This window comes from Neltuma alba, unplaced genomic scaffold, assembly GCF_004799145.2.
Source record: "Neltuma alba isolate B1F8T4 unplaced genomic scaffold, ASM479914v2 tig00003788_pilon, whole genome shotgun sequence".
Classification (NCBI taxonomy): Eukaryota; Viridiplantae; Streptophyta; class Magnoliopsida; order Fabales; family Fabaceae; genus Neltuma; species Neltuma alba.
This window is the reverse complement of record NW_021633426.1, coordinates 2936-147114: the sequence shown is the minus strand read 5'-3', so window position 1 is coordinate 147114 and position 144179 is coordinate 2936. Positions and strand designations below refer to the sequence as shown.

General features: G+C 32.4%; 5 protein-coding genes across 5 annotated transcripts; all 5 read right to left on the bottom strand.

Annotated features, from left to right (window-relative positions):
* Positions 1-28375: 28375 nt before the first annotated feature.
* On the bottom strand, positions 28376-42651 carry LOC114742483 (uncharacterized). Its single transcript, XM_028930735.1, has 15 exons — positions 42381-42651; positions 42224-42297; positions 41735-41779; positions 41242-41319; positions 40075-40161; positions 39589-39660; positions 38453-38566; positions 38254-38382; positions 38018-38119; positions 36960-37669; positions 30388-30490; positions 30057-30129; positions 29888-29970; positions 29380-29505; positions 28376-29152 (listed from the first exon to the last, which is right to left on the bottom strand). The coding sequence occupies exons 1-15, from the start codon at positions 42649-42651 to the stop codon at positions 28376-28378; spliced, it is 2844 nt and encodes a 947-aa protein (XP_028786568.1).
* Positions 42652-45856: 3205 nt separating this feature from the next.
* LOC114742482 (probable disease resistance protein At4g27220) lies at positions 45857-135332 on the bottom strand. Its single transcript, XM_028930734.1, has 5 exons — positions 135240-135332; positions 135018-135086; positions 49778-49834; positions 46028-48483; positions 45857-45938 (listed from the first exon to the last, which is right to left on the bottom strand). Exons 4-5 carry the CDS (start codon positions 48481-48483, stop codon positions 45857-45859), a joined length of 2538 nt encoding a protein of 845 aa, XP_028786567.1. The 5' UTR covers positions 49778-49834; positions 135018-135086; positions 135240-135332.
* Positions 80500-89409, bottom strand: LOC114742480 (uncharacterized). The gene is made up of 13 exons (XM_028930733.1): positions 87757-89409; positions 87139-87672; positions 85808-86069; positions 85557-85723; positions 85413-85481; positions 84723-85326; positions 84541-84623; positions 84063-84125; positions 83847-83918; positions 83541-83627; positions 83160-83240; positions 82916-83092; positions 80500-81342 (listed from the first exon to the last, which is right to left on the bottom strand). The coding sequence occupies exons 1-13, from the start codon at positions 89407-89409 to the stop codon at positions 80500-80502; spliced, it is 4695 nt and encodes a 1564-aa protein (XP_028786566.1).
* LOC114742479 (probable disease resistance protein At4g27220) lies at positions 89412-90803 on the bottom strand. Its single transcript, XM_028930732.1, has one exon. It carries the CDS (start codon positions 90801-90803, stop codon positions 89412-89414), a length of 1392 nt encoding a protein of 463 aa, XP_028786565.1.
* LOC114742478 (probable disease resistance protein At4g27220) lies at positions 122869-128186 on the bottom strand. Its single transcript, XM_028930731.1, has 3 exons — positions 127992-128186; positions 125104-127884; positions 122869-123402 (listed from the first exon to the last, which is right to left on the bottom strand). The coding sequence occupies exons 1-3, from the start codon at positions 128184-128186 to the stop codon at positions 122869-122871; spliced, it is 3510 nt and encodes a 1169-aa protein (XP_028786564.1).
* Positions 135333-144179: the final 8847 nt, after the last annotated feature.

The following is a 144179-nucleotide window of genomic DNA, read 5'->3' as shown; positions in this document are numbered from 1 at the left end:
GATCTAAATTGTAATCACGTAAGTATTTAGAATAAAAATAAGGAAATTTGAGAAAATTGCTTATTGAAATTTTATTGGTGAAGCGATTTTAAATTAAAATATTAGTATTCTGTATGTTGTGGAGTCTCAATACTTTATATGCGTAAAAATTTATCAACTCCTTTTTACTAGTAAATTTTTTAATGAAGGTACTTTCCTTCAATTTTTTCTATGAAAATAATCATGTTAATAATACAAAAATTGGATATAATCATGTTCAAACTTTAACTTTTATTATTATATGAGATTAAAGGTAGAAACTCATTGAAGTATTATAAGACTTTTTTTTTTTTACTGTTTTTTAATGAACAAAAGGATGATAGAAAAAGACTTCGGATAGAGCTATTAATAAGAGGTCCCGACCTTAAAAAGCTAATCCTTAATAGGTTATGATATAAAAAAAAAAAAAGGGTTTTTTAAGAATCGGCCTACCATAAAATTATTTTATTATTAAAGCTCAGTCTTCATACATGCGGATAGAGGGCCAACCCATGGGCCTTCATATCATTTTGTTAAATTTCGACTTTTTTTAAAACTATTTTGGAATATAAAAAAATAAACAACAAATCTCTTAGAATTAAATAAAGTATCATACTATAGTTCAAACTTTCAAAACTAATACAAACTAAATCTTAACCACTAATGGTGTATGAAAAGAACCTCAAATACTAATAAACTATTGTGAATACTTGAAAAAACTAAATAAAATAGACGTTGAAAAGATAAAAATTAAAAACGGCTATGTGATTATTATCTTCATCTTCATCGTTATCATTAGAATCAACAATACTTACTGGAATTAAAATAGTTGATACTACTGAAAAATATTTTATTATATTCTTCCTCTTTCAATCTATATTGTAAAGAAAATTTATCTTTTGTTATTTACTCCCTCCAATTCAAGATATAATATAAAATTTATCTCCTTATTTATCAAGAAATTAGTTAAAATCAGTTTAAAATAATAAATATATATAAGACATGTTTCCCCCCCTCTAAATATGCCCTTACTAATAAAAAGAATAAGTAAAAGACGTAATAAATGAATCAAAAAGAAAAGAAAATTTGTGTGAGTAAAATTGGAAAAACTTATTAAATGCTTAGACAAAAGTAAATATTATCTTATTAAAAAAAAAACCAAACCCCTCTAACAAAGTTTACGTTATATTTTGAACCGGAGGAAATATTTTTAAAAATATTATTTTTCTTATGTATGAATTAGACAATAAAATATAAGATTCTTATTACATATTATACTTCATGCATGTCCTAATGTTTTTTACTTGAACAACAGGCACTTTAATCAAATCTGTCGAAACGGAGGACTTGAAAGAACATATGGCTTTATGTGTCCTCAAAGGGTGCAGAAAGAATTTAATACTGTGGAAGCAAGGTCAATCTACATTATGACCGCAATGAGTCAGACCAAAAAGCTAATATATTTTGCACCTTATGTGGAAGGGTAAGTGTATTATTGTATTTGAGATATACAAGTTGTATGTGTCGGGTTATAATTAACATGGTTTGCCTTTTGCAGTTATCATTGGACTCTAATTGTTTGTGCCCCTTTTGACAACAAAGTTTACTGGTTCGATTCACTCTGTGGAAGTCCATCCGAAGAAACTAAAGATGTCATCGACACGTTAGTTTTTATTTATATATTTATTACTTGTGAAGTTTATACAAGCATGCTCTAATATCATTTTCTCTTATAATGTTGATAGGGTTTTTCATAGTTTTAATGTCGTGGCGATTAAACAAAATAGACAAGCACCAACATGGATTCTTCCACAGGTATATGTTGTTTTGAACTAACTTTTAAACATTTTTTGATGAATTAAACTTAATGTTTATAATCAATAATGTCTAATATTCAATTTTATATCTTATTTTTTTAGTACCGTTGTCAACAAGGACATGTTGAGTGTGGATATTATGTCATCCGCTACATGAATGACATAATTGAGACAGGAACGACTGAGAAATTAGACGAGGTAAAGATGAGTTACGTTGCATGACGTTCTTCAATTCATTTCACATTTTTGACTAAGTTTACTATGTTATTTTTGATTAACAGATATTTCAAAATACTGCGCCATATCTCATGGATGACATCAACTTGATGTCAACTTGATGAGGGACACTTTGTCAACAACATTGGTAGAAAAAATTGAAATTTAGCTTTCAAATAGATAGGTTATTTCTCAAAAAATTCATTGTTAGATGCTTTCTCTCGATTCCCTCTTATATTGCTCATGATTTCCATTGTACAGAGAAGTAGTTACTTCTATTTCAGAATTGTTGGACCTAGCCAATACGTGTTCCTTGGTAACCACTTAGTTCTATTATATTGGTTGGTTTCCCTATTTTCGAATTGTGTAAAAAAAATTTCATTGCTGTATATTAACTAGCTAATTGATCTTGTTCTGCGTGATCTGCACTGCCTACAGCAGGGTGGTAAACACGAAAATAAAGCAGAATTTAAAAAAAAAAAAAATTTTAACGGCGATTATACATATAACCGCCGTTAAAACCCTTTTCCACGGCAGTTTATGAAAGAACCTCTGTGGAAAGTAAAATTTCCACAGCGGTTTTATATTTAACCGCCGTGGAAAAGTGGACTTTCCACGGCGGTTAAATATAAAGCCGCCGTGGAAAGTCCACTTTTCATGGCGGTTCAAAACCACCGTGTTTTCCTTACCTTTCAACGTCGCCTTTAACCACTACGCCTTCAAAACCGCCGTTAAAAGCCACTTTTAACCGCCGTTAAAAGCCTTTTTTCTGGTAGTGTGATTGCACATAAAAATTTTCAGTAAAATTACCTATAATATTATTCTCCTTGATAAAAACATCAATGTTTAGTTTCAAAGAAACCTGAAAAATGCAGCCACAATTATTGTGTCATTAAAATAATTAAATTCAAAAAGGTAGAGAACAAATAGGTTGAATGTGAGTTTGAAGATAACGTATATTACATAAATCAGATGTTAATAAATTCTGTAAATAATTTGTTTATGAAACTCTATTTCCGTTTTTTTCTAATAGCGTTTGTAGAGCCCCTGTGCTATTAGTATCATAGTATTAACTACTCCCTCCGTTCCTTATTATAAGAGACATTTGATGCTTATAGCATGTTCCTAAATATAAGAGACACTTAAAAGTTGTCTCTACTTTTTTGTGTTGATTTCCTATTTTACCCATATTTATTGTCTCCAACTCACATTCTCTCTCCTTCCCACTTCTCTTTCTTTTAAGAATTTACTATTGTTCTCTCTCATGCTCTCTCTCCTTATTAATGAGGGCATTTTTGGAAAAAAAATTATACTTTTTACACATTAATTGTTCTTAACTAATTTTAACTGTTTTTTTTATCAACGTAATTCGGTTATTCGTCTCTTATAATAAGGAACAGAGGGAGTATCAATTAAGTAGCCATTCAACTGCTTAACCTGACCCGTTTTGACATCATCGGGTATTACAAGATTTTATATATAAAGTAGACAAGCCATTATTTTTAAACAAACGGTAAATATTATATTTCCTCCTCTTCCTATTAAAGCACCTCCTAAAAAATATTAGATTATCAAATTTATCTAAAAATAAAAGGAGTTGCTAACTTTGCTCATATATATTTAATTAAATCCATACATAGATATAGGTTCACGTTCCGATTATCTCATTATTTTCCTTTTATTTTTATTTCATATAAACAAATGTAAAAGAAATTTATTTTAAAATTTGACATTATATATGCGCAATATAATTTCTTATAAAGTTATCAATAAAAAATTTATAAAAAGAAGGAAATCTCATGTTATTTATATAAACCATAATATAGAAACAATTCAAACCAGCTTAGGTGCAGAGCATTACTTTTCCTTTATTAATTTAATTAAGTCCTAGTATATTAGCATTTAGGGGGGGCCATCTTCACGTTGATTTTATTTTTACAAACAGAATAATGAATAGGATTGATTATTGTGACATTCTCAATTCATCAAGGCATGACTTAGGACCCACTCTCTTTTCATATCGGTATATTGCCTCTAATCCTAAATATAAAAGCTAATTGACTAATTTGAGAAGATTAAGAAAATAAGTTAAGTGAGTTATTTGTAATAAATAGGTATTGTCTTTTCTAAAATATCCTTACTAATCAAGTGTATTGACTAGAACTATCACTATTAGAAGGATTACCTTAGAAAAAAATACATAAATATAAGAGACAAAATAAAAGCAAGATCTAAGAAATAAAGCAAGTTAAAACCAAAAAAAGAAAAAAAAGTTTAAGAGAGCATATGTGTAAAAGAGAATTCATAAGTATCATGGAGTTTAAATCCTTACCTCTTAGGTTACGTTTGGTAGGGAGCACTGAAAATGAGGGATTGGGATTGGGATTACAATTGAAAAAATCTATTAAGAGAGTGTTTAGTATAAGATATTGTTTGATATATGGGATTAGCCAAAGCCATGTATGTGGGATTGGAGAATACCATGGGGGGAAGTGGTATTCCCCAATCCCACTTTTATGAGTTTGTCTAATCCCATACAACAAACAATTACTTATGCTAAGTACTATTTTAATGATTTTTTTCAATTGCAATCCCAATCCCAATCCCTCATTTTCAATGCTTCATACCAAACGGGACCTTAGAGATTTCTATGCTGCAATGCTTCTGATATAAAAGCCTCTTCTTCTTCTTTCTCTGTTTTTTGGTGGTTTGAGAAAAGGAATTACAAGAGAAGATTTCAACACAACTTTTTTTTTTGTTTTCTCTAAGTAGGAACTAGCTAAACAACAATAATGACAATAGACAAAGATAAGAATAAGAAAACAACTCAAATGCCAGAAAATAAAGTTTGGAAAGAAAAAAACAGGTTCTTTCAATCGACAAACTTTGAAACAAAATCCAAAGCTCTTAGATTTGTTTTTTTCGTGCTTTGTTTTCTCTAAAAGAGAAGGAGAAAAGCAACTCAAAACACAAGAGCAAGAACATTGAAAGATTTTTATGATTAAAGAGAGAAATGAGAGCGAGAACAGAGGAAGAGCACAGAAATTACAGAGAGAAGAAGCAAAAATTACAATAGGCGGTTACTAATGACTGATGAACATTTTTATTTACAATCACATAAATCATATCAACAAATTCTTATGCGAACTTGGCGCATCACATCGTTTGCAATCTATCTAATAAGAGAGAGGCAGCTCACATAACTTCACCCTTGCATGGTATCACAATAAGAAAAAGAATAGCCAGTGGGTCCCGTAAATTTTTATATTTAATAATCTTTCTCCATCAATTAATTTCTCTCTCTTTCATTTCCAACAATGCCCCTCTTTCTCTTCCATTAAAGCACAGTACCCTTTTCTTTGGTTTGAAAGCTCCACAGTTAAAAAGTAACTGGATTTGCTTAGTTTACCAGAATTTTAAAATTTTATTCCGATCAATTTTATTATTAGAAAACCCATGCATTGCAATTTTGCTCGAGACATAGATCTAATGAATATTAGTATAGACTTAAATTTTGTCTTCTAAAATATATCTAACATCCTAAAATATATTTTTAAGTACATTTAATATATTAAAATATTTTTTTTACAAGTTTACACTTAGCATAATATAGAAATTGTTATGAAAAATTAGCGCAATCCAAAGCAATAGAGAATTTGAATTTAACGCAATTTAAAATATTTTTTAGTACTTTAAAATATTTTTTAATGTAATTTAAAATACTTTTTTTTTGGTAGAGAAAGGGGCTAATGCCCAAAAACAGAAAAGACAAACAAAGAAAAGTCAAAAAGCAACAAAAGCCTTAGCTAGCATCTTTCCACGCGTGTCTATCGAACTCAAAAGCTTCAGCCACTTCTCTAGGCATATCTTCAAACAGGTGTCGCCTCTCTCTCCAACCTGAACTAACACTTCTTTTTGCCAACACATCAGCACATTGGTTTCCCTGTCTCTGCACCAGCGAAAGTCGAACATATCTACACTGATCTACCATCTCCCTTACCATTCTCGTGTGCGGATCAACGAAATCACCCTCCTTTTCCTTTGCCTTCAAAGCTTTGAATAGTAGCTCTGAATCAATCTCTAGATGAATTTTACAAAACCCTTTTTTCTTTGCCAGCTGCAAGCCAATTAAAGCTCCCCAACATTTAGCCTCATAAGCTGTACACCACCCTAAATCCTTCCCAAATCCTACTATCCAGTTCCCCTGCCAGCTACGGAGCACACCTCCACACCCCGCACATCCTGGGTCGCCTCGGCTTGCCCCATCTGTGTTAACTTTTACCCATCCACAATCTAGCGGTTTCCAATTTCCCCTCACCGAATCACCCCCATCAACCTTCAGTTTCTTGTTTCCGTCTTTTGCTTTCACCACTTCCATTGCAAAGTGCCAAATCTGCCACACATCTAAAATATTATTCCTTGCTTCAAAGATACGGAGATTGCGCTGTTTCCAAAGGAACCAAGAAGTAACTCCAAATAGGATCGCCCAAGGTATGCCATTTACAATTTCTATACGCTTTAGATTCACTTGCAACCAGTTTTTGAGATCTGCTGTGAAAAAATCGATTCTTTTTTATTGCTGTAACTGTGACCACACCCTTCTTGCTTCTATACAGTCCCTCATCACATGAATCGACTCCTCCCTATGTCCACACACATCACAGCCTTCGTTTCCTCCCCATCTCTTATTTCTGAGTGCTTTAGTATGGAGACTGTCATTTGCTAAAAGCCATAGGAAACATCTAATTCGTTCGGGTCCCTCCCACTTCCAAATCTATTCCCACAGAATCTGTTTAGTTCCCAAGCTACTGCCCCTCAGAAAGTGATATCCACTTTTGACACTGTACCCCTTCCTTACATCTCCCCCCATATGAGGTGGTCCTCCTTCTCTCCTCTTCTCGGTGGTTTGATTGCCCGAATTTTCTCACAGGCACTCTCGGAAAGGTATTCCTTCAAAACTCCCCAGCTCCAGTTTCCATCGTCTCCCACCAAGTCAGCTACCACCTATCTTCGCTCTAATTCCCCTACTTCTCGCTTACATTCATTTAATAGAATCAGGCCCTTTTCCACCCACTCATCTGTCCAAAATAATATTTTTTCCCCTGACTCTACTCCCTACCAAACTCCTTTATCCAGAGTCTCCCAGACGTTTCCCAAATCCTTCCAAAAGGTGGAAGCATTGCAGGGTACTTTAATGGAACTCTTAAATTCTCTTCCCTCATTGTATTTATGTTTCAAGACGTTAGCCCAAAACCCTTCATTATTGCTTCTAAGTTTCCATCCTAGCTTCATTAGACATGCCTTATTCATGTCCTTTAGATTCAAGACCCCCAAGCCTCCATTCTCCTTTGGATTTTGTATCGCATCCCAATTCACCAGATGTACTTTTCGTTCCTCCACCTTATGTCCCCATATGAAGGCTCTTTGGGCTCTCTCAATTCTGCCTAAAATTTGCTGAGGCAGGCTTGAGACCATCGTGGGATAAAGGGGAATGGTCCCGATAACAAACTTAGCCAGTGTCAACCTCCCAGCCATACTGAGCGAATTAATCTTCCAGCTTCCTAACCTTTTCTTGACCTTCTCTACAATAACACCAAAACTACTCACCTTGCTATGACCATAGTAGGTAGGGAGGCCTAGGTAGTTACCCAAGTCCTCTGTTTCTTTGAAGCCAGATTCCCTGACTATCTGATTCTTCAAGTCCCTTGCAACATTCTTGGAGAAAAGAATAGCTGATTTATTATTGTTGACCTGTTGACCAGAGGCATCACAAAATTTCCTTAGACATTCCCTCACCACACAAATCTGTTCAACTGTTGCTTCTCCAAAAAGAAGTAAGTCATCCGCAAACATTAAGTGAGTCACACTTGAACCCTCCCTTCCAACTCGAATGGCCCTCCAAACTCCTGTGCTTTCAGCTTCCTGAATAATGTGTGAAAGCCTTTCCATAACTAAAACAAAAATATAAGGAGACAGTGGATCCCCTTGTCTTATGCCTCGAGAGGGTTTGAACATCTCAGTTTTCTTACCATTCCAAAGCAGTCTCATGGTCACAGATTGGATGCACTCCATAATTAAATTCCTCACCCCGTCCTTCATACCAATCTCCTCTAATATTTCCCCAACAAAATCCCACCGAACACAGTCATATGCCTTTTCTAAGTCAATCTTGATTGCAAAAAAGCCTTTTCCACTCCTCGTATTCCTCATTGAGTGGAGAAGCTATTGAGCGATAATTATGTTATCCTGGATGTGCCTTCCAGGGATGAAACTTACTTGATTAGGGGCAATAAGCCTTCCCAAGACTCCTTTTATCCTTCGCACCAAAATTTTGGGAATGCACTTGTAAACTACATTGCAGAGGGCTATAGGTCGCATTTGTTTTATGCTTTTAGGTTTGTCAACTTTAGGAATCAAAACCAGCAATGTTTCATTAGCCTCATTAAAACTGACTTCTCTTCTCCACAGCCTCTGAACAAAATTCACAATGTCCTTTCCAACAACTTGCCACTCCTTCTGGAAAAAAACAACAGGGAAGCCATCTACTCCTGGAGCTTTATAGGCTCCAATTGCAAAAATTGCCTCCTTAATTTCGTCCTCTGAAACCTCCTCCTCTAAACCATCCCAAATCTCATCATTAAGCCTTGGAAAACTTACAGAGACTTCCAGGGGTTCTCTTCTGCCACCATCCTCCCTGAAAAGACCCTTGTAAAACTCCAAAGCTAAAAGCTTCAACTCATTAGGATCTTCTATCCATTCATTATTGTCATTCCTCAACATCTCCACCTTATTCCTTCTCCTTCTAGTTACTGTTTTCATGTGGTAATATCGAGTGTTTCTGTCTCCATCCTTAATCCACTTCCCACGAGATTTCTGGAACCACAACAATTCTTCCTGCTTCAATACCTCTCGTAGCTCCCCTTGTAACCTCCATTCCACCTTAAGTAAATGAGTATAATGTCGATGAGAGCTACAAAAAGAGATCTGACGTTGAATTCCTTCCAATCTAGCTAAAAGTCTACGCTTTTTAAAATTTATATTTAGAAAGACATCTCTATTCCAGCTTACCAGTCTCTCTCTTAAGTTATTCAACTTACCTTGGAGCTCTCCTTCTACCCTCCAAGCCTCCAAAACTTCTTTTCCAAACTGATCATGGAGGAACCAAGCAGCTTCAAAACGGAACGGCCGTTCCCTCCATCCTTCTTCTCTTGTCAAGCTTAACAGTATAGGATGATGATCTGAGCTTCCCATTCTTGCGAGTACCTTTACAACAGCTTCAGGGAACCGTAGTCTCCATTTCTCACTGCACAATCCCCTATCCAAACGTTCATAGAGTCTCTGGTATCCAGGAATTAAGGGACCTCTCCAAGTGTACCGATTCCCCCAGGATTCAATTTCTAACAAATTACATTGGTTTATTCTATCATCAAAAATCTCACACCTCCTCATATTCACAGGAGCACCCCCCCTTCTTTTCACTTTCCCCCCTTATATCATTCAGGTCACCCAAAACTATCCAATTCCTCCTTCTTTCCTCTGCCAACACTTCTATTTCCCTCCAAAACTCACTTTTCTCTCTATCTCTAGGAGTTACATAAGCGAAAACTGCCCACCAAGGCTCTTCTCGATCAAAACTAATTTTAAATAACCCATATTGAGAATGCCTCTCCACACATTCTACATGAATTCGGTTTTCATTCCAAGCTGCCCAAATTCCACCAGCAAAACCAGCTCCCTCAATTGCCACTACATCATTAAACCCCAAGCCACGAAAAAACCCTTGTGCTCTTATGGCCGGGACACGTGTTTCCAAAAGAACAACTACCTCTAGTTTCTTCAAAGAAATCAACATTCTCAAATCTCTTTTAAAATCTCTTCCACCTGCACCTCTGCAATTCCACATTAAGATGTTTTTATCCATAAACATAAGATAAAATGGTCAATCAATCCTCATTAAACCACTCTCCCCCTCTGCTATGACCTCCAAAAACTCATCCTCCTTCTCCATCCCTCTCAAGGTTTTGTTTGGTAGACGTCCTCCATTCTTAATCAAAGTCTCCTTCCCATCCATAGAAGCACAGTTAGAATCCATCGTGTTGACATCCAACTCCTGCAAACAACTTCTAGTTTCAACACACTCCATGTTCATTCTACTTCACTCCCCACACTCCCTTTTCTCAACTTCCATTGCCCTCATGCTTCGCTTGAGACATCAAACACTAGTAGGGGTTACTATTAGTTGCTTCTCCTCTTGTCCTCCCCCTTGTAACTTCCATTCTGTCGCAATTTTTCCCAGGTTCTATCATCAACAGTCTTTGACTTCTTCCTTTCACCATAGTGCACCGAAACTGGCACTATAGCTTTTACATCAATAGGCCCCTCCTTTCTAGCATTCAGTTCTTCTACTTGTAAACCCTTAAAACGGGATCCATTCCCTTCTTTCCATCCTCCCATATTCTCCACACCTCTACGCTCCCCTCCCATCCTCCTGGGTCCTCTTCTCTTTTGTACTAACGTCCAGGCTCCATAGAGACTAGTAGTAGCCTCTTTTCCTTTCTGTCCTGAGTCCTCCTCCATTTGACTGCTGTTATCTTCCATCTTATCCTTACAATCACATTCTACATGCCCATATTTTCCACAATGATAGCATAGCAGATGCAACCCCTCATATTCCACAGCAAATTCCCTTCCCTCCATTACGAATTGTGGTAATAGAGGTTCGGACAGATCTACCTGCACTCCTAACCGAGCAAACTTCCCCCTTGTTTGGAAGAGTGTCGTTGTGTCCACTTTCACAGTTCTACCTATCTAGTCTCCTATAGCCTGCAAGATCGTTTCCTCATAACATTCCAGTGGTAGATCAGACAAACGCACCCAAACCACTACATCCTTGAGCACCTCTACCATTGGATTAAAGTTAGCTCTCCATTCCCGCACAGTCAGGTAGTGATCTGAAATTAACCATGGCCCATCACTTAGAACCCGATTGTAATCCTCCTAGCTTGTGAACTTAATCACAAAGAAATCATTCCTTAAATCTATCGCCGAAATAGAGCCCTCTCTTCCCCACATTGTTTGCAATTTTGATTCCAGAGATCGTAGGCTCAAGGTCCACCCCAACAGCTTCACAATCAAACTCTTAGCATAGGGTTGTCACAACTTCTTTTTTCCTTCCTCTGAAATCACAATTTCAGGGATCCAAAAATTCCCTTTCATATGATGGATAATTGAAATACCAAGGTCCTCCTTCTCCCTCATCTCGCTTTCCATACTGCTCTGATCTCCTCCATTTTCCACTCCCTTCACCTTATTCGCATAAGATGCTCCTTCCTCAAACTGAGAAAGGTCCTTTGATTGCTCTGATTCACTTCTAATCTTCTTTTTTGTTCACTGTAGGAGGTCAGATTCATTCGCCGCCTTGGTTCCCTGGAGCATGGGAAATTCCGCCAGAGAGATCGTCCGTGAAGCCATCTTTTAAACGCTAATGTAATTTAAAATACTTGATGTACTAGAAAATAATTTAGAATGATGAATTTATTTAATAAAATATTTTAAGGTACTAAATATGCGTCAACTCATATGATAATATAAAGGTTAAAACATACTTTTAGTTTTTTAATTTTACACAAGGTTTTAATTTAGTTTTTTGACTTTAAAAAAATATACTTAGTCTGTTTACCCTAAAATTAATAATAATGAGATCTTGAATGTTAATAAAATATGATTAAAAACTAACATATTAAGTTTAATTTTCAAAATAATTATAATTATTACAGAAAATCATCATTTAAGACTAGTGATTTTAGAATTAAAGGACTAAAAATATACTTTTTAAAATTAAGACTGAAACATTATATAAAAATAGAAGACTAACTATATACTTTAACCTAATATAAAAGTTAGTATATAAAATTATTGATCCACGCAAATTTAAAATTTTGACAGATATGATTAAAATAATAAACATGGGATTGGGATGAATTTAGTTACAGTATATATCATACATATATTATTTATTTCAATTGATATAACTAATAAAGGTAAACAAATTTCATACATTTAATACTACCTCTTATCCTTAATATAAGAGTTAGTTAACTAATTTGAGTAGATTGATAAAATTTGTTGAATTAGTTATTTGTAATAAATATGTGTTGTCTTTTCTAAAATACCCTTACTAATCAAGTGTATTAGCTTTAACATTTGATAAAGCAACTATTATAAAGACTATCTTAAAAAATAGACAAATATGAGAGATAAAATAAATTGAGATCTTATATTTAAGATGAAATTAAAAATTAAACTAGCTTAGAAGTAGTAACATATTAAGAACACCCCAAGTCTTTAGTGTCCCAAAACCAACTGTGGATATAATTAAAAATAACTGTAGAGCTTTGTTTAAAAAAAAAAAAATCTGTAGAGCTGTTAAGTTAAGTTGAACAAAAGGGCGTCATGCTTCGAGGGAAGGTCAAACAGGGCATAATTAGAAGTGACAATAGGGGAAAGGGAGATAAATTAATTGATGGAAAGAATCAAAGAATAATTGTTGAAAAACCTTGGTGGGACCCAAAAAGATTATTTCTTTGATTGCGGTGCCATGTAAGACTGAGTATCTGTGAGTTGGTTGCATTTAATTAGACAGACCTTAGATGAAGTGGCGCGTCAAGTTCACGCAGGAATTTCTTTGCACTTAATTGGATAGACCATTGATGAAGTGTTGCGCCGGGTTCACACAAAAATCTCTTCAATCGTATCATCAAGATTTCTGCGAATAAAACCAAATCCATACGGAAAATTTGAGCCATCTAGGAACAGGGGAAAAAGAAGTCATGATTACAAATGGGCCTGCGTTGTTTTGTTCCCATTCAATAATTGATCTCTTTTGTAGCCAACCACCTGGCGGGACCTCTTTGTTTATCATACTCCGCTAAATATAAGATACGAGCTAATTAATTAATTTTTACAGATTAAGAATAGAAATTAAATTAGTTAATATTGTATTTTTTTCAAAATATCCTAATTATTTTTTCAATTCACTTATTTCTTTCCTTATTTGATTATTGTTGAATGAATATCAATAGGATTAATTTAGAAAAAATTTGACAATCACGTGAAATAGATCTTACATATATGATCAATATTAACTCTCATGTTAATTATCACATTAAAGATCGGAGGAGTATTTCATTTTTGTCTCCTTGTGAGATAATGCCAGATTAATTTTATTTTATTTATTATTTTAGAGGTGAATTCATGACAATTATGCTTTGCCCTATATTTGTTATAAGGAAGTGGGAAGAAGGAGGGTGGAAAAAATTTCGTGAGTTTAATTTAAAAAAAAATAAAAAATGGGGTTATAAAAGATATAAAACAAAAGAGTAATAAAACTTAATTAAAAACTTTTAATCCTATTTCATTAATTTTTTAAATTAAACTCATCAAAATTTTCCTTCTCCTTCCCTCTTTTCCGTTTTCCTCCTATACCTTAAAGAAAAAGGAGTTGTTTGTTCAATCATTTTAATATATAAATATATATATATATATATATATATATATATATATATATATATAAAGAGTCAGTCAGCATAAAATAAATTGCGATATTAAGGTCTACTCACACGTCAAACTTTCAATTAATTAACATATTTTATAAGGTTTTTAGGCCTACACAATGTAATGATAATGAAAATATGATTCTTAAATTGACAATGCTATTTTTCTTTTTTATGAACTTCCCTTTACAATGAAAATATGATTCTTAAATTGATAATACCACTTTTTCTTTTATGTAAACTTCCCTTTATGGGATCCCTTTTTAATTTTGTATAGTTATTTGTCATACAGCCCAGAAGTCTAGTTTGCCGATGTGCCCAAGTTTTTTTTTTTTTTCAATTGTTAAAAAACCTTAGGTCAGTTTTCCTACAATTATAATATCAAGTTCTCCACCGTCCTGTCGTGTCCTTTTTTTCCATCCTAACTTTTTTCATATAATCATTTAATAATAATTTTACATGGGAAAAAAATATCTCATGTGATTAGAAAACTTGATATAATAATCATAAGCAACTTTATCTAATTAATCTCCTCTTATAGTTACTATTTATCTTCATAAGAATATATGTATAATAATATAACCAACCAAACTTAAACGTTATATATACCACCAATATTACTTCCTCTACTCACTGTTACAATCTATAACAAGTTAAAGACAACTAGCAAGTCTCGCCAAAAACTAGATTCCTCTGCCAAGCTTGAATAATTTACTTCTCTTGACAGAATAATAGCTTCCTCAAGATTAAAGTCAATGTGCAATAATTAACAAGCATTTTAATTACCAATAGGCTGTTCGTTGACATGATAAGCGGTCTCAGTTTTGTAAAAAGAAAAACGTAAGTTCGAATCCGGAAAGCATATTTGTTGGGAAGCCTTTAATTTTAACACTACTAGCTCAATAAAGATTAGTCTCAAATTCAAAATGATTTAAAGATACTTCGAGTTAAAAAAAAAAGAGAGAAAGAGAACTGGTGGCTTGAAGAAGTAAATCTCCTTTTACTTTTCTTTTTTTTTTTTCCGTTTAAAATTTGGAGAATAGAAAAACAACACTATAGTTATTAATAGACGGACAAATGAAAGGAAAAAGCCTATTAAACATCAAATAATTTTTGTATTTCTTTTTTTGAAGAAGAACAGATCAAGGTTTAGCATTATTGATTGAAGGGTTTGATCCCAAGCATGATGAAATAATAAACAAATGGATTTCCACATGGTCAAATTCTTACCCTAAAGTAGTTCTATTCTCGCTAGTTGTGATCTCTATACCGCCATGGCGAATATAAATAATGATATTTTAATAAGAAACACTCCAATATTTATCTTTTCAATATTTATATTTAATATTTTTAGAACAAAACTAAATAAAATAATAAATAAAAAAATTGAAGACGGATACCGAAAAATATCATTTCTTACATTCACAATTGCCCACTTAGCATTCGTATTACTAAATCACGAGATCAATGGCAGAAAATTTTTCAATTTTGTGCTCCAATTCATAAACATGAATTACTTTTATTGGGGGGTTCTTGCTTGGGTTATTGTCCTATTCTACTTCATACCTCACCTTGTCATTTGAGTCCCTCTATGAACTCACTGACTATGGGTGAAATAATCTTAGGGAAATATATCTGAACTTCATGAATGGACAATAATCTCTAACTTTTGCATAGCACTTTCAAAACTTGACCTTATACAAGACTATTAAGCTTGTAAAACTTCTTTATAAATCAATATATTGAACATTTTTGCGTTAGTGAACAATATGATACCACATTTGCCATTCCATCTGGCATCTAAAAAAATGTATTCGAGAAAAAAAATTGCACAAATATTATATAAAACAGTAGACATAATTTTTATTTTAAAAAATTAAGTTAAAATAATGTGTATAAAGTAATTTAAACCTTAACAAAATGCATCAAGTAATATATATATATATATATATATATATATGTAAGACACAATTTTTTAACATGGAAAACTCTCACAATGTGAAAGACAATAACCACAGGATCAAGTCTAGAAAAATCTCATTACTAATCAATCTATACAATAAGAGTCGTCAACAATTATTACCCAAACACACCCTATTCTCTGTTTTTTTTTTTTAAATTTCCTTTTCATTTTTTTTCTTTTTTTATCATGGGAACTTATCGGAACACAAAACCCAGCACACATATAACTAACAGCCCAATTAATAAACACGACCACACTGTAGAATTTGTTATGAAATTAAAATATCAGTATTCAACTGTGAAAGATTATGTTGAAGATGAACTCCTAACAACATTATGGTTTAGACAGGAGGACCACTTAACATCTATATTTTGTACTTGCTTTTTTGCTTTTATATTTTCTCTCACCACACGAGACTTACTTTCTTGATTGCTTCAAACTCCCTCATCAACCCTAATGTCTCAAAAACACCCTTCTTCTTTCTGTTCTTTGAGAGATAACATTTCTATCTCGCACTCTTGAATTTATTTTGAAGACGGTTTTGATCCCAAGCATTATAAAATAAAGTATAAATGTACTCCCGCATGATCAAATTCTTATCATGAACAGTTCCATTCAAAGGTCCCTAAATTTCTTTGCTCATTTAGTCAAGGTTTAGGTGGCTTTAAAGCACAAATTTTGAAAGCTGTATCACGAATATTGGTTTCCTTTACTAATTCGTTATAATTTATTACAAAGTTAAATGCAACTGGCAAGTCTCTCAATACCTAAATTTTTCTTCCAAGCTTGAGTATGGTTCATTTCTCTCGGTGGCAGAAGTAAACTTGACAAAATAACTTCTTCAAGATGAAAACCACTAAGCAACAACAAGGACTCTAATCATCTTGCCAGAATCGTGAAGCTGCAAGGGAAGCATTTAAGTCTTGTGGATGCAAAATGGTTCAGATTTCAGAGCTGAAATTGACAGAGACAGAACAGAATCCACTGGTGGCAGTCTTGCAGAGCTTATGTTTTGATAAAATTCAATGTTTTACTCTGTTTTGTGTGAAAGAAAACTAAGAATTATATGAGACCACAAATCCCACGAAAACTACAAGCACAACTAAATCCTCTGGGCTGAAGATTATATGTCAGTTTGAAATTTAAAAAGCCAATACCTCTTTACGTATACATCCAACTGGGGATAGACATTCTATTTTGAATATGGTACTTCTTTTACTAAATGATCATTGCGATTATAATTTTTTGATCTCCCTTTTGCTTCTGCTCTAAAATTTTTGTCAATATAAATAATGAAAATATTAATATCTATACTTTCATTCTTCATTCAAAGTCATCTCTTTTGCATGCTTTTCATTGTTGCGATTATAGTGAAGAGAATGATGAAACAGAGCAACTAAGTAAAAAATCGAGAATTTCTGTTTCTTATACTATATTTCTGGAAACATACCATTTACTGAAAAATCGAGCAAAATAATCAAAGGTTCCAAGGATAGTGAAGAATTAACGTGAGAAGTCAGTCAGGCACAGCATATAGTCGGAGTGAAGCGGTTGTGAGCAGAAGAGATCCAGTGCTCTTTTGGATTAGTGGTAAACACCTATGATTTTATATTATCATGAATTTTATGAGTGATACCAGATAATTTCTGTTTGAATATTTTTTTTTTCTGTACGTAACTTTAAGAATTGTGATTATATTTAATTTTTATTTATTAAAATTACTTATAGATGTATAATTACCAAAAAGACATAAATTTAATAAATATTATTAAATATAATTACTTAGGGAGAGATTTTTGAAAGAGTATAGAATGATAGATTGAAGAAAATTCAGATGATAAAAATTGATTGGGATTCTTCAAACGCATGAGCTACTCTTGGTACTCCCTCGGTCTTTTATTATAAGATTCTTTTAACTAAATTATGTGGTTTAAGAAAATAATTAAAATTAGTTAAAAGCAATTAATATATAGGAAATACAATTTTTTTTTTCAATTATACCCCTATATATAACTAAGTAAATGTGAGAATATAATGTGAGATAAATGAAGGAAAAAAATGTATTAAATGTATTCAATTAGCGGTAAAATAGATACTAATTTGTTAAATGTTTGGATAAACTCAAAGAGGATCTTGTAAAAAGGGACATATCCATTTAAAATATTAGATCTTATAACAAGGGACAGAGGAGTACTTATCTTAAAAGTGTGGTAGAAGAGTAAAATCACGATTTATCGAGATTTTATAAAAATTAGCTAAACAGGATTAACATGTTTCATGATCACTTATTTATATTCAAATGGGTTTATTTGAATTTTCACCGCTTAACCAAATAGGCACTTAGTATGAAGGGGAAGCAACACAAGATATTTATGAAAAGAAATGCTTAAAAAAAATTGAAAAGGATTCTATCATGAAGATCAAGAAACTCGTCTAGGAATTCTTAAATTAATTCTTAAAGTAGAAATAATGCCTCTTTTTTTTGGGTAACAGAGAAATAATGCTTTTAATAGGGAATAAAAAAGCCACTCGTGAAAAAAGCATAAAAGTAATTTATTTCTGTGTGGTTTGAGTTTAAGCTATGTATCCATGAGCCAAGACTCATTGGAGTCAATATCATGTACTATGCTAAAGAGTAACGTAATTATTCCAATAAGCATTAGTGTATTCTTTCCAAAAATGTTTATAATGTCCTCCTTAATGTTATTAGATTGGACCCATGATTCTAATCTAATTCTTTCCCTACATGCTCTGTTATTTCTCACATTTCGAGTTGTAATTCTGGTCTATATTGCAGAGGACTATTATATGTTTTCAGACATGGATTGCTATATCAGTTTTTGAATATTGCTCCCTCATTAAATGTTCTCATAATTTATGGAATTTGAATTAATAGAAAAGACACAAATATCAAACGCACCCGGCTTCTCCCCTTTACCCCTTCCCATATGCTACCCTCCTTTGCCTCAAACTACACCATTTTGATGTAGAAATGGTCGGGCGGCACTTTTTTTTTTTTTTAAATTAAAATAAGTAGCTAGCATCCTGAAGTATTTTTCTAGTACCACTTATTATGTTGAAATAATTTTTCAGTACTTTCTATTCTAATGTACTCCCTCCGTTCCTTATTATAGGAGACAAATAACCGAAGTACGTTGATAAAAAAAACAGTTAAAATTAGTTAAGAACAATTAATGTGCAAAAAGTATAATTTTTTTCCAAAAATGCCCTCATTAATAAGGAGAGAGAGCATGAGAGAGAACAATTAAATTATTAAAAGAAAGAGAAGTGGGAGGGAGGGAGAGTGTGAGTTGGAGATGATAAATATGGGTAAAATAGTAAATCAACACAAAAAAGTAGAGATAACTTGTAAGTGTCTCTTATATATAGGAACATGTCATAAGCATCAAATGTCTCTTATAATAAGAAACGGAGGGAGTAATTTTTGGTCCAATCAGAGCCCTAAAATATTTTTCCGGTAACACCCAGTATCTGGCTTTCAACACATTGAAGTGTTTTTTACTACTGCCCAGTACAGTAAAATAATTTTTGGTCTGGTCAGAGCCTTATATTTTTTCTGTAACAACCAATATCTAGCTTATAACGCATTAAAATATTTTTTTTCAGTAGTACCAAGTATTCAAAACTAATTTTTAGTGCATTCAATACCTAAAATATTACGCCAAAATTATTTCAAGAAATTAAGTTCACTTAAAAAATATTTTACCATACTGAATGTACTAAAAATTAATTTAAAATATTGGGTGCTACTAAAAGAATACTTTAGTATGTTGGAAGTTAGATGTTGGGTGTTACAAAAAAAAAATATTTTACGGCTCTGACTAGGTCAAAAATTTATTTTAAAATATTGGGTGATGTTGAAAAAATATTTTAAGATACTAAGTGCTATTGAATATATTTCAGTGTATTGGAAATCAGATACTAGGTGTTACAGAAAATGTATTTTAGAGCTCTGATTGGACCAAAAATTATATTAGAATAGATAGTACTAAAAAAATATTTCAAGATAATAAATGGTACTAGAAAAATATTTTAAAGTATTAGATGCTTATTTCAAAAAACAAAAGGTGTCTGAAAAGTTATGAAACGGAATTGAATCGACAAGAGTATGAGCGTGTGCGAGAAAGAAAACCTACGTCCAACGCCGTTGCTGGAGGAACAAGATGCTCTAGACAGAAGTAGGAAAAAGGTTCGAGCCGATGAAGCTAGGTTTACCAATACGCAGATCCTTACACCGAGGGTCGAAGAGTGGATGAATGTTGATGGGATCAACGTGGGGCTACCTATGCAAGAGGACGAGACTAGGACTGATGGGTCAAAGGGCAAAGGAGAGATGCATGAGCCAGATAAGGGTGAGACACCGAGGAAGAAATGGAAGTCTTTCAAGGCAGCCGTGACCAAAGAACCGGATGAAGTGGACGAGGAGAAGGACTGGTGGAGCAATGAAAGATAGAAGGAGAGAATCAAGGTGGTTATGACTGACATGGGTCCGAACGTGATTATTCCCCCAGAGGAGAAAGAACAATTAGTGGGCCATTGGAAGAATGCTCTGATTGTAAAGTTGCTTGGTAGAATGATCAATTCGGATTTCTTCGAACAAAAATTGAAACAGCTTTAGGCGAAACAAGGAGAGGTTGATGCTATTGACGTTGGGGCAGGTTTTTACGTAGTGCAATTTTCACATATGTCTGATTTGGAATTAGCTTTGATAGGTGGTCCTTGGTTATTGTATGACCACTATATTGCAGTCCAAAAGTGGAAGCCAGATTTTGACCCAGAGACAGAGCAGATATCCACTATTACGGTGTGGATATGCATTCCAAAATTGTTTATGGATTGTTATGACATTGGTCTCCTGCTTGTATTTGGCTCACAAGTAGGGAGGGTTCTGAAGATTGATAATGCCACTTTGAAATGCAAGAAAGGGCGATTCGCAAGGATTTGTGTTGAACTGGACCTAAATGCACCCCTCTGACCGATGATTTTGATTAATGGTAAGGCACAGAGAATCCAATATGAAGGCATTCACTTGATCTGCTTCAGCTGTGGGAGATACGGACACGATTGTGATCACTGCACCTTCAAGAAGGAAGTGTCGCAAGGAAAGGCCACCCCCCATGCCCAACAATCTGCTCCGACCCACATTAATATGAGTCAAGCAGGAAACCTATCGCTAACAGAGAGCGAACTGAGTAAGGGGGATGAGGAAGATGTAAGGAACCAAAGGCCGGCGACGGTGGAATATGATAATTGGATGGTGGTCTAGCATCCATGGCGACCTCAACAGCAAGGATAGTTGAACAGAAAACAAAGTGAAAAACGGCGTGATTTCAAAGGTAGTTTCAATGGGGGCTGAGGTTCTCGGTTTCAAATTTTGAATATGGTGGAGGATTCGATCCCTGACACTTCGCCGAGACTTGAGGAGGACGGATATACAGGCAAGCTTGCGAATAATAGGGCAACGACTAGTGGTAGGAAGAATCTAGGCAGAAATAAGAAGGGGACACACGTGCGGCCGACGAGGAGTCAAACTGAGAGTGGGCCGAGGGAGACCGTGTCAATGGCATCTAACATAGTGGACCGATTAAACAGAGGGCCTGAACAAAGTGAAATGGCAGTGCTGATGAGGGCAAAGGAAAAACTAGGCTCAGATAAGTCGAGTGCTCTACAAATACAAGCTGGGCCTGTAGGGTCAAATCAGAATGTCTAAGGCCCAAGGTTGGCAATGGAAATGGAAACTACAGTGTTGCAGGAACAGGAGGATGTCAATCTAAAAGATATAGTGGACAACGACCCTCTAGACTAGGGATATGCAAAAACCCGGTGGTTCGGTATGGCCCGGTCCCACTCGAGCAAACCCGGTCCAGTCCGGTCCAGAAAAAATTAGCCCGAAACAAGACTGGACTGGACTAGTCTCATCGGGCTGGACTGGACTAAGGACTGGCCCCTCAGACTAGTTAGTCCAGTCCAGTCTAGCCCGGTTTGTTTTTTAATTATTATTTATATAATTTTAATTTGGTTTAATTTTTCTATATAAGTTTTTTGTCTATTCAAATAATCAAGATTTATTTATTAACTTCCTAAGTAATGAGCATGCATATATATTTTCTACAATATAAGATCTATATTAATGAGGATTAATTAATAAAACATGACATTATTGGGAAATTGAAAGAGAATGATTAAATTTGATGAACTTTGGATTAAAATATGTACAAAATTTTATTTAGTAAGTTACAATCTTGTCTCCTATTGAGGGGAAAAAATTTAAAAAAAGTTAAATTTAGGTCCTAGACTGCTTGGACTGGTCCAGGTAGTCTAGAGGACCAAGTCCAGTCCAACCCGACCTCGGGTTGGTACTGGACTGGACCAGACCTCGGGCTGTCTTTTTCAGCCCGAGGTCTTTATTGGACCAGACTTCGGGTTGATAACAAACCCAGTCCAGTCTGGTCCATGCACACCCCTACTCTAGACCCAGGTGCAAAGGAGGGGAATAAAGGTTATATCCTCTCTAACCCACTGTTAGTTGGGCTCGACAATGAGGTGATGTTTGAGCATAGGTCTCTGGCACTGGCCGACCACTGAGGAACTTTTACTGTGCTTACCCCCTTGCATATTATGGTGGTTATGATGAATAACATATTAATATGGAACTCTCGTGGAGTAGGTGAAAAAGCGTCTGTGGGTCTCTTGGTAGAATTAAAAAGAAGGCACAGATTTAAATTCTTAGCTTTACTGGAACCCAGGCAATCTGGTGAATGGGCAAAGGCAATAGCTAAGAGAGTTGGTTTCAAGCATTCGGAAATAGTAGATGCTACTGGTTTTAGTGGTGGAATTTGGTGCTTTTAGGATGATGATGTGGACTTTGTAGTTAAGAGTAAGAACTCATAAGTGATGCATGGGACTTTTAACCTGAACAAACCAGAAGCCTGGGATTTATCTGTAGTATATGGCCACCCAAATCCTTCTAACCGCCGTGGTCTTTAGAAGCATCTCAGGGAGATCAAAGAATAGGGTGTTGGCAGGTGGTGCAGAGGTGGTGACTTTAATGCCATATTAAATATAGCCGAGAGGAAGTCAGTTACACAATTAGTAAGGGGTCCAGGCCATGACTTTGTTAGGTGGTTTCACGATAGCGAAGTGAATGAGATTGACTTTCAAGGTCCCAAATTTACGTGGTATTGTGGTGGTTCTTGTAGCAGGATTGATCATGTGCTTGCAAACCCAGATTGGTATGAAACTTGTTCGGAGGCGTTAGTCTTGCATCTACCAAAGTTAAAATCTGACCACTGCCCTCTATTATTAAAGTTAGATAGGAGTGGACAAAGGTATAAACCAGATAGCTCATTTCGCTTTTTCGCGCCATGGGTGACACATGAGGATTTTCCAGTGGTGGTGAAAAACTCGTGGAGAAGGGAGAGACAATGGGAAGAAACTGTAGAAAAGTTCCAGGATGAAGTCAAACAATGGAATAGAGAAGTCTTCAGTAACATAAATAAATGAAAGACTTCTATTTTGAAGGAACTAGAGCATATGAATATTAAAGGAGGGCTGTGCGAGTTCTAGGAACGTAAGAAGAATGAAGTATGGATGGAATTAGAAAAATGTCTTATACAGGAAGAGATTATGTGGCTCTAAAGATCAAGGTGCAACTGGTACTCTCAAGGAGACAAAAATACACGATATTTTCATACTGTCACAAATTGTAGAAGGAAGAGGAAGTTTGTGGAAGCTTACAAGAGGAAAATGGCAATTGGTGCTATGACCAGGAAGAACTGAAGAAGAGAGGTGCAACTTTCTACCAGAATCTTTTTTTAGAGGATGGTACTGAACACAATAATATCCTGTTTGGAAGCACATTCCCCCAGGTTGATAACGAAACTCTTGTGATGTTGGGTCAGAGTGTAACAGCGCAAGAAGTAAGACAAGCTATTTTCGATATGGGGTCTTTAAAAGCTCCAAGACCGGATGGGCTGAATCCTTTATTTTTCCAAAGCCAGTGGGACGTGGTTCGTCCTTCAGTTGTTAATTTTATGGAAAATGTCTTTCAACACCCGACGGAGATTAAAAGGGTGAATGGAACCAATATAGCTTTGATACCTAAGATTGATAAGCCCCAGAATTTCCGTGACTTTCGACCAATAAGTCTGTGTAATGTGATTTATAAGGGAGTTACTAAACTCTTAGCTAATAGGCTTAAGAAGCTTCTACCAAGTGTGGTGGGGCCGAATTAGTGCAGCTTTATCCCGGGCAAAGAAATATATGATAATGTAATCTTGGCACAGGAGATTATTCATTCTATGAGAACGATGAAGAAGAAAAAGGGGTTCATGGCCCTAAAAATTGATTTAGAGAAAGCTTATGATAGAGTCCAGTGGGACTTTGTTATCCAATGCCTTAGAGAAATTAATATTCCTACAAACTTCATTGACATTGTTTATCAGTGCCTATCTTCTGTTGAAATGCAAATTTTGTGGAACGGCTCACAAGGGGGAAGTTTCAACCCGTCACGTGGTATCCGCCAAGGTGATCCTATTTCACCTTACTTGTTTGTCTTAGTTATGGAGAAGTTAGCACATCTCATCTAGAGCAAAGTTTTTGAAGGCAACTGGGTCCTCTTTCAACTAAAAAAGAATGGTATATAGGTATCCCATCTATTCTTTGGTGACGATCTTATCTTATTTGTTGAAGCTAGCATGGACCAGGCGGGTCTGATTAAAGCTTGCTTAGATGATTTTTGCCTGACCTTGGGCAGAAAAGTTAATAACAGTAAGTCGAGAATTTATTTCTCAAATAATGTGAACCATGTTAGAAGACAGGAAAGAAGTGATCTTCTAGGCTTTACACCCACAAGTGACCTGGGAAAATACTTGGGTGTCCCATTACATCAGAAGAAGGTGGTGAAGAGTACTTATCAGCATATCCTGGATAGAATAGAGAGAAGACTTACAACCTGGAAGGTTAATATGTTATCCATGGGAGCCAGGCATATGCTAGTCTCCTCTATTGTGTCGGCCATATCGCAATATACAATGCAAACGGTAGCACTACCTTTCTATATCTCTAATGAGATTGGTAAAAGATGCCGGGATTTCCTATGGGGCAGTACGAACTCTTCAAGGAAAATTCATCCAGTGGCTTGGGAGGATATTTGCAGAAGGAAGGAAGAAGGGGGATTAGGATTGAGAAGTGCCAGGAAACAAAATAAAGCATATATGATGAAGCTGGGTTGGGGGCTCACGAAAAGGAGAGAGGCGCTCTGGGTGCAGCTCCTACGTGAGAAATATAAATGTGGGAATGATGTGATCCCAAAGGTGGAAAGAAGGAAGAGTATGTCCCAAGCCTGGAAAGGAGTACAACAAGCATGGGAGGAGACCACGAAGGGGTTTGAATGGAAGCTAGGTAATGGCTTAAACGTGTCCTTCTGGAATGACTTCTGGCTGCCACATCATGATAAACTGGTCAACCTTGTAGTTTCTCCAATTCCCATTTCTATCATAAATGATAGAGTTGTTGATTATATAGATGAGTGGGGCAACTGGGAATGGAACCGGTTCACCAAATATCTCCCAAGCTCGGTGACTAATTGTATTCAACGTTTATACGTAACAGTTGGAAGGGACAACACAGATTCTGTGAGGTGGAAGGGAACCTCGAGTGGGGACTTCTCCATTCGCTCGGCGTACTCGTTACTTAACAATTCTTCTCACTTCTCAGGCCGCAGTCGATGGAGGAAACTGTAGAAGCATTTGGTGCCTCAACTTTGCAAAACTTTCCTATGGCTGTGTGTGAGAGGACGCCTAATGACCAATAGTTTACGAGTGGCATGTGGTCTGCAGTCAAATGAAGAATGCCCAGTCTGTAACAGTGCGAGAGAGGACATATTACATGTTATTTGGGATTGTGGTAGAGCAAAGGAATGCTGGAAAAGGATTGTGCCTCCAGAATTTTAGAATAAATTCTTCTCATTCCAGGTGGTAGGGGAGTGGGTGGAATGGAATATAACCCAAACTTCCACATGCATGGGTACACGTTGGGGAGTATGGTTTACTATCATGAGCAAGAGGTTGTGGATCAGCAGAAACGAGTTTGTTTTCCATAGGAAGACCACAGGACCGAGTCACATTCTGGCACAAGTTCAGCAACTGTATCATGGGCTGATTTTCGGCTATATCGGGAAGCAAAAGTGGAGAAAAGCAACGCTGTCTGGCAACCACCGTTTGTGGGGTGGGTGAAGTTCAACGTGGACGGCTCGTATGACCCAACGAGGGGTATGTCTGCATGTGGAGGAGTAGCTAGGGGACACAACGGAGAGTTTTTAACTGGCTTTATTTTTAATATTGAGCGAGGAAGTAGCTTGAATGCAGAAGCTTGGGCAGTCCTCTTAGGGCTGAAAACATCATGGGACATCCACCGAAGGCAGGTGATTATCGAGACTGACTGCTTGGAACTGGTGGAGCTTGTTGCTGAAGGATGGGAAGAGGATCACCCTGAGTTTACTCTGCTGACGGAGATCAGGTCATGGGTTGCCAAGGATTGGGAAGTAAAAGTGGAATGGTGCAACCGCGAAGTGAACCAAGCAGCAGACTGCCTTGCTAAACGAGCGCTAGGTGCAGCTGAAGGCATCACGTGTTTCAGCCCCCCCCCCCCCCCCGGGATTTCCTTACTGATTTATTAACTTCTGACGTAGGCAGTTAGTGGCTTTTGTTATACCTTCCCCAATCAAAAACAAAAAAAAACAAAAACAAAAAAAACAAAAGGCGCCACCCCACCATTTCGACACCAAAGCGGTGTGTTTGAGGCAAAGGAGGGTAGAGGATGGAAAAGCGTAAAGGAGACAGGCTCGATCCGGATCAAACCGAGCAGGTTGAGAAAAACAAAAATATTAGTAGTATTTTATTTTTATAAGGGTCAAATGAAACTTAACGTACAAACACACTCAGACACAGTACGAGTTTGATACGGTGAGGCACTAGATCCAAGGGTCTTTGGCAAAATATTATTAGTATTATTCAAACAATTGATATATGCCTCCCCTGGAACTCAGCATCGTCAAATGAGATCGTAGTTTCTATTGGTGACATGATGTTTTGATCTTCTTGTTTTTAAAGATAAGGAAATCGAAGGGGGCAAAGGGGAAGAGTATTCAAAGTTATCCTACATGATAAAAGTACAGTGATACGTAAGATTAGAATCCCAGAAAACAGAGGATTTCAACTTAACAGTAAACAAAAAATCGGTTAACTTCCTCTTTTCTTTTGTTTCTTTGGCCAAAATTTCAAATTCATTGCAGACAGATACAACATTCTTGGCTTTATATATTTAACTTTCTTCTCTTTGATAAGACTCTTAATCAAAATGTAACCGCACAATCATACATTGCTGTTGGATTTACGCTAGTTGATGATATTCGAAGCTGTCCATTGATATTAAAAAGTGCAGCATACAGCCTTAGATATATAGCTCGATTGTGAGAGTAATATTGTGAAAGCTATATCACTAATATTTCTTACTGTTACTCATTTGTTATGATTTATAACAAAGCTAAATGCAATCAGTAAGTCTCCTAAAGCCTAAATTTCTCTGCCAAGCTTGAATGGGTTAGTTATCGTGGTGGCAGAGGACACTTGGCTTCAAAGCAAGAAGTAAACTTGATAGAATAATAGCTTCCTCAAGAGTAAAGTCAATATGCAACAACAAGGGAAGCATTTGAGTTTTGTGGATGCGAAATGCTTCAAGACATCAGAGCTGAAATTGACAGAAACATAACAGAATCCATTGGTGGTAGAGCACCTCTTGTAAATTTAGGAGTTATTTAGGCTAAAATCACAGAAACCTGCCTATTCTATTCTTGAATATGTGTGCGTATAATAATGAACTGTTGCAAGCAATCACGAGTAGCGGTATGCAGCCACACAAACATGTTTTTTTTTTTTTAAAATAAGAGTTAATATAATCTTTGATCCTTTAAATTTGTCCTCATTTTAGTTTTAGTTCTTTAAGTTTCAAACCATAGGTTTTAGTCCATCAAGGGGTAAAATTGTCAAGTTTTTATTGGATTACTGGGATTAATATTTTAAATACAAGAAAATCTGAGATTTGAAACTTGAGAACTCAAATTTGTATTAATCTTTTTTATAAATTCAACAATTTATTCTATTTTGTGTGAAAGAAAACTAAGCATTATATGATAGCACAATTCCCATGAAGTTGAAGATTATGACACATTGAAATTAAAAAGCCAATACCTACGCATGTACACCCAACGGGGGATAATGAATTAATGATTCGATTTTGAATATGATGGTTCCCTTGTCAAATGATCATTGCTTAATGATTTGATCTCCCATTAATTCTGCTCAAGGATTTTTATCAATGTAAATAATGAAAATATTAATATCCAAACTTTCTTTCTCCATTCAAAGTCATCTCTTTTGCATACTTTTCATAGTTTGCATTATCTTTCCTTTCTGTACACAAGATATCAATACTGAATTAGGCTCCTATGCTCTGAATCATTTAAGGCACAAAAATATGGTCATTAACCAGGTCCAAATTCTAGTTTCACTTTGAACAAAATCAGTGTACGCAAAAACGAGTCTTCATGAATTGCTAACCCAACCCATACTTTGAACCAAGTGAAAATCACCCATAACGATAACACACCGCACCAGAACATATATGACAACCTGATCAATATATTGAAAAATTATCTGGCTACCCTCTAGAAATTTATATTTTTAATGCTATTTTCGGGTTATTTACTTAACAATCCCTAACAATCAAAGCTACTGTTGAAGAAGGATTCCCAACAAAAGTGCAGTTTTCCTCGAATCAACCAGACAACAAGGCCATTGATTTTCCAACTCTTTTAATTCTTGGCTTACTCTTATTTGGCTGCCCACCATATGGGACTTGTCTTTCTTCACAGCCTCGTACTCTCCCATGAACCTTATGACGTCCAAAACACATTCCTTCTTTTGCTTTTGAAGAGAAGACAACTTGATTTCACAGTCTTCTAATTCTTTTTCTTTGTTGCTTTTCAATTCAGCCTGCAATCTAGAGACCTGTCCCTCCAATTCAATCATATAATTCTCAGTATTGCGGATTTCAGACACAATAGTATTAGCTACCTCCATCTTTTGAGCATATTCTTCATCGACCCACTTCTCTTTTTCTAGAAGCTTGGTGAATCTGTCAAGCTTATCATTAGCTTGCTTGAAGGATGAGATAAATTTTAGGATTTCTTCTCGAAGAGAGTCTATTTTGCCTCTAATAAGGCCGTGAGAGGAAGTTTCATCTTTAGAAAAATGGATGGACAAGAAGTTGAGTGCATTCTCAAGGCAATGAGTAGGTTCTTTAGAGTTAGCTATCTGATTGAGATCCATTTTCAATGAGGATTCTAAATCATCAAAGGCCTTAGCCACTTCGTCATCTTCAAAAGCAGCAAATTTGGAAATATAAGGCTGGCCAACTTCCAACTCAAAACCACCCTTCATTATTTGTAATAATCTATTAAGATCATTGTCAACGGAGCTCCCTCTTTGATTGACTGTAATTTGACCCTAAAGAAAATGAAATGAGGCATTAATTTTATCTCCTCAATATTGTAAGAAAGCCAATTTTGTATGTTCTAGCTGCGACGTGTCGAAGAAGAACAAGCAAAATACTGTATACTCAATACACATGGGTATTGGTTGATTATCAAATTGCTCTATTCTAGCATTAGAATATTCTAGTTTTCAAGAATAAAATTACGTCCCAAAACTTATGCAATCAAATGAAGGCTTACTTTTGCAGATTGATCAGTAATAGTAGAAGCAAGTAATGGGTCTGATTGCGAGTTCTTGGTTTCCACTTCCATGTGAGGAGCTGAAGTTTCTATTTGAGGCTTTTTGGGAGAAGAGATTGAAGAGATCTAAGAGCATAGAAATAGAAAAGTTAATCTGAATGAAAGCGAGTACTATAACATATCAATAGTGCAACTATACTGGAAAAAATTAATCTAAATGAAAGCTAGTAATATAACATATCAATAGTGCAACTATATTAGAAACCAAATGGTGGAATCGTAAGTGGCTTTTGTTTGATGTTTCTTTGGCAGAACATTCACTGGTTGGTTCTTTAACCGTTTGAAAGAAGATCAGAGACTCCTACAGACTCATATAGACTAAAAGCAAAATCATTCCTACTAGAACCCTTTTCACTTTGGCATTACTCTTGGTGTAAAAATAATCATTTATCATCTCCCCGCGTTTCTTCTTTTAGCCGATGGCCATTTTATTAAGTTTGATACTAACCTCAAAAGCCCAGTTCAAAATTTCTGCATAGTATTCTTCTTCATCTTGAGAGTGTATTTGAAATAGCCATGAAAATCCACGCACTGTCGAAATAGAACACCTCTATTATTATGAGAACAAATTTAAGCAATTATGGAAGTTTTAATGAATTAGCTATGTGAATACTTACATTCATCATAGCTATCATTAGCTGAAGTTAAAGAAATGTTAGGACATTCGCGCGCATGACGGATTTTCACATTCTGAAAATCAATTCATCGGTAGATAGCACGAAGAGTTAGCATTTTTACTAGTCTTATTGCAACTAGTTTTGGAAGAATATCCCCCATGACTAGCTTCTGTCCCTCTTCTTGCTTCCATCCAAACACTTGCCCAAGCTGAGGCACATCTTCTACATTCATATATAAGAGTTGTGGAAGCTTACCACTTGATTTAGAGAAGAGGCATTTCAACCTTTCGCAATGCTTCACTGTAATTCCACATAGCTCTGGGAAACATACTTGAGGCAGAGGCATAGGATTTTTCTGATCCTCTTCATCCTCAATAATGCTCGCCAGCTCTTCACAGTCTAATACCTCCAACCTTTTCAGTTTTTGCAGCCATCTTAAGGAAGATGCACAGAAGATGAATTTTAGTCGTTTGCATCCTTGGATTGTTACCATGGAAAGATTTTGAAAGCTCATGTTATTTTTTGAATAAAAAGCTGGGAGAATATATTCCAAGTGGCTACAGTATGAGGCATAAAGCTCCCGTAAGTTGGGGAAGATATGGTTAACATTCACATGATCATGACCACGCTCTTCATTTGTTACTATGTGCTTTAATGTATTGCAATTTTTGACTTGCAATAATTCCAGCAATTTCAATGATGAGACAATAGATTGGGTAAACAGTGACTTTGACCCACACAATCCAAATATCTCCATCCTTCTCAAACTTTTGAATGCGTATAATGGTGGTGTAAAAAGTCCATGAGCTTGATTCACAACATAGTTCACCTTTAATGCCTGTATTCCATGCAAACATGTGAGTTCTTCTCTCATGAATTGAAAAAAATAACTTGCGAGTAATTTGCATCATATATTACCTGTTTATGATTCAGTGGGGTGGTCATGGGAGCAGAAAGATGATGTTTGGTAGAGGCATTTGATTTTGGCCAAAAACAATGTAAAAGATTCTTTGATAAGCTGCTAGTGCCAACTTCCACTTTTGTAATTGGAGAAGACTTTTGTACTTCATATTCTGCATATATGTTTGATGAAATTTGGTGCCCCCCAAATGCACACTTCTTCTAGCAATTGAAGGATGTTTCCTTTTCCCTTTTGGTGCAAATTTAAATCTGTCTCCTTGGGATATTGTTGCCCAAATATGTATTTTAGCTTCCGACAATAATAAATATGCATACGTTCCAATAGCGAAAGGTCTTTACAAAAACGTATTGGCATTATAAATTCTAATTCAGGACAAACTGTGAGTAAGAGACCTTTCAATTTGGGGAACATTAAGTCATGATTCTTTTGATTAGGATCATGATCATCCACGGTCTCTGCTACGATGTATTTCAACTCAAAACAGCTTCTAATTTGCAATGCTTCTAATTGCTTTAGACTCTGTGCGGTGGACAGATGAAAAAGGCTTGTCATTGAACATCCACATAAATCTATGCGCTTAAGATTATAAAGCTCCATCTTGCCATCAAATAACGTGCTTTCCAGTTTTTCACATTTGGATAACTGCAGCTCCTTTTGTTACTTAAAAAAATCACCAGGATAAGAACCATGACATAGTTCTCTACCATCCATGGAAAAAAGCTCCAGTTCAACCAAGTTGGAGAAGATAGCCACGTCAGGTCGAAGATATATCTCCTTACTCAAGTCCTTTAAAGGCTAAAGTTCAGGCGTTTATTAGTGACAATAGAAATTGAAGTAAGAATGCCACTGAAATTAGAATATCTAATGAGCATACTATAGCCAAATTTTTAAGGCTCCTGACCCTTCAAAGATAGTATCTATTGGTTTCTGAATTTGCGTCATTTATCCAAACTTAAAGACTCTCAAGTTTTTTATCACAAAAGTAACGTGAAAAGTTAGTATGTTCTAAGGTTTACGTCTGATGTACTCCTTTAAAGTTATTAAGTTATAACCCACACCCTGTTGAAAAGTTATCTCCCCAATCAACAAAGCCACTTCCCAAACCAAGTCATACATTTTGATGCATTCATTCTCAGCCTTTAAAAATAAACAACAATCCATGAGCTCATTTTTAATTGGAGTGAAATGACTTCTTGTAGCAGAATGTTTATCAGCTTTCCCGTAAAGCTTGGGATGGCTAAAAGTTCTATAGGTATCTCATCATTTTCTTCTCTTTATTTCATTTCATTTCTTTTCTTTCGAGATTTCCTTTGGGGGCCAGAATGACAACCAAAATTTTAAATCTTCAAGTAAGCTTTATGCAGCCAACCAAAATTTGATGAATAAAAATGAAAATATTTAGGAGATTTAATGTAAAAATATCTAGAATGTCAAAGCCCTAATACAATACTCCTCTGGTCCTATTTGTAAATCATTTTCAACATGTTTTACACAAACCAAGAAAAATTTTAAACTTCATTAACTCTCATTTAAATTTCAATAACTTTTCAACTTTATTCTTAGTTAATATACATTATACCTTATATAAACAAAGTAAACATAATAATAAATAAAAGGTAAAATTGTACATCCATCCAAAAATTTTTTTTTTTCAGTGCCTTATAAATAGAACAAAAAAAAATTCTCCTTTGTTTGCCCTATAAATAGGACCAGATAAGTATGTTACTAATTAGTGCTTATATATATAATTGTATGCCTCACAATAAAACATGTAAGCAAAGCGAGACTCAGCTTAAAATGGTTGTGTTGTTTATGACAGAAAAAATCAATAACAAGAATACGTTTCAAATGATTATTAATATGAAAATTATGCATACTCTAACCTGGAAACATGAATGAAATCTCCAATTGTGCTTCGTGTAACCAGCCAACCAAGATCTAATAAATAAAAAGGAGTTGTAGAACGTTAAAGAGACAATATATACACACACATAGATATATATATATATATATATATTATATACATACATACATGTGCGAGTGTACAAAAAGAAGATGCAAACTTAGTTCATAAGCATCATGGGACATAAATTCTTACCTCTCAGAGAATTCTATGCGTTTAAGCTGCAATGCCTTTGATATAAAAGCCTTTTTTGTTTTGCCTTTCCTTTTTTTTTTTTTTGGGTAAGAAAAGGAGCTATGAGAACAACGATGGTAGAGAGAAAAAAAAATCAAATGAGAAATTTAAATATAAAGAAAAAAAGCAAACAAAGTGGCATCGGAAGTTTTGAACACAATTTTTTTTTAATTTTCTCTGAACAAAAGGAGAGGAACAATGATAACAGCAATCAGTAGTTTTGAGAGTAGAAAAACAATAATTTAATAGAGGTTAAAATTTGTTCTTCACAAAAGAAGAAAAAAACAAATTAAAAACTCTTTTAATAGAAAGAGAAATGAAAAATCAAAGGAAGAATATATGGAAAAAGACATAAGAAGAAACACAAGAAGAAAATAATAAACACACAAATTGGTTTGAAGAAGAGGAAGAGGAAGAATCACTACAAAAAAACAGCTGATTAATGACGGAATTAAAAACAGCTGATTAGTGACGGAATTTGAGATGGAAAAAAATTCCGTCGCAAATTAGTGACGGAAACAAATTCCGTCGCTAATTTCTCAAGGAATTGCGAAGGAAATTCCGTCGCTAATTTTTTTGACAGATTAGCGAAGGAATTTTTTCGTCGCTAATATAATTTCTGTCCATCGCTAAATTCCGTCGCTAATCCGTTAGAAAATCCGTTAATAAATATTTAGCGACAAAATCTTTTTCTGTCAGAAAATTCCGTCGCTAATTCCGTTGCAAATAAATTAGCGATGGCAATTCCGTCGCAATTCTATCAGAAATTAGCTATGGAATTTGTTTTCGTCACAAATTTTAAGAAAATAAATTACATAGGATATATATACAAGTAGGAAAATACTATTTATCATAATCTATTTAAATCATTTAATTTTTTATATAGAATAATTTATTAGATTTTATTATAATAGTTATTTTTTGAATAACAAGATTTTTTGACTTATTGTAAATGATTTTCTTCAAATATATAAAACACATATACATAATGTAATAAAATGTAATATAATATATATAATTAAATTGTATATCTTATCAATGTTAATTAAAAATAAATTTAAAAATATTTATAAAAAATTATTTATGATTTAAAATTCAAAATTAGTGTCGTTAGAAATTAAAATTATATTAAAAATATTTTTTAAAAAATAAAACATTATAAAAATAGTAAAACAAATATTTAAAATTTATTTTTTCATTAAAATAGTTATGATTAAAATTATCATATAGTATATTTTTAGTTTTTAATAATATATATGTATATATAATTATTTGTGTAAAATAATAATATATATTTAATTTTACGTAATAAGTCAACAGGTTCATTACAGCTCAACTGGTAAAGCTGCACGTCCACATTGAGGAGGTCCTGGGTTCAAGCCATGGAGAAGTCACTTTGAGAAGGGAATTATGTGGGGGTGACACATGGCAGGTAGAGGTGAGGTGGTAGGCACACGTGGCATGCGAAGGTGAGGTGGCAACACACGTGTCAGTAGACGTGAGGTGGCAGCGACACGTGGAGGTTGTCCCCAGTGACGACGTGGCAAATGATAGAGGTGACAGGTGTCATTTTATTTTATTTTTTAAAAAATCGAGTTAGCGACAGAATTTTTCCGTCAAGAATTAGCGACGGAAAATTCCGTCTGTAATTAGCGACAAAGGAATTAGCGACGGAACAAATCCGTATCCGTCACTAATTTTGTCGCTAAAAGCATGTTTTTTTGTAGTAAATTTTTTCTCTGTCTTTTCTTTTCCATTTTATTTTATTTTGAATTAGAAGAACAACAGAACAACGCTACTAATTAATAGACAGACAAATGAAAGGAAAGACTGGAAACACAAGAAGGATTCAAAGACCAATATGAAACACGAAGACTGGTTTACAAAAGCAGGAGCTTTAGTGATGGGAAACGATGAGTTTGGCACTTCGCTTGTCTCTGAAATTTGAATTGTGGCAGAAAGGTAAAACTATGACTCTTCAACTTTGTGTGTGATGGAATCTAGCTATGGACTTTTCAGAAATTGAAGAAAGGCATACATATCATCCTTCTACCACACTATTTTACTTTCTTTAATTTGCAGAATAACTTTGTGCATTTAACTTTGCTTTCAGTATTTCATCCTCCATTTTCGTGTGAACGAAGCTATGTTTTTACTCTTATAATCTTATCATGGATTTCAAAATAGGTCCCATGATTATTACCTAATTATTTATTTAACTTTGCACAATTTACCAAGTTATAATTAAGTCCGTGCAGTTAGAGAACGTTAGATAAATACCATATGAGTAAAAAAAAATTAAAAAAAAGAAGTAAAAAGTACGAGGAGAAATATTCGTTCCCTTGAAACATTTCTGGAAATAGAGCTTACCATGAAGCAGAGAATGATCAAACAGAGCAATTGAAAAAAAAAAAAAAAAAAAGAACTTCTGTTTCTATATTGTATTTCTGGAAACATACTATTTTACTCAAAAATCGAGTAAAATAATCAAATGTTCAAAGGATAATGAAGAATTAACATAAGAATTCATCACGCAGAAACTTTTGAAGCGGCAGTGTGGTTTTCTTTAATAATAAACAGTCCAATATTTACCTTTCCAATACTTACATTTAATATCTTTAGTAGTACAAATAAATAAAATAAATAAAAAATATGATATGAGAGTGTTTTTTGAATGAAAGGAAAAAAAATTAAAGATTAATACTGAAAAAAATCATTTCGTAAAATTCCAAAAATTTAATGGAAAATCTACAATTCACTTTGTCATTTGAATCCCTCTATGAACTCATCGACCATGAGAGAAATAATCGTTAGAGAAATAAATCTGAACTTCGTGGATGAAAAATTTAATCTAGAATCCATAACTTTTGCTTAGCAATTTCGCTTCTTGAAGCTATTGTAAGCTTGTAATTAAACTTTTTTGTAAGTCAATATATTGAAACATTTTTGTCTGAGTGAACAGTGAAGTACCACATTAGCCATTGTGTAGGTATCTTAAAAATGTATTCGGGGAAAAAATGTGCACAAATATAATACTACCTCCAGTTACTAATAGAAGACCTAGTTTAATAAATTAAGGAGATTAAAAAAATTACTACATGACTTAATCATAACATCTATTATATGATCTCTCTAAATATACAAAAAAAAATCATTAGATTATATATCATTTTATAAATAAGGCAAATTAGTTTTAAAAAAGTAATAAATCTAAATAGTTTAAAAAAATTTATTAACTTCTTTAATTTCTTTAAATTAGTCAACTCAGTCTTATATTAATTATTAAAGATGGGAGGTAATATAATATAGTAGACACAATTTTTATTTTTAAAAGCTAAGTTAAAATAATTTCTATAAAATGATCTAAACGTTAAAAAAATGTATCACGTAAAAAAAAAAAAACTACAGAACACACAATTTTTTAACGTGGAAAACCCCCTCAATGTGAGAGATAAAAACCACGGGACCCAGTCCAGAAAAATTTCACTACAATCAAAGCCATATGTACAATAACGAGTCTTCAACAATCATTATCCGCACGTCCTACTTTGTTTTTTTTTTAATAATTTCCTCTTCATTTTTTTTGTTTTTTTGTTTTAATCACAAGAACTCAAAACACAAAACCCACAACACACATAGCTAACAAACCAACTAATAAACACGACCACACAGTAGAATTGTTTAGGAAATTAAAATATCAGTCTCCAACTATGAAAGCTTATGTTGAAGATGAACTCCTAGCAGCAGTGTGACTTTTCTCAGATTGGATAGACAAGAAGACCACTTAACATCCATATTTTGTAGTTGTTGCTTTGCTTTTATGTTTTCTTCCTCCATGTGATACCTGTCTCTCTTCACTGCGTCGAACTGGTTTATCAGCCCCATTGTCTCAAAAACACTCTTCTTCTTTTGTTTTTTGAGAGATAACAGTTCAATCTCACACTCTTGGATTTCTTTTTCCTTCCTATACACTTCAGCCTGAATCTTAGAGATTTTCTCCTTCAACTCTGCTTCTTTTTGCTGAGCCTCGGCCAAAGAACTCTCTTTATTGTGAATTTTAGACAGAAGAGTTGTGGCTGCTTCCTTTCTCTTTGAAGCTTCTTCAGTGATAAGCTTCTCTTTTCGTTCAAGCTCGTTGAATGTGTCAATAGAGGCATAGGCTTGCTTGGAGGAAGATAGAACAGTCTGGATTTCTTGTTGCAGAGAGTGAATTGTAGCTTGAAGGCCATGAGAGGGAGCTCCTTCTTCAGAACAATGGGAGGATAAGATGTTGAGAGCATTCTCAAGGCGAAGTTTGCTCTCTTCGGAGCAAGTTATTTCACTCAGACTCATCCTCAATGAGGCTTCCAAGTCAGTGAGAGCCTTCTTCAACTCGTTATCATCTCGAAGAGCTGCAATTTTGGATACATCAGGTATGTGAACTTCCATTTCAGCACCTTCGTCCATTATTCGGAACAATCTCATCAGATCATCTTCTGCAAATTGCTTCTGGTTTCCTTGGTCAAACTTAATTGGTTTCCCAGCGGAGGTCTCTGGTTTGTCCATGATTTTATCCTGTTGAAGTGAATCAAATGAAGCAACCATTATTGTCACCAACAGGATATAATGAATTAAAATGCGTTTCCTTCCGCATATTTATGTCTAAGCAAAGGAAACAGAGTTATTAATCCTTGACCTTCTTAATCAGGTGCAGATTGAAAAGAAATGTTCATACTAGTTAGTTTATTTAGGTATTAGATTGAAAAGAAGGTGATATATAGTGGAATCAAAATACGCTCCTGTTGCTTCATAAAAACAGAGCACCAGTTGATTATCAAATTGTTCTATTCTAGCATTAAGTTTATGCCAGTTTTAAAGAATAAAATTTCATCCCTAAACCAATGCAATAAAATGAAGGCTTACTTGTGCAGTGTGATCGGTAATAGCAGAGATCCCTGACTCCATTTCCACGTGAGATGCTGAAGTTGCTATTTGAGGCTTTTTGGGAGATGGGATTGAAGAGACCTAAAAGCATAGAAATGGAAAGACGAATTTGAATGGAAGCCAATAATTTATTAATAATGCAAATGCATTAGAAACCAAATATTTACTGGTGGAGAGGTCTTTCCAAAAGACATAGATGGTGGTATCATCAATACCATTTCATTTGATGTTTCTTTGGAGGAAAATTCTTTGATAGGTTCTTTAACTCTTTGAGGAGGTTCGTTAGAGATTTTATTTTCTCCAGGTGCTTGTTGATCACCCATTGGTTCCTTTCCACATAACTCCTAAGCACATTAAGGAATGAATAAACAAGAAGACATTTATATAAAGTTAAAATGAATGTAGCGAGCTTACTTCAGAAGGAGTTAATGTGTAAGGTTCTTCAGTTTTCGGCTTTGAAGAAGCTGATGAACTTTCTTTGTCATACTTCTCAAATGAAGGACCTTCTCCAAAAGTTGCTTTGAGGTTCTGCCCAACACCAAATGATATGTAAGTTTAAGGATTATTTCTATGACACTAAAGCATTGTAAATAGTATAATCTTCTGTCAAATGTTAGCATTTTGTGAATCATTAGAACGCATATCATCTCCTGATTTTGATAATGCTTGTTGATTCAACCCATATAAGGAAGCATAATATTCTTACATGTGGGCTCATTTTCTTAAACAACGGAAAATGTTGTTGGGGATGTGTTGCTTAATTCTGAAGTCACGATTTGACTTGATTTATTAGCTTCATCTAGTTTACAACCTTGTTGAACACTTAGCTCCATTGTTTCCTTATCTATTGCATAGCATAGGGAAGTTACTTTTATTGCCATCTCTTTATATTCTTTACTTGCGAAATTTTATACTTCCTTCAATTTTATATATAGGTTACTGTCTTTAAAAAATTATCTCTTTTTATAAGCCATTTTGCATAATAAAAAAGACTACAGGTTACTATTATTCTCTTTTAATTTTAGCCTTTTGCAATTTTCTAGGCATAAGATGTTGCACATGAGAAAGACAATTGTTTTTAAAGATGATGCATTCAATAGTGTACCTACTTCTTCTTGGTTGGTGAGATAATTAAAAGTTACTTATGTATAGGATTGGATCAGGGAGTAGTATATATACTATTTTATTGAAATGAGTAGTTCAGTAAACATATAAGTGAAGGTCTTTGTTCCGGGATTCACTCTTAAATTATTTGAACTAAATGATGGGTAGTCATTGTGGGCATATATGAGAAATAGGAACCGACCTAACTATCCAAACTTACAATCTGTTGGTATCTTAAATCTGTTTTAAGTTTACTGTTAGTGTCCACTTTGATGACCAAGCTATGCATTAGAGGCTCTTACCAGCTCTTATCTATAGAACAAAATCATTATTATTATAAGGCATTTCCACTTCCACATGACTATGTGTTCGGGGAAATATATATATGTATGTATGTATATATATGTATATATCAGTGGAAGCATAAATTGAAGAACAATCCTTACCATGTCTGAACTAGATGACGGAGTTGTTGAGAGTTTTTCTTCGACAATTCCACTTGTTGATGCAATGGTATCCTATGTAACTCATAAAATATGAATGGGTTACTAAAAATGTTAAAATAATTAAGAAGCATATGGCATATTAATTTAAAGAGAACTATTTATTGGTTCAAGTCCTTGTTATAGAATAACATAATGTACACACCTTTGTCAAATTTGGCAAATTACTTTTTGTTTTGTGTGTTGTGTATTCTCTTATAGCAATTTGTTTTGATACTTCTTCACTCTAAACATCAATAAAAAGATATAAAAAGAAGATAAGCTGAGTTTTCATGGTGTTAATAACCATAATAAATCGAATTAGCACACAAAATATATAAAAAAAAATTGATTTATTTGGAACAAATGAATAAAACAGTGAGGTAAGAGAGAAATCAATTGTTGATTTCTTAAGTGTGGTTATTTATAGAAAAAGTATGATATGCATACATTTTCAAAATTTGCTGAGCCATTATTCTGTTGGGGTATTGTTGAGTCTTTTTTTATGCCTTCTTGTGATGATCCCTCTTCTCTGATCTGAAAAATAAAAAAAGATATATTAGTTTACTATCAACATCAACTTTGATTCCTAAAAGGTACATGAGAAGCTCTTGCAAACTCCTATATAAACTAAAAACAATATCAATACTATGAAACCCTTTCCATTTCTGCATTGCTGCATAATTGAGCATTGTTAAATGAAAATACAAGTGAAAGTATTTGTTGAGAAATGAGTTGCTAAGAAGTTTATGACATTGTTTTGTTATAGTGAAGTTGTTGAGAATAACACAAACATTTGGTCCAAAATGGTTAAGAATCAATTTGCTAAGCCTAGCAATGTCAAACCTAAACATCTCAAGCCTAAATCGTCAGAACATAGTGGAAGACCTTTATATTTTCATTAGCTACTGATATAATTTCTTGACACGTGTATTTCATGCTCTGCAATTATTGTTTTCATTCCTTTTTCTCTATTAACTCAATAGATGCATAATGCTTGTGGCTCTGACAAATTTGGCAAAATATGGTTTTGCTTGTGTACTATATTTTGTAGTCTTCTTCAATAAGCATGATGGGTGCTTGTTCAATCAAAAATGTATAAGAAAAGATGAAATGCGTTGAAGTCTCTGATAATTGAACTTCACAAATCGTGCTAAAATTTTTAACAAAGGAAGATCGACTATTGTTAGGTCTCTCTTCAGAGTTGGCTCTAATTCTTCAGAACAAGATATAAAGAAAACAGTGACTTGAAGTCATAAATAAAGATTGTAATCTTAGCCCACTAAATAGGAAAAATTGGTGGAGTATGGAATTTCTGCTAAAATATTAGTAGCAAGGGAAAATTTTATTCATGTATTGTTCAATTTTATTTTTAGTTAATATTGTTGTAAAAATTATTTTTAGTATGGACATGCAAATTAATTATTCATTAGCAAAATTGTAACCTTAACCCACAAATTAAAATAGGTAAAAACGGTGGATGTTGTATGGAATTTCCGCCAAAATCAGTAGTGAGCAAAATTTTTATTCATGTATTGGTCAATTTCTGCCAAAATTTGTAGGTATTGTTATTAACCCTTTCTCTATAATTTCTCAACACAAGCATAATGTGTGTACCTCTGGCGATTTTGGTGAAACTATGGAGTCTTCTTCAATAACCTCGGATGACTCTGCACCCTCGGATTCCCATTCATCCTGAACAATCACAAAACATATAAGGAAAGATGAAATGAGTTGAACTCTGATCGTTAAACTTTACAAATTAAATCAAGCTAAAATTTGGAATAAAGGAAGAATAATATGCAAGAGAGGATGTGTTCGCTTGGTAGCACACACGCTTGTTATGTTATTGACTATTGTTAGGTCTCTCTCCAGAGTTGGCTCTAATTCCTCAGAACAAGGTATAAAGAAAATAGCGAGTTGAAGTCATTAATAAAGACTGTAATCTTAACCCACTAAATAGGAAAAATAGGTGGATGCATGGAATTTCCGCCAAAATCAGTAGCGAGCAAAATTTTTATTCATGTATTGGTCAATTTCTATCAAAATTTGTAGGTATTGTTATTAACCCTTTCTCTATAATTTCTCAACAAAAGCATAATGCATGTACCTCTGGCGATTTTGGTGCCTCTCCAAGCTCGGATTCCCGTCCATCCTGAACAACACAAGGCATATAAGAAAAGATGAAATTAGTTGAACTCTGATTATTAAACTTTACAAATTAAATCAAGCTAAAATTTGGAATAAAGGAAGAATAATTTGTAAAAGAGGATGTGTTGGCTTGGAAGCACACACGCTTGTTCTGTTATTGGCTATTGTTAGGTCTCTCTTCAGAGTTGGTTCTAATTCCTCAGAACAAGGTATAAAGAAAATAATGAGTTGAAGTCATTAATAAAGATTGTAATCTTAGCCCACTAAATAGGAAAAATTGGTGGAGTATGGAATTTCTGCTAAAATATTAGTAGCGGGGGAAACTATATTCATGTATTGGTCAATTTTATTTTTAGTTAATCTTGGTGTAAATATTATCATTTCTTATCTGCCTGCTTTTTTCATCTCTCTAAGCTGATTAAGCCATTTTATTAGGTTTGATACTAACCTCATAAACCCAGAGCAAAATATTGCTGCGACGCAAGCCGTCATCCCACAGTGTGTGAGATAGTAATTGAGCCACTGCCAAAATAAAAAATCACATTATTATGAGAACAAATTGTAGCGATTAGTAGTTGCAGTGAATTACCTATGTAAATACTTACGTTCATGGTAGCTACCACCATAAGTTGAAGTTAAAGAAATAGCAGGAGGACATCGACGCACATGACGGATTTTAACAGTCTGAAAATCAATCCCTTGACAGATAGTATGAAGAGTTGGCAGTTCTACTAGTCTTATTGCAATTAGTTTAGGAAGCACATTCTCCAAGATCAGCTTCTGTCTCTCTCCCTGCTTCCATCCAAACACTTGCCCAAGCCGAGGTGCATCTTTTATATTCACATACAAGAGTTGTGGAAGCTTGCCACATGACATAGGGAACAAGCATTTCAAACTTATGCAATGCATCACTGTTATTACGTGTAGCTCTGGGAAACATACTTGATGCGGAGTCATAGGATTTTTGTGATTCTCTTCATCCTCCACAATGCTCACTAGCTCTTCACACTTAGATACCCGTAACATTTTCAGTTTTTGCAGCCATCTTGAGACAGATGCACAGAAGATAAATTTCAAATGTTTGCATCCCTGGATTTTTAGCTCCGAAAGATTTTGAAAACTCATGTGAATTTTTCGTTCCACACCAATATCTTCAAACTTGGGCAAGTCTTTCATGTTGGAAAGTGGTTTACCTTTCTTCTCAAGAGGTAATGCCTGTGGGTATCATTAAGATATATTAGTATCAATGAGTTTCTCAGTTGATCAATCATAAATTAACTGGAAAAAAAAGTCGGAGGGAGGTTTACCTTTCTCCTTGACTGATCTTCTTGTCTTTTATGCCCATCAACTAATAAGCCCATCAAAGTTTTCAAAGGAAGTTGTGGGCATTCATTCAACCTAATATATTCTAGATATAGTTCCTTCACATAATAGTTTTTAGCACAAATGCCAACCATATTTGGTAAATCATCAAGGTCTAGCCTTTTCAGAGCTGGGAGATTAATATCAACCTGAACATTAAGATTCTCATCAGCACGGCATTCCCCAAAGACATGTGTCAACATTCCAGCCCCGGTGATCTCCACAGATTCTAAATGCTTCAAGTCTTTTGAATAAAAAGCTGGGAATATGTATTCCAAGTGGCTACAGCCATAGACTTCAACCTCTCGTAAGTTTGGGAAAATAGAGTTAACATTCCTACGATCATGACCATGCTCCTCATCTGTTACTATGTGCTCTAGTGCATCGCAATTTTCAACTTCCAACCATTCCAGCAATTTCAATGATGAGGCAATGGATGGCGTAAAGAGTGACTTTAACTCAGAAAATCCATTTATCTGTATCTTTCTCAAACTTCTACATGGGTATAATGGCGGCGTAAAAAGACCATGAGCTCTGTTGACAACATATTTCACCTTCAATGCCTGTATTCCAGACAAACATATGAGGATTCTTCGTCTTTCATCAATTGAAAATGAATGGTACAAGTTATGGTACATGCTTAATGTTCAAACTTTTCTGATATTACAAGAAAGATCTACTATATATGAACAAATTGGGGAAAATTAAAGAGAACAACCTACACAAAATAATATCTATTGAAGAGATATTAAAATTTGTAATTATTTATAAGGATAAACTATAAAACTGTAATTTCAAAAATAATAAACTATTCCTAACTAAATTCTTAAGTTTTCTCTAACCACATCTCACATACGGCCCCTCCGTGTTTTAGGGATCAACTCCTATAATACATAGCAACAAATTTCATATTTTAACAATATTGGATTAAAAGTAAAATTGTATCACTTTCAACATAAATCAACGAATCAGAAGAAAAAATGAGCTCCGTAAGTTGGTTTCATATGATTTTTGAGGGAGATATATGGTGGCATAAAAATAATGTAGAAATCAAATTGATCAAATATTACTCAAAGTTTTTCATAGCTATAATTTTTATCTGCACACTATTTCTTATTTGTTATCAATTTTCATAATCTTTTTGTTTTGTTTTTTCTCGATCTTGATATGTTTGTATTAAAGTAAATGGTAATAAAAAACATTTAAAGATGAAAAAATTCTAAAAAATATCTCTAAAATTTCAAAATCTCAAATAAAAAATAACTACAAAATGTGTTGTCATTTACTTCTCCAATATTATCAATTGCTATTAAAGTGTAGTAAACATGACCGGTGTAGCATTTTAAAATTCAAAGGTAATTCTTTGGGATTCTCCTTTTTAAAATTAAGGGAATGGAAAGTTTTAGGTAAAAATAAATATTAATAATGTTATTTAATTAATTATTTTCTATTTTCAAAAATTGAAATTGGTAAAAATATTTATAAAAGTTCTAATTCTATTTATTGAAATTAATTAAAATATATCTATTAAATTTAAATATATATAAAAAATGGTAAAACGATTTATAAAAATAAGTCAAGAAAGAGATATTTGGGGGAAAAAAAGAGGGCTTTCAATTGCAACTTAAAAATTAACTCTTGATAGCACAATTCATGTAGATGAATGATTTTACTTCATTGTGTGTTTAGATATATAAGATATTTTAGATAGATTAATATAAATGATTTTGACTGATTTTAATAAATTTCGTTTCAAATATTGATGAGAAAAGGATTATTAAAAATTTTAGTTTAAATTAAGGATTGTTAGGGACTTAGGGATAATTTATTATATTTTAAATTTATATTTTAGTATTTGCTTCTTATAATCAGATCTTTTTTAGTAAATATTACTTTTTTTGGGTCCTTCCCCCAATTTTCCCAACAAAATTAAGTTCTTCTACAATTAGTAATTATAAACAGACAAATTTTCAGGTGGGTAGCGTACAGAGGAAGACCCAAAGCAGTGTAAATATAATGTGCTAAAAAAAAACGTGCAAGTAATTTGCAGCATATATTTGAGTGAATTTTTTGGTTTTTGCCAACTGTGCCTAGTGTCTCAATTAGATGGCAAAAAAGAGAAATGCAAAATTAATTTTGTTACTTTAAGACAAATTGATATTCTCATCATATATACAAGAAGAAGTTTAGCAATGCATATTTGGGTGATTCATACATTATTACAAATAAAGATTTAAAACAAAATAGAGTAAGAGATATTACCTGATTATGGTTCGATTGAGTGTTCATAGGAGCAGAAGTGTGAATTATAGTTGAGGCTTTTGCTTTTGGCCAAAAACAACATAGACGACCCCTTGATAGACTGCTACTGCCATCTACCTTTGTGCTTGGAGATGACTTTTGAACTTCATCAAAACAAGGCTGTGGGAGATAACATTCTGCATATATGTTGATGAAATTCGGTACCTCATAAATTCTCAATCCTTCTAGCAACTGGAGGATGGCTTCTTTCCCCATTTGGTGCAAATCTCTATGCTTTGGATATTGCCCAAATACGTATTTTAGTTTCTCACAACCTATAATCTTCATACTTTCTAGTAGTGGAAGGTCTTCGCAAAAACATATTGGCAATATAAATTCTAATTCAGCACAACGGTTGATTGTGAGATATTTCAATTTTGGCAACATTGAGTCATGACTCTTTTGATTATGATCCTGATCATCCGTAGTCTCTGCTACTATGTATTTCAACTTCAAACATTTTTGAATATCCAATGTTTCCAACTGCTTTAGACTCTTTGCTGTGAATGCATGAAAAAGGCATGTCATTGAACAATCATATAAATATATGGACCTAAGATTACACAGTTCTAGCTTGCCATCAAATAACGTGCCTTCCAATTGTTCACATCTAGATAACTGCAGCTTCTTCAATTGCTTCAAAAAGTCAACAGGATAAGTCCCATGGCATAGTTCTCTCACACCCACAGACTTAAGCTTCAGTTCAACCAACTTGGAGAAGATAGCCACATTAGGTCGGAGATTCTCGGTATGGATTAGGCACTTTATCTCATTCATAGAATGCAAAGAGAGCCTGGTTAATTGATCTTTCATGCTGTCATCTTCCACAGATAATATGTCAGGAACAATATTTGTCCATCCTCTATTGTAGTAATCTTCTCCTAACATCAAAATTTCTGCTCCCGCCACCAGGAGTTTAAATATTTCCTTGGAGAAGTCTACTCTTAAGTCCCGTGAATCAAAATATCTAGATACTGAAAAATCCACTTTATAAAAATCAAAATGATGCCAACCCCTTATATGATACTTTTGCAATGTAGGAAGTGTGGTGATTTGCCCAAAATAACCGGCCACTTGATTTGACACATAATACAACTCCTCTAACTGTGAGCAATTTCCAATCACTTCAAAAGGATTACTTCTTTCAGTAATAGAACAGTCTACCATCTCCAACAATCTCAATCTTTCAAGTTCTTTAATTTTATTTGGCAATTCAGTAATTGAACATTTGTTCAATTCAAGGCTCTCAAGGTTTTTTAGATTTACCAAAATAGATATATCTCCTAATGACTTAAAATTCTTTATAGCTAAAGTTCGAACATTTGTCAATGACAAAGGTGATTGAAATAAGGAAGCAGCTAAAGTTTCCAAATATGACGAACTCATTAAAGCCAAAATCTTAAGGTTCTCCATCCCTTCAAAGGGAGCATCGGGAGCTTTGACCCTAGGAGAATTTGCATCATTTATCCAAAGCAAAAGAACCTCAAGTTTTTTGCCATCAAAATGATTCGGAAAGTCAACTATGTTCCAAGATGAATATTGGATGTTTTCCATTAAAGCTGAGTTAGAATTAAAGCCCACTTGAACCTGTTTGTTTCCAATCCATAGAGCTACCTCCCGAACCAAGTCATGCATTTTGACACACTCATTCTCAACCTTTAATAATAAACAAGAATCTATGAGCACATTTTTAATTGGAGTGAAATAACTTCTTGCAACAGAGTATTTGTTTGCTTCTCCACAAAGCCCAAGACCTATAGCAATTCTAGTTAAAAATTCTATAGGTATTTCATAATCTTCAGGGAAGAGAGAGCAGAGAAGAAAGAGTTGTTTGGCCTTTTCATTCTTGAGATAATCATAGCTTAATCTCAAAGAGTTATAAGCCTGTTTTAACTCTTCTTTAACATCGTGAATTCCCTCATGATTCTGCAATCTTTTCAAACTATCCTGCCATTCTCGTAAAGGCCTAGACTTTAGTGCACTTGCCACTGCTACAATTGCAATCGGTAAACTTCCACACTCCTTCACAATATCTCTAGCCACATCCTTCAAATGATTGGAAGGACCATCTATGCTCATGCCAGCATAAGTTAGGAAAAGATCAACCGCGTCCTTTTCTTTCAGGACCTCAAGTTGACTAGGCTCATTGCAGTCCATATCTATACAAACTCTTCGATCACGTGTGGTCAACAAAACAGCACAACAACCCTTGCCATGGCGGCCAAGAGGAATCCCTATATCTCGCAGTGTAAGTTTTTCCCACATGTCATCTAATATTATAAGTACCTTTTTTCCACCTTCTGCTATTGTTTTCCATAATTTTTGTGCTTGTCCAGATTCATCCATTCCTTCTGTTAAAGACAGATCTAAGTGTTTTGCAATGTTGTCCCGAATATTTTTCAAGTTTGCATCCTTTGAGACAACACTGAAGATGACTTTATCAAACAACTTTGATTCCTCAACATCTTTACCTACTTCTATTGCCATTGTGGTTTTCCCTGTTCCGCCTAGCCCATACAATCCAATCATAAACCTATTGTCATCTTTCAATGCCTCCTTCAACTTCTCCTTCAGCTCCTCAGAGATCAACTTTCTATCCTCGAAAGTCATAAAATTTGGAGAAGAATAGAACTCGATGCCTGGAAGCCCAGTTGAACGAGCAACACGAGAGAAGTTACTCTGTTCCAACAGTAGCTGTTTAATCTTTTGCGTCTTCCCTTGCAGCTCCTTGCCTCGCTTGTACTGCCAAAAGCAATTAGTGACCAAATCAAACCATTTCTTCTTTCCTTTTGTGTCTTCTTCTATGAGATCTTTGGCTCTGCCTAACCACAGTTCAACCTCATCTTCAACCTGATTCTCATTTCTGTGGTTGGCTTCTTTAATATTCTTAAGCACTGTGTTTCTTTTTGCACTCAAACTCGTCTTCTCCTCTTCAAAGTCATCGACATATGTCTTGTAACAACACAAGTATTTGAGTTCCTTCATTGCTTTATCTACCAATGATTCCGCGACATGGGTGGCCACGCCCTCTCCTATTGCCGCCATCTAACATGCAGGGATATGCGATGCAATTAGGGACTGTTGGCTACACTACTATTATAAATGTTTCAACTACACCTACCATATTCTAGATAGTGAGTTTTACAATATGATTGGTCTGCTTTTAAATTCTCACGAAAGTCTACATCAAAAGGAATATTATGCATGTAATATATCAAAAGTCTAATAAATAAAAATAAGTTAAAGAAAGTTTAAGAGACAATGCATATACGCATGTATGTTTGTATACGTTTATAAAAGAAGATGCAAAAATAATTCATAAGTACCATGGAATACAAATTCTTACCTCTCGAAGATTTCTATGTGCGTTACCGCTTGAATTGTTTTCTTGTAAAAGCTTTTTTTCTTTTTCTTTTTTTTTAAAGAAAAGCAATTATGAGTCTATGAGAACAACGATTAGGCAGAAAAAAAGATTTGAACCCAGCAAATAATATACAAGATATTTTCAAATTTCTTGAAACTTGATGTAAAATGTCGCACTTATCCCTTGGCTTTAACTTCCGGTGACAATGGTTTTAAAAATTAAAAAAAAAATCGCGCTGACCAACCACCAACAACCGCTGCACGGTCAAAAATATTTTTAATAAAATAGTAAATTTATAATTTACAAAATTGAAACATAGCACGTTTACAAGCAAAATTTAACTTCTTAAATTTACACGTAAATTTATATAAAAATAATAATAATTTAATATTTCCAAGTTAACTTGATGTATTTAAAGGTAAATTTTCAAACAATAAATTGATTTTTTAACAAAACGAGGATTAAAAGATTATTTAATTTAAAATCATACATTTATTAAAATAAAAAATAGTTAAAATAATATATATTAAACATGGACCATATTTATTTTGACGGTCCAAACGGTAAGCAGCACTGAAATTGAATTAGCTTTATTTGAAGATAATCACCGGTGTAGTAAAACTATAGGGAGATGCAGTATTACGGATAATAAACCTAATTTAAGACTTTATTTGAATACTCAAGCACAAAAGCCTTCCCTAACTTATAATTAAAGTAAATAAGCTATTAAAAAAACAGGTAATGGCAATCTTCCCTTTTCCCCCCCTCAATTTCCTTTCTATTTTCGTCTAAAATGACAACAAAAATCACAAATCTGTAAGTTTCATGTACCCAATCAGGATTTGATAAATAAAACTGAAGATGTTTAGGAGATCAATTATTTAGTATACATAACCCGCACCTGAGTTGATAGTTCAAGAAACCTGTAAAATTTTTTATAAATAATACTACAATTAAAACTGTACACATACTAACCTGGAAATTAACAGGAATCCAAAATCTTCAAGCAGGCTTCAGGTGACCAACTAAGATCTGAAAAATAAAAACAAGTCAAAGAAAGTTTAAGAGACAATATGTGTGTTACACGCGCACATATATACATGTATTTAAAAAAAAAGATATAAATATAATTCATAAGTATAGTGGAGTACAAATACTCACCTCTCAAAAGATGCCTTGGATATAAAGGCCTCTTTTTGTTTTGTTTTTTTGTTTTTTGTTTTTTATTTTTTAAGATAAGGGGACTACGAGAACAACGATTAAGGAGAAAAGAAAATTTAAACACAAACTTTTGTTGGGTTTTCTATGAACAACGATAACGATGATCAACCAAAATTAAAGTAGAAAATAATTCAAATTAACACAAAACAAAGTTTAAAAAATACAGGCTCCTTTCAATGGACAGACTTTGAAACAGCAGAAACCTTAGTAACCGGAGAGAAAAAAAGTGAAAACAGGAATTCAAGTAGAACACACAATTTTTTTCCCCTTTTTTTAAAGAAAGACAAATAAAAAGAACTGAAAAGAAGAGCACACAATTTTTTTATGTCAATGTCTTGACGATGGATGGAAGTAGAGAAGAAAGTGAAAGGAGAGGATCGAAGTACAGAGGAGGAGGGCAAACAAAGTATTAAAGACGAAGCACAAGGGAGAAACGATCAAAAGGAAGGATCCAACAAACAAACAAGAAGATTGTGGAAGAAGAATAATAACAGAAACTTCAAACAAGTGGGAGAGATGATGATCGACAACCCAAATGGAACTGAAGCAGCAGGAACTGTGGTGGTATATTGGTGAACATAGAGAGGCTATATGCTCATAGTACTTATCTTGAATTATCACTCCTCTTCTTATAATAAATTGCTTGTGATATTCTTTCGTACAACCTCATTTACAGACTGTAAAAATTGCACATTAATTCAAAAATTATGTACTAGCCGCCAATATTTCAACCAAAGAATGGCAATGCCAGCTCAAAAGAAAAAAAACAGAATAAACGCTATCACCGGAGACATGGGCCCTCCTCCAACTAAAGGCACTGACTGACTTTTCCATTCTCATTCGACATTTTAAGTATATTCTAATACTTTTAATTTTACACACAAATTGGTGAGAGGAATCCAAACTGCAGAACAGTGGTGATTTGGTGAACAGAGAGAGGCTATTGCCTCAAATAGACCCTAAACAAACAGTGGAAGTCGGTGGATGTGAGTCCTATTCAACACTGACAGTACAAATTGCTTTTTATTCAAATCAAAAGGAGAGTAAATGCAATCGGTGGATCATTAAAAAGTGACTTGTGGGCGGAAAATAATGCTCTCTCTTTTATTGCTGGAGCCAACATTACTACTGTTAGGTCGTGGTTAGACGGTAATTCTTGTATAATTTGATTGGATATATATAAATATATATCAAATTGGGAAAATTAAAGAATATAAAGATAATATTTTAAAATACATAAGAGAATAAAATTATTTGATTTTAAATTATTAAAAATAAATTAAAACGCCAAGAGAAACGATAAAAATAAACACATATTTACGGGTACATGCAAAAGAAGGCCATGAAAAAGATGGAACAAGATGTTAGAGCTCCGCGCTCATATGAATAGTTTTATTTTTTAAAATTTTGTTTCCTGATTATGGGAGTTTGCCAAATAAATACTTATTCAATCTAACAAGACAAGAACAAATATGCTGAAGCACTTTTTTAAGTGCCTGATTTATAGGAAAAATCGGTTGGAATGGACAAGAATGAAAAAGGAGGAAATGGAAAATTTCCGGTCAAAAGCCTGTTTGGTAGGTACCAAAATGAAAAATGAATTGATGAAAAATTTTATGGTTGGTTGGTTGGATGAAAATATGTTGAAAAATTGTGCAATTTTAGCATGTCACCCTTAAGAAAAGAATATAATATAATTAAATAAACAAAATACATTTTAACCTTATAGAGTAATGGAATTATTAAAGATATTTAATAATTCACAAAAATAAATGAATAAAAATGTATTATGATTTAAATAAATATGAGTAATAAATATGAACCTTAGAAAAGGAGCAATGTTACCCATATCATTAAAAATATTAACAATCAACATTAGCTTAATGTTAGTTTTTCAACGGTTATAGTAGATTTGCTATTTTTTAATATTTTTTGAGCGACATTGATAGTCAAAAATTTCCAGATGCCAACAATTCCTACGCAATTTTTAAGACAAAATTGAATCTGAATCCAAGTGATTATGTATTTAAACTAATTTTCAAGATGAATTAGGCATCGCAAAATTAACGGTGGCACAATGTTACCATTTGTCAATTTGATAATTAATTGGATAGAAATTGTTAGGCGCTGCTGAGTTCTTTGTTCTTTCTTTGGGATTCTTTTCCACGTGTGACAAACCATTGACAATAATGTAGAGGGCCCTCAATTACCACTCAAAAATTTAACTTCATTTTTATCATTCTAAAACCTTCCTCAAGTTCTTCTAGTAAGAAAATTTCTTCAATTAAAGTATATACTCAGTTCACGCTTTATAGAACCACTTCCTCTGTTAAAGAGTAACATATTTAATTATTCCAATTAGTCTTAGTGTATTCTTCTAAAAAAATGTTATTTATAATGTTTTTCTTAATGTGTATGAGTTGGGCCCATGACTCTAATCTAATTCTTTTCCTATGAACTCTGTTATTTCTCATATTTTCAATTGCAATGCTGCTTTAAATTATAGAGGACTATATATATGTTTTAATTTCAGACATGAATTGCTATATATCAGCTTTTGGATATTGCTCCTTCATTAACTACTTTCATAAGCTATCTTGCATGATAAAAGTAGAAAGATCCATAGGATCAGACTTCCACACTGCTTTCACTTGAAAACAGAGGATTTCAATTTAATAAAAACAAAAAAACCAAGTTAACTTCCTCTTTTTATTTGTTTCACTTCTCTTTAATAAGATTCTCAATCAAAACGTAACAACACAATCATACTTTAAATAAGTGGCATTTTTCACAAAAAAAATGTTAAATAATTTTAATTATGCTACATAAAAAAAAAACAAAAGAAAAGCAATCCCAAGCATTCACTGGCTATAAATCCTTTGAATACTCTGGAGGGCTTATTAATGATTGATGAACATTTTTATTTACAGGTCATACCAATCATATTATCAAAATTTTTCTGAACGAGACGAAATCCATGTGAAAAATTTGAGCCATCTTTAGAAAAATGGAAAAGTGAAGTCATGATTATGCATGGGCCAAAGGTGTTTTGCTCCCATTCAATAATTGATCTCCTTTGTAGCCAACCACCTTTGACGGGCGGGCTCGTTAATTAATTAATTTTTATAGACAAAATATAAATTAAATAAGTTAATATAATATTTTTTTGAAACATCATAATTATTATTTTTTAATTCACTCATTTTCTTTCCTACTTAATCATTGTTAACCGAATATCAATAGAATTAATTTTAAAAAAATTAACAATAATATAAAATAAGTCTTACGTATATGATCAGTATTAAGTTACAAATTAATTTCTACGTTAAGTATCGAAGGAGTATTTTATTTTATTTTTCTTGTGAGATGATGCCAAATTAATTTTATTTTATTTATTATTTTATTATTTTAGAGGTGAATTCAAGACAATTATGCTTTACCCTATATTTGATATGAGGGAAATAGAGAGGAGGAGAAGGGAAGAAAAATTTTCATGAATTTAATTTAAAAAATTAAAAAAGTTGGATTATAAAATTTTGATAAAAAAAATGAAAAATAAATAGTAATAAAACTTAATTAAAAACTTTTAATCCTGTTTCATCAATTTTTTAAATTAAACTCATCAAAATTTTTCTTCCCCATCCCTTCTTTTCATTTTTCTCGTACACCTTAAAGAAAAAAGAGTTGTGTGTTAAGTATATATATATATATATATATATATATATATAGATAGAGAGAGAGAGACTCATTCGGTGTAAAATGAACTGTGATAAGGCCTTCTCACAAGTCAAGCTTTCAATCAGTTAACGTATTTTATGGGGTTTCTAGGCCACATAATGTAACGATAATGAAAATATGATTCTTAAATTGATAATACTATCTTTTCCTTTTTTTTGAACTTCCCTTTACAATGAGATTCCTAAATTGATAATGCCACTTTTTCTTTTTTGTGAACTTCCCTTTGCGGGACCCCTTTTTTATTTTGTATAGTTATTTGCCATGCAGCTCACAAGTCTCCACCATGCCGATGTGCCCAAGTTTTTTTTTTGTTGCCAATTGTTAAAAAACACTTAGGTCAATTTTCCTACAATTATAATATCAAGTTCTCCACCGTAATTGTCATATGTTCTTTTTTTTTTTTAATAACTTTTTTCATATAATCATTTAATGCTAATTTCATGTGGAAAAAAAATCACATTGATTAGAAAACATGACATACTGATTATAAACATCTTTATCTAAACAATCTCCTCTTATAGTGACTATTTATCTTTATATGAATATACTACCAAAAAGCATCAAATTGGCGATGAAATTTAGTGACGAAATTTTCGTCTCCAATCAAAATTAGCGACGCATTAGTGACAGAATTTAGTTAGCAACAAAATTAGCGACGGAATTTTTTCTATCACTAATTCCACCGTCACTAAATAATTAGTGATGGAATTCAAAATTTCATCTCTAATTAGCGACGGATTGCTGACGGTTTAGCAATAGAAATTAACCTGTCACTAATTAGAGAAGGATATCCTGCAAAAAAAATTTCATAAATTAGTGATGGATTTGTGATAAAAAATTTCATCACAAATTAGTGACAGAAATTTCCATCAATAATCCGTCTTGGTGACAGAAATTTAAAATACCACATAGCAATCATTGATCGCCATCACGTGTCATGTTTATGACTACCACCTCACATTCTCCTCTCTCTCCCATGCCGCCATGTCATCCCTTCATCCACATGATCGCCATGTGCCCATCACTGTGAGCCACCACATCATCGACGGTTACCACCTCAGTAACTCCTCAATCTCTCATGTTGCCACGTCATCTCTCTATCTACGTCATTGCCACTTGTCCATCATTGTGATCCACCATGTCATCATTGGACACCACCTCAACTCCTCCTCTCTCCCATGCAGCTACATTATCGCCACGTGTCTATCATTATGAGCCGCCACGTCGTTGTCTTGTTCATATTATCACCATGTCACAAATTGAGCCAATTTGTGAAGAAGTGATAGCTCGAACTTGAGACCTTATACGCGCGTATTGAAGCCTTTGCTAGTTAAATTGAGAAACACCTGCAAAATTTTTATGCAAAAATAAATATATATAATATTTTTAATAACAAATTCAAATATATATAATAAATATTATATACATAATTTAACATATATTATATAGTTTAATATATATTATATAACTTAATATATTATTATTTATTTGAATTTAATTTCTATATTTTAGTAAAAAGTTTCTTATCATTTATATTTTTATTCAAATATTTTAAAAAATAATAAGTATATTATATATTTTTATTTTCTTTTCTTTTAATATTTGTATTTTTTAATTTTTATATAATATATTATTTAAAAATTATGATATATTATATTTTTATTTTAATAACAATTTAAAAAAATTATTATTATATATTTATATTATTTTTTGTGACGTATTTGTGACGGAAATTAGTGACAGAAAAATTCTATCACTAATTTTCATCATAAAATGAAAGTTAGTGATAGATTAGTGACGAAAATTAGTGACAAAATTTTTTTGTCACTAATTTCCCTCACTAATTAGCGACGGACTTGTGACAGAATTTAGTGATGGAAAAAAATTTTGTCACTAATTCATCTCTAATTTAGTGACGAAATTAAAATTCTGTCACTAATCTATCATTAATTTAGCGACAAAAATTTTCTGTCACTAAATTCTGTCACTAATTTTAGTGACGGAATTTGTGAGGGATTAGCAATGGAATAAAATTCCGTTACTAATCCCCTATTTTTTTGTAGTGCAAGGAGGATAAAGCAAATTTAAATTCCGCGAAACACATTTATTGTGAAGACTTTAATTTTAATACTCTTAGTTTGAGAGAAATTAGTCTCAAATCTAAATTGACTTGAGGATATTTTGAGTTACACAATTAAAAAAAAAACGAATGGGTGGCTTGAAGAAGTAAATCTCCTTTTACTTTTCTTTGTTTGAAATTTGAAGGCAAAACAGCACTATTAATTATTAATAGACGGGCAAACGAAAGGAAAAAGCCTAGTGATTGGAGGGGTAACAGGACAAGAAGGAGAACAATGAATACAGAGGAAATACGAGAAGGATGTTCAAGGAATAAATCAAATTGGCCCCAATAATTTCGGATTTTGGCTTTGCCACCTAATTTCATATCCGAAAAATTATTAAGATTCTAATTACTTGAGTTGTATTCGCGTGAGTTTAGTTAGTATCTAGAATTTCTATGAGAGTTTGATAGGACTCATACCGTGAAAAAAGAACGAATAAAATTCAATTACAAGTCAAATTATATTTAATACTCGCAAATAATTAATTTTTTATTTGAAATTCATATATAGTATATATATATATAATTCTCCCTAAAACTAAAGCAATTTTTAAAAATTATTCGCTGGCCCAAAAAAAGTGAGAGTCATTCTACCTCCAGTCCTAAATATAAGAGGTAGTTGACTAATTTGTGAAGATTAAAAATATAAGTTAAGTTAGTTATTTATAATAAATATGTATTGTTTTTCCTAAAATATTCTTACTAATTAAAAGTATATTGACTAGAGTTACTGTTATTAGAATGACCACCTTGAAAAAGAATATATAAATATAAGAGACAAAATAAATTAAGGTTTTATATTTACAATTGCCTACTTAGCATTCATATTACTAAATCACAAGATCAATGGCAGATAATTTTTCAATTTTGTGCTTCAATTCATAGATATGAATTACATTTATTCGGGCGTTCTTGCTTGGATTATTTCACTCCTAATCCTTAGGGAAAATATTTGAACGTCATGACTAAAAATAATCTCTAACTTTTGCACAGCAATTTCAAAACCTGAGCTTATACAAGACTATTAAGCCTGTAAAACTTCTTTATAAATCAATACATCGAACATTTTTGCCTTAGTGAACGATGAGATACCACATTTGCCATTCCATCTGGCATCTTAAAAAATGTGTCCGAGAAAAAATTTGCACAAATAGTTTATAATACGGTAGACATAATTTTTATTTAAAAAAATCAGGTCAAAATGATGTGTATAAAGTAATTTAAACCTTAACAAAAGGCATTAAGTGAAAAAAATTGTAGAAGACATGATTTTTTAACGTGGAAAACTGTCACAATGTGAGAGATAATAACCACCGGATCAAGTCCAGAAAAATTTCACTCCTAATCAATATATATAATGATGAGCCTTCAACAATTATTACCCACACACACCCTACTCTCTCTCTCTCTCTCAATTTCCTTTTCAATTTTTTTCCCTTTTTTATCATAGGATGTCATCGAACACAAAACCCAGCACACATATAACTAACAACCCAATTAATAAACACGGCCACACTGTAGAATTTCTTATGAAATTAAAATATCAGCCTCCAACTGGGGAAGCTTATGTTAAAGATGAACTCCCAGCAGCAATATGGTTTTATTCAGATTGGATAGACAGGAAGATTACTTAACATCCATATTCTGTAGTTGCTGCTTTGCTTTTATATTTTCTCCAACCATGTGAGACCTTTCTTTCTTTACTGCTTCAAACTTCCTTATCAACCCCATTGTCTCAAAAACACTCTTCTTCTTTCTGTTATTTGAGAGATAGCATTTCTATCTTGTGCTCTTGAATTTCTTTTGAAGACGGTTTTGATCCCAAGCATGATAAAATAAAATATAAATGCATTCCCACATGATCAAATTCTTATCATGATACAATTCCATTCAAAGGGCCCTGAATTTTTTTGCTCATTTAGTCAAGGTTTAGGTGGCTTTAAAGTACAAATTGTGAAAGCTGCATCACGAATATTGGTTTCCTTTACTTCTTTGTTATAATTTATTACAAAGTTAAATGAAACTATAAGTCTCTCAAAACCTAAATTTCTCTGCCAAGCTTGAATATGGTTTATTCCTCTTGGCGGCGGAAGTAAACTTGATAGAATAACTTGCTCAAGATGAAAAACATTGTGCAACAACAAGGACTCTAATCATCTTGCCAGAATCATGAAGCTGCAAGGGAAGCATTTGAGTTTTGTGGATGCAAAATGGTTCAGATTTCAGGGCTGAAAGGGACAGGGACAGAACCGAATCCACTGGTGGTAGAGTCTCGCAGGGCTTATGTTTTGATAAAGTTCAATATTTTATTGTGTGAAAGAAAACTAAGAATTACATGAGACCACAAATCCCATGAAAACTACAAGCACAACTAAATCCTCCGGGATGAATATTATGACAGAATGAAATTAAAAAGCCAAAACCTCTTTACATATACATCCCATTGGGGATAGAGATTCTATTTTGAATGCGATGCTTCTTTTACCAAATGATCATTGCGATTATAATGATTTGATCTCCCATTAATTCTGCTCAGGATTTTATCAATGTAAATAATGAAAATATTAATATCTAAACTTTCTTTCTCCATTCAAAGTCATCTCTTTTGCATACTTTTCATAGTTGAATTAGTATTCCCTTCTGTACACAAGATATCAATACTAAATTAGGCTCCCCTGCTCTGAATCAGTTAAGGCACCAAAATATGGTCAATAACCAGGACCAAATTCTATTTTCTCTTTTAACAGAATCAGTGTACACAAGAACGTGTCTTCATGAAGTGCTAGCACGACCCATACTTTGAACCAAGTGCAAATCACCCATAATGATAACACATCAAACCAGAACACATATGACAACCTGGATTAATACAGTGAAAAATAATTTGGCTACACTGTAGAAGTTTATATCTTTAATGCTATTTTTGGGTTATTTACATAACAATCCTTAACTCTTAAAGCTTCTGCTGAAGAAGGATTCCCAACAAAAATGCAGTTTTCCTCAAATCAGCCACAAAAGAAGGCCATTGATTTTCCAACTCTTTTAGTTCTTGGCTTGCTTTTGTTTGGCCATCCACGACATAGGACTTGTCTTTCTTCACAGCTTCGTACTCTTCCATGAACCCTATGGTGTCCAAGACACATTCCTTCTTTTGCGTCTGAAGAGATGATAGTTTGATTCCACAGTCTTCAAATTCTTCTTCTTTGCTTTCTAATTCAGCCTGCAATCTAGTGATCTGCTCCTTCAGTTTAATCATATAATCCTCAGTTTTGCAGATTTCAGACATAAGATGAGAAAATTCTTTGGATTTCTTGATGAACGGAGTCTATTTTGCCTCAAATAAGGCCGTAAGAGGAAGGTTCTTCTTCAGAAAATTGGGTGGACAAGAAGTTGAGTGTATTCTCAAGGTGATTAGTTTGTTCTTCATAGTTAACTATCTGATGGAGATCCATTTTCAATGAGTGTGTTCTTCAGAAAAATGGGTGGACAAGAAGTTGAGTGCATTCTCAAGGCGATGAGTGTGTTCTTCAGAGTTAGCTATCTGATGAAAATCCATTTTCAATGAAGATTCTATGTCAGCAAAGGCCTTGGCCACCTTGTCATCTTCAAGAGCAGCAATTTTTGAAATATAAGGCAGGCCAAATTCCAAGTCAGAACCATCCTTCATTATTTGAAGTAATCTAATAAGACCATCATCAATGGAGATCTCTCTTTGATTGACCATAATTTGACCCTGAAGCAAGTGAAATGAAGCATTAATTTGCTAACTATCATATACTGACTAATTGATGATCAAATTGTGCCATTATCGCATTAGTATATGACAGTTTTAAATAATAAAATTAGATCCCAAAACTGATGCAATGCAATGAAGGCTTACTTATGCAGATTGATCAGTAAGAGCAGAGCTCCTTGATTCCATTTCCATGTGAGTAGTTAAAGTTGCTATTTGAGGCTTTTGGGGAGAAGAGATTAAGGAGATCTAAGAGCATAGAAATAGAAAAATTAATCTGAATGGAAATCACTAATGTATCGATAGTGCAAACATATCAAAAACCGAATATTTACTAGTGGACAGGTCATTCTAGTAACAAATAGTGGAATCCATAATGCCATTTCGTTTGATGTTTCTTTGGAATAACATTCATTGTTAGGTTCTTCAACTCTTTGAGGAGCTTCGTTGGAACTTCTACTTTCTCCAAGCGCTTGTTGATCACCCATTCCCTTTCCACATAACTCCTAAGGAAAGGAATGAATAAACAAGACATGAACTTGAAGCTAAAATATTGAATGGCGAAAGCTTACCTTAGAAGTATTTAATGTATAAGGTTTTTCAATTTTTGGTTTTGATTAAGTTGAAGACATTGGTTTGTCATATTTCTCTAACGAAGGACCTTCTCTAAAAGCTGCCTTGAGATTCTGCACAACACAACAAATTATCCTAAATGAAGATAAACATGACAAAAGCAACTGAAAGTTACGTCTTCTTATCATAAATTCAACCCGTATCAGGAAGCACACAATCTTCTCACATGCGGAGGCTCAGATTTTGAAGGAATGGCAAATGTTGTTGTTGACTCGTCTGATTTAGAACCTTGGTGAACACTTAGCCCCGTTGTTTCTCTAGCAATCTATTCCACAGTACAGATTAGTAAACTAGTTTGATGTTCTTTAAGTGTTATCTCTTTATTTTCTTTACTCGCTCTCCCTTCGGATCTATACACAAGTCACATTCTTAAAAAACAATGATAGTCTATTTTGTAAATCACATTATATAAAAAGACAGACTATTAAATACTGTCTTTCAATTTATCCTTTTGCTATTTTTTATGTAAGAGACGGTATATGAGAAAGATGATTGTTTTTTAAGATGATGCATATTTAATAAATATAAATTGAAAATTTTTTCCTTTTACAGTTTGTTGGTATCTTAAATCAGTTTTAACAAGTCTACTGTTAGTGTCAACTTTAATAACCAAGTCGTGCATTAGAGGCTTTTACCAACTCTTATGGATATATAAAACAAAATCTTTACTACTAAAAGACCATTTCTACTTCAACAATGCAACATAATTTTTTTTTTTGGGGGGGGGGGGGACAGTGTGTGTAGGTGTGTGTCTACATATATATATATGTATGTATGTATGTATCAACGAATGTATTAATTGAAGAGTAGCCCTTACCATGGCTGAATTAGATGATGCGGTTATAGAGTTTTTCTTCAACAATTTCATTGGTTGATGCATTGGTGATCTATGAAGCCCATAACAGATGAATAGGTTACTAAAAAGGTTTAAATAATTAAGAAGCAAAAATTTGGCAAATTACTCTTTTGTTTGTGTGTTGTGGAGTCTATTTTAGCGTTTTCCTCTGATATTTCCTTACTCTAAACATCAACAAAAAATATATATAAAGAAGATAAACTAAATTTTGACGTTACTGATAACTATAGTAAATCTCAGCACACAGAACAAAAGTCTTAATTTATCTAAAACAAATGAATAAGACTGAGATAAGACAGATATCATTAGTTTCTTAAGTCTGCTAAGTTATAGAAAAGTATAATACATTTATGTGTACACATTTTGCCAAATTTGGTGAACCATTTTTCTGCTGCGGCATTGTTGAATCTTTTCCATTATATTTTTGTGATCCCTCTTCTTCAATCTGAAAAATAATATATACTACCTCCAGTCCTAAATATAAGAGCTAGTTGGCGGTCTTAAATATAAAATCTCAATCCACTTTGTCTCTTAATTTTATAGTATGTTGTCAAAAATATCCCCATTGATTGTAAGATATTTTCACCCAAGTGTAGTTCTAATGTATATGATTGAATAAGAGTAATTTAAGGAAGTCAACACATTTGTTACAAATAAATGTCTTAACTAATTTTCTTAATATCCCTAAATTAGTTATCTAGTTCTTATGTCAAGGACCGAAGGTAGTATTAGTTTACTATCGTATCAACTTTGATTAAGGATGCATCAAAGGCTTACTTGTGAAGATTGATCAGTAATAGCAGAGCTCCTTGATTTGATTTCCACATCAGTGGCTGAAGTTGCCCTTTGGGTAGAAGAGATTGAAGAGATCTAAGAGCATAGAGATAGAAAAATTAATCTAAATGAAAATCAATAATGTATCAATCCTCAGTAGTGCAAATACACTAAAAACCAAATGTTTACCAGTGGAAAGGTCATTCCAGAAGTAGACGGTGGAATCCATAATGCAATTTTGTTTGATGTTTCTTTGGAAGAACATTCATTGGTAGGTTCTTCAATTCTTTGAGGAGCTTCATTAGAGCTTCTACTTTCTCCAAGCACTTGTTGATCATCCATTAATTCCTTTCCATATAACTCCTACGCAAAGGAATGAATAAGCAGCAAGACATCTATTTAAAGAAAAAATGAATGCAGCAATCTTACCTCTGAAGGATTTGAATAAGCTGATGAACTTGCTTGGTCATATTTTTCTAATGAAGGATTTTCTCCAAAAGCTGCTTTGAGATTCTGCACAACACCAAACGATGTGTAGGTTTAATATTCCTATGACAGTAACATTGCATATAATACTACTTCCCATGCTTAATATAAGACAAAATCGACTAATTTGAAAAAAATTAAGGAAGCTTAAAACTATTTAATTATAGCAAATGTTACATGATATCTCTAAAATACTTATGTATATCATTACATTATATATATCAGTTTATAAGATGAGAAAATTAGTTTGGAGAAAAACAAGAAATATAATATTTTAAAGTAATTTATTTAACTTCCTTAATCTCCTTAAATTAGTTAATTGAATCTTATATTAAGATATTATATCTTCTGTATAATGCTAACATTTTGCAAATATCAGGTCCTATTGCATAGGTTTGCAGTTCTTACACACACTGAGAGATAAGTGAAGTTGTTTGTTCAGGATTCACTGTCAAATTGTCTGAATTAGATGATAGAGTGACAATTTCAAGTATATCAAAATATGAAATTATTGAACAAGTCCATTTGCTGCTCTTTTGCTACTACGTAAACTAACAGTATGTTAATAGAGGGAAAATATTTTGTTGGTTTCTTAAATCAGTTTTAACCAGATTACCTATAGAGTCAACTTTGATAACCAAGTACTCTACATCTGAGGCTCCTACCAACTCTTGTAGATAAAAAACAAATTCCTATCAACACATTTCCGCTTCCACATTACTCCATACTTAAAAATGCTCAACAAATATATACAAGTGTGAAAGCATTTGTCGACAAAAGACCCTTATACCCTATCGGACTTTGATGATGGAGTTCCTGCTGTATTTGAAGTAAAAAGTTGTTCTTCCACAATTTCATTTGCTGATATCTCAGTATTCTGTATAGCCCATAAAATATGAATAAGTTGTTAAAGAAGTTCAGTTAATCAAGAAGAAAGTCATTTATTAATTAAGGAATAGGCTTAATGAAAATACAAGTGAAAGCATTTGTTATGGAACGAATCTGACAATATTAGAAAAAGAATTTGTTTTCAGGAATGTGTTGCTAGAGAAGTTCAATTCATCAACAAGCATAAGTTTGTACCTTTGTCAAATTTGGTGGGCTAATTTTCTGCTTCTCTATTGTGGAGTCTTTCTAAACACCCCTTGGATGCCTCTTAACTCTAAACAATCAATCACAAAAAAAAAAGGGAGATAAATTGAGTTGAAGTATATCTAATAAACTTTGTATATCCTAGCCCACAAAGAAGAAAAAAAGGTTCTAGATTCATTAGTGTCCTGCACAATTTGGGACAGAGGAAGAAGACAACAAGTGAGAAATAAATTTGTTGGCTTCTTTAAAGTTTGTTGATTGTAGAAAAGTATAATGTGTGTACATCAGCTCCATCTTGAGTACTACTTTTCTGTTCTGATTGTTTCTTGTCTCTCTCACGAGCTTCCTGAAATTCTTCTCCTTCCCTCTAAGCAATGACAATAAAGAAATTAATGAGTTGAAGTCATCAAGAAAGATAGTAACCTTTGCCCATAAAAGTAGGGGAACTATTGAATTTCTAACAAAGTTAGTAGAAGTCTGGCACTAACCTCGAAAGCCCATTTACTAAAAACAATATTTTTTTGTGCAGATGTCATTATCCACTAAGTTGCTTTGGTCTTGCAGTGAATTATCACAAAGCTCAAGTACTGCGCAAGCAAAATAACAATCTCATTATTATTATGAGAAGAAATCATCTATGGCAATTAGCAATTGTGATTAACTATGTATATGTGAATTCTTACTCTCAGAGGAGCTGACATTAGCAGTTAAAGGGATACTGTTACAACCACGCGCAACACAGATTTTCATGGTTTGGAAATCAATTCGTTGATAGATTGTATGAAGACTTGGAAAATTTACCAGTCTCATTGCAAGTAAATTTGGAAGCACATCCTCAATGACCAAATCTTGTAGCACCCCCTGCTTCCATTCAAATACTTGCGCAAGCTCAGGAGCATCTTCTATCTCCAACATCCAAAGTATTAGAAGTTTAGCACATATGGAGATGGAGAAGAGGCATATTGACTTCTTGCACTTCTGCACTACAATTGTACTTAGCTTGGAGAAACATGATTGATGTAGATCCAAAGCATTTTGCTGATTCCCTTCATCGTGCTCGATGATGCTCACCAGCTCTTGGCAGTCTGATATGGCTAGCCTTCTCAATTCTGGCATGCTTCTTGTGGTACGTGCAGACATTATGAACTTCAACTGTTTACATTCTTCAAATTCTAGCCCGGAAAGGTTTCGAAAGCTCAAATGGTTTTTAGGTCCCACGTATATATCCCTTAGATCAGGCAACTCTTGCAAGTTCAGAAGTGCCTTACCTTTCTCTTTGAAAGATAATGCCTGTAAGAATATTATTGAGATATGTTAGTATTAAAGAATCTCTTTAGGTGATGGATTATAAACTAGAGAAGCAAGCTGGAAAGAGGTTTACCTTTCTCTTTGAGAGATCTTCTTGTCTTTTGTGTCCACCAACTAAGAAATCTATAAAAATTTGGGGAAGTTGTGAACATCCTTTAACACTAACATCTTCTAGATGTAAACCTCCGCGTAATAGTTTTCTGCCCAAATTTACATCTCCACATAAACTTGCTTTAAGTTTGGAAACATAGAGTGCACATTCATATGACCATGACTATTAACACCCCTTGTCTATTATTATATGCTCCAGTTTATTGCACCCCTGGACTTCCAATTTTTCCAGCAACGTTAGGTATGAGGCAATGGATATGGTAAAGAGTGATATTAACTCGGGAAATCAAGTTATCTCAATCTTTCTCAAATTGGATTGATATGATGGTGATGACAAACATCCATGAACTGTACTTGCTACACGCTTCGCTTTTGATGCCTTGCTCAATACAAACATGTCAATTCTTTCTCTTCTTTTCCTTGGTAAACACATATGAATTCAATAAAATAAAAAAGAGTTTCAGGTTCTATACAGAGCTTGCGAAGCCCAAGAAGAATTCAACAGAAATTGCATTTAACTTTACTGACAATTTATATACACATAAATATTTTAACTTCTCCCCTAATTTTTCTCATATTGTAAACAAAAAGAAATGCTAGCTTTGAAAATAAAATAATTATAAGTTCAAACTGAAATTTCCATCCCTCGCCTTTTCGATTCTTTTCTATTTAAAAATCACCTATAGGACACAATTATATATTAAAATATACAATTGTGCCCACCTAGAGGCCACATCTATGTTAAAAATGATTAAGAATTTGAATATAATGCTCTAAATACCTCAGTAAATAAGAAAATGAAATAATGAGGGAAAATTTAACAATATAAATGACATTAAGTGGAAGTCAGATGTGAAAATGTAACTTGCACGTAACACATGACATATTTTTGGACAGGTCATCAAAATTAATAATATGTGTGACCTACACATACACACAAAGCTTCAACAAGGAGAAATCTTTACAAAGTAATACTATCTCTGGTTCTTAATATAAGAGCTCATTTGATTTTTATTTTGATTCTAAATATAAGATCCCAATATATTTTGTCTCTCATATTTATTCATTTCTTTTCCAGGGTAGTCCTTGTAATAATGATAGTTTTAACTAATACACTGGATTAGAAGAATATTTAGGAAATACAACACTTATTTATTATAAATAACTAACTTAACTAGTTTTTTTAATATACTCAAATTAGTCAACTAACTCTTATATTAAGGACTAGAGGTAGTAGGTTTTATCTCTTCTGATATTCACAAACTAAGAAAAACTAGTTGGAAAGAGGCTTAACTTTGCTTTTGAGATATCTTCTGTTTTTCGCACATTAACAGATAAACCCATAATAGTATTTATGAGAAGTTGTGAGCAGTTTTTCAAACGAATATCTTGCAAAGATAATGCCTTCATAGTGTAAGTTTTGATGCAAAAACTAACCATATTTGGTACACCTTCAAGTTCTAGTTCTTTCAAGGCTGGGAAATTCAGTTCGATGTGAACATTATCATGCCTCTGATTGGAATGACATTTTCCAAACACATATTGCAACTTTTCAGCATTGAAGACTGTGACTCGCTTTAGGTTGGAGAAGATATAATAATCATTCATATGATTGTGAATATGTCCCTCATCTCTTACTATATGCTCAAGTCCACCATACTTGCTAATTATCAATTTTTCCAACAATTTCATTGATGAGGCAATGGATAGGGTAAAAGGTGAGTTCAACTCAGAAAATCCCTCTAGTCTCATCTTTCTCAAATTCTTGCATGGATATAATGGAGGTGTAAAAGGTCCACCAGCCCTACCGAGATGTTTCTCCTTTGATGCCTAAGTTACATTCAAGTATTTGTCAGTATGTCATTACATTACAAAATTACAATCATAGCAAGAAAAACAAATGAGAGATACATACCTGAGTATGGTCTGGTTGATTGGCCTTGGAAACAGATGGTTCACCAATAGTTAAGGCACTGGCGTTTGCAGATAAACAACACAGTGGGCCCCATGATTTCTGCACCTGGGAAGGCTGTGGCAGATAATATTCTGGATATATGTTGATGAATTTTGGTACGTTTGCGACTTCTATTTCTTGTAATGAGGGGAGTATGATTTCCTTTTTCATTTGACACATTCCTTCCTCCTCTAAACATTGCCAAAATATGTATTTTAGCTCATTACAACCATGGATTTTCACACTTTCTAACTCTTTGCATGGAAAAATTGGCAATATAAATTCCAATTTATGACATTCTTGGACATTGAGAAACTTCAATTTTGGAAACATTGAGTGATGGATCTTTTGATTTGGATCTTGATCATCATCTACTTTCTGCTTTGCTGATCTCTCATCATCACTTATTAGGCATTTCAGGTTTGAGCATCTTCTTATGTACAAAATTTTCAATTGCTTTGGACTTTCAGCTGTGGATAGATGAAAAAGATTTGCCATTGAACAATCATATAACTCAATAGACTTCAAATTACTTAGCACTAGTTTGTACTTCAATAATGTGCCTTCTAGTTCAGTACAACCACTTAAGTATAGCTTCTCTAGCTGCTTGAGAAAGTCATTAGGAAAATCACCATAACATAATTCCCTCACATGCATATTGCAACTTAACTAAGTTGATGAAGATGGTTGCGTCATACTGAATTCCACTTGTATTGATGAGGCATTATATTGCAGGCCAAGATTTCAAAGAAAGCCTAAGTAAACCATTCATGCCTTCATCCTCTTTAGGATGAACCATCTAAGGAGCAAGATTTGTCCATCTTTTTTCATCACATCCAGTTAAATCAAGAATCTCTGCTCTTGTTGCTAGGGATTTAATTGTGCTTTCAGACAAGATCCCTTTTAACTTAGTTGAATTGAAATATTTTTTTGTTGAAGCATCCAATTGAGAAGAACGCGGGTTGGAATAGTTGCATTCTATATGATATAGTTCAAATTCTTGATGAAGATCTATAGTTTTAGAAGGCTTTATTTTAGTGTCAAGAGTTTCATGATTTGAAACGTAATACAATGCTTCAAGTTTTGAGCATCTCCCCATCACTTCAAACGGATTATTCCCTTTGATTGACCAAGCCCAGCAACCTCAATTTCTCTAGTTGGCTAACATCATTTGGCAGTTCAATAATGGAACAATCAGTCAATTCAAGAGTCTGGAGTTTTTTAAGGTTTTGCAAAGTAGATATATCATCTAGCTCCCAATTTGTTAGGGACAGTGTGTGGATATTTCCAAGTGAATGAATTGATTTTGGTAGTGACAAGACCAATGTTCTCTGAAATTTAAACTTAGAACACAAAAGCTTTTCTCTAAGTACCTTCATACCTCCAAAGAATGCCTCAGGAACTTTCACAGAACGACTTGCATTATTTATCCATACTAAAAGAACCCCAGTATTGCTGCCCTCAAAAAAATTGGAGAAGTCATCTATCGTCCAAGATGAATATTTTACATTCTCCTTCAATTCTGTCACAGACAATGAATATTTTATATTGTTCTTTGATTTTTGAGTCTTTTCACGTGCTATCTGTTGAGCTGCATCGCAAATCACATCGTGCATCTTTACAGATCCTTCTCTAGCAGTCAACAATAAAGCAGAACATACGACTGTGTTTTTATTAAAAGCACCTCATTTCTTGCTTCGCAGTAGCTGTCAACATTTTCAGAAAGCCCCAAACCTATAGCAATTCTGATTAAAAGTTCTACAGGTATTTCATAGGCCCTTGGAAATATTGAATGTATAAAGATGAGATCTTGGGCTCCCGTATCTAGATGGTTGATGCTCATTTTCAGAGAATTATTAAACTCTTTCGCTTCATCATTTTTCCCATGCCTTAAGGATGAATCTTTTTTGTTGCTGTAAAAGCATCCTCCCATTCATTTGGATCCCATTTCCTGAGTTTTTTGCCATTGCTACAACTATAACAGGTAATCTTCCACATTCATTCACAATTTTTGATGCCAACAATTTCAAGTTATTAGGACAATCTTTCTCACTTTCACTAGCATGATATAGGAAGAGATTCGCTGCATCTTCCTGAGGTGAGGTCTCTAGTTTAATGGTCTTTTGGCATCCCATGCTTTTACAAATTGTCTCATCACGTGTGATTAGCGAAATGCTACATCGGCCCTGGTTATATATGCCATGGTGAATAGTTGAATACCTTTGTTCTCGAGTTTGAGCTCTTCCCAGACATCATCAAGTATTATGAGTATATTTCCAGCATTAGCAATTCTGATCCACATTTGTTCTGCGTGTGTTAAATGCTTGTCATCCTCTAACTTGAATTCCAATTTCTCTGCAACTTCATCTCGAATCTTCTTTTCATCAACAGGGTTAGGCATTTCAACAATTGCCTTTGAATTTTCAAGTTCCTTCCCAACTGCTTTTGCCATTGTGGTTTTCCCGGATCCTCCCATTGCTTGCAGTCCAATACTATGTATATTGTCATCTTTCAGCTTCTCCCTAAGTTGTTCAAAAACTGAGGTTCTCCTGTTAAAATGTATAAACTCTTGAATAGAACTCCATGCCTGGACGGTCAGCTGCATGTGCAACTTGTGAGAAGCTCTCAGCTTTCTCTATTACTTTGGGAATCTTTTGCACAATGTGCTCTAATTTCTTTGGCAGTGAATACAGTGAAAACCAATCAGTACGGAAACCAAACCATTTCTCTGGTCTTGTTTCTTGCTGAATAAGGTTGTTGGCTTTTTGAACCCAGTGCTTAACTTTAGGCTCAATTTCAGTCTCATTTCTTCTTTTGGCTTCTTTTATCTTCATGTCCACACTCTCCACCGCAGCTGACAATTCTCCTTGTTTCTCTTCAAAGTCAGCTGCATAACTCTTGTAACAGCACATTTTGTTGCAGCAACACTGCTAGCAGCAATATCCGCCATAAATAATGAGATTACAATTTCAAAAACAGCAAGATCATATCATGATACCTGAGGCACACAGCTACTATGATCCGAGATTTGAATAGCATAAACAACAAATCATAGTAATCAAAATCTTAGTATTCATATTTCGCAACCTCTTTATTTTGGACGAAACAATCCATTGACCTTAGAATGTTTTCCATAACAGTGGTAGGTTGATACCAAAAACGCATTATTCCATCATCAAAAAGAAACCAAAAAGTGAAGAATGTGACGGGGAAGAAGTGAAAAAATATAGTAGCTTTGGCTCTTAATATAAGAGAGTAGCTGACTAATTTAAGGTGACTAAAAAAGTTTATTAAATTAGTTATTTATAATAAATATATGTTATCTTTTCTAAAATAGTCTTGCTAATTATATGTATTAGTATAATTTAATTTTATGAAACTTTTAACATTTGCAACTACTAGAAAGACTAGTTTGAAAAAAAAATAGATAAATATGATAGACAAAATGGACTGAGATCTTATATTTATAATCCAATTGAATGTCAAATTAACTCTTATATTAAAGATCGGAGGCAGTATGAAAAAAAAATCAAAATATTGAGTAAGGGGTGGGAGCGAAGCTAAAAAGAAAAATTGGGTAAAGTCTAAAGTCAACTTGAAAAAAAAATTAAAAATGTAAATTTGAAACAAAAATGTTAAGAAAATTAAATATATATAAAAAAAAAAAAAAAAGAATACACAGACACATTTGTTTCTTGGGAAAATCACAAATAAAGACCCTCGAATTAGCAAATCACTCTATGGTCACCTGAATATGCTAAATTGCTATGAGGGACCCGGTCCCAAATTGTAATTATGAAATCATGGCCAAATTACCAAAATACCCCTCTTTAATTTTTTTTTTAAAAGAAAGCCACTGCCTCACCGGAATCCGGCCACCGGCGCCGGAGCTCCGGCGGCCGGCCGCCGGGGTCCGGCGCCGGCGGCCGCTTCTGGCGGTCTTCCTTTGTTTTTTTTTTTGAAACTGTTTTTTTTTTTAAATTGGAGGGAAGTGAGGTTGGGGGGATTTGATCCCCCAACCTAATGCTTCCCAAAATAAGGAATGACCATTGAGCCAACAAATTTTGTTAACATTATGATGCAAAAAAAAAATATAAGTTAACTCATTTACTCTTGTTCCAGGTGATAACAACAATACATTTGGAAATAACAAGTTCTGATTGTAAAATAACACGTCTGAAATAAAATTTAACAATATGTTTTTTTTATAACAATAAATTTTGTTGCAGGCAATAACAACAATACATTTAAAAATAACAAGTTCTGATTATAAAATAACAAGTTTGGGATTAAAATTTAACAACACGTTTTTTTTTTATAACAACACACTTTATTTCAAGTGATAACAACAATACATTTAAAAATAACAAGTTCTGATTATAAGATAATAAGTCTAGGATTAAATTTAACAACATATTTTTTATAACAACACACTTTGTTTCAAGTGATAACAACAATACATTTGGAAATAACAAGTTCTGATTATAAAATAACAAGTCTGGAATTAAAATTCAACAGCACCTTTTTTTTTATAACAATTAATTATTTTATACTTTTGGAAATAAATTATTTATAACTTATAAAAAGTACTTGTAATCTATTTAATTTGCTAAAAAAATAATTTTATCTCCAATTTATAATCAGAACTTGAAGTATAATTTTTTATAGATTAAAAATACTTTTTATTGTTCTAATTTATAAATAAAATTTAGGGAAAATGGCAACACACTTTTTTAATTTTTTTTTAAAAATTTTTAATCTATATATCTATACAACTTATTATAAATCAAACTACTTCTTATAAATTATAAATAGTACAATTTATTGTGGATTAAAAATACTTTTTGACTGCTTAAATTTATAAATGAAATTTATCTCTAATTTATAATTAAAAATACTATTTTATTCTTTAAATATAAAAACTATTTTTAATATTTAAAGAATGAAATAATATAAAATTTATACTATGATTAATAAATCAAAAATGCCTTATTATAAATACTTTATAATTTATAAGAAGTAGTTTGATTTATAATGAGTTGTATAGATATACAGATTAAAAAGTATTTTTTTAGAGAAATAAATATATTAAAAATATTTTTTATAAGTTATAAATAATTTATTTTTTAAAAGTATAAAATAATTAATTGTTATAAAAAAGTGTTGTTAAATTTTAATCCTAGACTTATTATCTTATAATCAGAACTTGTTATTTTTAAATGTATTGTTGTTATCACTTGAAACAAAGTGTATTGTTATAAAAAAAATATATTATTAAATTTTAATCCCAAACTTGTTATTTTATAATCAGAACTTGTTATTTTTAAATGTATTGTTCTTATTGCCTACAACAAAATTTATTGTTATAAAAAAAACATATTGTTAAATTTTTATTCCAGACGTGTTATTTTACAATCAGAACTTGTTATTTCCAAATGTATTGTTGTTATCACTTGGAACAAGAGTAAATGAGTTAACTTATATTTTTTTTTGCATTATAATGTTAACAAAAATTTGTTGGCTCAATGGTCATTCCTTATTTTGGGAAGCATTAGGTTGGGGGATCAAATCCCCCCAACCTCACTTCCCCCCAATTAAAAAAAAAAACAAAGGAAGACCGCCGGAAGCGGCCGCCGGTGCCGGAGCTCAGGCGGCCGGCCGCCGGCAGTGGCCGGAAGCGGCCGCCGGAGCTCCGGCGCCGGTGGCCGGATTCCGGTGAGGCAGTGGCTTTCTTTTAAAAAAAAAAAATTAAAGAGGGATATTTTGGTAATTTGATCATGATTTCATAATTACAATTTGAGACCGGGTCCCTCATAGTAATTTAGCATATTCAGGTGACCATAGAGTGATTTTGCTAATTCAAGGGTCTTTATTTGTGATTTCCCCTTGTTTCTTTTGTGAGCTTTGTAGGTTTAAATTGAAACATCTAATAATATAGACATTTCCTATCTTAATTAAAAAAAAAATTTAAGTTAGAATAATATCAAAACTATAAATCTCGTTGGTTTCGCCATAAGCCATAACAATGTCATGACAAATAGTCTGATTTCCGCAGCGACTTCAAATTTTACAAAGTAAAATAACTTAACCTTTATTGCATTTTATCTTAATTATATGGATCTTCTCTCCACTTTGACAAGGTATACTTAAATTCTAAACCATTAACTCCATTAAGAATATTTTTAAAGGATACTTTTTCAATTAAGATTTATATTAAATATTATTTATCATAATAAATTACCAATCTTGAAAATAATTTAAGAGATTTTTTTCCTTTTCCTTAATTTTATCTTTTATTTTTGCAAATATCTGAGTAATTTAGTTAAGGTGTGCATAAAACAATTGATTGAAAATTTAATTAATTCTTAAATAAATATAAATGTTTGCAACTAAAATTTTGTTTAAAAGTTTCAAATTATAAATTTAAATAATTTATAGAATGACCCAAAGTTACATCGTTTATACTATATGATAAAAAAATGTGTTTAAAATATTTTTTATCCACTTTAGAAGAAGGGAGAATTCCATTTAAATCTAGCTAAAATACTAAAATTTAAAATTAGGTTTACACTTTGAACAAATCTCTAATCAAGTCAAGAGGCCTAATTAGGAATTTATAAATATTGTTAAAAATCTAGATTACCCCTCTATAATTATAATATGAGTTGTTACCTTTATATTTTTCTTCCTCACAAAAGTTTTTCCTTAAATTTTTTTTTTGGCCAGATTTTCTTGAAATTTGAAAATAGTAATTTTTAGTGAATGACAAGAAATTACAACACAATCTTGGATTCACATTAAAAATTACTCCAACACCATCATCAATGTAATAGTGCAGGTAACTAATAGATTTTAATTTTGGATGGGCTTAATTTCTTCTCAGTTTTAATACTGATCCATCCTCCAAATATTTTATACACACACATACAATTTTTTTATTAAACTCGTATATTTTTTTAATAGAACACACATATTTTAAGAATGAAAAATTTTTCAGACGACAAACCTTTTACAGATTTTGGATTGAGGACCATGTTATAATTTATTATTTTCATATTTTAAGAAAAAAATTCATAAGGGAGAAAACATATAAGTATTAGCTCATATTTTAATTATAGAGGGCATTTTGATCTTTTAACAACATTCATAAATCTCTAATTAGACCTCTTGGCCTAATTAAAAATTTATTTAAAATGAAGGCCTAATTTTGAATTTCAGTATTTAACTGGTTTTAAATGGGATTTTTTCTTAAAAGAAACCTCAATAACTAAATTTTAATAAATGTGATGAAAAATTAAAATTATAAAATTTTATATCATAATCAAAACTAATATTGTGACATTTTAGAAAATCTAAAAATATATGTATTGAATTATAAATAAATGTATAAATAATTTGCATATATGTTAGGAAGGAGGGGTATTTTGATAAAAATAAAAAATTTAAAAGTTAAAGTTAACGATTAATTAATATTTAATTGGATGAGAATAGAATCTCAAATATATAATCGATATTTGTATAATATACAATTTAATTTCAAGAAATGTTTATATTTCAAAATAAAGGAAGATTTATGTAATTTACTTTACTATATTTTAGCAGTAATTTTCCTTGGTCATCTCAAACAAGGTTTTTTTTTTTTTTAAATTGTATCTCTCATCTTCATCTAGATGTCAACATAAATAGAAAGAGCGGAGGGAGGGGTAAGATGGAGGGAGGAGATTTCATGACACATGAACCATGGATTAGTGACAACATATTTCATGATGTTCCTTCAATGAATCAGTCGCAAAATAAGAATAAATTAGTTATTCTTTAAGTTAGTAATGAGTATTTTTCATTGCTAATTTTGGTTGTTATATATTCTGTGATGAAATTAGTGATGGAATGTCGACAGATTATTTGCAACAGAGTAATGGCATTATTAATTTTAATCACAGAATTAGCGAAATTCTATTGCTAGTTTATTGTTTTTTTTTTCTTTTTGCGAAAGACATTGATTTGAGAGCTTACAATATTAATATTATGAAATTCTATGCATACCTCTTGTCCAATTATTTGAGACTCTCTGACAAGATGCCCTCCTTCTTGCTTCTTGGCTTCCTGCTTTGACCCTAATTATAAAAACAACATTGATTTAAATGTTGAGAAAAATTAAGGAAATGACCTAAAGTGTAATCACGTAAGTATTTAGAATAAAAATAAGGAAATTTGAGAAAATTTGCTTATTGAAAGGTGAAGAGATTTTAAATTAAAATATTAGTATTCTGTATGTTGTGGAGTCTCGATAGTTTATATGCATAAAAATTTGTCAACTCCTTTTTACTAGTAAATTTTTTAATGAAGGTACTTTCCTTCAAGTTTTTCTCTGAAAATAATCATGTTAATAATACAAAAATTGGATATAATCATGTTCAAACTTTAATTTTTATTATTATATGAGATTAAAGGTAGAAACTCACTGAAGTATTATAAGACTTTTTTCACTGTTTTTTTTTTTTAATGAACAAAAGGACGGTAGAAAAAGACTTCGGTTAGAGCTCTTAATAAGAGGTCCCGACCTTAAAAAGCTAATCCTTAATGGGTTATGATCTAAAAAAATGGCTTTTTTTAGAATCGGCCTATCATAAAATTATTTTATTATTAAAGCTCAGTCTTCATACATGCGGATGTAGAACCAACCCATGGGCCTTCATATCATTTTGTTAAATTTCAACTTTTTTTAACCATTTTGGAATATAAAAAAATAAACAACAAATCTCTTAGAATTAAATAAAGTATCATACTATTGTTCAAACTTTCAAAACTAATACAAACTAAACCTTAACCAGTAATGCTGTATGCAAAGAACCTCAAATATTAATAAACTATTGTGAATACTTGAAAAAAGTAAATAAAGTAGATGTTAAAAAGATAAAAATTAAGAACAACTACGTGATTATTATCTTCATCTTCATCGTTATCATTAGAATCAACAATACTTACTTGTTATTCACAACAAATAAGCTTTTTTTAATAGCAAAAATATCGAGGTTTTCGTTTCATCACCATCATTAAAGTAAAAACATGCCACCAGTTACATATCTAAGTTTTTGTCCCCCCAGTTAAGAGGATTGCCTAGCATCACTCACACAAAAAAAAAAATAGTGATTAATGAATAATAATGATAGGTTATTTTAAATTTATTATATTTTAGTATTTAAAAGATAGGTAGGCTTAAATGGGATAGCCCTTACCCTTAACAGGCTAGTCTTTTTATTTTGAAGTCTTAAAAAACTAACTTGTTTAAACTCCTTAGAACACAAGCCTAATTCTTTATTTAAACAGGTTTAAAAAAGCTAACATAATGGGTTTGGATCATTTTGACAGCTCGAACCTTAGTATATAATCAATGTGAAAATAATATACCAGAGCCAAGATGTCCTTTCTTAGCAAATAATTCTATGCTTTCTTTTTGGTTTAGGATAATTTATTATTTGTATTTATAATTCACAATTCAATTGATCATTATTTACGAATTTTTTTCAACATTTCATTATACAAAATTAATTAATTTATAAGTAGTTCACTTTACATCGTATATAACAGTTTTTCGATACATAAGTTCTAACCCACTTTATGTTATTTATAACACAATTTCGTCCCGCATACATGAAAATGAATTTCTAGTAATTTGCAACTCATCTTCCTAATTTACAATACATATTAAAGAAATTGGAAAACTTATATACTTAATATACTTGTTTCCAATTAAATGAAGACGTGTATTATTTTATCCTTGAACCCTCAATTAACTCATGTTAATAATATCTTAAAGTTTTGAAAATTTTAAAAATCGAATTGTACTAATTTGATTGGAGATAAGTATATAAGATTAAGTACATAACTCTTCTCTTAAAATTATTCAATAATTGCAACTAATCATGTGGATTTCACAAATTTTAGGAGAGCTATTTCTCATTTAAAAACAGGAAGAGACTAAGATGAGCCGGTAATCTTAAAACTTAATGGCATATAAAGTCTTATATGCAAGTGAGAAGTTTTACGTGAGTTTGATCTCGTTTATATTTTCATTCAAGTAATTAAACTTAGAGTCATTAGTACTTGTTTTCTTTGTTTTTTTTTTGTGTCAACGTAGTGCTTGTCTCTTCAGATTATATGTAACCAAAAAAAAAAAAAAGACTGTAAGAGTACAACGCCAAGAAAATTTACTGTCCATATATAAATCGGAACCGTGGACAAGAACAAAATCAGAATGATGGACAAAGAGCAAATTATGATGATTGATTGCTCATCCTGTCACGGTTAAATTTGTTAACTTTAGGTGGTAAATTCCCCGGAACTTTGTAAATCATGTTCTTTTTTATCAGACAAAGCAACAGACAACTTAATCAGGCGAACCCGAATTTAAAAAGTTTAACTATAAATGTTTTTTTACGTGGAAAAACAAATTTACCTGTTTTACTATTAAAATTTTAAAAAAATTTTAAAAATCGAATTGTACTAATTTGATTGGAGATAAGTATATAAGATTAAGTACATAACTCTTTCTTAAAATTATTCAATAATTGCAAAATCATGTGGATTTCACAAATTTTAGGAGAGCTATTTCTCATTTAAAAAGACACGAAGAGACTAAGATGAGCCAGTAATCTTAAAACTTAATGGCATATAAAGTCTTATATGCAAGTGAGAAGTTTTACGTGAGTTTGATCTCGTTTATTTTTCATTCAAGTAATTAAACTTAGAGTCATTAGTACTTGTTCTCTTTGTTTTTTTTTTTTTGTCAACGTAGTGCTTGTCTCTTCAGATTATATGTAACCAAAAAAAAAAAAAGACTGTAAGAGTACAACACCAAGAAAATTTACTGTCCATATATAAATCGGAACCGTGGACAAGAACAAAATCAGAATGATGGACAAAGAGCAAATTATGATGATTGATTGCTCATCCTGTCACGGTTAAATTTGTTAACTTTAGGTAGTAAATTCCCGGAACTTTGTAAATCATGTTCTTTTTTTATCAGACAAAGCAACAGACAACTTAATCAGGCGAACCCGAATTTACCATGCTTTAATTTTGATGGAGATAAAGAAAAACAGCAACGACAGCAGTTCTCTCTCTCCCCCCCCCCCCCCCAAAAAAAAAAAAACCAGGCCAGAAGAAGAGAGCCAGAAACTGTACTGGAGAGAAAAATTGAAACAGGAATATAATTTAAGTGAAGCAGACAATTTTTTTTCCTTTTCTTTTTTAAAGAAACAAAGAAAAAGAACTGAAATGAAGAGCACACAATTTTTTCTTTTTTTCTTTTTTGACTTTAGAAAAAAGAAGAGGAAGAAAGGACCTACAAAAAAGAACATAAAAGAAGAGCAGACGATTTATTTTAACACTAAATGAAGAAAAAGAAAAAAGACAACGTACGATTGATGGATGGAAAAACGGCAGAAGAACAATAGAAACAACAGTAACTGGAGAGAAAAATCAATACAGGAATATAATTCAGGTTGAACACAGAATTTTTTTTTTTTTCCTTGTTTTTCTTACACACAAATGGAACGAACACACAAATTGGACAATTGGTGAAAGGAATCGAAACTGCAGAACAGTGGTGATTTGGTGAACAGAGAGAGGCTATCTGTTCAAAATACTTATCATTTGTGTGGAAGTGGGTGGATGTGATCACTATTCAAGACTGACTTTGCTTTTTTTAAGCACTTTCTGATGGGGCTTTGCAAAAGAAAGCCATGAAAAGAAAACGAAAGCATGAACAAGATGGAACAAGATGTTAGAGCTCTGCGCTCATGTGAAGCCGTAGATCCCATGTTCGTCAAGATCTACGCCAATATGAAAGTATCACTTATCTACATCTCACATATACAATTGTGTAAGTATATGAGGAGGCCTTGAAGCCCCCCCCCCCCTCTTTACTGATTATGGGAGTTTGCCAAATAAGTACTTATTCAATCTAACAAGACAAGACCAAATATGTTGACAAGCACTTTTTTAAGGCTCCGTTTGATTGATAGGAAGAATCGGTTGAAATGGACAAGAATAAAAAGAAAGGAAATGGAAAATTTCTAGTTAAAGGTCTGTTTGATAAGTACTAAAATGAAAAATAAATTCATGAAAAATTTTAATTTATGATTGATTTGATAAAAATGGATTGAAAAATTGTGCAATTTTAGCACTTCACCCTGAATAAAAGAATATAATATTATTAAATAAAAAAATCTTTTTAACCTTATAGAGTAATGATATTACTAAAAATATTTAATAATTCAAAAAAATAAATGAATAAAAACATTTTTTGACCGGTATTGATAATAAAAAATTTCCAGATACCAATAATTCCTATGCAACTTTTAAGACAAAATTGAATCTTAATCCAAGTAATTATGTATTTAAACTTATTTTCAAGATGAATTAGGTATCTCAAAATTAAAGGTGGCACAATGTTACCATTCCGCAAAACGTTTGTCAATTTGACAATTCATTGGATAGAAATTGTTAGGCACTGCTAAGTTCTTTGTTCTTTCTTTGGGGTTCTTTTCTGCATGCGACAAACCATTGACAATAAAGTAGAGGACCTGATCAATCACCACTCAAAAATTTGACTTTATTTTATCATTCTGAAACCTTCCTCAAGTTCTTCTAGCAAGAAAATTTCTTCAATTAAAGTATATATTCAGTTCACGTTTTATGGAGCCACTTCCTTTGTTAAGGAGTAGCATACTTAATTATTCCAATTAGTGTTACGGTATTCCTCTAAAAACATGTTGTTTATAACGTTTTTTTAAATCTTTCCCTATGAACTCTGTTATTTCTCAAATTTCCAGTTGTAATTCTGCTCTAAATTGCAGAGGACTCTATATATGTTTTCATACACGAATTGCTGTATATCAGCTTTTGAATATTACTCCTTCATTAACTATTCTCATAAGTTATCTTATTTGATAAAAGCATAGAGATTCGTAAGATCAGGCTTCCATGCTGCATTCGCCTGAAAATAGAGGATTTCAATTTAATAAAAACAAAAAAATCAAGTTAACTTCCTCTTTTTGTTTTTTGGGCCAAAAATACAACTTCATTGGAGAATCGTATAACATTTTTAGCCAACCTCATTTTTAATATTCAATTGCTTTATTTCTTCTCTCTATTAAGATTCTTGATCAAAACATAACAACACAATCATACTTTAAATAAGTGGGATTTTTCACAAACAAAAAGTTAAATCATTTTAATTATGCTACATTAAAAAAGAAGCAATCCAAATTTAACAAGGGATCCTAAAATATTTGATAGCATACCATGAGGCGTTCAATATGAAGACCATGAAGCTCAAACAGTACTCATTCAGTTAGAGGCCCAACAATCCCTCTAGAGTGTGCCTATCAATATTGCAGTAATATACTGCTTTTCTCAAACTAAGTACAGTCCCATCAAAAGTAACTCTTCAGAAATCTTTAAGCATGCTTATAATTTCAAGCAAGTCATAACAGTTTACCAACTTGCAATTTTTCAATAATATACAATCAAGTAGCATAAAAGGATGGGATGGTTTTGCATGGACTCAGAAGCACATATGGGTGACAACCCAACTAATAAACATACAACATTGTCGATTTTTTTAATACTATAATTAGGAAATATAAATATCAGTCTCCAACAGTCAAAGCTTCTGTTGAAGATGAACTCCTAGCAATAGTGTGGTTTTCTTCAAATTGGATAGACAGGAAGACCACTTGAAATCCATATTTTGTAGCTGTTGCTTTGCTTTTATATTTTCTTCCACCATGTGAGACTTTTCTTTCTTCACTTCCTCAAACTCCTTTATGAATCCCATTGTGTCAGAAACACTCTTTTTCTTCTGTTCTTTCAGAGATAACAGTTCCATATCACACTCTTGAATTTCTTTTTCCTTGCTATGCAGTTTAGCCTGAAACTTTGAGATTGTCTTCTTCAACTCTGCTTCCTTTAGCCGAGCCTCAGCCAAATAACTCTCTTTATTGTGAATTTCAGACAGAAGAGCAATTGCTGCTTCCTTTCTCTTTGAACGTTCTTCGATGGCAAGCTTCTCTTTTTCTTCAAGCTTGTTGAATGCGTCAATAGTGGCATAGGCTTTCTTGGAGGAAGATAGAACAGTTTGGATTTCTTGTTGCAGAGAAGCAATTGTAGCTTGAAGGCCATGAAAGGGCGCTCCATCTTCAAAACAATGAAAGGACAAGATGTTAAGAGCATTCTCAAGCCGAAGTTTGCCTTCTTCAGAGCAAGCTATTTCACTTAGACTCATCTTCAATGAGGTTCCCAAGTCAGTGAGAGCTTTACTCAGCTCGTTATCATCTTCAAATGCTGCAATTTTGGATCCATAAGGCATGTCAACTTCCATTTCAGTACCTTCCTCCATTATTTGGAATAATCTCATCAGATCATCTTCTGCAAATTGACAACGGTTTCCCTGGTCAAACTTAATTTGATTCTTAGTGGAGGTCCCTGGTTGATCCATGATTTTATCCTGTTGAAATAAATCAAATGAAACAACCATTATTGTAACCTATAGAATAGAATATAATAAAATAAAATGGCCCACAACACATTTGTGTCTAAACAATAGAACCACAACACATTTCAGCGGCGACAAAAAAGTCGCCGCAGAAAACACTTTCGGCGGCGACACTCTTGTCGCCGCTGAAAAGCATTTCAGCGGCGACAAATGTCGCCGCCGAAAGTGTTTTCTGCGGCGACTTTTTTGTCGCCGCTGAAAGTAATGCCTAAGAAGAATTGGCTTTACCAATGCACGTCATCACCGCCGGTGCCACGTCATCGTCTCCGGCCGCCACGTCAGCACCGTCGACCTCCACGTCATCGCCATCGGCGGCCACGTCATCACTGCCGACCGCCACATCATCGTCATTGCCACGTCACTCCTCCTCGCCACGTCATCGTCTAAATATTTTCACCTTAAATGTGTCTTCTTCCAGGTTCGAACTCGTGACCGCCTCCCTTCGTGTCCAACCTTCTTGCCGCTGAGCCAGATTGAATTTGTTTATTAATATTGTAAAATAAAATATATTATATATATATTATACTTTCAGCGGCGACAAAAAAAGTCGCCGCTGAAGGTCCACTTTTGGCGGCGACAAAAAAAGTCGCCGCTGAAGGTCCATTTTCGGCAATTTTTTTATTAATATTGTAAAATAAAATATATTATTATTATATTATACTTTTTGCGGCGACAAAAAAAGTCGCCGCTGAAGGTCCATTTTCGGCAATTTTTTTATTAATATTGTAAAATAAAATATATATTATTATATTATACTTTCAGCGACGACAAAAAAAAGTCGCCGCTGAAAGTCCACTTTTGGCGGCGACAAAAAAGTCGCCGCTGAAGGTCCACTTTCAGCGGCGACACTTTTGTCGCCGCTAAAAGTCTTGGTTTCAATAGCGAACTTTCAGCGGCGACTAGAAAAGTCGCCGCTGAAAGTCCACTTTCGGCGGCGACACTTTTGTCGCCGCTGAAAGTCTTGGTTTCAGCGGCGACTTTTTGGTGTCGCCGCCGAAAGTGGACTTTCAGCGGCGATTTTTTGTCGCCGCCGAAAGTCGTCGCCTAAAGTCTATTTTTTTGTAGTGGAATTCTTAATTAGGTGCATATTGAAAATAATAGTTCATACAAGTTAGTTTATTTATGCATTAAATTGTAATGGTGTTATTTTATTTATGTATTAATTAAACTGTAATGAAGTTAATGTATAGTGTCTCTAAAATACGGGACCATTTGCTTCATTAAAAAGGGAACTACCAGTTGATTATCAAATTGTTCTATTCTAGCATTAGTATATACCAGCTTTAAAGAATAAATTCCATCCCGAAATTGATGCAGTAACATGAAGGCTTACTTGTGCAGATTGATCAGTAATAGTAGAGCTGCCTGATTCCATTTCCACGTGAGGAGCTGAAGTTTTTTCTTGAGGCTTTTTTTGGAGAACATATTGAAGAGATCCAAGAGATTAGAGATTATAGAAAGGTTAATCTGAATGAAAATAAATAATGTATCAATAATGCAAATATATTGAAAACCAAGTATTTACCGTTGGAGGGTTCATTCCAGTAATAGAATTTTCTGGAATCATCATTGCCATTCTATTTGATGTTTCTTTGGAAGGGCATTCATTAGTAGGTTCTTCAACTCTTTGAGGAGCTTCATTGGAGCTTCTACTTTCTCCAAGTGCTTGTTGATCACACATTGGTTCCTTTTCACATAACTCCTAAGCAAAGGAATAATCAAGCAACAAGTGATATTTTTAAAGCAAAAAACTAATGAAACAAACCTACCTTTATAAAAACTGCTGTCCCTAGATTTGAGATTGTTCGCTCAGAATGAGTTGATGAACTTACATTGTAAACCAAATTATCCTGAATGAACATGAAAATGTAAAAACTATCACAAGGTTATGTCGTTTAGGAGCTAACTCAACCCACATCATGAAGGACTATATTCTTACTATTTATTTTATAAAGGAATAGCAGATGCTATTTGTGATGTATTACTTAATTTTGAATTCATGATTTAATATGCTTTTCTAGCTTCCTCTTATTTTGGTACCTTCTTGAATACTTCGTTTGTTTCTTAAATTTGTTTTAATTAGATTACCCATAGCGTCAACTTTGATAAATGTACAAGTACAAAAGCATTTGTTGAGGAAAGACTCTTACCCTATCAGACTTTGATGGTGGAATTGCTGCTGTATCTGAAGTAGGAATTTGTTCTTCAACAATTTCATCCGTTGATACCTTAGTATTCTGTATAGTTCATAAAATATGAATAAGTTGCTAAAGAAGTTCAATTAATCGAGAAGAAAGTCTTTTATTAATTGAGGAAAAAGCTCAATAAAAATACTACAAATTATTACTATTATAAGACATTTCCATTTCTACATTGCTGCATATATAACTGGGAAAAAAGACTGAGTGTGTGTATATATATAAAACGGTGAAAGTATTAATTGAGAATAACCCTACCACAACTGAGTTAGATGATCGAGTTGTAGAGAGCTTTTCTTCAACAATTTCATTTCCTGATACGTTGGCACTCTACATAGCCCATAAATTATGAATATGTCAGTTTCTAAAATGGTTAAAATAATTAAGAAGCATACAATATATATACATTAATAAAAAGAGAAATTGTTTGTTGGTCTGGGTCACTATTGTCATAGAAAAGCATAATATACATACCTCTATAAAATTTGACGAATTTGCGGTGCCTTTTTTAGCAATGTCCTTTGATAACTCATTACTCTAAACATAAAAAAAAAATGGTATAATAAAAAGAAGGTAAACTGAGCTTTGAAGTTATTAATAACTGTAATATATTAAATCTAAACACACAACATAAAAAAAATATCTTGATTTATTTGGAATAAATGGATAAGACAATGAGGTAAGAGAGAATTCATTAGTTAGTTTCTTGAGTATGCTTAGTCATAGGGAAGTATAAACACGTACATTTCAAAATTTGGAGAACCACGCTCTGTTGGGGCATTGCTGAGTCATTTCCAACATATTGTGGTTCCTCTTCTTCAATCTGAACAATAATAGAATATATATATATATATATATATATAAACATAAAAATAGTAATCTTCGCCCACAAAATAAGAAAAGTGGGGAAGTATTGAATTTCTACCAAAATTAATAGAAGTCTGGCACTAACCTCGCAAGCCCATTCCTGAATAATACCGTATGTGTAGTTGAAGGTCTTTTCTTGTGGAAAAGAATAATCGAGATAATCAAATACTGCACAAGCAAAACCACAATTTCGTTATCATTACTATGAGAAGAAATCATATGTAGCAGTTAATGATTTCGATTAACTACGTATATGTGAATACTTACTCTCAGAGGAGTTGACATTAGGTGAAGGGATATTGTTACAATCTTGCACAATACGGATTTTCACAGTTTGGAAATCAATTCCATGATAGATAGTGTGAAGACTTGGTAGTTTTACCAGTCTTATTGCAAGTAAATTTGGAAGCACATCCTTGATGACCAACTCTTGCGGCGCGCCCTGCTTCCTTTCAAATACGTGAGCAAGCTCAGGAGCATCTTCTATCTCCAACGTCAAGAGACATGGAAGTTTAGCACATGTAGAGACAGAGAATAAGCATTTCAACTTCTTGCAGTGCTTTACTCGAATATGGCATAGCTTTGGGAAACATGGTTGATGCAGATCCAAAGGATTTTGTTGATTCTCTTCATCATCCTCAATTATGCTCACCAACTCTTCACAGTCTGATATGAATAGCCTTCTCAATTCTGGTATGCTTCTCGTGGTACAAGCAGACAGTATGAACTTCAACTGTTTGCATTTTTCAAATTCTAGAACAGAAAGGTTTTGAAAGCTCAAAGAGATTTTAGGTCCCACATATATATCCCTTAAATCAGCCAACTCTTGCAAGTTCGAAAGTGCCTTACCTTTCTCCTTGAAAGATAATGCCTGTAAGCATACAATTGAGATATGTTAGTCTTAAAGAGTCTCTTTAGGTGATTGATTATAAGCTAGCAAACGGCAGAGAGGTTTACCTTTCTGCTTGAGAGATCTTCTTGTCTTTTGTGTCCACCAACCAAGAAATCTATAAAAGTTTGAGGAAGCTGTAGACATCCTTCAATACTAATATATTCTAGATTTAATACCTCCACGTAATAATTTTCTGTGGAAATACTAACCATATTTGGTAAATCTACAAGGTATATTGTTTTCAAGGCTGGGAGATTAAATTTACTCTGAACATTATGATTCTGATCAGCATGACATTCTCGAAATACATATTTCATCTTTTCTGCCTTCCCGATGCTCACATATCCCAACTCCTTAAAATCTTTTGAATAAAAAGCTGGGAATACAAATTCCAAATTGTTACAGCTCCAAATATAGACTTGTTGTAAGTTAGGAAAGATAGAGTGCACATTCATATGACCTTGACCATTAGGCCCCTCGTCTGTTATAATATGTTCCAGTGCGTCACACTCCTTGACATACAATGTTTCCAAGAACTTCAGTGATGAGGCAATGGATATGGTAAAGAGTGATGTTAACTTGGAAAATCCAGTTATCTCAATCCCTCTCAAATTGGATTGATATAATGGTAGTGGAAAATATCCATAAGCTGTACTTGGCACGTGCTTCGATTTGGATGCCTTGGTTAAATACAAACATGTTAATTCATTTTTTCCTTTTTCCTGGTAAATACATATGAATTCTCAATAAACTAATAAAGAACATTTTAGTATGTTGTTATATTTGAAAAAAATAGAAAGTACTTTTTCTGGTTCTTTACAGAACTTATGAAACCAAGAAGAATTCAGGAGAAATTTTATTCAGCTTTTCTAACAATTTATAAATTTTTTTATACATAATTTTTCTCCCCTAATTTTTCTATTGTAAAGAAATGCTCGCTTTTGATATAAATTGAGCTCAAACTGAAATTTCTATCTTTCGCTTTTCTATTATTTTCTATTTAAACAAGGAAAAATTGCAAATAATGGCCATAGAAAATATAAAATTGCAATTTGGATTCTTCAAATCCTAAAATTGTTGTCAAGAACTGGCTCTTAAATATAAATTAGCAAATATTGTATAAAAAACCAAATTGCCCTCCTATTACTTGGAATACTTAAATTGTTACTTGAAATACTTAACTTGTAATTTCTAAAATTGTACTTATTTTTTTCGTAGTACAAATTTATTATTTGAAATACTTCACTTGTAATTTTAAATGCTATGCTTGTTATTCCCAATAGTTCACTTGTTATTTTCAATAGGAAGGCAACTTGGTCTTATACTCAATATTTCATAATTCAAATTTAAGATGAGGTCCCTAGCAATAACTTTTTGAATTCAAAAATCCAAATTGCAATTTTATATTTTTCAAAATCTTTATTTGTGATTTTTTCTTTAAACAATTACCTAGAAGCCAAAATTATATATTTTAATCTATACGACATCAACTTTTATAATAAAAATTATAAAGAATGTAAATTTCAACATTCTAAATACTTCTGTAAATGAAAAAGTAAAATAACGAGGAAAAATTGAACAATATAAATGTTTTAAAGTGGAAGTCAGAGGTGAAAAAGTAACCTACTACTAACATAAGGCATATTTTTGAACAAGCTGTCAAAATCAATAATATATGTGTCTATACACACACAAAAAGCTACCACAAGTAGAAATCTTCACACAAAAGAATAAATTTTCTCTACTTAAATATTCACAAACTAAAAAAAAGATAGTAGGAAAGAGGTTTACCTTTTCCTTTGAGAGGTGATCTCTTTTTTGCACATCAATGGATAAATCTATAACATTATTTATGGGAAGTTGTGGGCAGTTTTTCAGACTTATATCTTGTAGAGATAATGCCTTCACAGAATACTTTTTGGTGCAAATACTCACCATATTTGGCACATCATGAAGGCTTAGTCTTTTGAGATCTAGGAGATTAAGTTCAATATGAACATTATGCCTCTGATTGGAATGACATTTTCCAAACACATATTTCAACTTTTCAGCATTGAAGACTTCAACTTGCTTTAAGTTGGAAAAGATACAACAATCATTCATATGACTGTAAGCATGCCCCTCATCTGTGACTATGTGCTCCAGTTCACCACATTTACTGATTGTTAATTCTTCTAACAATTTCAATGATGAGGCAATCGACAGGGTAAGAAGTGACTTCAACTCAGAAAATCCCTCTACACTCATCTTTCTTAAATTCTTGTATGGACATAATGAAGGTGTAAAAAGTCCACTAGCTTTACCGAGATGTTTCTCCTTTAATGCCTATGATACATTAAAATATTTGTCAATATGTTATTACATTACAAAATCACAATCATAGTAACCAAAAAAAGTGAGACAAAGTACCTGAGTAAGGTTCAATTGATTGGCCCTGGAAAAAGATAGTTCATTGATGCTAAAGGCACTTGCTTTTGAAGATAAACGACACAGAGGGCCCCATGATTTCTGCACTTGAGAAGACTGTGGGAAATAATATTCTGGATATATGTTGATGAATTTGGGTACGTTTGCAATTTCTATTTCTTGTAGTGAGGGGAGTATGGTTTCCTTTTCCATTTGACGCATACCTCCCTCCTCTAAACATTGCCGAAATATGAATTCTAGCTTATTACAACCACGGATTTTCACACTTTCTAGCTCTTTGCAAGGAAAAATTGGCAATATAAATTCCAATTCATGACATTCTTCAATGTTCAGAGACCTCAATTTCGGGAACATTGAGTGATGGGTCTTTTGATTACAATCATGATGATCATCCACTTTTTGCTCTGCAGATCTTTTATCATCACTTATTAGGCATTTCATCTTTGAGCATCCACTTATGTCCAAATTTTCCAGTTGCTTTAGACTTTGAGCTGTGGATAGACAGAAAAGATATGTCATCGAACAACCATTTAACTCTATAGACTTCAAACTACTTAGCTCTAGCTTGCCCTTCAATAGTGTGCCGTCTATTTCAGCACAACCACTTATGTATAGCTTCTCTAGTTGCTTGAGAAAGTCATTAGGAAAATCACCATGACATAATTCCCTCACACACATGTTAGAAAGTCGTAGCTCAACTAAGTTTGAGAAGATGGTTGCATGAGATTGAATTCCACTTGTATTGATGAGGCATTGTATTGCAGGCCAAGATTTCAAAGAAAGCCTAATTAAGCCATTCATGCCTTCATCTTCTTGAGGATCAACTATGTCAGGAATAAGGTTTGTCCATCTTGTATCATTACATTCTGTTAACTCAAGAATCTCTGCTCTTGCTGCCAGGGATTTGATTGTGCTTTCAGACAAGATCCCTTTTAACTTGGTTGAATTGAAATATCTTTTTGTTGAAGCATCCAATTGAAAAGAACGCTGGTAAGAGTAGTTGCCTTCTACATGATATATTCTAAATTCTTGATCAAGATCTATAATTTTAGAAGGCTTTGGATTAATTTTAAGAGTGTCATGATTTGAAATATAATACAATACTTCAAGTTTCGAGCATCTCCCAATCACTTCAAACGGGTTATTCTTTTCGATTGAACAATCTACCAAGCCTAGCAACCTCAGTTTCTCCTGTTGGCTAACTTCATTTGGCAATTCACTAATTGAACAATTTGTCAATTCAAGAGTTTGGAGTTTTTTGAGGTTTTGCAAAATAGATATATCACCCAACTCCCAATTTGTTAGGGACAGTGTTTGGATATTTTCAAGTGAATGAATTGATTTTGGTAGTGACAAGGCCAATGTTCTCCGAAACTTAACCTTAGAACACAAAAGCAAAACTCTAAGTCCCTTCATACCTCCAAAGAATGCCTCAGGAACTCCCAAAGGATGACTTGCATTATTTACCCATACTAAAAGAACCTCAAGATTAATGCCCTCAAAAGAGTTGGAAAAGTCATCTATCATCCAGGATGAATATTTTACATTCTCCTTCAATTTACTTTTAGAATCCGTGATTACTTGAATCTTTTCATCTCCTATTTGATGGGCTATATCACGAATCACATCGTGCATCTTTACAAATCCTTCTCTAGTAGTGAGCAATAAAGCAGAACGTACGAGTGTGGTTTTGATTGAAAGCACTTCACTTCTTGCTCTATAGTAGCTGCCAACATTTTCACTAAGCCTGAACCTATAGCAATTCTGCTTAAAACCTCTACTGGTATTTCATAAGCTCTTGGGAATATAGAACATAGCAGGATGAGATCTTGCGCTCCTCTATCTAGACACTTGAAGCTTATTTTCAGAGAATTGTAAAACTTTTTCACTTCTTCATCAATGTTCCCATGCCTTAAGGATGAATCTTTTTCTATTACTGCAAAAGCATCCTCCCATTCATTTGGATCCCAATTTCTAAAGGTTCGAGCAACTGCTACAATTACAACTGGTAAGTTTCCACACTCAATCACAACTTTTGATGCTAGCAACTTCAATTTATTAGGACAATCCTTCCCATTTTCAGTGGCATGATGTAGGAAAAGATTCACTGCGTCTTCCTCATGTAAGAGCCCTAGTTTAATAGTCTTTTGGCAGCTCATTCTTCTACAAATTGTCTCATAACGTGTGGTTAGCAAGACACAACACCGGCCCTGGCTATGGATGCCATGGTGAATCCCTATGTTCTCAAGTTTGAGCTCTTCCCAGACATCATCAAGTATTATGAGTACACTTCCAGCATTAGTGATTCTGATCCATATTTGTTCTGCGTGTGTTAAATCCTTGCCATCCTCCAACTTCAACTCCAATTTTTTTGCAATTTCATCTTGAATCTTCTTTTCGTCAACAGGATTAGGCACTTCAATGAAGACAACTTTATCAAATGCCTTTGAATTTTCAAGTTCCTTACCAATTGCTTTTGTCATTGTGGTTTTCCCTGATCCTCCCATTGCTTGCAATCCAATCCTATGTATATTGTCATTTTTCAGCTCCTCCCTAAGTTGTTCATAAACTAAGTTTCTACTCTTAAAATGCATAAACTCTTGTGAATAGAACTCCATGCCTGGAGGTCCAGCTGCACGTGCAACTTGTGAGAAGTTCTCAGCTTTCTCCATTATTGTTGGAATCTCTTGCATGATGCGCTCTAATTTCTTCGCCAGTGAATATTGCGAAAACCAATCATTACAGAAACCAAACCATTTCTTTGGTCTTGTTTCTTGCTGAATGAAGTTGTTGGCTTTTCGAACCCAATGCTTAACTAAAGGGTCAATTTGGGTTTCATTCCTTCTTTTGGCTTCTTTTATCTTCATGTCCACACTCTCCACTGCAGCTGACAATTCTCCTTTTTTCTCTTCAAATTCAGCTGCATAACTCTTGTAACAACACAAATATGGAAGTTCCTTTGTTACTTTGTCTACCAATACATCAGTGCATTTTGTTGCAGCAGCACTACTGGCAGCAATCTCCGCCATCTATCATACATAATGAGATTACAATTACAAAAACAACAAGGTCATATCGTGATGCCTCAGGCACAACTATACTATGATCCAATATTTAGCATAAAAAACAAATTATAGTAATCAAAATCTTAGTACTTGTATAGTGCACAAAATTTCGTAACCTCTATGTTTTAGATGAAACAATCCAATATAAATATGACAGGGAAGTTAGTTTGACAATCCATTGCACTCACAAAATGTTATGAGCCTCAAGCCTTAAAAGAAAAGTTCGATTTATAAATCTAAAGAGCTCTCTCTTCTAACAAGTTATTGTAGTCTTTTAGAATGTGCTCCATAACATTGCTAGGTTGATACGAAAATCTGAAGTCACTATAAATTAGAAAGAAAAAAGTGGTGAGAATTAAAAATATGTGAATATATGTATTTGTTTCTTTTTGTCAGTTTATGTAGTAGGTTTAAATGGAAATATCTAATAACATGAACATTTTTTACCTTAATAAATAAATTTATTATGTTAGCATAATATCAGAACTTATTTCTAGAGACCACAAATCAAAAATTGGAAAACTCAATAACCATAAATCTTATTGGTTTCTCCAAAAGCCACACCCACACCAATAGAATGCCGTTGCAAATAATTTGATTTCCTCATATGACTCTAAATTTTACAGTAAAATACTTCAACCTTTAATCTATTACATTTTGTCTTGCTCACATGATTTTCCATCATCTATTGTGATAACATACGCTTAAATTTCAAAAGATACTTTTTAATTAAATTTATATTAAAGTACTTTTGTTTACTAGTTTACATCCTGATACTAAATTTTTAATTTTGGCTAAAATATTTTTAAAGAATTTAAAAGTTTTCCCTTTTCCTTGATTTTTTATTTACTTTTGTAAATAGATATATTTATAATGTTTTTATCATGTTAGAAAAGAAGTTTAAATAATTTAGTCAACGATTAATATCATCTTTAGTTGTAAAAATTTGATCTTGTTTTAGTTTTAATTTGGTCCTTAAAATTTGAAACAAGTGCTTTTGATTTTTAAAATTTAACTTTATTTTGATCTGTTTACAGATTTTTTGTTTACGGAACAGTTTTTTTTTTGGTTCATGAAAGTATGAAATTTTAGAAACTAAAATTAAAATAAGATCAAATTTTAAAAACTAGAGATGATATTTACCCTTTACTTAATGTATACATGAAAAAACTTGATTGAAAATTTGATTAATTTTTGAAAAAAAATATATAACTGACTGAGTATGTTTATAAGTCTTTGTAACTAAAGCTTTGTTAAAAATTTTATATTTTAAATTTAAATTGTTTATATAATCTCCCAATCTTGCATCATTTATAATTATAATATATGATGAAAAAATATGTGTTTGAAATATTTGTTAGCCATTAATTTGAAAAAAAAAACTCAATAAATAAGTTCCAATACATGTGATGAAAGATTAAAATTACAAAAGTTTATAATATAATCAAAATTAACTTTACAACATATTAGAAAGCTTGAAAATATATGTATTAAAGTTATTTTTTGTTGTATAAAAAATATTTATTTGAAAAATATAATATAAATATTTAAATAATTTTTATGTTAAGCAGGTGTATTTTTGTCAAAACAAAATTTTAAGAGTCAAACTTTAAGAGAACTAACATTTAGATGAACGAAAATGGCATATCAATTATATAAGAAAGATTTCTATAACATATGATTTAATTTCAAAGAATGTTCATGCACAATTTTAAAATAAATGAAAGGCTTTTATAATTTAAGTAAAATAATTGTATCTCCCGTACTCTCATGGTCACAATGACGTGAAGGATGAGACGGAAGGGCGGGATGAACCATGGTTTAGTCACAAAATTAATGATAGAATATTTTGATGACAAGCATTTTAATAATGACATTGAGAAATAGAAATTCATAATTTTGAGCATTTCCATTACCAAATACTTTATAATAGAATTAGTGATGGATTATTGATAGATTGTTTGACAGAATAATTTTGTTGTTAATTCTAATCATGAAATTAGTAACAGAATAAAATTGGGTCGCTAAATTATATTGTTAATTTATTGTTTTTTTCGTGATATTAAAGACGTTGATTTGGAAGCTCGTAATATCAATATTATGAAATTCTATGCTTACTTCTTGACTCTTGTCCGAGTATTTCAAACTCTATGATAGGAAGGACCTTCTTCTTGCTTCTTGGTTTGACCCTAATAAAAAAGCGACATTATCCAAATGTCAGAGAAAAATTAAGGGAATGATAACCTAAATTGTAAAGACATAAAAATTTAGATAAGAATAAGAAAAATTTGAGAAAAATTTCCCTATTGAAAATCTTATTAGTGAGGAGGACCTGAATCAAAATGTCAGTATTACTATTATATGTGTTGCAAAGTCTTGATATTTTCTGTGTACAAAAATCTATCAAGTCCTTATCACTAGCAAAATTTTTAATGGTGTTAACTCTTTTTAAACGGTTTTAAACAGTAGGGATTAATAAAGCTAACTGCGTAAACTTAAAGGACTTAATAAAAAATCTAAAAAAATGCAGGGACTTGATTCAAAATTCAAGTAAACTATAAGAACTGGGAAACTAATTTTTCCCATATTATAAATCATGTTTTAACCGTCCAAAAATTACTTTGAGAAACTCAAACAAACAAGCTCTTTAATTATTCAATTCAATTCTCAATGATTAAAAAAAATAAGCTGGCTTGTTGACAAATTTTTTTAATTGTGATTTTTACTGCTTTTTTTTTTTTTGGTCTGACAGCCTTGCTTAAACCATTGATGATAAAAACATAAAACCATACAAGTTATTGATTGGCTAAAATGTACATTTGGTCCTTTAATTTTGTATATGATTTCAATTTAATTCCTTAATTTTAAAAAGTATACTTTTAGTTCTTTAACCCTAAAATTTTTTAAGAAAATGATGACATTAAGATATTAAATGTTAATAAAACATTCTCAAATACTAACATATTAAGTTTAATTTTCAAAAAATCCATGATTGTTACAAAAAAATCATCATTAAAGTCTAATGATTTTAGGGTTAAGGACCAAATGTATACATTTTAAAGTTAAGGGACCAAATTGAAACCTTGTACAAAGTTAAAGAACCAAATGTATACTATAACCTTATTAATTTATATGTTCCTATAGTGAGATAAATATAAAAAGTATAAAGAGCCGTATTGTTCACAAATAGTAGAAGATGCAGTTAATTGTATAATATATATAAATACGCGTAACCCGCTTTAGTTTATAATTTAACAAAGCTATTGCAGAAGTTTCTGAGCATAAATGAAATCTACGACCAAAGCTATGCATATATTAACCTGTAAATAGGAATTATTCAAGTATGACTCACATGACCGATCAAGATCTAAGAAATAAAAGCAAGTTAAAACATAAAAAAGAAGTTGAAGAGAGCATATGTGTAAAAGAGAATTCATAAGTATCATGGAGTTTAAATCCTTACCTCTTAGAGATTTCTATGCTGCAATGCTTCTGACATAAAAGCCTCTTCTTCTTCTTTCTCTGTTTTTTTTTTTTGGTGGTTTGAGAAAAGGAAATACAAGAGAAGATTTCAACACAACTTTTTTTTTTTGTTTTCTCTAAGTAAGAACTAGCTAAACAACAATAATAACAATAGACAAAGATAAGAATAAGAAAATAACTCAAATGCCAGAAAATAAAGCTTGGAGAAAAAACAGGTTCTTTCAATCGACAAACTTTGAAACAAAACCCAAAGCCTTTAGATTTCTTTTTCTTGCTTTGTTTTCTCTAAATGAGAAGGAGAAAAGCAACTCAAAACAGAAAAGCAAGAGCTTCAAAAGATTTTTATGATTAGAAAGAGAAATGAGAGCGAGAACAGAGGAAGAGCACAGAAATTACAGAAAGAAGAAGCAAGAAGTACAATAAGAGAAAGAATAGCCAGTGGGTCCCATAAATTTTTATATTTAACAATCTTTCGCCATCAATTAATTTCTCTCTCTTTCCCTTCCAGCAATGCCCCTCTTTCTCTTCCATTAAAAGCACAGTTCCCTTTCTTTTAGTTTGAAAGCTCTACAGTTAAAAAGTAAGTGGATCTGCTTAGTTTATCATAATTTTAAAAATTTTATTCCTATCAATTTTATTATTAGAAAACCCATGCATTACAATTTTACTAGAGAAATAGATCTAATGAATATAAGTATAGACTTAAATTTTGTCCTCTAAAATATATCTAACATCATAAAATATATTTTTCAGTACATTTAATATATTAAAATATTTTTTTACAATTTTACACTTAGCATAATATAGAAGTTGTTATGAAAAATTAGCGCAATCCAAAGCAATAGAGAATTTGAATTTAACGCAATTTAAAATATTTTTTAGTACTTTAAAATATTTTTTAGTACTTTAAAATATTTTTTAATGTAATTTAAAATACTTGATATACTAGAAAATAATTTAGAATGCTGGATGCATTTAATAAAATATTTTAAGGTGCTAAATATACTTTAACTCATATGATAATATAAAGGTTAAAACATACTTCTAGTCTTTTAATTTTATATAAGGTTTTAATTTAGTTTTTTGACTTTAAAAAAATATACTTTTAGTCCATTTATCCTAAAATTATTAACAAAAAATAATAATAATGAGAACTTGAATGTTAATAAAATATTATTAAAAACTAACATATTAAGTTTAATTTTCAAAATAATTATAATTGTTATAGAAAATCATCATTTAAAACTAGCAATTTTAAAGTTAAAGGACTAAAAATATACTTTTTAAAATTAAGACTAAAAATTTATATAAAAATAAAAGACTAAATATATACTTTAACCTAATATAAAAGTTAGTATATAAAATTATTGATCCACGCAAATTTAAAATTTTGATAGATATAATTAAAATAATAAACATGGAATTGGGATGAATTTAGTTACAGTATATATCATACATATATTATTTATTTCAATTGATATAGCTAATAAAGGTAAACAAATTTCATACACTTAATACTACCTCTTATCCTTAATACAAGAACTAGTTGAATAATTTGAGTAGATTAATAAAATTTGTTGAATTAATTATTTGTAATAAATAGGTATTGTCTTTTCTAAAATACCCTTACTAATTAAGTATATTAGCTTTAACATTTGATAAAGCAACTACTATAAGGACTATCTTAAAAAAATAGATAAATATAAGAGATAAAATAAATTAAGATCTTATATTTAAAAGCAAATTGAAAGTCAAACTAGCTTAGAAGTAATAACATATTAAGAACACCCCAAGTCTTTAGTGTCCCAAAACCAACTGTAGATATGATGAAAAAACTGTAGAGCTTTGTTTAAAAAAAAAAAAATCTGTAGAGCTGCTAAGTTGAACGAAAGGGTGCCATGCTTCGATGGAAGATCAAGCAGGGCATAATTGGAAGTGACAATAGGGGGGAAGGGAGAGAAATTAATTGATGGAAAGAATCAAAGAATAATTGTTAAAAAAAATTGGTGGGACCTAAAGAGGTTATTTCTTTGATTGCGGTGTCATGTAAGACTGAGTATCTGTGAGTTGGTTGCATTTAATTAGACAGACCATAGATGAAGTGGCGTATCAAGTTCATCACGCAAGAATTTCTCTGCATTTAATCGGATAGACCGTTGACGAAGTGTTGCGCCGGGTTCACGCAAAAATTTCTTCAATCGTGTCATCAAGATTTCTGCGAATAAAACCAAATCCATACGGGAAATTTGAGCCGTCTTTAGAAACATGGGCAAATGAACTCATGATTACACATGGGCCTACGGTGTTTTGTTCCCATTCAATAATTGATCTCTTTTGTAGCCAACCACCTGATATTTTTTTTCAAAATACCCTAATTATTTTTTTAATTTACTTATTTCTTTTTCTACTTGATTATTATTCAGTAAATATCAATAAGATTAATTTAGAAAAAAAATTGACAATCACATGAAATAGATCTTACGTATATGACTAATATTAACTCTCAAATTAGTTACCACATTAAAGATCGGAAGAGTATTTCATTTATTTCATTTTTGTCTCCTTAGATAATGCCAGATTAATTTTATTTTATTTATTATTTTATTATTTTAGAGGTGAATTCATAACAGTTATGCTTTGCCCTGTATTTGTTATGAGGAAATGGGAAGAAGGAGACAGGAGGTAAAATTTTCATGAGTTTAATTTTAAAAATTAAAAAATGGGGTTATAAAATTTTGATTAATAAATATAAAAAAAAAGAGTAATAAAACTTAATTAAAAATTTTTAATCCTATTTCATTAATTTTTTTAAATCAAACTCATCAAAATTTTCCTTCTCCTTCCCTCTTTTCCAGGAAATACCTTAAAGAAAAAGGGGTTGTTTGTTCAATCATTTTATTTTATATATATATATATATATATATATATATATATAAAGAGTCATTCGGTATAAAATAAATTGTGATATTAAGGTCTACTCACAAGTCACGCTTTCAATCAATTAACTTATTTTATGAGGTTTTTAGGCCTACACAATTGCAATGATAATAAAAATACGATTCTTAAATTGATAATACAATGAAAATATGATTCTTAAATTGATAATGCCACTTTTTCTTTTTTGTGAACTTCCCTTTGCAACCCTTTTTTAATTTTGTATAGTTATTTGTCATACAGCCCAGAAGTCTACCATGCTGATCTGCCCAAACTTTTTTTTTTTAATTGTTAAGAAAACTTAGACCAATTTTCCTACAACTATAATATCAAGTTCTCCACCGCTCTGTCATGTGTTCTTTTTTTTTTCCCTAACTTTTTTCATATAATAATTTAATATTAATTTTACATGGAAAAAAAAATCACATGTGATTAGAAAACTTGACATGATAATCATAAGCAACTCTATCTAATTAATCTCCTCTTATAATTACTATTTATCTTCATAAGAATATACGTATTATAATATAACCAACCAAACTTAAAAGTTATATATACCACCGATACTACTTTCCTTTACTTGTTACAATTCATAACAAGTTAAAGACAACTAGCATGTCTCCCCAAAAACTAGATTCCTGTGCCAAGCTTGAATAATTTACTTCTCTTGACAGAATAATAGCTTCCTCAATATTAAAGTCAACGTGCAGCAATTAACATGGATTTTAATCACCAACAAATTGTTTGTTGAGATAATAGACGGTTTCACTTCCGTAAAGAGGAGAATGCAAGTTCAAATTCTCAAAAGCATATTTATTGACAAAACTTTAATACTGTCACCTCGACAAAAATTCGTTTCAAATTCAAAATGATTTGAAAATATTTTGAGTTAAAAAAGAACAAACTACTGGTTTGAAGAAGTAAATCTCTTTTTACTTTTCTTTGTTTTTTTTTCCTTTTTTTTTTGGTAAGATTTTTTTTTTCCTTTTTGGTTTAAACTAGAAGATGCTTACCCGCGTGTTGCACGGGGAGCTTCTCCAAATAAGATGGAAGTTTTTAACCATGTCCAAAATATATTCATAAAAATTATGTAGTTTACTTTCAACAATTACAAAAACTAATTATAAAACTTTTATTTTTGTAAAGATAAAAAGCACTTTCTAAATATAATTTAAATGAAACATAAATATAATGTTCACTCTGAAAAAAAAAAAACCTTCAAAAGTGTAAAGAAAACAACAAAAATAGGTACTTTTTAAATAAAAAAATTTGAATGACATGAACTATTTCACCCTTAAGTCAATGGGAAAAAACTTGTCATTCAACTATCTCATATTTATTGTTTTCAACTTCTATTAAAATAAATTGAAACCATCTGCATAATATAATAATCCAATATTATCAACCCAAAACACTCACATCATGACCGCCGTCATATTGAACTTGAAGGAGCTGGTGCAAAAAACACAGAGAGAGAACTTGAAGGAAGGGATATAATTGACAGGAACTTGTTTTTTTCCATTTTCGGATAACAATGTCCCTTTCCTCCCATGCATTGAAGGATTGAAGGATTACCGAAAAATCTAAAAAATTAGCTCTTATAACTGGTAAGAACCCAAATTTTTTTTTAAAGCAATATCTTTAGCATCATCTATATAATCACTGAATAGAAAGATAAAGTGAGCGGGGAATTTTAAAATAAAATTATGCAATCGCATCACCAATATACTGATATAAAATATTCTTGGGAGAAAAATACAGAAATTTATACCCCCTAACATTTCAATCTCTACAGTCTATACTCTATGTAACCACTCTGCCGTAACATTTCAATCTCTACAGTTGAAAATCACAACAATTGCAACATGTATTTTATTCAATAAAAAAAGATTATTGTCCTTGATAGTAATTTAATAAGTTCAAGGTTCGTATTTGTGCTTCTATTCTTTGTTCTCTATCCATCATTTTTCCCTCAGAAAGGAAGAGTTATGATGAAAGGTCGGATGGATCAATTAAAAAAAGCCAAATAGATTTATGAGGAAGTTAAGAATACAGAAAAAAAAAAAATGATGGTTTCGCGCATGTGAAGCCAATTTCTTTAAAGTCTAATATTCAGAAATAAACCATCACCAAAACATCCCAACTCACATGGATTTTAAGAGAGCTGATGATGTTTGTAATCTACAGAGTCTGTTACAGACCAACTCTTTGAATGGATATGGCTTTGCTTTCCTGTTCTGGATAACATAAACTACTCATTGGTTACAAAGAGCTGCGAGATTACCAATGCCTACTTATTGGGTGCAAACATTCCACCCAATGCATGGGAAATTTTGATAAAATGTATTTGAAGAGTCAGAGTGTTTAATAGGTGTAGTGTAAACTTCTAAAATCCCATCGAGTCAAACCAAGTTAAATTCATAGCTGGACAAAGGCCCGTTTTGTATTGAATTCTTAACTGTCACGTACAGGATGAATTACTTTTCTGTATTATTGAGTCAAACATGTGATAACTATTAAATTGCTCCAGTATAGACAGTCTTTTAAATAAGCTTACATGTAACATTAAATTGAAACATTATGGTAAATGACATCATTTATTGTGACTCCTTCCTAGAGGTTGCAGCTTGTTGAGAGAATCTATACCAGCAAAATTTATAAATGTCTGCACTTCATCATCTTCACTGTTTCATCTACATATTCAAAGGAAGGTTATGGTAACTAATGAAAGATATGCAAAGGATCACTTCATTTGTTTTGGTTCCTTCCTTCCTAAAGGTTGCAGCTTGTTGAGAGGATCTATACCAGCAAAATTGATAAAGTGTAGAATATTATTGAAAATAATGGCCATATATCATTCAAAGGAAACAAATGTACAAGGAAAAAGAGGTTCGAGATAAATGAAGTCATTCTTTCCGTTTCTGACCGCTTGAATTAATAAAAACTTAGGCAAAAATTCTTCAAGAGCATCTATCTCACACTCGCAGTATATAAAAACCCATATTACAATTACAACCTATAAGAAAGACATCAATAATCAAATCCATGATTCACCGATTCAATGGAATTGCTGCCTCCACCTTAAATTACGCGATAAAGTAAAGATAAATTATACTATAGAACCACATCAATGATCAAAAAATAAATGAAGAAAATAAAGGCAGAATTGCAAGACGTCATGAATGAAGAACAAATAACTATTTAGTTGCTCTAATACCTGTAATCTCTTCACACAAACCAGAGAGGATTTGAGGAACATAAGAACTTAACAGCAAGAATTGCAAGTGCTCGCAGGCAAAAAGAATTTGAAGAGAACACAGAGAAACAAAAAACTAAAGAATGAAGCAATAAGAAAGAAGTTCAGAAAACAGAGGTCACCAAAAGCTCGAAGTTGGAAAACCAAAGTCAAGAGCGATATGAAATTCTATGCTCAGAAAACAGGGGTCATCATATTAAAAGTTCGCACACATCTGAAAAAATTGATGAAGGTAAAATGGATAGAGAACGATTGAACCTGCTATTGCTGCATCCTTAAAATCCTAAACTATCTTCTTATTCTTTATCTTTCTGGCCTGCCAAATTCAGACTGCCTTGCCTTCCTGAGATTCTGATCAAAAATACCAAAATCGAAGAAAAAGAGTGCCCACAAAATAAACAGGAGTCTTCACCTTATCATCTTCAATCTTCAATTTAGGAATTTCCACCCTTTTTGTTATTGGAAAAAAAATAAAAGAGGAGGTAAAAATATCACAATAACTGACATATAGTTTCAAATATGGTCAAATCGCCAATGCTTTCTGGGCTTATCCACTTCTGAATCTAAGACTCGATTGACCCTGCAATTCAGGACATGGAGTGAACGGAGGTTCGGCGCATGAGAAAAGACCAGAGCCCAAGGCCTACTTTGGCATTTCTGTGGGACTCGACTAAATCCTTGAGGTCTGTGAGGTGCTTAGAAAGAGAAGAAAGATATGGGTGGCGGAACTGGAATCGTCAGAATATTGTCTGGGGTTAGCTTGCATGATATAGGAAGCTTTTTTTAGAATAAAGTGAAAAAATCATCATCACATGTTCTTCGAACCGTAGATCCAAAATGAAAATAGAAGGTAAGCAAGAAAGGGAGAGGGCAGAAAGGAAGAACATATATACCCAGGTGAGTAATGAACAGAAATGCGTAAAATGGGAGATTGGTTTTCTTTGTGATCCTCGTCGTTGCTTCTTCGCCATCATCCACCGCCATGGTTGCCCCGTCCCCACACTATTCATTAATTTGGGACACCAATTTATATCGCCTTCTGATGATGCTTGTGGAGGGAGATTTTGAATTTTGAATCCAAGAAGAGGACGATGAAGACAGGAAGGAAGCAGCGTGAGAGGTGCCGGGAAAGCTTGAAGAAGTCAGCCTTTTTTCTTCTCTTATTTCGATTTCGATCCATGAAAAGAGTAGACTTAAAAACCAATAGAGAAAGGGCCTGTTTGCTTCGGCGTTTCCAGGGAAGAAAAGTAATTTATTGAGCCAAAGTGCGCGAGGGAGCAATGAATTTGAGTGTTTACAAGGGCGTTGAAACAATTTAACTTTTCGGTGAAAGGTAACTATAAATTATTAGTAAAAATTTAGAGCTTATCACTTTTAAAAAATAGAAAAAGAAAAAGATAAAAAAGAAGTTGAATCCCACTCCTTTAAAAGAATTTATCAGAAATCACATTATACTATCTTATTTATATTCAAACTTACACTTATATTCTTCCTAATATAAAATATAACTAATTTATAAATATTAAAAAACTAATTTAATTAATTATATCTAATAAATGGATATTATTTTTAATAAAATACTTCCATAAATCATGTGCATTGAAAGTTACCTTTAATGAAAACTCATTAACATGTGTAATCACTGTAGCATAAGGATTACTTAGAGGCAAAGTGTATAAATATTAGAAATAAAATGAATTAAGATATTATATTTATGACCAAATTGACGTTTCAACTAATTTTTATATTAAGAATTAGAGATAATATTATTTAATAAAATTCATTTTACTACTTTATTATTTTTTATTTTATATTTACATAAATCACGTATAGTATATCATCCAATTAATTATATAATAGATATTTATTAAATATATTTCTTCTTATTATAATAATTTAAAATTATTATATTTTGTAAATTCATATTTTTAATCATTTTTTATTATTTAATAAAAATGATACTTATCTTGGTCGATGTATAAATTAAACTTATTCAATTATAATACAAACAATTTTTCTACTTTACAAACTAATTTTTATAAAAACAAATCTAAACATGAATATCGAATCTAAATTTTTTACAATCTGACTTTTTTAAAAATTAGATTGAAAATACGTTATTTTTTCTACTGTTAATCAAAAGGATAAAATAGAAAGTATATAGAATATTTATTTATAAAATAAATAATAAATAAGTAATTTAAAATTTGAACTTGAAATGTTGGAATTGGAATGGAGGACCTCCAGTACGAAAAATTTAAGGCGAGACTTGGGGGAGTCCCAGACCTAGGCTCCGACTTTATGATGAGAAAGTTGGCACAAAATTATATGAGTAATTAATGTGTTATGTGGCATACAACTGAGCCCAAAGGTTTTTTGGTTTTTTGGCTATTGAGCCGAAAATTTCTTGTAAACAGTGTTTTGAGACTGAAGCCGTCAACGAGCCATGTCAAAGTATCAGCTTGAGTGGAAGATTACTAATTGATAAGTCGATTTGAAGAACAGCAAAACAACACACTGAGTTATTAATAGACGGACAAATAAATGAAAGGAAAAAGCCTATTGCGCATCAAATAATTTTTGTTTTTTTTTTCCGGAAAAAGAACAGATTAAGGGTTAGCATTTTTTATTGAAGGGTTCGACCCCAATCATGATGAAATAATAAACAAATAGATTTTCACATGATCAAATTCTTGCCCAAAAATAGTTCTATTCTCGCTAGTTGCGATCTCTATACCGCCATAGCAAATATAAGTAATGATATTTTAATATTTATCTTTTCAATATTTATATTTAATATTTTTTGAACAAAACTAAATAAAATAATAAATAAAAAATTGAAGATGAATACCGAAAAAATATCATTTCTTAAATTCACAATTGCCCACCTAGCATTCACATTACTAAATCACGAGATCAATGGCAGAAAATGTCTCAATTTTGTGCTCCAATTCATAAACATGAATTACTTTTATTGGGGCGTTCTTGCTTGGGTTATTGTCCTATTCTACTTCATATCTCACCTTGTCATTTGAGTCCCTCTATGAACTCACTGACTATGAGTGAAATAATCCTTAGGGAAATATATCTGAACTTCATGAATGAAAAATAAGCTCTAACTTTTGCATAGCGCTTTCAAAACTTGAGCTTATACACGACTATTAAGCTTGTAAAACTTCCGTATAAATCAATATATTGAACAATTTTGCCTTAGTGACCAATGGTATACCACATTTGCCATTCCATCTGGCATCTTAAAAAAAATGTATTCGAGAAAAAAAATTGCACAAATATTATATAATACAGTAAACATAATTTTTATTTTAAAAAAATTAAGTTAAAATAATGTGTATGAAGTAATTTAAACCTTTAAATTAGATAGACAAGAAGTGTGGTTTTCTTCAGACTGGATAGACAAGAAAAACACTTAACATCCATATTTTATAGTTGCAGCTTTGCTTTTATATTTTTTCCCACCATATGAGACATTTCTTTCTTCGCTGCCTCAAACTCCCTTATCATCCACATTGTCTCAAAAGCACTCTTCTTCTTTCTATTCTTCAAGAGACAGCATTTTCATCTCACGCTCTTGATTTTTTTTTTTTTTTTAAGACGGTTATGATCCCAAGCATGATAAAATAAAATAAAAATGCATTCCCATATGATTAAATTCTTATCATGAAACTGTTCCATTCAAAGGGTCTTGAATTGTTTTGCTCATTTAGGGAGTGTTTTGATAGAAACAAAATCATGGTTTTAAAAGTAATTTTACTGCATTTGAAGTAAATATGTAAATAAGTTTATCTCGATTTGTGAAAAATTGCTTTTGAAAAGCATTTTTACAGCTTACCAAACACTTCCTTAGTCAAAGCATAGGTGGCTTCAAAGTACAAATTGTGAAAGCTGTGTCAGGAATATTGGTTTCCTTTACTCATTTTTTATAATTTATTACAAAGTTAAATGCAACCCCCAGTCAAGCTTGAATATGGTTTATTCCTCTTGGTGGCAGAAGTAAACTTGACAGAATAACTTCCTCAAGAGGAAAACCATTGAGCAACAACAAGGACTCTAATCATCTTGCCAGAATCGTGAAGCTGCAAGGGAAGCATTTGGGTTTTCTAGATGCGAAATAGTTCAGATGTCAGAGCTGAAATTGACGGAGACAGAACAGAATCCACTGGTGGCAGAGTCTCGCAAAGCTTATGTTTTGATGAAGTTCAATATTTTACTGTGTGTGTGAAAGAAAACTAAGAATTATATGATACCACAAATCCCACGAAAACTACAAGCACAGCTAAATCCTCTGGGCTGAAGATTATGATAGATTGAAATTAAGAAGCTAATGCCTCTGTGCACATATATGCCACTGTGGATAGACATTCTATTTTGAATATGATGCTTCTTTTACTAAATGCTCATTGCGATTTTAATTATTTGATCTCCCTTTTGCTTCTGGTAAAAGATTTTTGTCAATATAAATAATGAAAATATTAATATCTATACTATCTTCATTCAAAGTCATCTCTTTCGCATACTTTTCATTGTTGCGATTATAGTGAAGAGAATGATGAAGCAGAGCAAGTGAGTAAAAATCGAGTATTTCTGTTTCTTATACTATGTTTCTGAAAACATACCATTTACTGAAAAATCGAATAAAATAATCAAAGGTTCGAAGGATAATGAAGAATTAACATGAGAAGTCATCAGGCACAGCATATAGTCGGAGTGAAGCGGTTGTGAGCAAAAGAGGTTCGGTGCTCTTTTGGATTAGCAGTAAACACCTATGATTTTATATTATCATGAATTTTATAAGTGACCTGCTAATTTTTTTTGGATTTTTTTTTAAAAGTAACTTTAAGGGAGGATTGTGATGATGTTTAATTTTCATTTATTAAAATCACTTATAGATGTATAATTACCAAAAAGGCATAAATTTAATAAATATTATTAAATATAATCACTTAGGGAGAGATTTTCAGAAGAGTATAGGATGATATATTGGAAAAAATTCAGGTGATAAAAATTGATTGAGATTCTTCAAACACATAAGCTACTCCTTGGTACTTATTCTAAAAGTGTGGTGGAAGAGTGAAATCACGATTTATCAGGATTTCAAAAAAATTAGTCAAACAGAATAAACATGTTTTATGATCACTTATTTAGATTCAAATGGACTTATTTGAATTCTTACCGTTTAATCAAATAGGCACTCAGTATGAAGGGGAACCAACACAAGATATTTATGAAAAGAAATGCTTGAAAAAAAAATTGAAAACGTTTCTATAATGAAGATCAAGAAACTCGTCTAGGAAGATTCTTAAATTAGTTCTTAAAGTAGAAATAATGTCTTTTTTTTTTTTGGTAATAGAGAAATAATGCTTTCAATAGGGAATAAAAAAGCCACTCATGAGTTTAAACTATGTATCCATGAGACAAGGCTCACTGGAGCCAATATCATGTACAATGTTAAAGAGTAACGTAATTATTCCAATAAGTGTTAGTGTATTCTTTCCAAAAATGTTTATAATGTTCTCCTTAATCTTATTGGATTGGACCCATGATTCTAATCTTATTCTTTCCCCACGAACTCTGTTATTTCTCATAATTCCAATTGTAACTCTGGTCTAAATTGTAGAGGACTATTATATGTTTTCAGACATGGATTGCTATATCAGTTTTTGAATATTGCTCCCTCATTAAATGTTCTCATAATTTATGGACTTAGAATTAATAGGACAGGCACAAATAGCCAGAAGTTACAAGTAGGATCAAACACACTCGGCTTCTCCCTTTTATCCCTTCCCATCCGCTACCTGCTCTACCTCAAACTACACTGTTTTGGTGTAGAAATGGTGGGGTGGCACTTTTGTTTTTTTTATTAAAATAAGTATCTAGCACTTTGAAGTATTTTTCTTGTACCACTTATTATGTTGAAATAATTTTGCAGTACTTTCTATTCTAATATAATTTTTGGTCCAATCAGAGTCCTAAAATATTTTTTTTTGTAACACCTAGTATCTAGCTTCCAGCAAATTGAAGTGTTTTCTATTGCCACCCAGTATACTAAAATAATTTTTGGTCTAGTCAGAGCCCTAAAATATTTTTTTTAACACCCAATATCTAGCTTCTAACACATTAAAATATTTTCTCAGTAGCGCCAAGTATTTAGAACTAATTTTTAGTCCATTCAATACCTAAAATATTCCAACAAAAATTATTTCAAGAAATTAAGTGCACTTAAAAAATATTTTAGCATACTGGATATACTGAAAATTAATTTACAACATTGGGTGCTACTAAAAAAAATACTTAAGTATGTTGGAGTTAGATATTGGGTGTCACAAAAAAAAATATTTTAGGGCTCTGACTAGGTCAAAAGTTATTTTAAAATATTGGGGGGTACTGAAAAAATATTTTAGGATACTAAGTGCTACTGAAAATATTTCAGTGTGTTGGAAGTCAGATACTGGATGTTACAAAAAATATATTTTAGGGTTTTTATTGGACCAAAAATTATATTAGAATAGATGGTACTGAAAAAATATTTCAAGATAATAAGTAGTATTAGAAAAATATTTTTAGGTGTTAGATATTTATTTTAAAAAAAAAAAAAAGAGGTACTGCCCCGCCATTTCTACACCAAGACGGTCTACTTTGAAGCAGAGGAGGGCAGCGGATGGAAAAAGGTAAAGGAGAGACGCCGGATCCGGATCAAACAGAGTAGGCTGAGAAATACAAAAAAATTATTAGTATTTTATTTTTATAGGGGTCAAAAATTCAAATGAAACACACGTTATATTAACGTACAAACACACTGAGACACAGTACAAGTTTGATACGGTGAGGCACTAGATCCAAGGGTCTTTGGCAAAATATTATTAGTATTATTCAAACACTTGATATTTGCCTCCCCTGGAACTCAGCATCCTCAAATGAGATCATAGTTTCTATTGGTAACATGATGTTTTGATTTTCTTGTTTTTAAAGATGAGGAAATTGAAGGGGACAAAGGGGAAGAGCTTTCAAAGTTATCCTACATGATCAAAGTACAGTGATACGTAAGGTTAGAATTCCAGAGGATTTCAACTTAACAGTAAAAAAAAAAAATCAAGTTAACTTCCTCTTTTCTTTTGTTTCTTTGACCAAAATTTCAAATTCATTGCAGACTGATACAACATTTTAGGCAACCTCATTTTTATTCAATGGCTTTATATATTTAACTTTCTTCTCTTTAATAAGACTCTTAATCAAAATGTAACTGCACAATCATACATTGCTGTTAGATTTACGCTAGCTGATGATACTCGAAGCTGTCCATTGATATTTAAAAGTGTAGCACACAGCCTTAAATATATAGTTAGATTGTGAAAGTAATATCGTGAGAGCTATATCACGAATATTTCTTTCTGTTACTCATTTGTTATGATTTATAACAAAGCTAAATGTAACTAGTAAGTCTCCCAAAGCCTAAATTTCTTTGCCAAGCTTGAATGGTTTAGTTCTCTTGGTGGCAGAGGACACTTGGTTCCAAATCAAGAAGTAAACTTGACAGAATAATAGCCTCCTCAAAATTAAAGTCAATATGCAACAACAAGGGAAGCGTTTGAGTTTTGTGGATGCGAAATGCTTCAAGACTTCAGGGTTGAAATTGACTGAAACAGAACAGAATCTATTGGTGGCAGAGAACCTCTTGTAAATTTAGGAGTTATTTAGCCTAAAATCGCAAAAACCTGCCTATTCTGTTCTTGAATATGTGTGCGTATGATAATGAACTGTTGAAAGCAATCATAAGTAGCGGTATGCAGCCACACAAACATATGTTTTCCTTTTTTATAAGGATTAATATAACCTTTGGTCCCTTAAATTTGCCCTTATTTTGATTTTGGTTCTTCAAGTTTCAAACTATAGATTTTAGTCCCTCAAAGAGATAAAATTGTTAAGTTTTTATTAGATTATAGGGACCAATATTTTAAATGAAAAGAAATTTGAGATTTGAAACTTGAGGACTTGAATTTGTATTAACCCTTTTTATAAAGTTCAACAATTTACTCTATTTTGTGTGAAAGAAAACTAAGCATTATATGAGACCGCAAATCCCATGGCGTTGAAGATTATGATAGATTGAAATTAAAAAGCCAATACCTATGCATGTCCACCCAACGGAGGATAATGAATTAATGATTCGATTTTGAGTATGATGCTTCCCTTATCAAATGATCATTGCTTAATGGTGTGATCTCCCATTAATTCTGCTCAAGGATTTTTATCAATGTAAATAATGAAAATATTAATATCCAAACTTTCTTTGTCCATTCAAAGTCATCTCTTTTGCATACTTTTCATAGTTGCATTTTTTTTCTTTTATGTGCACCAGATATCATACAGAGTTAGCCTCCTATGCTCTGAATCATTTAATGCACAAAAATATGGTCATTAACCAGGTCCAAATTCTAGTTTCACTTTGAACAAAATCAGTGTACACAAAAACCAGTCTTCATGAATTTCTAAACTGACCCATACTTTGAACCAAGCGAAAATCACCCATAATGATAGCAAACCACACCAGAACACATATGACAACCTGATCAATACATTGAAAAATTATTTGGCTACCCTCTAGAAATTTATATTTTTAATGCTATTTTTGGGTTACTGAATTAATAATGCCTAACAATCAGACCTACTGTTGAAGAAGGATTTCCAACAAAAGTGCAGTTTTCCTCGAATCAGCCAAACAAGAAGGCCATTGATTTTCCAACTCTTTTAATTCTTGGCTTGCTTTTATTTGGCCATCCACCACATGGGACTTGTCTTTCTTCACAACCTCATACTCTTCCATGAACCTTATGATGTCCAAAACACATTCCTTCTTTTGCTTTTGAAGAGAAGACAGTTTGATTTTACAGTCTTCTAATTCTTTTTCTTTGTTGCTTTTCAATTCAGCCTGCAATCTAGAGACCTGTTCCTCCAGTTCAATCATACAATTCTCAGTATTGCGGATTTCAGACGCAAGAGTATTACCTACCTCCATCTTTTGAGCATATTCTTCATCTACCCACTTCTCTTTCTTTGGAAGCTTGGTGAATCTGTCAAGCTTGTCATTAGCTTGCTTGAAGGATGAGATAAATTTTAGGATTTCTTCTTGAAGAGAGTCTATTTTGCCAATAATAAGGCTGTGAGAGGAAGTTCCATCTTTACAAAAATAGGTGGACAAGAAGTTGAGTGCATTCTCAAGGCGATGAGTATGTTCTTTAGAGTTAGCTATCTGATTGAGATCCATTTTCAATGAGGATTCTAAATCATCAAAGGCCTTAGCCACTTTATCATCTTCAAAAGCAGCAATTTTGGAAATGCAAGGCTGGCTAACTTCCAACTCAAAGCCACCCTTCATTATTTGTAATAATCTATTAAGATCATTATCAACGGAGCTCCCTCTTTGATTGACCATAATTTGACCCTAAAGCAAATGAAATGAAGCATTAATTTCATGTCCTCAGTAAGAAACCAATTTTGTATGTTCTAGCTGTGACGTGCAGAACAAGAACAAGCAAAGTAATGTATACTCAATACACATATGGGTATTGTTTGATTATCAAATTGCTCTATTCTGGGATTAGTATATTCTAGTCTTAAAGAATAAAATTATGTCCCAAAACTTGTGCAATCAAATGAAGGCTTACTTTTGCAGATTGATCAGTAATGGCAAAAGCAAGTAATGGGTCTGATTGCGAGCTCCCGGCTTCGACTTCCTTGTGAGGAGATGAAGTTTCTATTTGAGGGTTTTTGGGAGAAGAGATCTAAGAGCATAGAAATAGAAAAATTAATCTGAATGAAAGCCAGTAATATAACATATCAATAGTGCAACTATATTAGAAACCAAATGGTGGAATCGTAAGTGGCATTTTGTTTGATGTTTCTTTGGCAGAACATTCACTAGTATGTTCTTTAACCCTTTGGAAGAAGATCAAAGGCTCCTGCAGACTCATATAGACTAAAAGCAAAATCATTACTACTAGAACCCTTTTCACTTTGGCATTACTCTTGGTGTAAAAATAATCGTTTATCATCTCACTGCTTTTCTTCTTTCAGCCGATGGCCATTTCATTAAATTTGATACTAACCTCAAAAGCCCGGTTGAAATTTCTGCATAGTATTCTTCTTCATCTTGAGAGTGTATTTGAAATGGCCTTGAAAATCCACGCACTGTCAAAATAGAACACTTCTATTATTATGAGAACAAATTTAAACAAATAATTCCACATAGCTCTGGGAAACATACTTGAGGCGGAGACATAGGATTTTTCTGATCCTCTGCATCCTCAATAATGCTCACTAGCTCTTTGCAATCTAATACCTCTAACCTTTTCAGTTTTTGCAGCCATCTTAAGGAAGATGCACAGAAGACGAATTTCAGTCGTTTGCATCCTTGGATTGTTACCATGGAAAGATTTTGAAAGCTCATGTTATTTTTTGAATAAAAAGCTGGGAGAATATATTCCAAGTGGCTACAATATGAGGCATAAAGCTCCCGTAAGTTGGGGAAGATATGGTTAACATTCACATGATCATGACCACGCTCTTCATTTGTTACTATGTGCTTTAATGTATTGCAATTTTTGACTTGCAATAATTCCAGCAATTTCAATGATGAGACAATAGATTGGGTAAACAGTGACTTTAACCCACACAATCCAAATATCTCCATCCTTCTCAAACTTGTGAATGGGTATAATGGTGGTGTAAAAAGTCCATGAGCTCTATTCACAACATAGTTCAGCTTTAATGCCTGTATTCCATGCAAACATGTGAGTTCTTCTTTCATGAATTGAAAAAAATAACTTGCGAGTAATTTGCATCATGTATTACCTGTTTATGATTCAGTTGGGTGGTCATGGAAGCAGAAAGATGATGTTTGGTAGAGGCATTTGATTTTGGCCAAAAACATTGCAAAAGATTCTTTGATAAGCTGCTAGTGCCAACTTCCACTTTTGTAATTGGAGAAGACTTTTGTACTTCATATTCTGCATATATGTTGATGAAATTTGGTGCTCCCCAAATGCACACTTCTTCTAGCAATTGAAGGATGTTTCCTTTTCCCTTTTGGTCCAAATTTAAATCTGTCTCCTTCGGATATTGTTGCCCAAATATGTATTTTAGCTTCCGACAATAATAAATATGCATACGTTCCAATAGCGGAAGGTCTTTACAAAAACGTATTGGCATTACAAATTCTAATTCAGGACAAACTGTGAGTAAGAGATCTTTCAATTTGGGGAACATTGAGTCATGATTCTTGTGATTAGGATTATGATCATCCATGGTCTCTGCTACGATGTATTTCAACTCAAAACAACTTCTAATTTGCAATGCTTCTAATTGCTTTAGACTCTGTCCTGTGGATGGATGAAAAAGGCTTGTCATTGAACATCCACATAAATCTATGCGCTTAAGATTATAAAGCTCCATCTTGCCATCAAATAACGTGCTTTCCAGTTTTTCATATTTGGATAACTGCAGCTCCTTTTGTTGCTTAAAAAAATCACCAGGATAAGAACCATGGCATAGTTCCCTACCATCCATGGAAAAGAGCTCCAGTTCAACCGACTTGGAGAAGATAGCCACGTCAGGTCGAAGATATATCTCCTTACTCAAGTCCTTTAAAGGCTAAAGTTCAAGCATTTATTAGTGACAATGGAAATTGAAATAAGAATGCCACTGAAATTAGAATATCTAATGAGCGTACTATAGCCAAATTTTTAAGGCTCTTGATCCCTTCAAAGATAGTATCTATTGGTTTCTGAGGTTGCATTATTTATCCAAACTTAAAAAACCTCAAGTTTTTTATCACAAAAATAATGTGAAAAGTTAGTTATGTTCTAAGGTTTACATCTGATGTACTCCCTTAAGGTTATTAAGTTATAACCTATGCCCTGTTGAAAAGTTATCTGCCCAATCAACAAAGCCACTTCCCAAACCAAGTCATACATTTTGATGCATTCATTCTCAGCCTTTAAAAATAAACAAACATCTATGAGCTCATTTTTAATTGGAGTGAAATGACTTCTTGCAACAGAATGTCTATTAGCTTTTCCGCAAAGGTCGAGACATATAGTAATTTTGGCTAAAAGTTCTATAGGTATCTCATGATCTTCTTCTCTTTATTCCTTTTCTTTTCTTTTCTTTCGGGGTTTCGTTTGGGGGCCAGAATGACAACCCAAATTTTAAACCTTCAAGTAAGCTTTATGCAGCCAACCAAGATTTGATGAATAAAAATGAAAATGTTTAGGAGATTTAATATAAAAATATCTAGAAGGTCAAAGTCCAAATACAATACTCCTCTGGTCCTATTTATAAATTATTTCCAACATGTTTCACAAACCAAGAAAAACTTTAAATTTATTAACTCTCATTGAAACTTCAACAACTTTTCAACTTTATTCCTAGTTAATATACATTATACCTCATGTAAACAAAATAAATATAATAATAAATAAAAGGTGAAATTGTACATCCATTCCAAAAAAAATTTCTCTTAGTATCTTATAAATAAGACCAGATAAGTATGTTACTAATTAATGCTTGTGTGTGTGTGTGTGTGTGTATTTGTATGCCTCACAATAAAACATGTAAGCACAGCGAGACTCAGCTTAAAACGGTTGTGTTGTTTATGACGGAAAAATCAATAACAAGAATATGTTTCAAATGATTCTTGATATGAAAATTATGCATATACTAACCTGGAAACATGAATGAAATCTTCAACTGTGCTTCGTGTAACCAGCCAACCAAGATCTAAGAAATAAAAAGGAGTTGTAGAACGTTAAAGAGACAATATATATAGACGCATACATACACACGTAGATATATATATTATACATACATGCATACGTACATGTGCGAGTGTACAAAAAGAAGAAGCAAACTTAGTTCATAAGCATCATGGGGCACAAATTCTTACCTCTCAGAGAATTCTATGCGTTTAAGCTGCAATGCCTTCGATATAAAGCCTTTTTTGTTTTGCCTTTCCTTTTTTTTTTAGGGGTAAGAAAAGGAACTATGAGAACAACGATGGTAGAGAGAAAAAAATCAAATGAGAAATTTAAATATAAAGACAAAAAACAAACAAAGTAATAGTGGAAGTTTTGAACACAATTTTTTTTTTTGTTTTCTCTGAACAAGAAGGAGAAGAACAATGATAACAATAATCAATAGTTTTGAGAGTAGAAAAACAATAATTTAATAGAGGTTAAAATTTGTTCTTTACAAAAGAAGGAAAAAAAACAAATTAAAAACTCTTTTAATAGAAAGAGAAATGAAAAATCAAAGGAAGAATATTTGGAAAGAGACACAAGAAGGAACACAGGAAGAAAATAATAAACACACAAACTGGTTTGAAGAAGAGGAAGAGGAAGAATTTTTTCTCTGTCTTTTCTTTTCCATTTTGTTTTATTTTGAATCAGAAGAACAACAAAACAACGCTACTAATTAATAGACAGACAAATGAAAGGAAAGATTGGAAACACAAGAAGGATTCAAAGACCAATATGAAACACGAAGACTGGTTTACAAAAGCAGGAGCTTTAGTGATGGGAAATGATGAGTTTGGTACTTCGCTTGTCTCTGAAATTTGAATTGAGGCAGAGGGGTAAAACTATGACTCTTCAACTTTGTAGTGTGTGTGTGTGTGTGTGTGTGTGTGTGTGTGTGTGTGTGATGGAATCTAGCATTGGACTTTGCAGAAATTGAAGAAAGGTATATATATCATCCTTCTACCACACTACTTTACTTTCTTTAATTTACAGAATAACTTTGTGCATTTAACTTTGCTTTCAGTATTTCATCCTCCATTTTGGTATGAACAAAGCTAAGTTTTTATTCTTATAATTTTATCATGGATTTCAAAATAGGTCCAATGATTATTACCTAATTATTTATTTAACTTTGAACAATTTACCAAGTTATAATTAAGTCCGTGCAATTAGAGAACGTTAGATAAATACCATATAAGTAAAACAAAACTAAAAAAAAGAAGTAAAAAGTAGGAGGAGAAATATTCGTTTCCTTGAAACATTTCTGGAAATAGAGCTTACCATGAAACAGAGAATGATAAAACAGAGCAATTGGAAAAAAAAAAAAAATAGAGCTTCTGTTTCTATATTGTATTTCTGGAAACATACTATTTTACTCAAAAATCGAGTAAAATAATCAAATGTTCAAAGGATAATGAAGAATTAACATAACAATTCATCACGCAGAAACTTTTGAAGTGGCAGTGTGGTTTTCTTTAATAATAAACGGTCCAATATTTACCTTTCCAATACTCACATTTAATATCTTTAGTAGTACAAATAAATAAAATAAATAAAAATATGATATCAGAGTATTTTTTGAATGAAAGGAAAAAAAATTAAAGATTAATACTGAAAAAAATCATTTCGTGAAATTCCAAAAATTTAATCTAAAATCTATAACTCGCTTTGTCATTTGAATCCCTCTATGAACTCATCGACTATGAGAGAAATAATCGTTAGAGAAATAAATCTGAACTTCGTGGATGAAAAATTTAATCTAGAATCCATAACTTTTGCTTAGCAATTTCGCTTCTTGAGGCTATTGAAGCTTGTAATTAAACTTTTTTGTAAGTCAATATATTGAAACATTTTTGTCTGAGTGAACAATGAAGTATCACATTAGCCATTGTGTAGGTATCTTAAAAATGTATTCGGGGAAAAAATGTGCACAAATATAATACTACCTTCGGTTACTAATAGAAGACCTAGTTTACTAAATTAAAGAGATTAAAAAAATTACTACATGACTTAATTATAACATCTATTATATGATCTCTCTAAATATAAAAAAAATCATTAGATTATATATCATTAACTTCTTTAATTTTTTTTTAAATTAGTTAACTTAATCTTATATTAATTATTAAAGATGGGAGGTAATATAATATAGTAGACACAATTTTTATTTTAAAAAACTAAGTTAAAATAATGTCTATAAAATGATCTAAACGTTAAAAAAATGCATCAAGTAAAAAAAAAAAACTACAGAACACAATTTTTTAACGTGGAAAACCCCCTCAATGTGAGAGATAAAAACCACGGGACCCAGTCCAGAAAAATTTCACTACAATCAAAACCATATGTACAATAACGAGTCTTCAACAATCATTACCTGCACACCCTACTCTGTTTTTTTTAATAATTTCCTCTTCATTTTTTTGTTTTGTTTTTAATCATAAGAACTCAAAACACAACCCACAACACACATAGCTAACAAACCAACTAATAAACACGACCACACAGTAGAATTGTTTAGGAAATTAAAATATCAGTCTCCAACTGTGAAAGTTTATGTTGAAGATGAACTCCTAGCAGCAATGTGACTTTTCTCAGATTGGATAGACAAGAAGACCACTTAACATCCATATTTTGTAGTTGCTGCTTTGCTTTTATGTTTTCTTCCTCCATGTGATACCTTTGTCTCTTCACTGCATCGAACTGGTTTATCAGCCCCATTGTCTCAAAAACACTCTTCTTCTTCTGTTCTTTGAGAGATAACAGTTCAATCTCACACTCTTGAATTTCTTTTTCCTTCCTATACACTTCAGCCTGAATCTTAGAGATTTTCTCCTTCAACTCTGCTTCTTTTTGCTGAGCCTCGGCCAAAGAACTCTCTTTATTGTGAATTTTAGACAGAAGAGCTGTGGCTGCTTCCTTTCTCTTTGAACCTTCTTCAGTGATAAGCTTCTCTTTTCGTTCAAGCTCGTTGAATGTGTCAATAGAGGCATAGGCTTGCTTGGAGGAGGATAGAACAGTTTGGATTTCTTGTTGCAGAGAGTGAATTGTAGCTTGAAGGCCATGAGAGGGAGCTCCTTCTTCAGAACAATGGGAGGATAAGATGTTGAGAGCATTCTCAAGGCGAAGTTTGCTCTCTTCGGAGCAAGTTATTTCACTCAGACTCATCTTCAATGAGGCTTCCAAGTCAGTGAGAGCCTTCTTCAACTCGTTATCATCGCGAAGAGCTGCAATTTTGGATACATCAGGTATGTGAACTTCCATTTCAGCACCTTCGTCCATTATTCGGAACAATCTCATCAGATCATCTTCTGCAAATTGCTTCTGGTTTCCTTGGTCAAACTTAATTGGTTTCCCAGCGGAGGTCTCTGGTTTGTCCGTGATTTTATCCTGTTGAAGTGAATCAAATGAAGCAACCATTATTGTAACCAACAGGATATAATGAATTAAGAAGCGTTTCCTTCCGCATATTTATGTCTAAGCAAAGGAAACAGAGTTATTAATTGTTGACCTTCTTAATCAGGTGCAGATTGAAAAGAATTGTTCATACTAGTTAGTTTATTTAGGTATTAGATTGAAAAGAAGGTGATATATAGTGGAATCAAAATACGCTCCTGTTGCTTCATAAAAACAGAGCACCAGTTGATTATCAAATTGTTCTATTCTAGCATTAAGTTTATGCCAGTTTTAAAGAATAAAATTTCATCCCTAAACCAATGCAATAAAATGAAGGCTTACTTGTGCAGTGTGATCGGTAATAGCAGAGATCCCTGACTCCATTTCCACGTGAGATGCTGAAGTTGCTATTTGAGGCTTTTTGGGAGATGGGATTGAAGAGACCTAAAAGCATAGAAATGGAAAGACGAATTTGAATGGAAGCCAATAATTTATTAATAATGCAAATGTATTAGAAACCAAATATTTACTGGTGGAGAGGTCTTTCCAAAAGACATAGATGGTGGTATCATCAATACCATTTCATTTGATGTTTCTTTGGAGGAAAATTCTTTGATAGGTTCTTAACTCTTTGAGGAGGTTCATTAGAAATTTTATTTTCTCCAGGTGCTTGTTGATCACCATTGGTTCCTTTCCACATAACTCCTAAGCAATTAAGGAATGAATAAACAACAAGACATTTATATAAAGTTAAAATGAATGTAGCGAGCTTACTTCAGAAGGAGTTAATGTGTAAGGTTCTTCAGTTTTCGGCTTTGAAGAAGCTGATGAACTTTCTTTGTCATACTTCTCAAATGAAGGACCTTCTCCAAAAGTTGCTTTGAGGTTCTGCCCAACACCAAATGATATGTAAGTTTAAGGATTATTTCTATGACACTAAAGCATTGTAAATAGTATAATCTTCTGTCAAATGTTAGCATTTTGTGAATCATTAGAACGCATATCATCTCCTGATTTTGATAATGCTTGTTGATTCAACCCATATAAGGAAGCATAATATTCTTACATGTGGGCTCATTTTCTTAAACAACGGAAAATGTTGTTGGGGATGTGTTGCTTAATTCTGAAGTCACGATTTGACTTGATTTATTAGCTTCATCTAGTTTACAACCTTGTTGAACACTTAGCTCCATTGTTTCCTTATCTATTGCATAGCATAGGGAAGTTACTTTTATTGCCATCTCTTTATATTCTTTACTTGCGAAATTTTATACTTCCTTCAATTTTATATATAGGTTACTATCTTTAAAAAATTATCTCTTTTTATAAGCCATTTTGCATAATAAAAAAGACTATAGGTTACTATTATTCTCTTTTAATTTTAGCCTTTTGCAATTTTCTAGGCATAAGATGTTGCACATGAGAAAGACAATTGTTTTTAAAGATGATGCATTCAATAGTGTACCTACTTCTTCTTGGTTGGTGAGATAATTAAAAGTTACTTATGTATAGGATTGGACTAGGGAGTAGTATATATACTACTCCCTCCGTTCCTTATTATAAGAGACATTTGATGCTTATGGCATGTTCCTATATATAAGAGACACTTAAAAGTTGTCTTTACTTTTTTGTATTGATTTCCTAGTTTACCCATATTTATTGTTTCCAACTCATACTCTCTCTCCTTCCCACTTCTCTTTCTTTAAATAATTTACCATTGTTCTCTCTCATGCTCTCTCTCCTTATTAATGAGGGTATTTTTGGAAAAAAAATTATACTTTTTACATATTGATTGTTCTTAACTAATTTTAACTGTTTTTTTGAACAACGTAATTCGGTTATTTGTCTCTTATAATAAGGAACGAAGGGAGTATTTTATTGAAATGAGTAGTTCAATAAACATATAAGTGAAGGTCTTTGTTCCGGGATTCACTCTTAAATTATTTGAACTAAATGATGGGTAGTCATTGTGGGCATATATGAGAAATAGGAACCGACCTAACTATCCAAACTTACAATCTGTTGGTATCTTAAATCTGTTTTAAGTTTACTGTTAGTGTCCACTTTGATGACCAAGCTATGCATTAGAGGCTCTTACCAGCTCTTATCTATAGAACAAAATCATTATTATTATAAGGCATTTCCACTTCCACATGACTATGTGTTCGGGGAAATATATATATGTATGTATGTATATATATGTATATATCAGTGGAAGCATAAATTGAAGAACAATCCTTACCATGTCTGAACTAGATGACGGAGTTGTTGAGAGTTTTTCTTCGACAATTCCACTTGTTGATGCAATGGTATCCTATGTAACTCATAAAATATGAATGGGTTACTAAAAATGTTAAAATAATTAAGAAGCATATGGCATATTAATTTAAAGAGAACTATTTATTGGTTCAAGTCCTTGTTATAGAATAACATAATGTACATACCTTTGTCAAATTTGGCAAATTACTTTTTGTTTTGTGTGTTGTGTAGTCTCTTATAGCAATTTGTTTTGATACTTCTTCACTCTAAACATCAACAAAAAGATATAAAAAGAAGATAAGCTGAGTTTTCATGGTGTTAATAACCATAATAAATCGAATTAGCACACAAAATATATAAAAAAAAATTGATTTATTTGGAGCAAATGAATAAAACAGTGAGGTAAGAGAGAAATCAATTGTTGATTTCTTAAGTGTGGTTATTTATAGAAAAAGTATGATATGCATACATTTTCAAAATTTGCTGAGCCATTATTCTGTTGGGGTATTGTTGAGTCTTTTTTTATGTCTTCTTGTGATGATCCCTCTTCTCTGATCTGAAAAATAAAAAAAGATATATTAGTTTACTATCAACATCAACTTTGATTCCTAAAGGGTACATGAGAAGCTCTTGCAAACTCCTATATAAACTAAAAACAATATCAATACTATGAAACCCTTTCCACTTCTGCATTGCTGCATAATTGAGCATTGTTAAATGAAAATACAAGTGAAAGTATTTGTTGAGAAATGAGTTGCTAAGAAGTTTATGACATTGTTTTGTTATAGTGAAGTTGTTGAGAATAACACAAACATTTGGTCCAAAATGGTTAAGAATCAATTTGCTAAGCCTAGCAATGTCAAACCTAAACATCTCAAGCGTAAATCGTCAGAACATACTGGAAGACCTTTATATTTTCATTAGCTACTGATATAATTGCTTGACACGTGCATTTCATGCTCTGCGATTATTGTTTTCATCCCTTTTTCTCTATTAACTCAATAGATGCATAATGCTTGTGTCTCTGACAAATTTGGCGAAATATGGTTTTGCTTGTGTACTATATTATGTGGTCTTCTTCAATAAGCATGATGGGTGCTTGTTCAATAAAAAATGTATAAGAAAAGATGAAATGCGTTGAAGTCTCTGATAATTGAACTTCACAAATCGTGCTAAAATTTTTAACAAAGGAAGATCGATTGTGGTTAGGTCTCTCTTCAGAGCTGGCTCTAATTCTTTGGAACAAGGTATAAAGAAAACAGTGAATTGAAGTATTAATAAAGATTGTAATCTTAGCCCGCAAAATAGGAAAAATTGGTGGAGTATGGAATTGCTGCTAAAATATTAGTAGCGAGGGAAAATTTTATTCATGTATTGTTCAATTTTATTTTTAGTTAATATTTTTGTAAAAATTATTTTTAGTATGCACATGCAAATTAATTATTCATTAACAAAATTGTAACCTTAACCCACACAATAGGAAAAAGCGGTGGACGTTGTATGGAATTTCCGCCAAAATCAATAGCGAGTTAAATTTTTATTCATGTATTGGTCATTTCTGCCAAAATTTTAGTTATTGTTATTAACCCTTCCTCTATAATTTCGCAACAAAAGCATAATCCATGTACCTCTGGCGATTTTGGTAAAACTATGGAGTCTCCTTCCATAACCTCGGATGCCTCTGCCCGCTCGGATTCCCGTTCCTTCTGAACAATCACAAAACATATAAGAACAGATGAAATGAGTTGAACTCTGATCATTAAACTTTACGAATTAAATCAAGCTAAAATTTGGAATAAAGGAAGAATAATATGTAAGAGAGGATGTGTGGGCTTGGTAGAACACAAGCTTGTTCTGTTATTGACTATAGTTAGGTCTCTCTCCAGAGTTGGCTCTAATTCCTCAGAACAAGATATAAAGAAAATAGTGGCTTGAAATCATTAATAAGGATTGTAATCTTAGCCCACTAAAGACCTGTTTGGTTTGAGGGGAGGGTAGGGAGTGAGGGGAGGGTAGGGGAGTGAGGGGAGGAGAGGTTTCATCCTCACCTTATTTGGTTTGATTAAAAAAGAGGGGAGGGAGAAATATTTAATGATCCCTTATTCGGTTCAAGAAGGCAGGGAAGGGATAGTAATAATCAATTTACTATTTTACCCTTACATATTAATTTATATTTTTGATTGATATATTATATAAATTAATTTACATCTTAACTTAAATCATATAATTTAATAAAAATTCAGTCTTATCATGTTAACATGTGCATTAAAAAATTGGTACAGTATTTTTTATTCTAATTAATAATAATATATTTGAAATAATCAAATTAACAAATTTTATATGCTCTAAAAAAATTGAAATTTTATTCTCTTAGGCTATGCCTTTTTTCAGCTTTAAAATATATTTATAAAAAAATTAATTTTATAATATTATATTTTTATTTAAATAATGTTTTTTATTTTTATAATAATTTATATCAATTTTATTATAATTAATTTATATTTTATTTTTACTTAAGATAAATATTTTTTTATTTAAAATAATATTATTATAACATATTTTATAGGTGGTTGTGGAATATAAAAAAATCATAAGGACATAATGGTCCAAAAATTTAGCTCCCCTCCAAAAACTCCCAAGTTGGAGGGGAGTTAAAATGGGAGGGGAGGGAGGGGAGGGGAGGAAACATTTGGCTTCCTTTCCCTCCAAAATTTTTAACCAAATGAGGGAGGGGCTCCCCTCCCCTCCCCTCCAACCAAACACACCCTAAATAGGAAAAATAGGTGGATGTGCGGAATTTCTGCTAAAATATTAGTAGCAAGGGAAGCTTTTATTCATGTATTGGTCAATTTTATTTTAACTACTCTTGGTGTAAAAATTATCATTTCTTATCTCCCTGTTTTTTTCCATCTCTTTAAGCTAATTAAGCCATTTTATTAAGTTTTATACTAACCGCAAAAACCCCAGAAATCACAATCTTCCTCGTAGTCATAGGAGTCTTCATTCGAAAGTGTTTGGATATAGTAATTCATCCACTGCCAAAATAAAACAATTACATTATTATGAGAACAAATTGTAGCATTAGTAGTTGTAGTGAATTGTGTATGTAAATACTTACGTTCGTTGGAGCTACCATCATAAGTTGAAGTAAAGAAATAGCAGCAGGACATGGATGCACATGACGGATTTTAACAGCATGAAAATCAATCCCTTGACAGATAGGATGAAGATTTGGCAGCTGTACTAGTCTTATTGCAATTAGTTTAGGAAGCACATTCTCGAAGACCAGCTTCTGTCCCTCTCCGTGCTTCCATCCAAACACTTGCCCAAGCTGAGGGGCATCTTCTATATCCACATGCCAGAGTCGTGGAAGCTTACCACATGACATAGGGAACAAGCATTTCAAACTTTTGCAACGCTTCACTGTTATTACGCGTAGCTCTGGGAAACATACTTGATGCAGAGTCATAGGATTTTTGCGATTCTCTTCATCCTCCATAATGCTCACTAGCTCTTCACACTGAGATACCCATAACCTTTTCAGTTTTTGCAGCCATCTTGAGGTAGATGCGCAAAAGATAAATTTCAAATGCTTGCATCTCTGGATTGTTAGCTCGGAAAGATTTCGAAAGCTCATGTAAATAATAGGTTCCACACCAATATGCTCCAACTTGGGCAATTCTTGCGTGTTGGAAGGTGGTTTACCTTTCTTCTCAAGAGGTAATGCCTGTGGGTATCATTAAGATATGTTAGTATTAATGATTTTCTTAGTCGATCAATCATAAATTAACGGGAAAAAGAAGTCGGAAGGAGGTTTACCTTTCTCCTTGACAGATCTTCTTGTCTTTTATGCCCATCAACCAATAAGTCCATCAAAGTTTTCAAAGCAGGGCATTTATTCAACTAATGTCTCTAGATATAGTTCCTTCACATCATAGTTTTTAGCACAAATGCCAACCATATTTGGTAAATCATCAAGGTCTAGCCTTTTCAGAGCTGGGAGATTAATATCAACCTGAACATTGAGATTCTCATCAGCACGGCATTCTCCAAAGACATGTGTCAACATTCCAGCCTTGGTGATCTCCACAGATTCTAAATGCTTGAAGTCTTTTGAATAAAAAGCTGGGAATATGTATTCCAAGCGGCTACAGCCATAGACATAAACCTCCCATAAGTTTGGGAAAATAGAGTTAACATTCCCACGATCATGACCATGCCCCTCATCTGTTACTATGTGCTCTAGTGCATCGCAATATCCAACTGCCAACCATTCCAGCAATTTCAATGATGAGACAATGGATGGCGTAAAGAGTGACTTTAACTCAGAAAATCCACTTATCCTTATCCCTCTCAAACTTCTATATGGGTATAATGGTGGCGTGAAAAAACCATGAGCTCTGTTGACAACATATTTCACCTTTAATCCCTGTATTCCATACAAACATGTGAGGATTCTTCGTCTTTCATCAATTGAAAACGAAAGGTACAAGTTATGGTACGGGCTTAATGTTCAAACTTTTCTGATATTACAAGAAAGATCTACTATATATAAACAAATTGGGGAAAATTAAAGAGAACAACCTACACAAAATAATATTTATTGAAGAGATATTAAAATTTGTAATTATTTATAAGGATCAAATATAAAACTGTAATTTCAAAAATAATAAACTATTCCTAACTAAATTCTTAAGTTTTCTCTAACCCTATCTCACATGCGCTCCCTCCGTGTTTTAGGGATCAACTCCTATAATACATAACAACAAATTTCATATTTTAACAATATTGGATTAAAAGTAAAATTGTATCACTTTCAACATAAATCAACGAATCAGAAGAAAAAATGAGCTCCGTAAGTTGGCTTCATATGATTTTTGAGGGAGATATATGGTGGCATAAAAATAATGTAGAACTCACATTGATCAAACATTACTCAAAGTTTTTCATAGCTATAATTTTTATCTGCGCACTATTTCTTATTTGTTATCAATTTTCATAATCTTTTTGTTTTGTTTTTTCTCGACCTGATATGTTTGTATTAAAGTAAATGGAATAAAAAACATTTAAAGATGAAAAAATTCTAAAAAATATCTCTAAAATTTCAAAATCTCAAATAAAAAATGACTACAAAAATGTTTTCATTTACTTCTCCAATGTTATCAATTGCTATTAAAGTGTAGTAAACATGACCGATTTAGAATTTTAAAATTCAAAGGTAATTCTTTGGGATTCTCCTTTTTAAAATTAAGGGAATGGAAAATTTTAGATAAAAATAAATATTAATAATGTTATTTAATTAATTATTTTCTATTTTCAAAAATTGAAATTGGTAAAAATATTTATAAAAGTTCTAATTCTATTTATTGAAATTAATTAAAATATATCTATTTAAATTAAATATATATAAAAAATATGGTAAAACGATTTATAAAAAATAAGTCAAGAAAGAGATATTTGGGGGAAAAAAAGAGGGCTTTCAATTGCAACTTAAAAATTAACTATTGATAGCACAATTCATGTAGATGAATGATTTTACTTCATTGTGTGTTTAGATATATAAGATATTTTAGATAGATTAATATAAATGATTTTGACTGATTTTAATAAATTTCGTTTCAAATATTGATGAGAAAAGGATTATTAAAAATTTTAGTTTAAATTAAGGATTGTTAGGGACTTGGGGATAATTTATTATATTTTAAATTTATATTTTAGTATTTGCTTCTTATAATCAGATCTTTTTTAGTAAATATTACTTTTTTGGGTCCTTTCCCCAATTTTCCCAACAAAATTAAGTTCTTCTACAATTAGTAATTTATAAACAGATAAATTTTCGGGTGGGCAGCGTACAGAAGAAGACCCAAAGCAGTGTAAATATAATGCGCCAAAAAAAAACGTGCAAGCAATTTGCAGCATATATTTGAGCGAATTTTTTGGTTTTTGCCAACTGTGCATAGTGTCTGAATTAGATGGAAAAAAAAAGAGAAATGCAAAATTAATTTTGTTACTTTAAGACAAATTGATATTCTCATCATATATACAAGAAGAAGTTTAGCAAAGCATATTTGGGTGATTCATACATTATTACAAATAAAGATTTAAAACAAAATAGAGTAACAAATATTACCTGATTATGGTTCGATTGAGTGTCCATGGGAGCAGAAGTGTGATGTATAGTTGAGGCTTTTGATTTTGCCCAAAAACAACATAGATGACCCCTTGGTAGACTGCTACTGCTGTCTACTTTTGCACTTGGAGATGACTTTTGAACTTCATCAGAACAAGGCCGTGGGAGATAACATTTTGCATATATGTTGATGAAATTCGGTACCTCATCAATTCTCAAGTCTTCTAGCAACTGGAGGATGGCTTCTTTCCCCATTTGGTGCAAATCTATGTGGTCTGGATATTGCCCAAATACGTATTTTAGTTTCTCACAACCTTCAATCCACATACTTTCTAGTAGTGGAAGGTCTTCGCAAAAACATATTGGCAATATAAATTCTAATTCAGCACAGTAGTGGATCATGAGATATTTCAATTTTGGCAACATTGAGTCATGACTCTTTTGATTAGGATCCTGATCATCCATAGTCTCTGCTACTATGTATTTCAACTTCAAACATCGTATAATATCTAATGTTTCCAACTGCTTTAGACTCTGTGCTGTTGATGCATGAAAAAGGCATGTCATTGAACATCCATCTAAATATATGGACTTAAGATTACACAGCTCTAACTTGCCATCAAATAATGCGCCTTCCAATTTTTCACATCTAGATAAATGCAGCTCCTTTAGTTGCTTCAAAAAGTCAACAGGATAAGGCCCATGGCATAGTTCTCTCACATCCACAAAATTAAGCTTCAGTTCAACCAATTTGGAAAAGATAGCCACACAAGGTCGGAGATTCTCGGTATGGATTAGGCACTTTATCTCATTCATAGAATGCAAAGAGAGCCTAGCTAATTGATCTTTCATGTTGTCATCTTCCACAGATAATATGTCAGGAACAATATTTGTCCATCCTCTGTTGTAGTAATCTTCTCCTAACATCAAAGTTTCTGCTCCCGCCACCAAGAGTTTAAATATTTCCTTGGAGAAGTCTACTCTTAAGTCCTGTGAATCAAAATATCTAGATACTGAAAAATCCACTTTATAAAAATCAAAACCATGCCAACCCCTTATATGATACTTTTGCAATGTAGGAAGTGTGGTGATTTGCCCGCAATAGCCGGCCACATGATTTGACACATAATACAACTCCTCTAACTGTGAGCAATTTCCAATCACTTCAAAAGGATTACTTCTTTCAGTAATAGAACAGTCTACCATCTCCAACAATCTCAATCTTTCGAGTTCTTTAATTTTATTTGGCAATTCAGTAATTGAACATTTGTTCAATTCAAGGCTCTCAAGGTTTTTTAGATTTACCAAAATAGATATATCTCCTAATGACTTAAAATTCTTTAGAGCTAAAGTTCGAACATTTGTCAATGACAAAGGTGATTGAAATAAGGAAGCAGCTGAAGTTTCCAAATCTGACGAACTCATTAAAGCCAAAATCTTAAGGTTCTCCATCCCTTCAAAGGGAGCATCGGGAACTTTGACCCTAGGAGAATTTGCATCATTTATCCAAAGTAAAAGAACCTCAAGTTTTTTGCCATCAAAATGACTCGGAAAGTCAACTATGTTCCAAGATGAATATTGGATGTTTTCCATTAAAGCTGAGTTAGAATTAAAGCCCACTTGAACCTGTTTGTTTCCAATCCATAAAGCTACCTCCCGAACCAAGTCGTGCATTTTGACACACTCATTCTCAACCTTTAATAATAAACAAGAATCTATGAGCACATTTTTAATTGGAGTGAAAAAACTTCTTGCAACAGAGTATTTGTCTGCTTCTTCACAAAGCCCAAGACCTATAGCAATTCTAGTTAAAAATTCTATAGGTATTTCATAATCTTCAGGGAAGAGAGAGCAGAGAAGAAAGAGTTGTTTGGCCTTTTCATTCTTGAGATAATCATAGCTTAATCTCAGAGAGTTATAAGCCTGTTTTAACTCTTCTTTAACATCGTGAATTCCCTCATGATTCTGCAATCTTTTCAAACTATCCCGCCATTCTGGTAAAGGCCTAGACTTTAGTGCACTTGCCACTGCTACAATTACAATTGGTAAACTTCCACACTCCTTCACAATATCTCTAGCCACATCCTTAAAATCAGTGGAAGTACCATCTATTCTCATGCCAGCATAAGATAGGAAAAGATCAACCGCGTCCTTTTCTTTCAGGACCTCAAGTTGACTAGGCGCATTGCAGTCCATATCTATACAAACTCTTCGATCACGTGTGGTCAGCAAAACAGCACAACAACCCTTGCCATGGCGGCCAAGAGGAATCCCTATATCTCGCAGTGTAAGCTTTTCCCACATGTCATCTAATATTATAAGTACCTTTTTTCCACCTTCTGCTATTGTTTTCCATAATTTTTGTGCTTGTTCTAATTCATCCATTCCTTCAGTTAAAGACGGATCAAAGTGTTTTGCAATGTTGTCCCGAATATTTTTCAAGTTTGCATCCTTTGAAACAACACTGAAGATGACTTTATCAAACAACTTTGATTTCTCAACATCTTTACCTACTTCTATTGCCATTGTGGTTTTCCCTGTTCCGCCTAGCCCATACAATCCAATCGTAAACCTATTGTCATCTTTCAATGCCTCCTTCAACTTCTCCTTCAGCTCCTCAGAGATCAACTTTCTATCCTCGAAAGTCATAAAATTTGGAGAAGAATAGAACTCGATGCCTGGAAGCCCAGTTGAACGAGCAACACGAGAGAAGTCACTCTGTTTCAACAGTAGCTGTTTAATCGTTTGTGTCTTCCCTTCCAGCTCCTTCCCTCGCTTGTACTGCCAAAAGCAGTTAGTGACCAAACCAACCATTTCTTCTTTCCTTTTGTATCTTCTCCTATGAGACCATTGGCTCTTTCTAACCACAGTTCAACTTCATCTTCAACCTGATTTTCATTTCTGTGGTTGGCTTCTTCAATATTCTTGAGCACCGTGTTTCTTCTTGCACTCAAACTTTTCTTCTCCTCTTCGAAGTCATCGACATAGGTCTTGTAACGACACAAGTATTTGAGTTCCTTCATTGCTTTATCTACCGATGATTCCGCGACATGGGTGGCCACGCCCTCTCCTATTGTCGCCATCTAACATGCACGGATATGCGATGCAATTAGGGACTGTTGACTACACTACTATTATAAGTGTTTCAACTACACCTACCATATTCTAGATAGCATACAAGAACAATAATTTTTTTAGTGGTGATGCGTGTAATGAGTTCACAATATGATTGGTCTGCTTTTAAATTCTTAGGAAAGTCTACATCAACATGAATATTATGCACACTTAGTTAAAGAACCTATAAGAATGTTCTTACTCTTCGAGTGCGTTTTTTTGTTTCTTTCTCCTTTTCTCCTATATATTTTTTTTATTTCTTTTATTTTGATCTCCTTAACTAGGATTATGTGTCTCAAATAAGGGATTTATTTACAAGCAAGTGCCAACGAATTTGTTAAATAAATATTTTTAAGAGTTCCTTGTGAGTTCATTGTAATTAATTTCACTTACAAAATGTCATATGTGTCCTTTGCCTTTGACTGATGGGTGTTGATTGACTCCTGGCAACTTTTGACTAGTCAAAAATTTCCTTAAAATATTTTTATTGAAATACTTAATTTATACTGATAATTTAATATTTAACACCCAAGCTAATAGATTTATAAGTAAATTTACATGATGTTTTTATTGATTCTTTTACAAATCGATTTGCCGTTCAACTTCTGAAGTTCATGAGTTGTTCCTATAAATTTATAAACCAAACTTCAAAGTTTATAACTTAATAAGTCAAAAAGCACTTATAATTACGTCCGCTTGTAAGTTTAAGAAGATGATTTGTAGATCTAAGAAGATGATTTATTAGTTAGTAAAACACATTTTTTATTTTAAGTAAAATATCCTAACTATCCTTTTATTTCACCTTAATCACACATGCACCCCTTTTTATTTTTATATTGGTTAAAGTGTATTTTTAGTCATTTAATTCTAAAATTATTAATTTTAAATGATAAATTTTTGTAATAATCGTGATTGTTTTAAATTAAATTTAATATGTTAACATCTAATAATATTTTATCAACATTTAAAATCTCAATATTATCCTTTTTTTTATTAATGGATCTAGGATTCAATAAGCAAAAATATACTTTTGAAAGTTTCAAATTGAAACATTGTATAAAGTTAAATGATTAAAAATATACTTTCACATTTTATATTTAGTCCTGACTATTGATACTATCAAAGAATATTTTAAAATATTCTAAAAGTATATTTTAAATTAAAAAATACGTTAAAATAAATCTTATTTTACTAGTTTACCCCTCATCCTACAAAATCTTTAATTATTTTTTTTTTTGACCATACGCTTCAAGTGACCAACTAAGATCTAATAAATAAAAATAAGTTAAAGAAAGTTTAAGAGACAATGCATATGCACATGTATGTTTGTATACGTTTATAGAAGAAGATGCAAACATAATTCATAAGTACCATGGAATACAAATTCTTACCTCTCAAAGATTTCTATGTGCGTTACCGCTTGAATTGTTTTGCTGTAAAAGCCTTTTATTTTATTTTTTTTCCCGAGAAGAGCAATTATGAGTCTATGAGAACAACGATAGGCAGGAAAAAAAAATTTGAACCCAACAAATAATAAACAAGATATTTTCAAATTTCTTGAAACTTGATGTAAAATGTCGCACATATCCCTTGGCTTTAACTTCCGGTGACAATGGTTTAATAAAAAAAAAAATTGCGTTGACCAACCACCAACAACCGCTGTACGGTCAAAAATATTTTTAATAAAATAGTAAGTTTATAATTTACAAAATTGAAACATAGCACATTTACAAGCAAAATTTAACTTCTTAAATTTACATGTAAATTTATATAAAAATAACAATAATTTAATATTTCCAAGTTAACTTCATATATTTAAAGTTAAATTTTCAAACAATAAATTGATTTTTTAACAAAACGAGGATTAAAAGATTATTTAATTTAAAATCATACATTTATTAAAATAAAAAATAGTTACAATAATATATATTAAACATGGACCATATTTATTTTGATGGTCCAAACGGTAAGCAGCACTGAAATTGAATTAGCCTTATTTGAAGATAATCACCGGTGTAGTAAAACTATAGAGAGATGCAGTATTACGGATAATAAACCTAATTTAAGACTTTATTTGAATATACTCAAGCACAAAAGCCTTCCCTAACTTATAATTAAAGTAAATAAGCTATTAAAAAAACAGGTAATGGCAATCTTCCTCCCCCCCCCCCCAAAATTCCTTTCTATTTTGGTCTAAAATGACAACAAAAATCACAAATCTGTAAGTTTCATGTAACCAATCAGGATTTGATAAATAAAACTGAAGATGTTTAGGAGATCAATTATTTAGCATACATAACCCGCACCTGAGTTGGTAGTTTAAGAAAGCTGTAAAATTTTTTATAAATAATACTACAATTAAAACTGTACACATACTAACCTGGAACTTAACAGGAATCCAAAATTGTCAAGCAGGCTTCAGGTGACCAACTAAGATCTGAAAAATAAAAATAAGTCAAAGAAAGTTTAAGAGACAATATGTGTGTTACGCACGCACATATATACATGTATTAAAAAAAAGATATAAATATAATTCATAATTATAGTGGAGTACAAATACTCACCTCTCAAAAGATGCCTTCGATATAAAGGCCTCTTTTTGTTTTGTTTTTTTGTTTTTTATTTTTTATTTTTTAAGATAAGGGAACTACGAGAACAATGATTAAGGAGAAAAGAAAATATAAACGCAAACTTTTTTTGGGTTTTCTATAAACAACGATAACGATGATCAACCAAAATTAAAGTAGAAAATAATTCAAATTAACACAAAACAAAGTTTAAAAAATACAGGCTCCTTCAATAGGCAAACTTTGAAACAGAAGACAAGACTCTAAATCTTCTTCTTCTTTTTTTTCTGGAAGAACACAAAAACATCAAAAGGTTTTAGTGATTGAAGAGAAAAATGAAAGCAAAAACAGAGGAAGAGCACAGAAATTACAGAAAGCAGAAGCAGAAAAGAACTAGCGTGGCGAATAATAAAGGGGGTGCTATTATAATTAATTATATGATTAAAAGTGTTTTGTTGGGATTTGTTAAGACACAAGCTGGAAACGCAAAATATCATTGAATCATCAATCAATTAACAAGCCAAAAAGTGAAGTACATGACAGGGAAGAAGTGAAAATCACACACACACACACACACACAAGTATACACACACACACGCATATATATATATATATATATATATATATATATATATCGGGTAAAGGAGGGAACCGAAACTAAAGAGAAAAATCGGGTAAAATCTGAAGTCAATATAAATTTGAAACAAAAATGTGAGGAAAATTAAAAACATAAAAATAAATATAAGAAAATATATATGTGTGTGTATAATAAAGGAGAACTTTATTAATTAAAGCATAAAACGACGAAACATAAAAAAAGAAAAAATTTAAATAAATATTTTTTAGCGGGAGAAATATTTTTGTCAGTCATTTAAAAAACTTTAAATAAATAAGTGATGAAAAATTAAAATGATAAAACTTTATAACATAGTCAAAATTAATAAATTTTATAACATGTTAATACATTTGATAATATATGAAAGAAAATTATTTTTCTGATGTATAAAAATTATTTTTTAACAGGTATAAATGTTTAAATAATTTTTATACTAAGGGGGTATTTTGATCAAAATAAATGTTTGAGAGTTAAACTTACTATTGAATGAATGGAAATAAAGTTGTAAATATATAAATAGGGTGTGTGCACCTTACATCTTTTAATTTCAATGAAGATTCATATATGTTTTCATAATAAAAGAATTATGTGACTTAAATAAAATAGAAGAGTGGTTTGTGTATTTTATCCATAAGGAAAAACGGGGAAAGGAGACTTATTTAGCAAGTGGCCTTGTTTGGAGGTTTAGGTTGAGATCTAATCTCAATCCTTAGGTGACCTATCTCAATTGCAAATCCCAAACACACTCTTAACTTCTATTAATTAATTCACTCCCAACTTCAGCTCGGGATGTTCAGTCCAGAAAGAGAAAAAAGATCGGGATATAACATATGGTCATTCAGTCACGCCCCTTCGTTTTCTTTTAACTCTCATATTCTCCCAACCGTGTTCTTCACCTCTTCCATCCAGCCGCATCATTCGTCCACCAATTCTCCATCTACTTCCAATTCTACACCGATCATTATTCTCCTTCTCCACTCAACTCACACACCATCCTTCTCCCTCACCATCATTGCAGTTCGAATTCTTCTCTCTTGTATCAGCCATGGCGTGTTTGAAGAAGCTTGTTGGAGCTGAAGAATCCGTGATGCGTGGCTGAACCATTAAACCCTCGGAGTGGTGTGACTATGCTTGACCTATGTTCTTCATAGGGGAGTTGTTTTTTCTACTCTTGATCTCGTCTTCTCTAGTTGTAGTTATCTGAATTCCGGTGTGAGTTTGTAATTGTAACTGAGAAAGAGTTGCTTCAATTGAGACATTTGTGATTCAAGATTTTTAAACTCATTTTGATTGTGATTCACTCGATAGTTATGTGATGAAATTGAATTCTTCTTTTTCAATTGCTTATGGTTGTTATAAGATTGTTTGTAAGGTGTTTGTGCAATTGCCTCAATGACTTTTTGGTGATTGGCGATCTGGGTTTGTGACTTGTTAGTTACTTATCTTGAGAGGAATTAACTCTCAACTAAAATTGAGCTACACATTAGGGGTTTCTTAATGCCTCATTTGGTGGGAAGGAATTGGAGGGAGGGAGGTGGAATTCATATTTTGGTGTGTCCGGTCGTGTGGATCTCACTTCCTCATGAAATTCACTTCCATAAGAAATGATTGAATTTGGCCATGGGCCCATCGCGGTGTGTAAGGATAGCGAGGGTGGCTTAACTTGTACCCCGTTGTCTTTTTAATTAGAAAGTTACTTCTACTGAAACATATGACCCAAGTTGCATATGGAGTGTTAAGCGACATAGCATTTCACAACTATTGCAAGACACTAGGGAATAAAAAACGCCAAGCCGGTATTGGTTGAAATGGTAAGGGGGGAAAAAAAAAGAGAAGAAAAGGCCCATTGATTATTGAAGCCCAGCAGCCCAATACAGAGACATGCAGCGCTCGCACCTACTGAGAAGCCTTCAGAACCTACGAGAAGCAAGGACTAGGAACCACGATAACCACCTTTCCTAACAAGAAGTATGGAGAATGAACCAACCTTATTATGAGACAAGGAGAGAAATGGAAGACCGTCAACAGTAATGTGTAAATGGAAGAAGAAAGCAAAGCCAGAGATGATCGAGTAGACTATGTAGAAACCTCTTCAGACATGATAATATTAACCATTCGAATCCTCCATATCAATGCCCTAAGAAGCAGCTATACTCGATGATCATCAAACCTCCTCTTTCTTCCAACTCGACTAAAAAACCTATTCCCACGCATAAAGGACACCATGGAAAGATACTCTGGAGAAAGTGGCTTGGTAAAGAGAATATATATATATATATATATTTGTTTTTCTTTTGTGAGTTTATAGTATGTTTAAATTGAAGTACCTAGTAATATAAACATCTACTTTAGTTAATAAATTTATTAAGTTTGCAAACATCAGAGCTTATTGTTAAAGACCACAAATAAAAAATTGGAGGACTCAAAAACCATAAATCTGCTTGGTTCATCATAAGCCATCATTGCAAATAATTTGATTTTCCTGAATTTTATTTTTAATTTTTTAAAAAATATATAATTGACTAAATATATTTATAAATGTTTGTAACAAAAAATTTATTTAAAATTTTTCAATTATAAATTTAATGATTTATGTAATTTCTTGAACTTGTACCATTTGTACTATATGATGAACAAATATGTGTTTGAAATATTTTTAACCATTTAAAAGAAAGATAAATAAATATGCTTCAATAAGTCTGATGAAAAATTAAAATTATAAACTTTTATAATATAATCAAATTTAATTAATTTTATACCATATTTGAGAGTTTGAAAATATGTGAATTAAAATTATTTTTTTCACCAGTATAAATGTTTAAATAATTTTTATATTAAACAGGGGTATTTTTGTCAAAATAAACTTTTAAGAGCCAAATTTAACAGTCAACTAATGTTTAGATGGATATAAATAGAATTTCAAATATAAAAAAAATTGTGTAACGTATATTTTAATTTCAAGGGATACTTATGTACAATTTTAAAACATAAAAGAGACATTTCTATAATCTACATAAAACAGAGGGATAGTTAATGCACTTTAGCAGTGATTTTCCTTGGTCACAAGAATTTTTTTTTAAAATTTTTAGCGATAACAATTAGAGATGGAATAGTGATGTAAATGTTACTTCAATAAATTGGTTACAAAATAGGAATTGGTCATTTTTAAAGTTAGCAATGGGCTTCTACATATCACTAATTTCGGTCACTAAATATTTTGTGATAGAATTAGTGATAAATTATGGACCGATTTTTTGTAACAGAATAATCCTATCAATAATTTTAATCATAAAATTAGTGATAAAATAAAATTTGGCCACTAAATTTTATTACCAATTTATTACCTCCAATCATTAATATAAGGTTTAATTAGATATTTAATTTAGTTTTTAAATATAAGACCTCAATTTATTTTGTCTATTATATTTATTTATTTTGTTCTAAATTAATCTGTATAGTAATTACAAAAATTATTTCAATGCACATAATTAATAAATATATTATAAATAATTAATTTAAGTAATTTTTTTAATACTCATATTTAAGTAATTGAGCACAATACACTGTTGGAGAGCTCATAAAGTCATAATATCACTGTTATGGAATTGTACACCTACCTCTTGTGCAAGTATTTCTAGCCCTTTGATCGGAGAGGGCTCGTCTTTCTTTTTCTTCTTGCTTTGACTCTAATGAAAAAAACAACATATTGATTAAAATGTTGAGACAAATTAAAGAAATAACCAATGCTGTCATGACATGAAAAGTTAAAATAAAAATAATCACGTGAAAATTGGATATAATCATGTCCAAATTTCAAAGTGGAGAGTACAAATACTTACCTCTTATATATCCTCAGGTTTCAACGGCTCTCCGCTTCCACGATGCTTTTGATGGAATTGGATATCCCTCTTTTGCCACTTTTTTAACAATAAATGAAGAAAAAGAACAGCAACGATTGATGGACAGATACCCTGCTGATTCGTTTCTTTTTTTTTTTTTTTGGGAAACCAGAACCAGAAGAACAGCAGAAACTACAGTAGCTGGATAGGGGGAAAAAATCAAAAACAGGAATTCGAGTGGAACACACAATTTTTTTTTCCTTTTTTTTTAAAGAAAAACAAATAAAAAGAACTGAAAAGAAGAGCACACAATTTTTTTTATGCCAATGTCTTCTGTTTTTCTTTTCTCTTTTAAACACTAAATGAAGAGAAAGAAAAACAGCGACGCAGATGGATAGGTACCCACGGCAAGTTTTTTTTTTTTGGGTTAAAAAAAACCAGAAGCAGAAGAACAGCAGAGGCTACGGTGACTGGCGAGAAAAATTAAAACAGGAACATAATTCAAGTATAACACATTTTTGCTTTCAAGGAAAACAAATAAAAAAAGAGAACTGCAAAGAACAGCCCACAATTTTCTTTGGTTTTCTTCTTTTTTTTTTTTTTTTAACACAGAAGAAGAAGAACAAGAAGATGAAGAATGATCGATGGAAGTAGAGATGAAAGCGAAAGGAGAGGATCGAAGTACAGAGGAGGAGGGCAGACAAAGTGTTAAAGAAGAAGCACAAGAGAGAAACGATCAAAAGGAAGGATCCAAATACAAACAAAAGATCGTCGAAGAAGATCAAAGACAATTTTTTTTTCTTTTCTTTTTTAAAGATACAAAGAAAAAGAACTGAAATGAAGAGCACACAATTTTTCTTTTTTTTTTCCCTTTCTTTTTTGATTTTAGAACAAAGAAGAAGAAGAAAGGACCTAAAAACAGAGAAGCAGAGGAAACAGACCGTCGAAGATGAAGAACAAGAAAGAAAGGATCAAAAGGAAGGATCCAAACACAAACAAGAAGATTGTCGAAGAAGATCGACAACAACAGAAACTAGTTGGACTGATGATGATGATCCACAACCCAAATGGAATGAACACACAAATTGGTGAGAGGAATCCAAACTGCAGAAGCTGTGGTGATTTGGTGAACAAAGAGGGGATAGCTGCTCAAAATACTTATCCTGAATTGATCTGAGTTGGACCCAATATTTGCGTGGACGTGGGTGGATGTGAGACCTATTCAAGAGAAACGATAAAAATAAAGACATATTTACGGGTACATGCAAAAGAAGGCCATGAAAAGGATGGAACAAGATGTTAGAGCTCTGCGCTCATGTGAAGCCGTAGATCCCATGTTCTTCAAGATCTACGCCAATATGAAAGTATCACTTATCTACATCTCACATGTACAATTTTGTAAGTATATGAGGAGTCCTTGAAGCTTTTATCCCCTTCCCTTTTTACTGATTATGATTATGGGAGTTTGCCAAATAAATACTTATTAAATCTAACAAGACAAGAACAAGTATGTTGAAGAACTTTTTTAAGTGTCTGATTGATAGGAAAAATCGGCTGGAATGGACAAGAATGAAAAAGAAGGAAATGGAAAATTTCTGGTCAAAAGCCTGTTTGGTAAGTACCAAAATGAAAAATAAATTGATGAAAAATTTTACGGTTAGTCGGATGAAAATAGGTTAAAAAATTGTGCAATTTTAGCATATCACCTTAACAAAAGAATATAATATTACTAAACAAAAAAAAATACATTTTAACCTTATAGAGTAATGATATTATTAAAAATATTTAATAATTCAAAAAAATAAATGAATAAAAATGTATTATAATTTAAATAGATATGAGAAATAAATATGAGTCTTAGAAAAGGAGCAATGTTCCCCACATCACTAAAAATATTAACAATCAATATTGGCTTAATGTTAGTTTTTCAACAATTATAAGCCTTGTTTGGAACAGCTTATAAGTAGCTTTACAATCTTAATTTACAAAATACGAGATAAGTATGTGAGAGGAGTTTTGTCTCGACTTATATGAAACGTGCTTATGAATGTTTTTTACTGCTATCCCAAACAGGAACATAGTACAATATTTGCTCTTTTTTAATATTTTTTGAGCAATATTGATAGTAAAAAATTTCCAGACACCAACAATTCCTACGCAACTTTTAAGACAAATTGAATCTAAATCCAAGTAATTACGTATTTAAACTTATTTTCAAGATGAATTAGGCATAGCAAAAGTAAAGGTGGCACAATGCTACCATTTGTCAATTTGACAATTAATTGGATAGAAATTGTCAGGCGCTGCTGAGTGCTGAGCTCTTTGTTCTTTCTTTGGGATTCTTTTCTACATGCGACAAACCATTGACAATAATGTCTTCAAGTCCTTCTTGCAAGAAAATTTCTTCAATTAAAATGCATATTCAGTTCACGCCTTATAGAACCACTTCCTCTGTTAAAGAGTAACGTACTTAATTATTCCAATTAGTGTTAGTGTATTCTTCCAAAAAATGTTATTTATAATGTTTTTCTTAATGTGTATGAGTTGGGTCCATGACTTGAATCTAATTCTTTTCCGACGAACTCTGTTATTTTTCAGATTTCCAATTGCAATTCTGCTCTAAATTGCAAAGGACTATATATGTGTTCTCAGACATGAATTGCTATATATCAGCTTTTGAATATTGCTCCTTCATTAACTGCTTTCATAAGCTATCTTGCATGATAAAAGTAGAGAGATCTGTAGGCTCAGACTTCCACGCTGCTTTCACTTGAAAACAGAGGATTTCAATTTAATAAAAACAAATTTTGCTCAAAAAAAATTTAATAAAAACAAAAAATTAAAGTTAACTTCGTCTTTCTGTTTTTTGGGCCAAAAATTCAACTTCATCGCAGAATGATACAACATTTTAGCCAACCACATTTTTAATATTCAATTGCTTTCTTTGTTTCACTTCTCTCTAATAAGATTCTTAATCAAAGCGTAACAACACAATCATACTTTAAATAAGTGGCATTTTTCACAAACAAAAAGTTAAATAATTTTAATTATGCTACATCAAAAAAGAAGCAATCCCAAGCATTCACTAGCTATGAATCCCTTAAATACTCTGGAGGACTTATTGATGATTGATGAATATTTTTATTTACAGTCGTACCAACCGTATTATCAAGATTTTTCTGAATGAGGCCAAATCCATGTGGAAAATTTGAGCCATCTTTAGAAAAATGGGAAGGTCAAGTCACGATTATGCATGGGCCTACAGTATTTTGTTCCCATTCAACAATTGATCTCTTTTGTAGCCAACCATTCCTGACCGACGGGACCTCTTTGTTTATCATACTCGAGCTAATTAATTAATTTTTATAGATTAAGAATATAAGTTAAATTAGTTAATATGATTTTTTTAAAACATCATAATTATTTTTTTTAATTCACTCATTTCCTTTCCTACTCGATTATTGTTGAGCAAATATCAATAGGATTAATTTTAAAAAAAACTGACAATCATGTAAAATAGGTCTTACATATATGATTAATATTAAATTTCAAATTAATTTCCACCTCAACGATCGGAGGAGTATTTCATTTTTGTCTGCCTGTGAGATAATGCCAGATTAATTTTATTTTATTTATTATTTTATTATTTTAGAGGTGAATTCATGACAATTATGTTTTACCCTCTATTTGATATGAGGGAAATAGAGAGGAGAGGGGAGGAAAATTTTCATGAGTTTAATTTATAAAATTGAAAAGGTCGGATTACAACATTTTGATAAAAAAATGTAAAATAAAATAGTAATAAAACTTAATTAAAAACTTTTAATCCTATTTCATCAATTTTTTAAATTAAACTCACCAAAACTATTTTTTTCTGCATCCCTTCTTTTCATTTTTCTTGTATACCTTAAAGAAAAAGGAGTTGTGTGTTCAGTCATTTTATTTTATTATATATATATATATTTATATATATATATATATATATATATATATAAAGAGATTCATTTGGTTTGGAATGAACTATGATATTAATGTCTTCTCACAAGTCAAACTTCCAATCAGTTAACTTATTTCATGGGGTTTCTGGACCAATATAATGCAATGAAAAATATGATTTTTAAATTGATAATGCTACTTTTTCTTTTTTATGAACTTCCCTTTACAATGAGATTCTTAAATTGACAATGCCACTTTTTCTTTTTTGTGAACTTCCCTTTGCGGGACCCCTTTTTAATTTTATGTAGTCATTTGTTATGCAGCTCACAAGTCTAGTATGCCGATGTGCCCAATTTTTTTTTTTTTCAATTGTTAAAAACACTTAGGTTAATTTTCCTACAATTATAATATCAAGTTCTCCACCGTACTTTGTCATGTGTTCTTTTTTTTTTTTCCTAAACTTTTTTCATATAATCATTTAATGCTAATTTCACATGGGAAAAAAATGTCACATGTGATTAGAAAACATGACGTAATGATTTTAAGCAACTTTATCTAAATAATCTTCTCTTATAGTGACTATTTATCTTCATAAGAATATATGTATAACAACTTAACCAACCAAACTTAAAAGTTATATACACCACCAATATTACTTTCCTTTGCTCATTGTTACAATTTATAACAAGTTAAAGACAACTAGCAAGTCTCCCCCAAAACCTAGATTCCTTTGCCAAGCTTGAATGATTTATTTCCAATATGCAACAATTAACAAGCATGTTAATCACTAGCAAGTTGTTAGTTGAGATGATAAGCGGTTTCATTTGCGTAAGGAGGAACACACAAATTCGAATTCTGTGAAGCACATTTATTGTGAAGGCTTTAATTCTAATACTCTTAACTTGACAGGGATTAATCTCAAATTTAAAGTAACTTGAGGATATTTCGAGTTACAGAACAACAAAAAAAATGAACGGGTGGCTTGAAGAAGTAAATCTCCTTTTACTTTTCTTTGTTTTTTCTTTCTTGGTTTGAAATTTGAAGAACAGCAAAACATACTATTGATTATTAATAGACGGACAAATGAAAGGAAAAAGCCTCGTGATTAGAGGGGTAGAAGGACAAGAAGGAGAACAATGAACACAGAGAAAATACGAGAAGGATGTTCAAGGAACAAATCAAATTAGCCCCAATAATTTGGAATTTTGGCTTTGCCAACCTAATTTCATATCCGAAAAATTATTAAGATTCCAATTACTTGAGTTGTATTCGCATGAGTGTAGTTAGTATCTAGAATTTCTGTGAGTTTGATAGGACTCATACCGTGACAAAAGAAAGAATAAAATTCAATTACAAGTCAAATTATATTTAATGCTCGCAAATAATTTATTTTTTTATTTGAAATTCATATGTATATATAATTCTACCCAAAACTAAAGCGATTTTTAAAAATTATTCGCTGGCCCAAAAAAAGTGTGACTCATATCAAATAATTTTTGTATTTTTTTTGGAAAAAGGACATATTAAGGTTTAGCATTATTGATTCAAGGGTTTGATCCTAAGCATGATAAAATAAAAAACAAATGGATTTCCACATGATCAAATTCTTACCCTAAAACAGTTCTATTCCTGCCAGTTGCGACCTCTACAGGAAAAATTATAAAAAAAAAACCTCAAAAATAGAAAAATTGTAAATAGGAACCCATTATAATATTATTATTGGTTTTGACAATAATTTTTGTGAATGGGTTGCTATATATAATCTTTTAATTTTCAGAATTTTTTCAATGATTTTTCCATCTCTATACCAAGGAACAAAAAACCGAACCGGAGACTAAACCGGTCAAGGCAGTGGGTCAAGGGTCACTGGTCGGACTAGGGGTCAGACCGGAATCAGACCGGTCATATTAAAATAATATAATTTAATTCGTAATATTAAAATAGAACAAAATTCATAAATAATAAATAGCAAGATTCAAAAAACTAGACTAGATATTACACCGGCTACAATTAAAGTAATACAATTTAATTAAAAATTTACAAACATGTTTATATTTAATCATAAAAAATAATATTTAAATGAACAACGTATTAATTGAATTGATTTAAAAACTAATAATTCAAGTAAAATTTCCCAATGCCTCAAGCATATTATAGGCCGTGCATTGATGACCAGGCTTCGTGCTGACTTGAAGCAGATGCACAGTGGAACTTTTTGACTTTCTATCTCCCTATGTGAAGCATTGGGAACTTGCGTTTTTACTTTTTAATTAACAAATGGCTTCTTCTTCGTTTCTCAAATTCTTCTGCTCCTGGGCGTCTCTCTCTCTCACTAGACCAAAGGTAAAAATGTTGTCATTATAGATCAAGAAGCTTTGCTATCATTACAGATCAAGAAACTTTGATTATTGGAGGCTATACACATTTCATATCTCAATCTCACTCACAAGTCACGGTTGGAACACAGAACAGAAGCACGAAGGAAAAAGCAAAGCACATCGAGCTGAAGGAAAATAACTAACTAGAAAATAAGAGCACAAAAGCTAAACGAGTAGAAGGAGAATGAAGAACCTGCCACGGTGAAGAAGAAATGACGACAGGAAGCGACGAGGAGTTGCTACTGTGGCCTGATTGAAGAACTCCTGCTAGCTACTGCTTCGACCAAGAGATGTCACGCAAAGACTGATGAACTTCGACGGCGAAGAAAATGGCGGCTACAATGAGGGTGGATTTTGGCTAGGGATTTCGATTTGGGGGGAAGAATGAAAATGACGAAGTCGAAAGCTGAGTTGCCTTCGCCCTTCGATAAGCTGTATGTTAATTTTTTTTTTTTCAAAATTTCTTCAACCTGAAACTGCATCGTTCCACAGCTGAAGGTTAAAAAAAAAAAAACTTCAAATCGAGCAACCCATCAACCCAACGGTTGCCCGGTTTTGACCGGTTGAGTCGGTTTTTTACTGGTCTGTTCACCTAGCGGTTTTTCTATCAAACCAGATCGAACCAAACACCGGTTCACCGGTTTTCTTGTTGAACCGGCCGGTCCGATCCAGTTTCTTTTCCTTGATCTATACCACCATAGCGAATATAAATAATGATATTTTAATAATAAACATTCCAATATTCATCTTTTCAATACTTATATTTAATACTTTTAGATAAAAAAATAAAATTACTAAAAAATTAGATATGAGTTTTTTTTTTTTTAATGAAAGGAAAAAAATTGAAGATTAATACCCGAAAAAAAATCATTTCTTAAATTCACAATTGCCCACTTGCGATTATAATGATTTGATCTCCCATTAATTCTGCTCAAAGATTTTTATCAATGTAAATAATGAAAATATTAATATCTAAACTTTCTTTCTCCATTCAAAGTCGTCTCTTTTGCATGCTTTTCATAGTCGAATTAGTTTTCCCTTCTGTACGCAAGATATCAATAGTGAATTGGGCTCCCCTGCACTGAATCAGTTAAGGCACCAAAATATGGTCAATAACCCGAACCAAATTCTAGTTTCTCTTTTTTAACAGAATCAGTGTACACAAGAATGTGTCTTCATGAAGTGCTAGCACGACCATACTTTAAACCAAGTAAAAATCACCCATAATGATAACACATCAAACCAGAACGCATATGACAACCTGGATCAATATAGTGAAAAATAATTTGCCTACTCTCCATTAATTTATGTCTTCAAGACTATTTTTGGGTTATTTACATAACAATCCTTAGCTCTCAGAGCTTCTGCTAAAGAAGGATTCCCAACAAAAGTGCAGTTTTCCTCAAATCAGCCACACAAGAAGGCCATTAATTTTCCAACTCTTTTAGTTCTTGGCTTGCTTTTGTTTGGCCATCCACCACAAAGGACTTGTCTTTCTTCACAGCCTCGTACTCTTCCATGAACCCTATGGTGTCCAAGACACATTCCTTCTTTTGCTCTTGAAGAGATGACAATTTGATTTCACAGTCTTCAAATTCTTTTCCTCTGCTTTTTAGTTCATCCTGCAATCTAGAGATCTGCTCCTTCAATTCAATCATATAATCCTTAGTATTGCAGATTACAGACACAAGAGTTCTGGCTTCTTCCTCCCTTTGAGAATGCTGTTCATCGATCCACTTCTCTTTTTCTTGAAGCTTGGTGAATGTGTCAAGTGTATCAGATGCTTGCTTGAAGGATGAGAGAATTCTTTGGATTTCTTTATGAGCAGAGTCTATTTTGCCTCTAATAAGGCCGTAAGAGGAAGGTTCTTCTTCAGCAAAATGGGTGGACAAGAAGGTGAGTGCATTCTCAAGGCGATTAGTTTGTTCTTCATAGTTAACTATCTGATAGAAATCCATTTTCATTGAGGATTCTATGTCAATAAAGGTCTTAGCCACCTTGTCATCTTTAAGAGCAGCAATTTTGGAAATATAAGACTGGCCAACTTCCAACTTGGAACCATCCTTCATTATTCGAAGTAATCTAATAAGACCATCATCAATGGAGATTTCTCTTTGATTAACCATAATTTGACCCTGAAGCAAATGAAGTGAAGCATTAATGTGCAACGTATAGCGTAATGAATATACATAGGTACTAGTTGATTATAATTGTTCTATTCCACTACTAGCATATGCCAATTTTAAAGACTAAAATTAGATCCCAAAACTGATGCAATACAATGAAGGCTTACTTGTGAAGATTGATTAGTAACAATAGAGCTCGCTGATTTCATTTCCATTTGACTAGTTGAAGTTTCTATTTGAAGGTTTTTGGAAGAAGAGCTGGAAGAGGTCTAACAGCATAAAAACAGAACAATTAATCTGAATGGAAATCAATAATGTATCAATAGTGCAAATATATTAAAAACCAGTTATTTACCACTAGAGAGGTCATTCCACAAACAGATGGTGGAATCGTCAATTTCGTTTGATGTTTCTTTGGAAGAACATTCATTGTTAAGTTCTTCAACTCTTCGAGGAGTTTCATTGGAACTTCTACTTTCCCCAAGTGCTTGTTGATCACC

What these genes read in the sequence shown, in the direction of transcription:
- LOC114742483 (XM_028930735.1), bottom strand. Translation starts at nt 42,651, where the DNA reads ATGTCATGTGGCAAGCTTCCACAACTCTTGTATGTGAATATAAAAGAT. An exon ending in TGGTGGTAGCTACCATGAAC is followed by an intron (nt 42,298 to 42,380) that starts GTAAGTATTTAC and finishes TTATTTTGGCAG; the next exon opens with TGGCTCAATTACTATCTCAC. An exon ending in GACGCAGTGAAGAGAGACAG is followed by an intron (nt 30,491 to 36,959) that starts GTATCACATGGA and finishes ATCTTCCTTAAG; the next exon opens with ATGGCTGCAAAAACTGAAAA.
- LOC114742480 (XM_028930733.1), bottom strand. Translation starts at nt 89,409, where the DNA reads ATGCACGATGTGATTCGTGATATAGCCCATCAAATAGGAGATGAAAAG. An exon ending in CGAGGGGCCTAATGGTCAAG is followed by an intron (nt 85,724 to 85,807) that starts GTCATATGAATG and finishes TTGTATTCCCAG; the next exon opens with CTTTTTATTCAAAAGATTTT. An exon ending in TTCAGGAATGGGCTTGCGAG is followed by an intron (nt 84,126 to 84,540) that starts GTTAGTGCCAGA and finishes TTTTATGTTTAG; the next exon opens with AGTAATGAGTTATCAAAGGA.
- LOC114742478 (XM_028930731.1), bottom strand. Translation starts at nt 128,186, where the DNA reads ATGGCGACAATAGGAGAGGGCGTGGCCACCCATGTCGCGGAATCATCG. An exon ending in ACCACAGAAATGAAAATCAG is followed by an intron (nt 127,885 to 127,991) that starts GTTGAAGATGAA and finishes TGCTTTTGGCAG; the next exon opens with TACAAGCGAGGGAAGGAGCT. An exon ending in CTCAATCGAACCATAATCAG is followed by an intron (nt 123,403 to 125,103) that starts GTAATATTTGTT and finishes TATGGAATACAG; the next exon opens with GGATTAAAGGTGAAATATGT.
- LOC114742482 (XM_028930734.1), bottom strand. Translation starts at nt 48,483, where the DNA reads ATGGCGGCAATAGGAGAGGGCGTGGCCACCCATGTCGCGGAATCATTG. An exon ending in TGTGAACAATTGGAAGGCAC is followed by an intron (nt 45,939 to 46,027) that starts GTTATTTGATGG and finishes ATGCATTCACAG; the next exon opens with CAAAGAGTCTAAAGCAGTTG.
- LOC114742479 (XM_028930732.1), bottom strand. Translation starts at nt 90,803, where the DNA reads ATGGCGGAGATTGCTGCCAGTAGTGCTGCTGCAACAAAATGCACTGAT.